Source organism: Plectropomus leopardus, chromosome 11 (genome assembly GCF_008729295.1).
Source record: "Plectropomus leopardus isolate mb chromosome 11, YSFRI_Pleo_2.0, whole genome shotgun sequence".
Lineage (NCBI taxonomy): Eukaryota > Metazoa > Chordata > Actinopteri > Perciformes > Serranidae > Plectropomus > Plectropomus leopardus.
In genome coordinates, this window is record NC_056473.1 from 9,582,490 (window position 1) to 9,726,668 (window position 144,179).

The 144,179-nt window shown below is 40.1% G+C and overlaps 2 protein-coding genes across 2 annotated transcripts in view; both read left to right on the plus strand.

The window, feature by feature from the left end:
• The first annotated feature begins 4,724 nt into the window (after positions 1-4,724).
• LOC121949969 (contactin-1a-like) lies at positions 4,725-95,083 on the plus strand. Its single transcript, XM_042495847.1, has 24 exons — positions 4,725-4,849; positions 41,806-41,940; positions 45,805-45,843; positions 57,245-57,371; positions 59,270-59,448; positions 60,981-61,076; positions 62,161-62,367; positions 66,390-66,489; positions 67,311-67,492; positions 67,800-67,924; positions 69,687-69,804; positions 70,131-70,278; positions 72,126-72,253; positions 76,813-76,985; positions 77,873-77,996; positions 83,930-84,091; positions 84,389-84,538; positions 85,138-85,208; positions 87,315-87,549; positions 88,595-88,698; positions 89,711-89,900; positions 90,033-90,145; positions 90,275-90,431; positions 93,495-95,083. Exons 2-24 carry the CDS (start codon positions 41,886-41,888, stop codon positions 93,569-93,571), a joined length of 3,060 nt encoding a protein of 1,019 aa, XP_042351781.1. The 5' UTR covers positions 4,725-4,849; positions 41,806-41,885; the 3' UTR covers positions 93,572-95,083.
• A 5,008-nt stretch (positions 95,084-100,091) lies between these two features.
• The window catches only part of LOC121950257 (PDZ domain-containing RING finger protein 4-like), a 200,498-nt gene continuing 156,410 nt past the window's right edge, over positions 100,092-144,179 (plus strand). The window contains exons 1-2 of the mRNA XM_042496201.1: positions 100,092-100,739; positions 101,804-101,899. Coding sequence (XP_042352135.1) covers positions 100,338-100,739; positions 101,804-101,899 — 498 coding nt within the window. The 5' untranslated portion in view covers positions 100,092-100,337. The remainder of the gene's footprint in view (positions 100,740-101,803; positions 101,900-144,179) is intronic.

Here is a 144,179-nt window from a genome sequence, read left to right on the forward strand (position 1 = left end):
ACAGCCACCTATTCTTTCCTCCAGACAGCAGGGTGTTTGCCGTTCCTCTTATCCACCCCAGAGACCGGCCTTGTAACAGTGTTATTCACCACCAGGATCCCTCTCTATTTGCGCTGCCATGTTGTAAGAGGAACAAAAGTGTTTGTCTGTGGCTTGAATGCTACTAGATCTTGGATAACCCGCGCACAAAATAATATCCTTTTAGGCCTTGTGTTAGGCTGCTCTATTTGGATGTCATGAATTTCCTGAGTGTTACTGAATCCCTTTGGCTTGGCTATTTTCTGTGGAGTGACATATTTTTCTAATACACCCCCTTGGGCTGAAGATAACGTCTTTTTTCTTGTGTATTAACAGTAGCTCCCATCTCAAAGGAAACAATATTTTTTTTGATGAAAAGTCTGAATAATACAGCCTTAGGGAACAAAGCAACAACACTTCACTTGATATTGAGCTATAACCTTCATGTAAAGTCAGTTTCTGATCACATTATAAAAAGAACTTCTTTGATATTTCCCCCCAAAATTCATCCAAGGGGGCTAAGTCCTTCAATTAATTCTACCCTGCTCTTTCTTGAAGATTCCTGCATTATTTATGGGCCGCCGCCACAGCAGATTATTATTTGCTGCGTGGTGTTTACATCCAAGATTTAAATCTAATCCCAGGGGATTGAGATGGTCTCATGTTTGGAATGACACATGGGCAAGGCTTTGTAATTAGTAGAGGTGCCCTTTTGATATCTGCCTGATGAAAAACAGGCTGACGGTTAACATGCAGACTGCAGTCTCACTCATTTCTCATCTCCCCCCGCTGGTGTCTCGTCATGCAAATAGATCTATCGACTTTTGTTTTCAGATATATTTCCCTGGAACTTTTACCGCCTTCCCCCAAAAGTACTGAAATAAATTTGATTTGCGGTGCTTAGAGGAAAATGGAAAAATACATATAAAAAGTTTTTAGAAAAACTGTTCTTTTATATAATTAATAAACCTTACTGTTAAGATTTTTATAGGAAGACTTTTTCTTTGAAAGTGGTTCCTAGCTGCACACAGGCCAGGTTAAACAAAACATTGTATTGTCTCCAGCATGCCTTAAATGTAGGCCTTTTTTTGAAAGTTATGGCACAACAACATTACTGAGTACAATGTTGGCAGGCAGGTCTAAAAACAGTCAAGAGGTCATACACACAAGTAGTGGAAAATTTGGCAAAAAGACAAATGCTAGAAGGGGAGTATTGCTGCCTTTATATTTTCCTGGGATGGTGCTATTTCTGAGCTGGGAAGTCGTTCTTCCGACTTTGCTGGGCTATGAAGCTTTAAATCATAATTTAGAAGCAATATGGGCGCTACAAACAAGATGTGTTTTTTATTGCTTAGACTCAAAGTACTTAAACAACACGTTGACAGCACTCTGGTGCTTTGCATTAGCTACAAAGTGATTTATTGCTGCACCAGTACATCCCTTAAATCTACCTACTAAAATATGCTTAGATGACTAAAAATAATAAATAACTTTTCTAACTAATCTACGTCCCTTTATGTGGACAGAAACACAAGGTTACAAACAAGTAGGCTCTCATATTACATATTGACTTCCTTATAATACATCCATGCATATTATACGTGAGCAAAAGTTGACTGTCACCATGTTTCTACATATAACGCCAACTCGGCAACTCCTAGCGAAATTTCCACCGACTTCTAATTTGAGGTTTCTGATTATTTCGACCGCACCTGAAAGCAGCTCCCGCTGCGGGCTGATGACTAAAGGGAAGCAGGTGTGCAGGCAGGAGATTGGTCAGGTGATGTGTTTAAGCAGGAAACACGCAGAAGACAACCGGTGAACAGGTGAGTTAGCAAAACCCGGACATACGTCGAAGAAATGAAGTTAGAAGCAAATGAAATTGATGAAACCATATCAGTTTTTGTGGTATAACAGATGACGCATCAGTGATTTATTGATGTGTGGGCGCAAGTTACACAACTGCAGTTCTGTCCATTTGGTGCAAACAACACAGACTCTGTTATGAAGATGTGTCACCATTTAAAACACCTGCGTTGATATTTTTTGGGGAGACTCAGTTCTGCATCTGGAAGGAGGTTCTTTAGCCTCAATGAACTTCACTGCACTTTTAATGTAGCCTGCAGCTAAGGTCCAGCAGCTCTTATCATTAACTGCCATTAGCAGTTTCAGCAACACAGCTCTGATGAACACTTTGTATGGTCCCTGCCCAAGAACAAAGAGCAGACAAATTCAGTTAGCTGAAAGCCTCTATCAGAGGACACAGATAGGGAGCTTAAGAGGAGACTAACAGAGCTGTAGGACAGTGGATATTGGACTTAAATTCATCAGATGGCCTGAAAGACTTCAGTGGGATGCCAACATCGCGTGCTGGTGTCTATTTCAAGGTGGGCAGCTGTTTACCATCATATTTTGTTTTTTTTTTACTACCCCAAAGGTGGTAAAAATATTGAGTTAGATTTTAGTTGACTTTTTTCAAGTAAAAACCTTGAGTTAAGAGTTGCATAAAGGTGAACTTTATTTTCCACCTTGTCGTTATTCAGCCAAATTATGGATACAGTGTGACAGCATTGGTGCTCTGAAGAACTACAGGCTATTTCAGCTTGTATTTGTTGTTCATGCCTCTGTGTCCTCTGGGTATCCTGTAGGAGGTGTACTCTGGATGCAGTTTATAAACAAATCTTCTTTTTTGTCTGGTATTGCAAACTATGTGTCCACATAAAATGATACTGCCAGCAAAAATGTCAGTATTATTATCAACATTTATATAAATATGATTTAAATTAGTGGTTCCCAACTGGTGGGTTGCAGTCCAAAAGTGGGATGTGGGTCCACTCTAAAGGAACTGCAAGTGACTGGTGACCATGTCAAGTTTTTGGAAAAACTGGCTGTTTTTTTTTTCTCCGAAAGCTACAAATATTTTCCCTTGAGCCTCCCTGAGTGAACAACATTTTTTCATCCCAACTTGTCACATGGTGCCGCTCTGTCAGTGACCTTCTGCGTCTACTTATAATGTTTTGGGTATCCTTCTGAGCTGTTTACGCTCTGGGATGCCCTTACTCTGAAGCCAACAAATGCACATGGTGGGATAACACAGCACGGTCCTTATGTTTACACAACAGTGTGTTGCCGCCTGCACCGACCATCACAATGGTTAGAATTAGGATGGTTAAGTTTAGGCAAAAGAAGCACATTGTAAGGTGTAGAAGAAAAAAAAAATTACATCGACGGACCCTGGTGTTTGGCTGCAGTGTTAGTCATATACCCAGCCTCCTTCATGTTATTATAAATAAATAAATAATAATACATACATATAAACATATATAATACTTTTCCTCCCCAGAGATGGTTTCTGTCATTTTAGGTAGTTCTTATCACCCTGGTGTTTGTAAGGTGTTTTTTCTGATTTCTTTCCTGAAAAAAAAGGCATTGTATGATGAGTGCTTACGCCTGGAACACACTGAAAGCACTGTCGGAACCATTTTTTGTTTCTGCGTGATGCACGCTGTTGTCAGCAGAAATAGACAGTGAAAATTGTGTCTTGGTAATTATATTAACCCTATACCACCTTTTACTATAGTTTCAATGTCTTTATCTGTCACAGACATGAGGAAATACAAAGATGTCTGTTATACTCAACTTTTCCTGTTTCCATTTCAAAATAAAAGCCAACATTTCTGTTGACAGAATCCCATCAGTTGACACAAGGCATTTTATCATGAAATATTTGCAAGACTGTATTGTTTACAATGCAGGAGCATGCTCGGCTTCATAAATGAGTGTAGTATGTGCTTATAATTTTGGAAATTCAGTACTCATAGCAGCATGCAGCCCTGCAGAAGCATCAAGACGCAACAGTTCGGCAAGGTTGCCAACACGCGCTGCTCGCTCATGCAGTGTGTTCCAGGTGTCAAACTTAGCACAGTAGAGAATGACTTTACTGTACACCCCCGTTTAAAATGTAAATATTATATTTATAAAAACAAGAGTATAAAAGTATAAAATAAGTGTTTTTTTATTAGCAATGGATGAGACCAATAACATAAAATACGGGATCAGCCAATATTGGTCTTTTAGGGTCGACACCGATTATTAGCACTTAATGAGACAGATTACCGATATTTCGAACCAATATGCATTTATAATGGAAATTAAAATCTCTCTATGAATATCTAGCATTTGGAATACAACTCTAACACAAGACTTTGTTTAAATGCCTTTTGAAATTTTCAACATCATATACAGCAAGTTCCCAGCAACTTTTAAAAAATGAATAAAAATAGACCCCGGAGGTTTTACAAAGTAAATGTTCCTCCTATGTCGACACATTCTTTGCACGTTTAATTTTATCAGCAATCATTAAATAAAACACTCATACAGATAATCAGCAAAGTGCCAAATATTGGCCCCAATAATCAGCCAGGCCGATAATGTGTTGACCCCTACATAAAATATAAGTGTAAATGCATCAAGCTCACATACTGAGGTAAAGGCTGGTCATTTAATTTATTGTAATGTATGTAGGCTGAATCATATAAAGGCTTTACATGTATAACCTTGTTAAAATGTCCCTCAGGTCATGTGCCTGGGGGGATAGATCTCAGGAGGAACCTGGCCACCTCTGTGGGAGCCTCTGCTCCATGGTCCTGTGGAAGAAGAAGGTCTAGCGCCCCCCTAAGCTGACAGTCATAACCCTTCATCCAATCCACGGGGACAGGAGCGCTGCTCTGTCAGTTTCTTTCCCCGCTCCGGAGCGCCCGGCGATGCGGTGCTGAGCAAGTGTGAGCATCGTGAAGGACACACGGACGGACGCATTTGCCCGTTACGGAAGGTAAGGACGCTGGGCATATACAGTTAACACTGATTATTTGATATTATTATGAAAAACGCCGGGCGCTGCATGTTGACAGCTGGGAAATCAGTGTTGTTTACAAGAGACTGAGTGGGATGCGCGGATGGGATGGAGCTTATGTCGCCCTCCGCAATGCAGAATTGGACGATAAGGTTACGAAGAAACTGCGTTTTGCATGTTTTGTGTCGTGCTGACAGATGCAGCGAGATACTGTGTGCAGTATCTGACATGTCTTGGCGTGGTGATGATGCTGTTACATGATCCGCTGCTGCTGCACATCCTGGCATGCACTCCCCCAAAAATAAATAGTCGATGCACGGAGCAGATGTAAGGATTTATTTCAGCAACCAGCACATATGCTTTAAAGCATGAAGTCTGATTATTAAATTCTGCATTTATTAGACCACGCCAGAGGCCATAGCCTGTTCGCGCTGCACATACCGATGATTCAAACTGCCGCCTGCCTTCCAGCCAGAAGATTAGGAAGCACCCGATGACAGTAAACACTTTCATCTGGGGTGGAACTAAAACGCATGTCCCGATGTTAGAGCCGGGATCGGTTGAGACGTATGGTTCAGCTGTGTCATCTTTACTTGCAGATTGAGGCGTAGTGCTTAGTAATGGCACATCGCAGGGTTATTCTGTCAGGATGTCAGGTGCTGGAAAAGGTGTCATGGGCGCGTCCTGACTCACCAGACGCTTCAGTGGAGAGAAACTGTTCCTGCTACATGTTGCTAAAGTAGATTTAGGGACTTTCAGAAGTCCTACAGAGATGAATGTTGAGTTATGTATTTTTATATTAGGTCTGTCATTGATGACATGACAACAAAAGGATGATGGTAACCTCACGCAAATCATGCAACTATGCATTAAATCATAGTGAATTACAAACATCCTATGTTTGATTCGTTGAGTTTTACATTGGTTTTCTGCATGTATGTGGGGCTCATCGGTTGGAGATTGTTTTTGAGGACATGATCTGATTGAACAGCTGTAGCAACTGGAGATGTTTGCCTGTAAGACCACATAATGCGCTGATATTTAGATACACAGTTATGGTTTTGATAATGCTGTTGGCTTGAGTGCACAGCTCCCTGCAGCAGACAGCAGAGTACCATTTAAGCCACCGCAACTCTCCATTGTGGTCTAATGAGCTCGCAATACTTGTGATTAATGATTTAATCAATATTGCCAAGCTAGATGGCAATGATAACGTGTTATGGTCCTCCTTGTTTATTCACAGATCTGCAGTTGTTCTGCTTTTGCGATGGGCAGAGCATGACAGGGTTTTTTTTTGGGTCATTGGTCCCAGATTAACATATTAATTGTAGGTTGATGAACAGGTTAAATGGTAGTTTACTCCTGTAAGATCTTACTGTGGGCTTGTGACTCATCCAGTATAATAATGTGTATGTTTTCAGATGATCATATGATAAAACCTGCTTTTGCTCTTGCACACTTTACACACAAATGTTTTTGAACTACGTTTTCATTTCGGCTTTATTTACCACTCAGTTGCCACGTGTGAGAGCCTTCACTTTGTGTTTGTCCTGATTGAATCAGAGCCATAAATGTGGCACAAAATGTCAGAGGGATTCCACAACTGCCTGTCAGGTGGAGCACTTTATGAATCTTGTAAGCTTGACTGCTGCTAATGCATCCTGTGCTGCCCCGTGTACACCCCGAGGACAGTCCCTCTCCTTCATGCTAGGTGAATGAATTTACTCTGCTCGGAAGTAGGCTAACCTATATTGTGCAGCTGTGCATGGCATCATCTTACATTTTATACCCCCCCCATTGCTCTGCAATGAAATATGTCAGAATATAGCGAGTTAAAATTTTGTAACAAGCAGTTCCCTGTCAGCATATTGGCTGTTGGGCTGCAGCGGCTTGAGGAGCCTGCATGACAAGGACGTTTTTACATAACACAGCACCCTGCAGGATGTGGCTGTTCCGTGATGCATTTTAAGGCTCCAGCCTCAGCCTCCATTAGTGTCACAGCCAGATGACTCTCACAGAGTCGTACACTTGTTTCTTCTTTTGGTTTGAAGATTCAGTCACACATCTGCCTTGTATTGAGGAAGACAGGCTAACCTCACCTGAAGCAGAAAATAGAGCTGTCTTCAACATCTCTCCTTCACCTCAGGTCAGCATGTAGCGTATGAACACGAGCAGGTGAGAGACAGATTGCTTTTTCTCATCTGGTGCATGAATGTTTGCTGTCTAATGTATGAATGAACAGTTACTTTTATACCCAGAAAGACAATAATATTGCCATTTTCCAGTTAATTTAATGTCTTTATACGAGCAGCATTATTTTAGGGCTCAAAGCAGAGCTTTGGATGTTTGCCATTTAAGATTAAGTAATTTCAGAGTCGTTTTAGGAGATTAGATTTGTTTCCAGATGTCCTTCTGAGCCCTGGGCGACAAATTCTTGGGCAAAGAGTCAAAGCATTAGTTAAAGAGAGGAAGGCAGATTTTGCATGTGATTTTTAAAAAGACTCTTAACTGATTGGCAGCGTTGGCATTTGCCAGCAACAAGGCTAGTTTGTTCGGCGATGTTTGTTCTGTCACTCTGAGTGGAGTGTCAGTCAGACTGGAGGGGACACGTCCTGCAGACTTGCTTCATTGTTAAATCGAATGCACCAGGAGAGGATATAGCAAGACGAGGCAGCCTATACACACCAACGTTTGTGTGCAGGAACACACACGCAAATGCCAGCCGTTATTGCTGCATGTACAAGTGCTCCTCTCCGTCCTGCTGACGAAACATGTGATGCTCTCGTCCCGATGCTTCCTTTAGATTGCTCAGCAATTTACGCACCGGCGATCAATAGCGAGATCCACTAATGGTACGGCAGTGAGGCAGAGACATGACGTCGTCTATGTTTGCCTGGAGACAGACCTCTCCTCTGTTCATGCCTGAGGAGCAGAAAGGGCCTCAGTCCCCATCTGCCATCCCTGGCTGTCTGAGTACAGTTTGCACCAGACCCACCATTGATTCCCCCACTGTGGACTGCTCGCTGCTCTCTGCATGCACATGACCCTATAGATCTTATGTACAAGAGACAGAGCGAAGCAGGAAAAACTCATAGCACAGTGCACATTTGTATCGTACTTGTTGACTATAGTAGAGCCAATAGGTAGAAAAGAGAGCCATGCAGGTTAGAGCTGAACTGACTTGTCAGTAAATTGATTGACAGTAAGGTAATTGTTTTAGGGCTATTAAAAAATGACAACACCAGTACTAATACCTGGATCTTTGAAGTGATATCAATGCCAATAGAGTACTTCACTTGATACCTATTTTTCTACTTATCTTCACATCATGTGAAGCATCCAGTTGCATAAAATGCCACAAGGTGTGTAGTATAGGCATACTTGAAAATGTTTTGGTGGCATCTCGGCAAGCTGAACTTCCATCTCTGTTGCATACATCCCGCTCGACTTCACTGCACCACTGACTGTATGGGCTGTCCGTATGAGCCGTAGCTGCTGCGATAGTGGGCTAATTAGGCGTTGCATTATATAGAAGAATGCTGCGAGCAAAGCCATACAAATAGTCTTTTTTTTCTGCACCAGGGAAAAAAAGGATCAATTGCAGGTATTGTTTGAACAAAGACAGTTTGATTCTACTTGTCTACGGGGCGATTGTGGCTCAGAAGGTAAAGTGAGTCGTCGACGCATCAGATGAACTTCAGTTTGATCCCTGTCTCCAGTCTGCATGTTGCAGTATCCTTGGGCGAGATGCTGAATCCCAAATTGCTTTAGTTGGCTGTGCCATTGGTATGTGACTGTGTGTGAATGTCTTGTATGGGAGCCTCAGCCACCAGTGTGGGAATGTGTGTGTGAATGGGTGAATGTGACATGTTGTGTTAAAGCGCAGTGTGGTCAGAAGACTAGAAAGACCCACAAAGGTCCATTTACCATTTACTCGGTACTGAGTTACTTTGGTCGCTGCCTTAAAGGTATTGCGTACCAATACACCGCCTTGGTTTGTTTTGATGATATATGTATATTTATTGTTATCAATTAAAAATGCCAAACACTTGCTATCTCTAGCTTCTTAGATGCAAAACATTGTCTCTTTTTTGTCTGATGTGATAGTAAACTGAACTGTGTTGGGCATTTTTCAGCATTTTATTGATTAAATGACGAATAGATAAGATAACGGGCAGATGAAGTGCCTGTTAAACCTTTGTTGCAGCCTTTATGCAGCTGCCGACATCAGTAGGTGGCTGGATCTTTGAAGCACTTGCATGGTCTTATATGTATAGATTTTTTTCTTTCAAACTAGTCACTTTCTTTGACTGAATAAGGTTTTGTTGCCTCTGCTGATGTTCTATTTTTGGGGCCACAGTTGCCTGCTTGAATCTAATGATCTCGAATAGCTGCCCCAGGCACTTCAGCAGGCTAGTTACTTTTAAAGGCGGACCCCAGATGAATAATTATTCAGCCACACTGGATTCAAATTGTTTTAGTGTGTGTGTGCACAAAAGCATACATGTCTCATCTAAGATAAAATCTAAGATAAGATACAATACAGCTTGCATAAATGACCTTTTGTTGATTTACACAAATGCAGCACAATGCTGAAGATAAAAATAGATATATTTGATTTCAACAGCCTGCTTTTTGTCTATTTATAACTTTAAAGCTCTGGTGAAAAGATGTTATTCATTTACTGACAAGATAAAAACAAATGTTTTTGCAGAAATGGCTTGGTTATAAAAACACAGAAAACCAGACTCCCCTAAAGGTATAAGTTAGAGTGCCTTTTATCATTTAATCTGTCCTCCCTTCTCTTTATCAGTGTGATTGTGTTGATAAAGTGCTGAGCTTCCTCTGTGACTCTCGTGGCTCCTACAGTTTGTCTATCTGCCAAAGTGACGTCTCTTTCAAAATCAGATTACTCCATTTCCATTAAGAGCATGTGGACCGGACAAGCAGGTGGTGTTTGGAAATTGCCTGGTATCTTCTCCCGTCACTCATGGGGGGAAATCGGATGACATTGATCAATGTCATCAGAGTGTTATCTTGAAGCGGTACAAGTTTCAGGTTCTGTGACAAAGATTTGTCAATAGTCTGTTGGGACAACTGAAGAGTTCAACTTTTTAAAATCACAATTCCAGTAAAATTGAGAAAATAAAACATAAGGACCGATTTGTTGATACTAATGAACTGGGTAAGTGATTGATTTACTGAATAATTGACTAATTTACAGGCCATCAGTTTGTGTTTAAATTTAAATTGAATTTAAGTTGCCGAGACATTATTTTAGCTACATGTAAGAACAATTCGAATCTGTAACTAGGTTATATTTGACAAGATTTCACTTCGTTTCAGTAACTCGTAGCTCAAGATATTTTTAGTCTTTACAATCAAAGTAAATCTTTTGGGATTTATGCACTCAATTAGAAGGAGATTACAAATGTGTGCCCTTAGCCTGCTAATTTCTGTTAACAGCGTGATCAGCCTTTTTAATTTTTTTTTTTCAGATAATATTTGACTCCCTTCATTACAATGTCAGCACAGAAATCAGTTTGTTTGCTTATTAGTCCGGGGAAAGCCTTATCTGGCTTTACTGGGATGCTTTCAATTTCCGCAGTAATATCAAGCACTATTTGCTCGTCAGAGAGCTAATTGCATTTGCTTGTTGTTAACTCGTACTAAACGAGGTTTGTATTTAATGATGATAAGAAGTAAAAACGACAGTACTGCAAGGTTAACAAGTTCAGAGGACAGTATTCCCTAATTAAGTAGTCAGCTTTAAGAGTGCTAATGTGAATGGGTCTTAATTAAACCACTCCTCCAAGTGTCAGGTTACCTCTGGTGTATTTGTTCAACATTTCACTGAGCAGGAATATAGTGTTGCACACAGTGGACTGACTTCTCACATGGGAGTCTTGAGCCATCTGTTTTTGCACCTTCGCAGGCGCAGTCAGATACATTGTTTACAGGGTTGTTGAGAAGCAGTGCAGTCAGACAACACCATGAGCTATTTTGGTCCCGTACGAGATGACTTTCAATTTCATGCAATTTGGAAATCAGTGGCGTGTGTCTGATTTGTTCCCTGGGATTTCAGCCAAAGTGTTGCAATACAGAGAACTTCTACAAGTTGTTATTAGCAATCAAATTCCTCATCTGCTGAGAGATTTTTTTGTTCCTTTAATGGTGTTACAAAACATTTTACTCCGATCATAATGAATGACAGGGATTGTTTGTGAAGACCTTTTGAGCAAGCTGTAAAGTTAAGGGCTATCTTTTGTAGAGGAGGATGATGAAAGGTTGAAACAGAAATAACCACCTTTGATGCTGGCCAAACATTACCTATACAACTATATCCCCTCTGACAGTAATTTATTCCATAATCTTCACATGAAAGCTTGTATTTAACATCATTTTAAAGATCAGCTTACCTCTGTATGCTTTGTCATTGATATTCTCAGTAATGGGCTGCATTGTTTTGGACTTAATCCTATTTAATCTGTGTTTATCATGGGATTGTGAAAGCTTACTGTAGTTTCAACCGCTTGCATTGTTATCTTTTAGTGCTGGGGATAAAGAACCAGCCTGATGGTACAGAGAACTGTCCAATTAGGTACAGAAGCATCTTTCTCTTTGGGGCCAAGCCACTCTTGGGGCTTTTGAGCAAGGCCTGTTGCTATGGCGCTGGGAGCATGTGTGGAAGACAAGAACACAACTTCATCTACGTGCTAGTTCAGCATAATCACATTCATCTGCTTATACCAGAAATTGGCAACTTTTACCATCAAACCCCCCCCCAAAATAATGATAATAATAACATGTATGGCTAAAGTCACTCAAAATATTTGATCCTTATAATAAAGGTAATATATGTGGCTTTTTTTTTTTTTTTTTTTTTTTTTTTTGGGGGGGGGGATTTTTTCCCTTTAATGATAGGACAGTCATAGCATGACAGGAAATGTGGGAGAGAGAGGGGTATGACATGCAGCAAAGGGCCACAGGCTGGAATCGAACCCGGGCCACTGCAATGCCTCAGCATGTCGGGCGCACACTCTAGCAGATGAGCTAGAGACCACCCCATATATAGCTTTTTAAGTCTGTGTCTGCATGGGTTTCCTTCAGGTGCTCCAGTTTCCCCGACCATCAAAAACACGTACGGTTAATACTCCTGTTGGTGCTCCTGACCAAGGCACTGGCAGAAAATCTGGAGTCGGTCCCAGAGTGCTGCTCACGGCTGCTCACGGCTGCTCACGGCTGCTCACGGCTGCTTACTGCTGCTCACTGCTCCATTGAAGATGGGTTAAATGCAGAGGAAAACATTTGCTGTACGATATACATGTGACAATAAAGAATTATTCTTTCTTTTTCTACTTCTAAATTAACCTAACAACATTACTCTAGGTGTAAATGAGTATTCATTAATATGTTTTGCGACATATGTGTCTACTTTGCAGTGGGCTAATTATGATCATTTGGTACATTAACTTTGCAGAGTTGGCAGTGAAAACAAACAAATCTGACCATAAGCTATTAAATTCTCTGTTTTCTCAAGACATATTCCAAGACTTACTTTTTTGGGTGTGAAATCCACTACCCTGCTACCCAGGCTAGGGATACTTGAGTCTAGCTACTGCTATTAAGGTTCAGGCTAGGCCATAGATGTATATTTTAGTTGACAAAATGTTACAAAAAACATGTTGATAACCACTGTTCATTTCCATATGATATTTGTTTGGTTAAAGCCACTTGGGGCCATTGCAGAGAAGCTAAAGAGCTGCATGTGGGTCCAGAGCTGCAGGCTGCCTACCCCTGATATATCGTCACCTACCATGTAAACCATGTGTTGTTTTTCATGCTCACCCAGTGTATATTACCTCATAGTGGTGATGCAAGCTCTATATGGTTGACAGCTCAGCCCTGTTACTGCTAAAGCATGCTAAACTGGAGTCATGAACTCCCCACTGGAATATAATGAAAGACTGATAGGTTCAAAGGGGATTCTTACGCTAATCAAAAACGTCCTTGGTGAGAAGCACACTAGTTCTTTAGCTGGCTAACCTTTCGCCCTCTGTTGGAGAGACTGCATGTGTGAGAAGTGTATGTATAGAGGGCTAATCGCAGAAAGAGCCCAAAGGCGAAGGCCTCCTGGCACGTGGAGCGAATACTGAGGGAGTGGAGCTCTTGGGAAGCCTCATTATACATTTAGGGGCGTCCTGTTTTCCCTCTCTCTGGACAGCTGGACAGCTAAATTGTTTGTGGATCAATAGTTTAGCTTCCTACTGGCTCCACAGAGTGAGTGAAGTGCATTTAAACCCAAGAAATCGCATTACCCTTGGCAGAGATGGGAAGCATAGCACTAGGGGCCTCAGCAAGTGCTATTGCTACGCCCATTATTCAGTCTGCCTGTTTGTTTACCTGCAGTGCTTCTGCTGAGACCACCCATAGTCATTTTACACTCATGTCATCAAATTTTCTTCGATTTTCTTTGCTACACAGTTTTGTCCAAACATATCCCACCATGATATTTATATTTGGTGATATTTTTATAATAATCCTTTATACACTGAATTTTTAAATCATTCATTGGATGCTGTCATTTCCTGGAAACTGAGAGATCTTCACTACGATCAATTGAAAGACAGAAGGTTGTGTGTTCAAGCTGATTGTATATTAATGCTTCTTATTATGAGGCTGCAGCCTGTCTGTATTGATTCAACGCTTATTTAAAATGCCTGTTGTTTTTCTCTTCAGCTCTTTGGCTATGTAAAAGGCAGAGAGAGAGAGAGAAAAGGGTAGAGAGAGGGGGGAGGTCAGGGGTATAATGAGAAACGGAGGAGAACAAAACATTTGGAGCTCTCCCTTCATTCCTTAGATCAGTGTAACCACAAATAAAAGCTGTGGCTGATGCAAGCTCTGGGCTATGGGCCGCCGCTGTCCTCTCCTGGCTCTCTCGCTGGGCTGCCGGTGCATTTGTGTTTTACTGGTCAGCCTCCGAGCTCCAGGACCCAAGGCTGCATCTCTACATGAAGAGCCCATTGATGTGGGCGCCATTAGCATTCCCTGTAGGCGAGCACGACAAACAGGTTGGTTTTCCGTTTCACACTAACAAACCTGTTCTCTCTGGATCCTCTCAAAGGGTCTCAAATCAACCTTTCTGGTTGCATAGCTAATGAGTGTGGATAAAAGAGGTCAAAGAATGCTTATGTAGGCCTCTTCAGTCCAAGCAGTGTACCCTTTGTATAAAGCCTCGCCCTGCCAACTGCCACGTCAGGACGGCACTGTCACATCTGGGCCACAAACTCACAAGGTGATGTAACCATCTGCGTCATGTTTTCTGTAAGTGCTAGTGGGACAATACACCAGCACTAATAGCTTCCGACAAACTACCCCTAAAACGTCCCTGAACAAAAGTTGTTCTTTTCGGTTGGCATATCATTATTCAGATCTGAACGCAGCATTCTGAGGGAATCTGGCTGACTTATGCATGAGATTTGTGCACTAATTATGCCGCAGATTTTTTTTCTTCCTTGGCTCTGTTTGTTGCTGCAGGAGCTTTTGTTGCAATCTGCTAATTCACGCTGCTGAAATTATCCTCACAATTTTACTTAGCAACAGCAAATCGCCCCCGAGAAGAAGCGGCTAATATTAACCCATGAAAAGTAACACATGCGAACCATCTCTCTGTTTTAATTTTCATGAGTCAGAGTACTGCTCCAGCAACTCTTCCTGATGCCGAGAGAGAGAGAGAGGGTGAGAGAGAGAGAGGGCGAGAAGGCGAGAAGGATCGTGCGAGAATTAAAGATCTTTTTCTTCTGCCCTTGCTTTAGCGTATATGAATTTATATGAACAGTAAACAAGCAGATAATGAGGATGCGAGTGAAGAAACCACCTTTATTATTCTCATTACTGGCTGTCTTGACTGAGCGAGGTGCCAACATTCACGACATCGACTCCCTGCCTGACTCCCTCTCACATTATTATTATTATTATCTTATACCAAAGCGAAAAATAGGCCATGTATGCATATTAGTATGGTATTTATTCAGAGTTCACTTGGACATGGCAGTGGACAGCCTCCATACTGTATGTGTGGGCGACTCAGTGAAATGTGTCAGTAGTATAGCGGCCAGTGTCAACGGTTGGATTATTCATGAGGAAGGTGTAATGACAGCGAGTGGAGGAGAGGGCATCCAGAGGTGAATCTGACTGGGAGAAGGAGCACTGAATCCCTTTTTTTTTCCTTTGCTCTTGTCTCTCTCTCTCTCTCTCTCTCTCTCTCTCTCTCTCTCTCTCTCACACACACACATACACACACATGCACACACATGGCTTGCAGTACTCTCACTCTTATCTGCAACACACAGCTCCACTCATGCTGCACACACAGGGCCATAGTGTGTAGAGGACAGACGGAGTGAAGGGCACCGCGTTGCAGTCAGTCAAGCACACATACGCACCCCTGGAAACACACGCATGTGCACAATGGATAGAGAGAGGAGGGGTTGTGCTTTTCTTAATTCCTCTGCAACAGAGGACAACAAGACAAGGCAAAACACTGCTCCTCTATATGAGTGAAGGGGGGTTGGAAAGTATTCTAGAGCGACTGCCAGTGCACTTAATGTTATTCATTTTGACCCATGACCAATCAGATTATAATTTGACTCCAGCACAATGAAATGAAAAGGTTGCAAAAAATTAATGCCTGCAACCAGCTGTATATATTAGGCATCAAGCTGAATCATTTCTGAATCACATTTTTCCCACCAAAGGATTTCAAACAAAACAAAAAGCAGAATATTTTCAAGAAAGAAAGTATAATAATATTGTTTGTCACTTTTTTTGGGTCCATGTTAATGACAATGACATTTTCCTATCATCCTATGCCTAGTTTGTACAAGATTACATCAGTGCATGAACAGTGCTTCCATAGCTCATGGCTTATTGTGATTAATTGAATGTTTTCTAACTTTGGAAAGTAGCAGATACGAAATGCTTTCTTTGCTCTTGAAAAAACTAATATATGTTGTTTCCCTTTGTGGAAACATGCTGACTCTTCTGACTTTTTATTTTGTGTTCAATGGCTTTCTTCCTTTATTGTGATTGTGAAATAATAATAATCATAACAATGATCAGTTGTTCCACTCCTTCAGTGTTTTGTGCATTATTTCAACCCTGTCGCCAGGAAAATGTTGGCATTATACCTTTCTGCAAACCAAGAATAAGTCACATTTGCACATTATAACGTTGTAGTGCACATGTTGAAACTTCTGTGTTAATGTCTGAGGAAAAATACTCCTCTTGGTTATGGTTATGAAAAAAATTATTTGACTAAAAATACCCATTCTTTTTAGTACAATCCCTGCTGAAAAATCACAGATGTCTCGTTAAGAAAGAACTGATTTTTGTGGCTTTGTCCCCACTGGAAAAACAGCAAAAGGATCTCTGAAAACTACCATGTTGGGGCTGAAAAGCAGTTGAAAAAAGAGCCATGGGTTGCTAAAAAACACCCAAGTTTTTTTTTTTTTTTTTCAGAAACTCACATGGCAACATTTTCCTCTGGTGACTTGGCTGATTATTAACTGTGTGTTTTGAGTATTTCCAGATAATTATTGGCAACCAACAGAGATGCCAGATTACCTCTGGACAAAGGCAAGCTAGCTGTTTCCCCTGCTTCCTGTCTCAATACTGAAACTAAACTAACTGTCTCCTGGGTCCAGCTTCATATTTAATGGACAGACATAAAAATGGCACTGATCCTCTTCAAAACTGAAATGACTGAATATTCTGCAATTATGAACAATGTTCTTACTGTCATTTTTTTCAAGTCCAAGAATTTTGAGATTTGCTGAATAGAAAATGACAATTTATTTGTCGATAGTCAGTAAATGTCAAGTAAATGCTGCTAAATTAGAATAATTGGAAATCTTTTAAAAAGATCTAAAGCCAATGCTCAGTGCTGTAGTTTTACTTAAACACTGGCAAGAATACAACCCAACGTAATGTGGGCGAAAGGGCCCTCTAAGTACTGTTAGGGCAGTCAAGCAAAAGCATCTGTTTGAAGCATATAATATGAAAAGTCTCTTAACCTACTTTAGCTTCCTCGCAGCTTCTGGAGGGAACACAAGCTTGATTGGAAATTCTATAAACTACGTGTCTGCGTGGGCCGTTATCTGAGCTGTGTCGGACTGCGCGCAAACAGCTTCCTAACAGAGAAGAGATGATTTCCTTGTGTAAAGTGATAATCTTGTGATCTGAATGCCAGAAAGCCCCCACACATCTGCACCCCCTTACGCTGACACAGCCAAGTCATGTCAAGATGTACCAGTTTTGCGTTTGAAGTTTTCAGTGTTTGAAGAGACAGCGCATTAGCCTAATCATAGCCGCAGAATTATCTACACAGTCGGTTGATCACGGCTCTGGCATTGTGATCTAAGCGCTCCTTTTCAATACATCTCCTTCTGTTGTCCTCTGTTGTTTAAGTGGGCACCTGTTCTGCCTTATGAGCCTTGATCACATGGTGTGACTTGGCCAAGAGGCACCAGATGACTCAGGTCTTTGCCCAGGCTGTGCTCATTGTCAGTCGGCGCACACATTGCTTTCCAGCAGGCCGTCTGACTGTGGCCATGTGCTCAGTGGTAAACACAGGTGACTGGGTCTGTTGACATGGACACTGTGTTCCGGACAGGCTACGTTCACATTACAAGCCAATGTGGCCTCAATCCGATTTTTTTTTTACTCTTATGTGAGGAAGATCAGATTTTTTGCTTTAGAGTGGTGTGGACACAGAAATCTGATTTTTTTTTTCAATCAAATCTTGGCCACTTTCATATGTGATGCTTAATCCCTTTACATATCTGATCACTGGCCATGTGACCAGTGTGAGAACAGTCCCATCAGATTAAATTTGTTATTCCCATAAATCAGTGTTTCATAACATCATACTTCAATGCGCAGACGCAGATCACTGGGCGTACAATTTCGTAGCCGTCCATTGAAACTACAGGTGGTTGCTGTAGCGATACTGCTTCAGTCGGCTGCCCCAGCCGCCAGACAATAGATCCCGAGTGCCAGACGCTTTCTGACAGCTTGCCTACATTTTGATGGTGCATGCCTACTATACCCTTGTAAATGTGACCAGAAATTTGCTCCCATTCATTGTGTATTGAAAGCGACTGAAATATGACAGAAAATGTTTTTGTTCTGTTGCTTTTTCAAAAGTAAAATACTCTTGTGTGAGGATGGTGTAGAAGGGGGCAGTGGGATTGACACAAGTGACCGGCGTGGCAGGGTGGACACAGGTTTGTGCAAATTGGTAGCGTATAGTGGGCATGCACGGTGATTCCTGCTGTAACAGCATTGTTGTGAGGTGCTGACAGAGATACTGGAATAAAGCTCTGGATATCTTAAGGTTTGGAAGAACTGTTCCTCTGTGAAACCCTCCACATCGCAACCTCACCACACCTGACTCCTCTACCGGCCGCACACACACCTCTCTCTCCACAGAACTACTGGTCATAGCTGCTAATAGAGCTATTAAAGCCCATTTGTATGACAAAAACAAATGCCCATTTCTCAAAAAATATGCAAGACACTATCAAAAACAAGGGCACATGGCTAACTGTTATACAGAATTTACATCACAGAACCTTACTACCATGGCGATCATTTAGGAGATGAAGCTTGCACGATGACGTCATTCATTATTCCACATATGTAATGTTTTTATTGTTCTGTTGTGCACTTGTGTGACGTTATTGGATCCATGTGATGCGTTCTAGGGCAAGTGTGAGATATGGATCATTAATGGATGAGACAAAGAGATCAGATTCTGGGTAAGCAATTTAGCATGAAGCCCTGTAATGTGAACATTGTCCATTGGAGGTCCGGACACGAGAAAAGTGTTTATCCTCTTTACAAAGGCACAAATTAAGTGAACCCTTTAATTGGTACAAAGGAAACAACCAAGAGAGAAACACTAAATTGGATCACGTCTTCACATGCTGTAATATATCAGCAAACATTAGCTTGGCCAGCTGTCCTGCTCAGGTTTCTGGCACTGTGAAGAAGAGCTCATGCTGACTGTTTTTAATAGTATGTGCAGCTTTTCAAGCGAGAACTGCATGATTGCCAAATAACAGGGGAATATTATTTTACACATAAATGCACCCATTGAGAGATACTGTGGAGCTTGCAGTGGCACAAGCAGTGGAGGAAGACTTCCTGATGGGTAGGCATGAATATGCATGGTGCTGCTTTAAAGCACTGGCACGGACTAATACAGTATGGCAGTCAATGGATCCACAGAGCAGGCTTTGTCTCGTGTACTTTCAACTCTGGAGGAGGTGCCTGAGCCTCTTGTTTGCACTGTTCAGCCCCAAAGAGCCTCTGCAGAGGTCTCAGAGAGGGAAATCTCTAAGCCTGCTGAAGAATATCTTTAAATCTTATAAATACATTGAGGAGCCTTATTTTGTAATAATTATATTTCCTCTCTGACTACTTAATTCCTTATTTATCGCTAAGATCATAGGGTGTTTGCATTCCCCTTCCCAACTTCTGGAATTATGATATTTCTTTTGGGATTCAGTTTGAGTTGGTTTAATGAAGTGCTAAGTGATAAGTTACCAAAGTAAACAACTCAGCATGTGTCTGGTGCGCCAGAGATCTTTAAAAGGGCCCGTTAATCTATTCTCCCAAACTCTCTGTGGTCTGTATGGATTCTAGACAGGCACCAACGCTGTTCAGAGAGTATAAGTGGCCTGGGATTTGTTTCTCTCCTTCTCATTTCCTAGAATAATCTGTCATCCGTCCACATCTGCCTCGCAGAGAAATCTGAAAATAGGAAATACCAGAAGTAAACAAATATCTGCAGAGCTCGCTATCAAGTTCTTCAAGCTGCAAATTGGGCCCCACTGCCCTTGGCAGTAGGGCTGCTGTTGCATCAAAGCCACAGTGGCATTGGGAGTTAACAGCCACACTGGCTCCACCAAATTAAATTATCACTCCCAAAGCTTCAGCAAGTCCAGTACATGCATCAGTCTGCAGGCCCTGTCTGCCTTTCCTGTGCCTCTGTTTTCATCTGTTCCTCTACAGTCTTTGTGTTGTTGTGAGGGTTGACACAAGAATGTGAATGAAGCTGTGGCCACAGGATTTCTGCTAAAGAGACACATTCTGCAGAGAAAAATGAAAAAATAACCACATCTGGCTGTTGGGCAGATCCAGACACAGTGTTCTTTTTCAGATATTACTGCTGATTGGGAAGGAGGACATCAGAAGTTTATAATCTGAGTAGTTGAAATACAGGGACTTGCAGTATAATAGCAGTCTGAGACCTCAGTGTAATTACTCTGATCACCCAATAAAAACTAGATTGCCTCGTGGCACAAAAGGCCATTTCTTGACAGCACAAGGGTTGCAGGCTCCGGTGCAAACCGAGTGCTTTTCATAATGGTTATGTAAGTTAAAGTCCAAGGGTGAAATAATGTCCAGGGGATTTTTCTCTTCAGTGAAGTGGCACAGTTGAAAAATCACAGTTGCATGAAAGTGGGGGAACTTGCAACACCCATTTTGACAGATGCTAAAGAAGTTAAAGGATAATTCTGGTGATGTTCTTTATTATTCTTATTATCAAAACAAATCTAGCAAATATACTAAAACCAAAGTTATACTGATCCTGCAAACAACTAGCCTGATATACTTTATTCCTCTGTTTCTTAGACCTCTATTGCCAAAAACTATTAAAAACTCATTAATGAGTTAAATTGTTGGACTGGATGACATGTTTCATCATTACCAATAACATGGACATTGTAGCATTGAGCCACATGTACTGTCTTATGCTCATAAGGACACCAAATCCACAGTTGAAAATTACCCAGACAAATGTATTATGCTTTCATATTCATGTAATTGCCAAAATCCTGCATTTTTATGCCTTCCCATCAGTGATAGCTGTGGTCGGAGGCATTATGATTTCCTATTGTCGGTCTGTATGTCCATTCATCCCATTCTCATGAACACAATATCTCAAGAAAACCTTGAGGGATTTAAAAAAAAAAAAAAATTGGCACAAACATCCACTTGGACTCGAGGATAAACGGATAAGATTTTGGCAGGCATAGGTCAAAGTCAAAGTCACTCTGACCTTGTGTCCATCTCATTCCTGTGAACACAATATCTCAGGAACACTTTGAGGGAATTTATTAAATTTGGCACAAATGATCCTTCAGAATGATTAGAATTTGGTGGTTATTGGTCACTGTGAACTGGTCTGTATCATTCTTGTGAGCATGAAATCATGAAGACCTTTTTTCTAATGTTGCATGAACATCCACTTGGACTTAAGGATAAACGAATTGTATTTTGGTATTCATGGGTCAAAGGTCAAAGTCACTCTGACTTTGCATCCATCTTATTCTCATGAATACAATATCTCAAGAACACTGAGGTTGTTTTTTTAAAAAAAATATTATTATTCTTTTATTTGGCACAAATGTCCACTTGGACCCAACGAAAAACTGATAGAATTTGGTGGTCAAGGGTCAGGGTCACTTTGACCTCACAAAATACTTTATGGCCATAACTCAAGAATTTATATGCCAATCATGACAACATTTTACACAAATATCTAATAGGACAAAATGATAAATTGATGACAATTTATATCCAAAAGGTCAAAGGTCAACATCACTGTGGCATCATAATGTTCAGCAAAAACACTTTTCTTCTGTGCTGTTTGAAGCATCTTGACGTATGTGCGTATGTGTAACTGCAAAGGGCTTCACGTTAAAGTTTATATTTTTGATCAGTTTTAAACAATCTTTTCTTAAGTGAGAATGAATATGCTCAGGGCTGAGAGCCACAGACAGGCTGGGGTAGTTGGACAGAACTGAGATGCTGAAAACATTGTTGGTTTCTGTCTTTTCATGGGCTTTGTTGACAGTAAGAAAAACAGAATAACACTAAACTTAATTATCTTTTTGGTGGCACATGCCTTTTTGAAAAACAGTGGGAAAGAGCACAAATAGCAGCATTGGAAAGGAGGCTTCTTTTGTTATCATCCTAATTGTGTGGTGCCATAATACCAAGGTATTTGCACAGTATTAACAAATCAGTGTGATTGGACTCAGATTTATCTGACAAACATTGATTTATCTCCCGATGGATTCCGTTTCTCAGGCTTTGCTCTGTGTATCCTAACACATGTGAATTCATTAATACATGTAAATGAGTGGCTGTTGTCTCGCCCACATCCACAAAGACATTGCTGTATCTCACACAGTGAAAAGCATCTTGTTTGGCCTGTGACCATCACTGACTTGCATTGTTGCTCGGTCATTATATTCTCATGTGCTAGAAGGAAAAAAATGTACTGCCATTTTACAATCAGTATAACTGACGGTAGAAAGGTCGACTCAAGTGTTGAGGCAAGGAAACACTGGACTCTTCAGCTGACTTGCACTTACAGTGCAGCGCACACACTACTTATTCATACACGTCCACCCACACACTCACTCACCCTTGAGTTGCTGGATTTGTCTGACAAAGCTGAAGAACATGGAGGAGTTTGAGGAGGATTGTTGGGTTTGATTGTGTGTCAAAGCACTGTGGAGGAAGGTAAAGATTACAGCCAATTCACATATACAATAGCTCTGTGGCTGCTAATAGTCCCCACTTAAAGACTCCTCTGCTGAAATCTTCTTACCTGCAGTTTGTTCAAACAGTTGTCTGAGTAGGCGCAGATAATGAAGACACAATATCCCAGAGGTGAGATGTTGCATGTGAAGAGGAAAAGAAGTGAGTGGGCAGTTAGCTGGTAATGGACAGTGTTTTCTGTGATTAGACTTAATGCTTTGATGTACTGCCATAATTAACAGACAGCCTGGTGTTCAGTTCCATACACTATTGTTGGAGGGAATGAGATCATGTTTGTTTATATTGAGCATGTTTGCATCTGAGTGCTCTGCAGAGAGAGAGGAAGTGAGAGGGCGAGAGTGTCAAATCTCCAGGACAGTGGGAGACACAAACATGGGACCTGGGCTCTGTGCTGTGACCTTGTTTGCTAATTAAGTGTCAGACCTATTTTTCCACTCCAGAGAAAAAAGCTCATATCTTAGGGCTTACATTGCCAGAAGGCGATGGGAACCGTCGGCTGGCTCCTCAGGGTCTCTTGCTTTGTGCGTGGGCGTCTTAGGATGTGAATAAAAGTCAGGAGTATCATTAGAGATACTACTATGTGGGCAGCCTTTTCTTATGAATACTGCATAAAGCTGTGAACATAGATGTAACAGTCCAGGATAATGCTGCAAAAATGTCACTGGAACTGTCACCAGTATTGGCTCCAGTGATCTGTTTCACACAGGCCCAGCTTGGCTCAATCTCAATCCTTACACAAATTTGTCACATGGAGGACAATCCAAGAAGTAAAATTGAGCCATAAATCAATATTGTAATAAATAATTCAGTATGGGTATATCTTTAAGGCAGTGTTCTATTTAAATTATAGGATTTTCTGAGCTTATTTGAGTGTTGCAGCTCAGCAAGAGTGCAGTGAATCATTCTGCTTGTTTGTGCATTATAATCTCATTTAAAGCAAATCACCAGAAAATTAATCTACAACTGTTTGATAACAATTTAGCAAAATTGAGCAGTTTAAGATTTTCGAATGTGAACACTTCATGCATTTCATATTATATTTAATATGTGATTTGGACTGTTTGTAAGCACAACACAAGCAAAGAAAATAATCAAAAGATGAATCAGTAATTAAATATTAGGGGTGTAATGATACATACATATATATATATTTTAATGATATATCAAATAATATTGGATTGCTGACTAATAAATTGATATATCAATCCTATATATGTATATATATATATTATATATATATATATATATATATATATATATATATGCAAAGTGAAAACCTTGATACATACATATCAGGATCCTTAAGGTATGCCTTTATTTTGAAATTCCCATGGCATGTCTGTGTCACCATCTCTGCTCAAGCACACCTCCTTTCTTATGCCGAAAATACACAAACTGTGGTGAAGTATGACCTGCAGCGAGCTATCATTTTGTTTCATTTCATTTATTTATTGATACAGCAAAGGAATTAAAAATATAATTAGGTATGTTACAGTTTAAACTGGCCTGACTCAGTTAAAAATGGGTTTTTCTACAGTTTCCTGTTCAGCTGCACAAAAAAACATTACAATACAAAATAAAACCAAAACAATGGACAGAGACAAGATGGCAACAAAACATTAACAGCTACATATGTAGATATTACAGAGTAAAGTGTTTATATGTATGTTTGAAGTGAGTACTAGAGGTCAGCCGTGGCTATGGAAAGCTGCAGCAGCTGCCCCAAGCTGCGGCAGTGTGATTCTGCAGCAAAGATAGTTTTACTTGTAGGAGCGCCCAGTATCTGTGTCCTCGCTGCAGCGGCTGCAGGTTTGATTCCGACCTCGGCCCTTTGCTGCATGTCATCCCCACTCTCTCACCCCCTTTCACACTGTACCTGTCCTGTCTCAAATAAAGGCAAACCCCCCCAAAAAAATCTTTGAAAAAAAGAGAGATAGTATTACTTGTAGCAGCGAGTCTTGTGAGTCTTGTGAACACACGGACATGCCTCCTAGCTGTAGAAAAATGTATTTATTACAGGGAGCCGCACTGTACCACTGCATGGTGTGTTTCTGGCGTAAACGCTGAAACAATGCTAGTGGCCATGCAGATAATAAGCAGCCAAGAAAAAAAACAATGAGAATATTTACTGATATTGTCTCATGTTGATTGCAGGCCCCTGAATTGAACTAAATCAAAATCACAATGTGGCAGATTTTGTGATATCAGCAAACATCATGTTGTTCAAAGAATCAATATAGTATGGTATCATGATAAAACTTGTGATTTACGCCCCTATTTAACACGTTTCCAAAAACAATAATTGTAATACACCATGTTATATTTGTCATTTTTATCATGATATTGAGGTAGATATTTAAAATTGTTTGTTTTGTTGTTGTGCAAGTGTTTTGGTTTGCAAATGCTGACCCATGCTTATTCCTGCCTTGTTGTTTTAATCATAAATGGTTTCCAGAAAATTTACTAAATCGCTGAACATATCACTGTTGTAATATAAAGATACAGACACTGCATCTATATATCTGACCCCTGCTCATGTGGTCCAACTGTTACAGTGGAGAGACGCAGTATACAAATAGATTATCATGTTATTGCTTTCCACTAACGTCAGTCTAGCTTTGCCTTTATATCACATTCCAGGTTCATCCTACTGGCTTGAAAAGTTGTTTTCTTGACATATTTCCTCTTGTCTCTTTGCATCTAGCCGCCCACTTTACATTGTATGTGTTTTGCTCAGCGAGCATGAAAATTGCCCCATTTAATGACGCCCTCCCATGTTCCTCAAGATGCGATGCCTATTGAAGCACTGAGAGCAGCTTGCTGACCCTTCCTCTGAGGAATCCTAACTCCATAGAAGGTGCTGCTTTAAGTGAACAACACATTTCTGGTTTATCCCCATTGTACTGGACATTGTTGTGTGCTAATGCTGCAGGGCATAAGTAATTGTTAGTGCAGTCCTAAAAAGAGCAGCATTGTGTGTGTGTGAGACATGTCAGTCACTTGAATGCCAATATTGACCTATATATGACGGCCTGGGTCAAAGGAGGGGCAGGCCAGCCACAGCATAGGGTGGATATCTAGTCTAATGAGACTTAATGTAGCACCCAGTGGCACAACATACGTCAGAGTCTGGCAACACACAGATCACCAAGAGGAGACAGGATTTATGTGGCACATTCTTCTAGCTGAAAAAATTGTGTGTTTATTCTGTGTTTACTGTTGTGTAATACAGTCCACTGCCTTCTGGATAAGAATGACACGCACAAAAATCTTCACACACATTTACCAGAGACTCCTCTGTATTGCTCAGACTTGCTCCTACTCTCCTTTTTTAATCCCGCATAAATACTTTCAGATACACCCCCAGATTGGCTAATTCCCAATCTTAACCAATAAATCCATTTGTTAATTGGATTTGTTTGCATGTTATGTTGGACAGGACAGACAGCAGAGGACAAGACAAGATGGACAGTCTCCCCAAGGGGGCGGGAGGGAAAGATGCAGAAAATTCAGTGTGACTCTAAACCTTATTATCTTTGCCTTGATGACTCCTCTGGTGCAGGAATCAATACAGCCTGACTGGCTCCAGGGGCACGGGGCCCACTACAGGAAGCGGATATCTCCAAACTATCCATTATGGATGAGAGGAGGAGTGTAAAGATGGAATATAAGAGGAGGAAAAGGACTGGAAGACAAGGCCAGAAAAGAGGGATAAGAGGGTGGAAAACAGGAAGGAGGGGTGAGAAGAAGGGGGAGTGAGTATGAGTTGATCCACAAGTAGAATGAATGAGGGGATGAAGGTTGTGAGATTTGAGATTGCAACAGGGCAGTGAGCCTGGCAGCTGTTTGTCTCTCAGCTGCTTCATTGTTGCTAGTTCCTGCTGTTCCTCCAGTGTGGTTGTGATGTTTATTTCCAGCTGAGAGAACGGACGCAGCCCTCACAGCTATCAAAATTAAATTGTCTCCTTCCCTCCCTCTCACAGCTTGTTTTCACCCCTGCAACTTTTTGTATTACTTCCTCTTTTTCTTCTCCTCACAGCGGCATTCCTCCCATGACACATACTGTATGGACCTCTTATTTTTCCTTCCTTGTTATAATTTAAGGATGCATGATATTTACTCAGCTGATACAGAAGACCGATAATTACCTGCTTCTCTGATATGGATAAGCTAACCAGTAATTTCACTTTTTATTTTATTTTATTTTGTTGTATGTTCAAAAAATTATTTTTTTTATTGATTTTTAAAATTTTAATCAACAACAACTGAAAGAAAAAAAGGAAAAACATATTAAAAGAAAAAAAAGTCCAACCCAAAAATCAATATTTTTGTTTTTGTTAACATGACAACTACAAAGAATAGTTAAACACTTAAATTAAGTCCCTCCGGGTTCCACCAGAGACACTGGGAGACTACTGCCGCAGGTGTATGGGTTCTGTGCTGGGAATAAGTTGTCAAGAGTCCGCCCGCACTATCTGTCACACGGCTAGCGTTACCTAGCAGTTATTACTGGGTTTAGTGACAGAGTCGGACCTTTTTGGTGTGACTTTGTTGGGACCGTTTAAAGGCTTGGTGTTGGATATGAGCTGCTCATGTGTTAGTTCATGCTAGTGCTCCAAGGAAAGGTCCTTTAGTGCTGCGTCTACCCTGTTTATTGGCAGAAGAAAGTTTGCTGATCTAGTGGGAAGTTGGGGATCAGAACCTCGGTGCAATCGTGCTGTCTTCTTCTGAAACTGTAAAAGACTTCCACACCGGCGATACATGTTTCACTCTGTAGTCAACAAGCTGTGCTTGTTTTTTTTTTTTCTTCTCTATGTTTTTTGGTGGCTCTCAAACCAACTTTAAAGGTGTACCTTCACCTACTGTATCATGGTGTGTAGATGCTGCCCTTATAAATAAAAGCTTTGTATTATTGGTGCTATTTATTGGCTAAAGTTTCAATATCGTAATAATACATAATAATATAAATTCTTCATTACTGGCTGATAATTTATTGAATTTATCGGTTGGATATGCTGTATATCATGCATCCATACTATTTATTTTTTTTCCCTCCCAAATGTGGCCGCCACGCTTTCTGGCCATACCCTCTCTTTGCTAAACACATATGCAACCCCCCCCCCCTCTGTATCTCTCTCTCATCACTCTCATGCTTTCTTTCCTCCCCCTCCACTGTGATGTGAGGTCACAGCTGGGGAGCCCTACGATTTGACAGCTAAATGTTTATGTGAGTGTGCATTTGTGTGTGTGCATGTGATGGAGGGGGTTCCTGTGCCACTGAGTGCCTGTGATAGAAGGGGGCAGGATGCCATGACAGCGGTTGCTAACCAGCTCGAGCAGACTAGCAGTTTATCCTGAGGCACACTGTAGCAGAGAGATATACAGCTGGCTCCACCGCTGCCAAGTCAACGCTAAGGGGACTGCGGCTGCAGGCGTGTTGGGCTGCGTCTGCAGGCACCTCAGGGCTGTGTGCTCGAGAACAGAGGTGGGTGGCAGAGTGGGCTCACTGTTTGGTTTGTGTGTGTGTGCTGTGTGGAGGAGCCAGAGCAGGGCCGCGAGTTAAGAAGTTTGGTAGCGCCTCTTGGGTTATTATAAAGTGTGTGTGTGTATGTGTGTATGCTGTATGTATGTGTGTGTGTTATCTCCAGCACAGCTCAACTCTGCTGGCTTCGTGATTTTGTCCTCTGCAGAGGGAATAGCTCATTATCTGCCTCTCAGAATGAAACGTCCTACCTCAACACTGCAGTGCTGCACACTGGAAGGATGAACCTATTGAAGCATCGTGTGTGTGTGTATGTGTGTGTATGTGGTCCCTCTACTGTACATATGTCTGTTACTTTGTAGGTCGTTATAAGGACGGGGTGGTGGATATTATAGTATTTGTGTCCCTGTTGATGTTTCCTCTTTTCTGTGTGTGTAAGAGCATCGTGCAAGTGTTTCTGATTCTTGTCATGTTGACATTTTCCTTTCTTGAGGCGTTACTTGTACATGTTTGAGCCACTGAGGCAGCTGTCGGTTAAATATTCATTGCTTGTTTTCATTCTTTTTTTGTGCCTTACTTCTGTGTCAGGTGTCTCATGTACTGTGTGTGATTTATTCATATCAAGCCTCAACTCTGAGGGATTTGTCCTATATGCCCAGTGTAGCCTAGTAGAGCAAACAGTAGATGTCTAGCTTCATTACATATGCTGTGATGATGTTGTGCCCTATACATATATATATATATGTGTGTGTGTGCGTGTGTGTGTGTGTGTGTACATTGTTCATCCATGTATGTTGTGTTTGGAGACCTTAAGTGTTTGAACAGGCTTGGAAATGTTGCTCGGGGTGAGTGCTTTTCCAGCTCAGAAGCTGCTTCACACAGTAACACCATATGATGTGAGTCTCTGACCTTTATATAATGACTTTCTGTGCATAATTTTATGTCATTGGACTTGTACCATCAACAGCAGCATGACATGCTCCCCCTCTCCCTCAGAATTCAGGCTCACTCTCTCTCTGTGCTTTTGGAAAATGTCGGGAAAGCCCAAGGTGTTATGATCAGTTGGCTATGATAATCGATGGATACTTTTTAAGCAAATGAGCAAAGTGAATATTAAATAAATTACTTTGGGGAAAAAAGTGAATTCAATGGTAACCCAAGGTCAAATAACTTGAAATTTCCAAATGTGTGTGCCCATTAAATGGCCTGGAAACCTATTTTTTAATTAATCATCTTTATCATCTTACTATAAGTAATGGGGTGTGGGGGGGGGGGGGGGGGGGGGGGGCATGCTTTCCTATGAAAGTTGTTCAGTGTTGCATGAAAACTAAAACGTTCAACTGCTGCATATAAAATTACCCGGATGATCAGCACTGCTTCCCTATCATTGGGCACAGTGCACTGGAGACTTCCGCCAGTTGAGTCCCCTGTTAACTGGGATGGGAATAAAATTATTTAATTGTGTGGCTTCTCTAAACTTTTGAAATATTATCAGACTGAATGGATTAAATTTGATGGTGAGATAAGTAATTTCAAGAGGGTTGTGATTCTCAAAAAAATGCATCCATTAATTTACAGACGTCTCTTTCAAAATGTAAGTCAATTGGAAAAAGTCTGTTTTGGCCCAATGGCATCATGCGACAGATCTGCAAGTTGTTACCAACTACTTTTTACCTAGTCAGGAAAATGTGATGTGACTTAAACACCAGTAAGTGTTTAGCAATATTTGGATCTAAAACTGGTAGTTTTGGGGATGCTTGCTAATGTCACCAGATAACTGTCAATCAGATTTGAATATATGGGCTGTTTAAAACTCTAAACATAAACATTCTAAATGGGTCCCTTTGTATTTCCAGTTTGAATGTTTTGTCATTTGGCTAGCTGCAATGATAGTGCACAGACACCAAGAGTGCAGATGTGGAAGACCCAGAAAAGCAGACCGAACAGACTGTTTCCAGCAGGAGGTCTTGAAGGAACAGATGCTAAAACGAAGCAATTTAGATAGAGGATAAATACAGGTATACACAGGCAAACAGTGCGAGGAAAATAATGTGTTTTTTCAACAGTAAAGTATGTAAACAAGTTCTAGTAGAAACCCAAAATACAAGTATGAACCCAAAAATGAGCATAACATAAGTGGGACCTTTAAGTCTTATATAGTCAATCAAGATCAATTCAGATGTATTTTCTTCCCTTAGAGTGTCAGCGGGATGTTAATGTCCCAGTAAGATAGATAGGGTATCTAGACCTCTGCATGATTAAACACCATGAAATCCAATAATTTTTAATCAATTCATTGCTCTGTGTTTTGTTGTCCCAGCACAAAGCCTTTTTAGTTTCTTTTAGCCTGATCCCGTAATTTATCATGGTGTCAAAATCTGGCTGCGCAGGGCCCAAGCAATACAAAATCATTTGCTTAAAAAATGCTGCTCCATATGTTAATGCAGATCTAAAGCTTATTGAAACTCAGCCGAATTTGTTGTGAAATTCATACAAGGCCTCAAATCTCCCAAATCTGCTCTAGTGGCCCCTCTACCAAATCCCTGCAACACTTGCTCTGCATTTTTGGAGTTAATGCAATCCAAAGGCACTATGGGAGAATCTGTATAATGGTGGCTGCCTCCTGTCCTCAGAACAGAGCAGACGCCACTTAAACCTCATTTTAGAGAACAGGATAAAACTCACAACTGTGAGCAGCTGAATAATATATAATTATTTTCGCAAATTTATTATTTTAGCAAATAAGTAGCTCCACTAGAGAGAAATAGGCTTCAGTTTCTTGTTTAATGGCTCTTGAGTTCTCATTTAAGCTTTACTCTAACTCTCTTGTTTTATAATTTAAAGGTCCAATACTGTCAAAAGTCAGATTTTCATGTCTTTTTTTAGCATACAGCAGGTATAGGTGCTATATAAATACTGTGGAAGTACCAAAATGTTCAATCCACAGAGAAATGCAGACAGTCCGTATTCACAAACTGTGCCTTTAAATGAGGCGTCAGGACTTGAAGTTGTGATGTCACAACTATACTTTATAAAGGCATAACCTGGTGCTGTTACAATCATTTCCTAGGCTGCAAAAACTGTTGCAGAGATGCCAAGACCAGAAAACACTGACCAATAAGAGCACGGAATAGTACTTAAAGAAACAAGGTGCTTAAACAGAGCATCTCAGACAGACACAGACCCAAGCTATATTCAGGCAGTTACTTTAATGCAGTAACATTAAAGTATGTAAACATGTTGTTGTAGAAACCTAAATACAAGGATGAACTTGAAAATGAGCATAATATGGGACCTGTAATGGTTAACTGTCTTTGGTTTACCTTTCGGGGACAGATTATTACTTTAATAACTGAAAGCTTTGATATATCCAGTGTGTGCATTTTTAATAAAAGTAACAAAACATAAAAGTAGACTTGCTAGTACCTTTTATTCAAGGAGATGAGATAAACGAACCTAAAAAAACCCCAATTATTGTTGGCTTTCTTTAGTAAGAAGGCGAGAAGGGAAATACAAAGACTGAAGAAAATTAACTTCAGAATGTGTTTTGGATTTGAACCATATCAACTTTCATTTTAGCAATCCATATCACAGCAACAGCCTTATCGTAACTTTGATGGTCTCGGACTGAATTGCATGGTTTTTGTAAAGCATGCATATTGTTGGCTCTTTCAGCTCCTCAGAAAATGGGCATCTTTTCCAGGAGAAAATAGCTTTCACTGCGACAGTAGAAGATGATTATGACAGTACTGATGATACATCTGGCCCCCTGCCAGGCTAATGATGAGAGGGTGGGGTTAACGTTGGGGTGGAACAGGGGTGCTATTTGTGAAATTTTGTGTGTGTGTCTTCATGTTGGCTTTTCGGGGCTGGTGTGTTTCTGCATGTGTGTGCGAGTGGGGTGGGAGGGCTTAAAAGATTAAACCCCCAGCCTGGCCACAGTGACGAAAGAAGACCCCTCTGTGGAGCTCTCTCACTGCGGGGAGGCTTCTTCAGTGGCGTCCCATTTGCATGGTTCCTTGTCCTGCTTGGGGAATTAGCCTTTTCTTTTCCCATCCTCCCTCCCTCCTCTTTTGCACCTTGGAGAGAGTGCTTCCATCCAGCAGCACTGCTAGTTTCGGAGGCAGACAATGGAGCGGAGTATTTAGGACACTTGGCAGGCTAGGCATGTTGGAGGGGATAGGGACACGGGCTGCTAAGTAGCTCATCTTGTCACATAGCCACTGGCATGATAGCTCTTCACAGCAAGGTAAGCATCATGCAGAGTTGCAACACACTCTCCATGCCCTGATTGTTTGAACTGTAGCGTTGTGTGGTGATGGTTTCCCACTAATTGGTAACCTCCTCCTCTTCTTGACTGTACAATTAAGCAGGATGTTTGTGGCTTATTTTCTGATTACTTTTAAACGTTTGTCAAGTTAATCTGTAGCCTAATGTTGGATTCACACCCTTTAATCCAATAAGGGGATGAATGGGAAATGTTGTGGGGAAGGCTCGACTTAGATTAATCTTTCTATTGTTTGCTACTTATTGTAGCTACCCAGTGCAGAATAAATGCATTCACACTTTCCCTCTGAGACTTTTCTTTGTGCAATCTGAAGGTATTGATTGTTTCTCAGTATATTTCCAGATGCACTAATTGCAATATATATATACTCTTCTTCGTTATCTGTACAGCTTTGCTATCAAGTGTAAGCTGCACTCTGTCACTTAGCAAGAGTGTAAGCCCATCAGTGAAAGCATGTCACGACTCTCCTATAGAGGCTAATATCTTCATTGGACAGATGTGTTATGAGGTAATTAGACTGAGCACTCTTTCTTTATAGAGAGCAAGTCTCCTCTGACCTTTGCCTATATGGCACAATTAATCATGTGACACACTTTCCATACACGGAGACACATATAGTATTTCACATGTGGGAGCTTTCTCTTGAGTATCATCCCACTGTAGAATGTATCACACTCCACTGTGGCTGTTGCACTGAAAGGTCAACGTATTTCTGTGGTTCAGTTAATCACCTGACGCATAAAAATAAACTGCAAACTGATTTTATGTTGTAACAGAGATTTCGGTGATACCGTGCGAATGGCAAACAGATGAGGGCACTCTTATACCCCTTTCCCACCAAAATAAACTTGTACTCCGGAGTTTTTCAAACACAGGTAACCTGCTAAAAAATAGGCTATAGACCGCTTTCCCATTGCTAGTGGAGCAGAGCTTGTATCTGCTTGTTGCAGCAGATGAGTGTGCCTTCTGTATTTGTTTGTTTTAATATATATGGTAAACATAGATTGACGAAACTAATCAACCCACTCACCAGAAAAAATGTTAGCACTGCACATTTCTGCAAATCATTGAAATGTAGCATTTGGAGGTTATTATGTAGCAGATATGATGAAACATAACATTTTATTACATTTCAACAACACTGTGGTTAATGTGTACTTATGTTCAGGCTCAAAAATAAATTGATTATGGTTAGGATAAGATCATGTTTTGGCTTAAAATACCTGCTTTTTAAGGCAAAATTAATGCTGTAAATGCTGCAGATGTCTTACTATAAAAAACACAGGGTTGTAATTCTGCCAATGTCTTGGTAAAAACAACTAGTTTTGCTGGTTTTTGGTCTCAAACATAGGTCTGCTGCTTGGCAGCAGTCTTGCCTATAGATATCACACCATTCATCATTTCCCCCACCTTAACAAAGTTAGGTCAAATACATGTACCAGAACTACTTTAATATAACGTTGACATGGTAAGTATGAAATGTACAAAACCACTGTGTCATTGGAGTGCAGAGACGAACTATACCAACTTTTTCATCTGGTGGCTGGGCTGGACCAATAGATCTCCACTACCTTAAGAGATTAGTTTTGGTTTGGATTTTCATGGCAGGCTTATTTTAGAGTTGTATGTTCTCTGTTTTGTTTTTAATGTTAGGGCAAGCCCTTTGGTGAAAGATTTAGGGGGATTTAGAGTTTATACAAATAAATGTTAGATTTTCCTCCTATTCTTTTCATTTAGTTTACTTATTATTTAATGATATTTGGGCATATCTACATTTGTAAATGAATATATATCATATTTCTTTACCTACATTTTTTTTCTAATGACTTTTGCTGTGACCTCTTTCTTTTAAGTACATCACTTAGTTGTGAAGACTAACCAACAAGAACATCCAGTGGGTGAAAATGAGGCTCTCTGCTGTGTGGTTTGAGCTCAAAAGTGGTTACAGAAATGGAAAAGGCACTTTAGATAGCGTAACCGTTTACTGACTTCTGATATCAAATTTAGCAGCTGTCATTTGGTGTTCTCTGTTTGTCATCAAATGATGGTTTCCTCATTTCCTGCCAGTTAACAAGCTATGTGACATTAAAGACAAAAGTTCTGTTTTTTTTTTTTTTTTTTTTTTAGGATTTAAGTAACATGTCTTTTATTGCCCTTCTATCTGTTAGTTAGACACTGCCTGATTTTAGGTTAATGTAATTCAAACAGCAGTCCAGCTCCAGATTTCATGGATTAAATGACTGGTGTCATTGATATTCAGGTCAGCTGAGGATGCTGAGCCTGTGTGGCCCTAGGGGGCATTGTGTTGACTGCAGGGGTTGGGATAAATGGCTTACATTAGCACGACTGTGTCTGTTGGGTGAGAGAAAGAGAGAGGATGAGGGAGGAGAGCGAGACTGACACAGTGAACGAGCCATGACTGGATCATCTGCAGCTGGATTACATCATGAATAATACTGCACTTCATACTGAGACATACTCTCTATCCTGGAGGCACTGAGGTGTTTTTTTTGCAGGACAAAAATAAGCATTAGATTGCACAAAACACAACAAGTAACAGCATGAAAAATTAATGCATACTTGATTTCACACCTCGCTATGGCAGGTGGACCAGAAATTTCCAAAAATGATTGCTTGTTGCAGGGGTCTTGCATTTGACAGCAACATATTTTGAAGTGTACCTGTCATTCATAATTGCTAAATCTGACTGTACAATTTTCTTAATTAATGAAATATAATTTATTAACGGGCAGTTTCTCATTTAAAAGAAAAATAAGAACTGGACTGGAACTGGAACATTTTAGATGGCACAGATTTTTACTGTCCTATATTGCTGAAAGGAAGAGGTGAGAAGTGAATTCTGACTGCACACCAAATCAAGCTGTTACCGTCTGAAAAACTATTTTTTTCCCTTAAGTGCTGAACCATTTCCTGCTTAGCAACAGGGGGCTTGTGCAGCACAAAGCGTGCCGATCTTTTTCGGCAGGTGTTGGTTCTGTGTGTCTTGGGGTTACTGCTTTATCTGCTGTGTAATAGGCTTGGGTAGCCTATGTCTGTATCCTTTATTTGATTGAATCATTCCGTTGGTCTTCTGGGAGATATAAACCTGTTCGTCTGTAGCCAAGTCCAGTCTTATTTTCCAGATGCAGTATAGAAGGAGTGCATGTTTCTGAGCTGAGACGCACCGGCTGTCTGTGGGCACATTTTGGAATCAAAATCAATAATTTTGTTATTAATAATTCACAAGTTGGACTCAATATATATCCACTGCTTTGTGGTAAAGTAACACTGATTCAGCATAAAAATTGAAGGGATCACAGCTTGTGTTTCATCCTAGGATTTATGTTTAAACACAGTATGTAGTCATATCAGGTGTCTGATCTCATCAAATGTGAAACGATTTGTGCTTTCTTCTTTTCCTGGCTTTCCATTTAACAGAAAATCATGTCAAACTACATTTCTAAAATTAGCATTTTGAACACTTTGGCTGTTTCCACACAGCAGAATATTTTGTAAAGAAATATGTAGAGGCTGTTAGTGTCACTATGGCAGATATTTGCTTCTTAAAATAGAGCTGCCTGGAAGACAGAGCTGCTCTTGTGGCAGGTTTCAAGTGTGCTCATCTGAAATCTTTCTGGAAAAATAAAACTTCCCAGTTGCTCCCGTGGACCATCAGTGGACCACCGGTGGACTTGGTTATACTGGGCAGCTGTGAGGCATTTTGTGTGTAATTTCATGAATTTGAATCAGAAAAACAGCAACCGTTCTCAGCAGGCTCAGGATAAGAGAACCTAAAAGAGATTGCACAGTAATGCCCCTAAACCAGACTAAGTCACTGTGGCCTCTCTCAGATGATGTCAGACCCAATGTCTCACTGTTTCATCTTCATTTAATCTGGATCAATATTCCTGTCCCTGTCTCTTGTTTATTCCCAGTAGAATTTTCGTAATGACACTAAATCCTATCTGTTGTATCACATAATGTGTGATTTTAGAGGGGGTAGTCATCAGATACCTTATTAAGATTGGATTCCACAGCTTGTGCCTAAAGCAGCAATACACTGCCCGGGGATGGGGTAATATGAAAAAATAAATAAATCCAACATTAACCAGCAGACTCTCTCCCAAATACGCTTAGTAGCTTACTTGGTGAGAGTTTGATGAAAACTGATCTTATTTTCACCTGTGTCTGCTAAATATGAAGCTAAACAGCTGGCCAGCAATGTAATTAGATGTTGATATTTGGTTAAATTTAGGGTGTGATGGCAGGTGACCAAAATTCAGTGTGAGAATGTCTAATGCCAACAGCAATTTTACAAAGAAAACTAATGACAGATGCCAATGATAATTTGTTGGTTTTAAGCCGTTTTGTAAAGTAACCAAAATCCACGTCTTCCAAATGTCTCATTTCATCATCATCTTGATATAAAAGAAAGACATGTAGTTGTAAGGTACGGAGAACAAAACTCAGGGTCTGCTAAACTTCATAATGTTTACAACCACACAATGTGAAGTTCTAATGTCATTAGACAATTTATTCTAACCAAAATTAAGCAAGCAAGCAAAGTTTATTTATATAGCACCTTTCATCAAAAAGCCAGGCTTGCTGTTTCCCTTTTGTCTCCAGTCTTCATGCTAAGCTAGGCTAACCGGCTGCTAGCTTTAGCTTCATATTTAATAAGCAGATATGAGATTGGTATCAGTCTTCTCAGTAGACTCCAGGTCAGAAATCAAAGGAGAACATTTACCAAAATGCCCACCATTTCATCTTTTAATATAGGCCCAAAGAATATCATAATATGATGTTTTCGAAGTGAAATGAAACTGGCACATTTTATTTTGGAGATGGTATTTTAATATTACACAACAAATTGTAGCAGAAATAAACTTGCTCTTATCTACTTTTTCAAGTTTGGACAACAAAGTGATTCATAACATGAGGAAATCCCACAATAATGGACAACAACTGTCAATTTTCATTAATTAATTGCCCATCCTTGCGCTATTTTTTTTTTTACGTAAAAGTAAGACTGCAACACAGTATGTAGTCATATCAGGTGTCTAATATCATCAGGTGTGAAATGATTTGTGCTTTCTTCATTTTCTGGCTTTCCATTTAACAGAAAATCATGTCAAACTACATTTCCAAAAAAAAAGCATTTTGAACACTGGCTGTTTCCATGCAGCAGAATATTTTGGAAATATGTAGAGGCTGTTAGTGTCACTATGGCAGATATTTGCTTCTTAAAATAGAGCTGCCTGGAAGACTAAAACTAAGACTGCAACCGGCATTTTTTTTTTATTCTGGATTGATTTGTTTATTGTTGTCTCCATTAATGGATCATTCAGTGATCAGTGTTCATCAAAGCCCAAGATGATCAGGTGTTCTGGTTTTGTCCACAACCCATATATATATATCTATATAGATATTTGCTTCTTAAAAAACCCATATATATATATATATATACATTCCAGCTTTACATAAACGGACAAAACAACAACACTAGAGCTTCTACTGCATTTATTTTTATTATTTTGTTGTAGACTCATAATCTGCCTGTTATTTTCCCAATCAATCGTCTTGTCTATAAATTTAAGGAAAATTGCAACAATGTTCACTTACAACGATAAAAAACAGAGAAGCGCAGGAAAACAGCTCTATGTGTCTCTACTGGTCGAGATGTTTGCATCCTCGTGGCATTCAGACAAGACTGTTTCTAAGCATCGCTCATCTGCGCTTCTCCAACTGATTAAGACCAATCCAGCTTTAACCCCATCTTGGCTTCTCCTTGCAGGATTACTGCAAATCTGTGGTTAATGACTGATTGGGGTGTTGATTGTGTTTGCATGTGAAACGAGTGATGGTGGTGGTGGTGGTAGGGGGTAGGGGTTGCAACATCTTGTTTTTGAAGTCTACTGCTCTGACCGCTCCTTCATCTTCTTCTCCATCCTCTTTCCTCTCTCCTCCCCCCACATCACTGGATCTGCCCCAGCTGATAAGAGAAGACGTTTCTATTAAGTTTCCCACTTGATTATGCAGCACACATCAGGTCGAGCATGGAAAAGGAGGGGTTTCACTCACTCTCACTTATCCTATGGCACCCCAAGGGGGTTATGGGATCAAGATAAAAAGTGCAAATGACAGTATTGGCCAGTAGTAAAATCGCAGAATCTGCCCCCAGCAGCCTCTGTGCGTGGTGTAATATGATTTCAGAGCAATGAAGCTGAGAATTCTAAGGGGAGTAAAACAGGAGAGGAAGAGATTGAAATTCAGCAGGCAAAGCAAAGCTGGGAAAGGGGGGGTAAAAAAAAAAAAACCTTGACAAGAAAAACCAGAAAAAACAAACCACAAGCTGTAATAGCTCTGGCACTGTCCAGGGTGTGATTTATGGGGGAGAAGAAATGGCCTTGTTTGAGGGCTGTCACGTCTGGGTCTTGTGATTTACCATGAGTGCTCTCATCTCGTGCATCCAGGCTGCTAAGGTAGGACGGCCCCATTAATACTGATTATAAGAGCATGCTGTCTTTTTGTGTGGTGCTGGTCTGATGTGTTTTACAGTATATCAACTCAGTGACAGCCCTTAATGGGCTAGATGGGATTGGTTCTTTCACTATGTACTGTGACGCTATAACGAGGCTCCTTGTCGTCTACCCTAATCTCCTAAGTGCATCTATTAAGATCATTTATGATTTATGAGTTGCTGAAATGATACAGTGGTAGTATAGCTGTAGAGTAAAGTACATGGAAAAAAGGTTGGGTGAGTTTTCTAAACTTCTTTTTTCTTTTTTTTTTTTTTGTCTGACTCAAAGAGATGAATGTCTGTAATAGATGAGCACAGCAGCCTATAGGTCTTCGTTCCACAACAGCAGCGTTGTTCCACATTAAAAAATGGTGTTTGCATAGTTTCACTGCTGGTCACAAAAGGCCCCCCGCAGCACACTAAACTGCTCCTTTTGAAAGGTGTTGCTAGGATACAGGCCAGCGTGAAGTTGAAATCTCCTCTGTATTGCTTTCCTGCAGCTGTACAGCTTGGACATTATGCCCAACTTATTGTGCATGTGGTGTACAGTGCCCGCTTGTCTTAGCTCATTTTTGTATGTCAGCGCGTTTGGTTATTTAGAGGTAGGCTTTGTTCGTGTCATGCAAAAGCCGGCCCATTACATGCACTCTCTTCTGTCATAATCCATTTTCTGTAATAAGACTCCATTTGTCCACTGGGCATTTAGATCTCAATCCTGCTGTCACACCTCTGAGTCTCCGCCAGCTGACACCTCAGGCTGTGCACAAAGAATCAATAGTGTCTGCCTCATGTTCAATTACACTCTAATCAACACACCCCAGTCCAGCAAGACCTGAGAATGAATGGACAATATTGAATTGATGCTCAGAACTGGAATACCTGTAAATGAAGATATGAAGGTGTTAGATTTGTCTGTGATTCTTTTTCAGTGTTCGCTGAAGGAGAGTGCAGGTTGCCAAGCACTGGAAAGGCATTGAAAGCAGGAATGACTGGCAGTGAAATAAATCATGGTGCAAATGAGATTTTTTTCTATGTTATTTAGCTGTCAATTGAGCTCTTTGAATGTCAAAAGATTTGGTAATGATGGTATTAGTTTACACACGTTGTCAACTGCAGGCTGACATACATTTTCCAATTCAATTTCCCTTTAGGTTCTTTCTATGACAATACGTCAGTAAAAATGATCAATTTGGTTAGTTAGATTTGTTACTGGTCCATTGGAAGTACTGTCATTGTGTATAAGTTAATCTACAGTCTGAGCATCTCTGTCTCTGTGATGGAGAACCTATGCCATTAAATTCAACAGATAATGCATGAAACATCTTCAATCTAATCTAATTTGGAGTATTGATAATTTGAAGCAATGCATTAATTCCAAATGAAATTTTCTAAACCGTTATGGAGGAACAATCATTCGTCCTCCTGTCTGGCGGCGCTCCTCACTCAGACAGCTGTTGATTGTCATGTTGTGTTGCTTGGCGTGAGGCTGAGAGCTGGTGCTGCGCTGGCGGTTCCTGGTGTGGCATTAACGTCTTGGGGGTTGGTGAGTAAGCGGCGAGGTGCCTGCTCAACTAAACCAGCAGCGCTTAGGGTTTTTTCTGGCAACTGTCGAAATGTCAATCATCGGGCGTCAACATATCAAGGGGCTTGTGCCTTGGAGGCTGACAGGAAGCAGAAGATGCCAAGATGTTAAGATGTAACAATGCGGCGGCACCGTCTGCTTGTGATCAGCATGAAGGCAGGGATTGGCTGCTGAAGCCTGTCATGTTCTTCGGCACAGGTTGATTCTAATATGGCATCCACATCACACATGCAGAAAGGTGACACTAAGCAGTGACATTTTTATGCCTCTGCACAGACAATAGCCACGACCAGGGGCATTATGTTAATATCTGTCAATCCGTCACATTTTCGAGAATGCAATAAAATTTGGCACAAACGTTCACTTGGATTTAAGGATGAACTGATTGGATTTTGGTGGTCAAAGAGTGATCTTGCATCAGCCTCATTCTGGTGACTGTGATATCTTAAAAGGGCCTTGAGGAAATTTCCTTAAATTTGGCACAAACGTCCCCTTGGACTCAATTATGACACAATTAGAACTTGGTGGTTGAAGGTCAAAGGTCACTGTGACCTCAAAACATGTTTTTTGCAATACCACAGGGATTCATATGTAAATGACAAAATGTCTAAAAGGATAAAATGATGAGGTGATAATTTATATCTAACAGGTCAAAGGTCAACTTCCCTGTGAGATCATGAAGTTCTATAGAACTATTTCTTCTGGCCATTAGTCCATATCATAAGTCAGGAACAGAAGGGGAGACATCAGATGCTGAATTGGTGACGCTAATCTTTGATGTCCATTTCAAAACCGTGCTGATTATATAGATCTTCTCTGCTGCTGGGTGGAAGATGTGTGTGTGAAGCACCCATGTTTTAAAATATGTGACTTCTCTGCATCAACATCCATTGAAGCACTATCAACCATGTATGCGTTTGGACAGACATGGATATAAACTGTGTTTTTTGGAGTAAACAATGGATCAAATATTTGATAAAATAACCAACTGAATCACTACTGAGAGTAGTTGTTAGTTGCAGCCCTGCACATACACACAGTAACTTTCTGTGTATGATAGGGAAAATGGGAGTGTATTTCTGGCTTATTCATGCAGATTCCTGACATTTTATTCCAATTTTATGCTGTAAGAAAATATATCCAACAAGCAAATACTGGTTTTCATTTTAGCATTTGTATACTTTTTCCATGTAACTTAAGCTGAGCAAAAACAGACCCCACAGTTAATTGCTCAAGAGGTTAAGAGCCTCTTTTTGCACACCTGGTGCAAAATTTTGTGACATTGTGATAAATACTCCACGCTGGAGGGCAGTGGATATTTAGGATATTGCTTTAAATTAACAGATAACAAATAGATTTCCCTTTGTGAAGAGTTTTTCATGTTCTGACGGCCTCTCTTTCTATTTTCTTCTCTCTCCTTAAGGAAAACCAGGCAGTCCTGCTAATGTTCCATCAGCTGAGCTTCTAGCTGTAACCCCACCAGGTGGTCCTCACTTCAACATCATGCTGCACCTCACCCTGCTCTTCCATCTCCTGGTCTTCTCTCTCTCCCCTGCAGGTCAGTCCAACATTCAGCTGAAGGGAACAGCTAAAATCAATTGACAGGATGTGTATTTTGAGATACTGCATCACTGCTGTTGTATGAAAGCAACCGATTTCTTAAAAAAATTACACTTTACACTCAGCCTTGTTGTTGTAATTAGTTCAGCAGTGATCGCCGTTTGCTCTCTGAGAGATTTCTTTTCAAACGCTGCTGGTGAGCAGCACTCAGGAATCAAAAGGACTTTGCTCATTTAATGTAACTCCATTTACTCATATGTCCTTCATCTTTGAAGTATTACCATCCTAAATTCATTTGGCGTCAACAAACTGTCAGTGCAATGTGTCTCCTTTACTCATACAGCAACTACAGAAATATACATAAACTTTGATTTGTGGCTCCAACTGCAGAGCAGGAAATTCACACAGGTGGCAGGCAGCTGATTGAAGCAACCGTCAGAACTGGGTTGTCGTAATGATTGGGGCACAAAAGAGACGAGGTGTTAACAAGCTGCTAACTGTCAGCTTTAAGAACATAGTAAATATAATAACACTGGCAGTGATGTGTGCCTCAGGGAAGAAAATAAAAATCTGATTTAACTAACTATAGTAAAGATGCTTTTTAATATCAGATGTAAATGCAAACAAATTAAATCAGACGTAGATACACCTCAGATATGAAGCACATGCTGAGCCAAACTGTACACAAAAGCACACATTTTAGAAGAAGCTACAAAGCTTATATACAGTATATCTCATAGGCTGTGAAGCATGTGCCTATGAGGGCCGAGACTGCAGGTTTTCACACCTTTTTTTATGCTGCTGACCTGCTGTGCAATCAGCTGTGTTGGAAACAAAGCAAAGTGGTCAGAAAGCAGCAGGCCTGAAAATGACCTGCCAAACAACCTCCTCTATGTTCCCATACCTTGGGCTATTCTAACTTGTTTCAGATTTGATTTAACATGAGCCAAAAAAAAAGGGGGAATCTTGGATTGGGAATTCTCCTGCCATCCCACCACATCTTTCTCAAACAGACTTTGATGAGTTTTATATTTCTTTTTTTCCTACATAGTAAGGTGTATTATTGTAGCTCAGAGTTCACCAAAGGCAGCACTGCCGCTGAAGCTTAGATTCTTAGCCTTATACAATATCTTGACAATGTACTCACACACATCTACAGTAAAGGAACAGGCAGATAAATGCTCAAAAACACCACATACATGGCAGCACTGCACTCATACACTCAGTGTATGGAGTTCACCCACACAGTGTTGACCTGTATGGCTGCTCTATTGAAACGGACAGCAGCCAACCAACAGACTCAGGTTGTTATTGATGGGACAGAACATTGGCTTGACATTTTTGTTTAGCCCCAACAAGAGTAAACTTTGATGGTTGATGTGAGATTAATGCTATGACAGCAGAAGAAAAGTCAAGCACGCACTATCCTACAGCTAAAGTATAGTGTCTATCTCAGTGTGTAGTTGTGTGTGTTTGTTCTATATCTACGGCTCAGCTGGCCCATAGTAGGGTTGCAGCAGTATGAGATTTTCACAGTGCAATAACCGTCCAAGAAAATACTGTGCCAACGGAATCACGGTATTACAGAATAATTATTATTTTCAGTTAAAATGACCCTTAAATGAATCAAAATGTCTTATTACTATAATAAAACATGAAACCATTTTTTAATGGAAATATGTTAAAAAGTCTCCCTTTGAACTAAAATAAAGGTAAATTATCCATCCAATATCGTCGATAAGCAAATACACACAGTATGATAATCGTCAACTTTCATATCACAGTATACCTTAAAACTGGTATATCGCTGCAACTGTAGCCCATAATATAACTTATTCCACAACATACAGTATAAGCAGTGTTAGGGTCATTACTGAAAGTAATGCATTACACACCACTTATCACTTTTAGATATAGAAATGCATTACTTAACTTATTTACTCCCTGTAGCGAGTAATACATTACACCTCTCAACATCACTTGAAATGCATTGTCAAGTAATTGACCCTTCACTAAGCCCCACCTGTTGGTGATGGTCCGTTAAAGTTTTGGAGATAGCATGGAGCCCATACTTACACACTTTCACCAACTGCACTCCCCGCAGAAATATTATCAAACATTTAGGAGAAAAATGTGATTTCAAAAAACGTGATTTCAGAGTACAGCACACAGAGGTGTCAACAATATGCATTTGAGGGATATATCCAGGATGTCAGTGTGACTCAACAGCAAAAACAAGTTAAAAAGATAAAGATAGAAGGTCAAGCCTAACGTACAGATCATGGTTTACAAGACAATGACATCACCTGGCAGTTTAGACAGAAGAAAATCAAACCAATAGGAAACTGCAGATTTTCAGCCAGCTATGTATCATCATAGTGTGGAGATGAACAGTATTTGGGTTCCCCTGTAGCTCCCTGCCCATCTGCTGGTGAAGGTGCAGCCGCTGGCGGCAAGGAGGGAAACCAAACACCGTTCATCTGCACACACTGCGAAGACACATAGCTGGTTGACAATCTTCAGATTTTCCCCATTTCTGTTTTCTGTTTTTGGATGCTATACTATGATTGGCCAGTTGAGGGGCGGGTTTTAGCGAAGGATCGCTTGCCAGTTAAGAATTTTAAACCTTAAATATGCTGACATATCAGCACAAAACCATTAACACCATAAGTTTACGACAGACTTAAAAGAGAAAAAAATGTGTTTAAATGGCATGTAAACTGTATTTAAAGGGCTAGATCAGGTTATTGAAGTGGGCTTGTATGAGGTACTCATCAATAGTCAATGTATGACATGCAGTAGATGACGGTCGGCATGCACCCACTTTGGAGAAGCAGGCTGGAGTCTGACATTGAAGCTAAGCAATGAACTGCTTTGAATGTGTCAGTAACAAAATGTATTTTAGCCACCTAAAAAACCTGAACCTGACTGTGTTTTGTTGCTGACCCCCATCCACAGCAGTACATTGCTTAGCTTCTGCGTCGGACTACAGCCTGCCACTTCAAACTAGGGGCGGGCAGACTATCATCTACTGAATATAACACATTGACTATGGATTAGTACCTCATACAACGCCATTTCAAAAAATCTGAACTATAGCTTCAATGGGCCAAAAACACAAATTCTCACTCATGTTGCTTGCTCACCAAACCATGGCTTGATAGTAGGTTTGTCCAGCTTATATGATGTGATTATCACTAAAGCAGTCTCCTAAATAGTTCATCAGAAAACCTGTTTCCCCTCATCATCATCACTCTCAATCGATGCACTAGATTCTATATTGTTATTTTCTATCTTCCCATTATGCAGGTAATTAAAGGATTTATGTAACTCAAGTAATGACGTAATTGTTTGATTAGTAACTTTTATCTTATTGCAAAATTTAGGAATTGTAACATGTTACAGTTCAAGATGTTTATGTGTATAAGCCATTTGGATTATTTCCACATCACCAGGTTAGTGTGATTCTTTTCTCTCTTTTGTAAATGAACATGGAAGAACATTTGAATGCAGCATCAATGAGTAATTAAACACTTAGTCTCTCAAGGCAAACCACTGTTTTATTGTGAAGGGCAGGATGCAGTAAATTCCACAGAGATGGCTCTCAGCCAAAGGCAGTCTTTCAGTCCAAAGCAGGGTCTCCAGCCATTCATCACATTCTCAGCAGCAAAAACAGGGGATCCTATCAAAGACCTGAACCTCTCTGAAGAAACTCCTATGATGATGCATGATGTGATGATGTTGTGTTTTGATCCATTTTTCTTGCTGTATCCTTCAAGAAGTGAGAGAAATACATCTACAGTTTAGGAACACAGGAAGTCCCTGTTCAATATGTTGACATGATTTCCTTTCACTGTTGCAGATGCATCAATGCATGGGGAGGTACCCGACTTCTATGGAGGTAAGACTGATTATAATAGCAAATAATCATGGTTACTTGTTCCACTGCCATAAAAATGTCTTCCTGGACTCTTCATGGAGATTCAATAATGATGAAAATAGATGCTTGTTGGTTTTGGCCAGTGTTGTACCATAAGACATTCAGCATTGATACATACAGTCACACACACAGTCTCTCTTTTTTTTCCTCTCTCTTTCTCTCTCACACACACACACACACACACACACACACACACACACGCATACATACACACACAAGCATACACACATTTAGTTGACACTGCCATTTCTGTCTGCTGAATGTTGAAATGGCGAGCTTGCCAATACCACCAGTCTAGCCAAGAGACTCCGCCACTTACTGCGTTTGATGTGAGAGAGTCTAATTGAAATGCAATTTTGAGATTCCAGCCTACATCCATGCACTTTTAAAAAGAATTTTCACTCATCTGGATCTAAAATGTTCCTTTGTGGGACATAATTAAGATGTAATCTTTTTCCCGCACAAAATACTTGTAAAATGTTGTAGAAGTGGTGGTAAGGTTTTGAGACCATGAGGTTACAGAAAATGTTCAATAACCTTAAAGGCTGACAGGCTTTTATGAACATCTATATGTTATGTCGAATTAACCGTGAGGATTTCTAACTGCTCTTTCATGTCAGGACCATATGCGTAAATAACTGAAATGAATGAAAACAGGATGTGTTTCTATTTGATTTATTGTCTTCAAACCAGAAATAAACAAGCAGCAGCTGTTTACTGGCAGGATGATGAGTTTGTGGCCTTTGAGTTCAGAGAAAGAAGCCAGCTTTTACTTGTGCTCAGTGCGGCACCACTACATCTGTTTGAAAGACCTGTGACTTGTTTGTCGAATTATTTTGTCGAAATAAGTCTTACATAAGAGATGTTTTAGGCATAAAGTTAGAATTCATGTTTATTCCAAAAAAAGAAACTCACCACTGACAATAACTTTGTTGTTTGTTCATGGACATCATCATATGGCTTTGATTTCCATGGAAAGACAACTGCCAAGAACAGGGACTGGTTTCACTTGAACAATTTCCTGTTGTGAATATCTGTTTGTTGGACTGCATTTTCACAAGTACAAACCAAGGGTTCAAAAAAATGATACATCTTTATGTAAAGAGGACATGCCACTTTTTCAGCTACAGTAGGCACAGTATTGACCTAAGACAGAAATTGTACTTCCTCGCATATTATGTAATAAAATATCTTCTGCTCAGTAAACTATTACAAAAATCACTGAAGTGCATGAAAACATATTATACAGATAACCGTGCAAAATATACCACACTATGTGTGCATGTGAGTTCACAGTTTACACAAAATAGCAGCGACACTCAGCCTGGCTCCAAGTTGTTATATTCTACAAAGCAAGGACTCAGCTCACACACACACACACACTTAAAGCAGCAAAACTAACTAAAATTTACTGAAAATATCACACTTTACAATCTTGAAAAATCTCGACATGTTAAGATATTATTACAGTCATGTTTACTTTATTTAATAATAACAAACTAGCTAGTAATTGATCTCAGGATCTTAGGTTTAGACTTATATAGAGCTGCAACACGTTCTCATACCAACTCGTCACATGGTCACTCTGTCAGTGACCTTCTGCGTCTACTTATGACGTTTTAGGTATCTTTCTGTGTCAGCTGTTTACACTCCAGGATGCTGTTACCGTGATGTCAACAAATGCACATTGCTCTAATGTTTACACAGCAGCACAGGGAAATCCAGGCGGTTGGTTGCTTGCGGGACCCATCGACCTCTCCACCCTCCTGCCAAAAAGCGCGCATGCACATCATGCACGTGCATTGCATGTGGGCATATAATGACAACGCCACCAGTTCTGTCCAAGCGGGTTCTCATCTGAGCCATTCGGCCACGTTCTGGTTGGACGCAGAAGGTGGCTCTTGGCATCACGCTTGTACGCTGAAAGCACTGAAAGAGCGGATTTGACTAGTTTGGAGTGAGAACGGGCTGAGCACAAATAAAACACTTTTAAATCTTAAATCCAATAAAGAGGAATAAAGTAAATGACAAAATATAGACAACTGATTTTTAGCGTTTTAACCATTTTCACCATCTAACTGATTTTAACTATTTCAGCTAGTTTGTTACCCCAAAAATGTATGTTTTTAACCTTAGTACACATTTTAACATACATATCATGAACTTGCAAGGCTTTGTATAAATAGTCTGTGAGTATTATTTTTCAGCATGCCGTGTCTCTGGTAGCTCACTTTGTAGAGCACATACCTTTAAGACTCAGTCCTTTTAGCAGCAGCTCAGGTTTGATTCTGAGCCTCTTTTCTGCACATCACCCTCTCCTTTTCTCCCGCCTTTCCTGTCTTTCCCCAGATTATACTATCCAACGAAAGTAAAATGTCCAAAAATAAATTAATGATGATAATCTTGGAAAAAAAGGAATCTTGGAAAAAAGAAAGAAAAAGCCTACAGTCTTATGAAAAATAAGAGACATAATACATCTTTGGAATATTCATCACCTCCTAAATTCAACCCACTATTCAAGCTTTTGTACTGTAGTTTGATGCATTTACTGAAATGCAATGAAAACCAAAGAAAAGAAGTATGTCAGATGCAAATGGGCCTCAGTTGCAACTCTGCCCATCATCTGTCCACTGCAGCCCCGAGGTAGTAAAACTACATTAATATCAGCCTGTCTGGATGCGTTAAGGGACAGGCAGTGACAGACGGCTGCCTTTCTCATGGTCTACAATAGGACAGGACTAATGAAAATCTATCTGGAGGTCATGTTTCTATCCACGGCTATTTCTGGATTTCTCCTACTTGCAGATGGACGTTAATCCTAATAGAGATGGTTAAATTCCAAGACATTGCCCTGTAGTGAGCAGATGAATGTAGGATAGTCATTTGAGCTAGAAACTGTGTTAGAGCTGCCATGCCGCATTGTGGGGTTTAAATTGGTATGATGGATGATTCAGATGAATGATATAATGTGGTGGTGTGATTAATTGAAAAAACCCTCATACGTAGATATGAATTTTGATATTTTGATTTTGATATTGATATTGATATTGATTTTCTGATTTTTTCTTTTTTTCCTGTTATTTCCATGATTGTTTGTCATTTGATTTTCATATAATCCTTTTTTGCTGATTATCCTTAAATATTAGGTGACAAATTTAATTGTTTAAAAGAATCGTTCAACATTTTGGGAGCTGGGCTCATTAACTTTCTTGCCCTGAGTTACATGAGATGATAGATTTCCACGTCTGTTGCTTTTTATGTCATGTACGGTTAAATATGAAGCCACATTCAGCCGCCTGTTAGCTTTGCAAATTGGAAACAGGGATATAGTTTTAACCTGGGAACAAGGTAACAAAATCAGCAAAACCAGCACCTAGAGGACAGTAATTGACATGTTTAATCTTGTTTTTTTTTAATTTGCTGAGTGGGGTCATTTCAGGTTTTGCCAATCACGTCCATTGTGATTTTATGCAAATCAGTTGAATTGGCATTATGACAATTCTGGCAAATTAAAAAGTAGCTGACATCAGCAACCTGTGCAGTTGGCAGCACAAAACTAAATACACCCTGAATTGCATTCGTAACAAGCAATATTGCTATGTTATTAACATAATATTTTCTTAAATGGACTAACAGAGCCACTAGTATCTGACAGCCCTTAAACATTTAAGCCCCTGACGACAACATAGAGATTTTTTTAAATTATTGTTAAAGATTTGGAGGAGACATGACAGAGTCAGTCTCTCAAAAAACAAAAACTGGACCAAAATGACATCATTATGAATTTGAAACTGATGAAGAGCTGTCCAAACTAGCTGCAGGTCATTCTGAGTTCAACTTTCGCCAGACGGCGTTTTTATATATATCTTTCGCTTGCTTTGAAAGCGCCACAATTGATCAGTAACGGCTAATTAATTTAGTTGAACTGCTGAATTACCAAAATGATACCTCATTTGACTACAAAAAAAAAAAACAAGTTGGCAGCTAGCTGGAGGGATAGCTGGTGAGCTAAACGTTTTTGGTAAGCTTAATGACCATCGCTGATAACAAGCAAGGCTTTTTGCTGTTGGCTATATTGTATGTAGTTTCCAGTAAATATCACAATACAAAAAGTGTTTTTTGTTTAAAAAAGTAACATAGCAAACAAAGGAAGTTATCAAGTTGGCTTTTCACCCATCTTTTAAGTGTTAACGTCTATAGTGTAATCCTGAGCGCATAGCTGATAGCTTCATGATTTGTTTATACAGCGTAACAAAAGTTCATGTTTAATGCATTCTGTGTGGATGGAGAACTCGGATGTTATGTGATGCTATGCAATAGTCAGATGCTCGTTTTCTTTTTGGACACTTTCATTATGTTACACTCTAGAGCATCTGCTGAATTAAGTGGGATTCAGTAAACCGGTCCAGTTGCGCGTTTGGCTTAATATCAAATCGGTTTAAAAATGTTCACACAGGCCCAACCCTATTAATCTGTACAAAAACCAAAATGTATAAAGCACAAGTTTAGTTTTTACAGTGGGATATGTGCCAGACTATTTCTTGGTGGGGCACAGTCACACTGAGGTTGCCAGGCAACCAGCAGAGGCTCCAGGAAGTCACAGAGTGTGGCCAAGATTTAGTCCAGAAATAGTCCCTATTGATCTTTACATCGAACACCCTGCAAGATTGTAAATATATATATTTCACTAGTCATTTCTTTAAGTGATTTGCGTTGGCAAAAGAAATATCAACTCTTCCAAGCACAACTGTGATTTTCAGAGGAAAACCTTTAAATGAAAAAATTCCAACAGAAAGCTGGCACTGTCTTTTTCCAAAAATACCGACGTTCTCTATTGATGAATAATAAATTGAGAGTTTCTACTATGTAGAGCAGGTTGTCATTTACTGTACTGTCAATGCGCACTGCACAAGGTACCGTGTGTTATTCTCTGGGAGAAAAAAAGTGGAAGAAGACTGTCAGCAAGGGGTAAATTGGAAAAAAAGGAAGGCTTGCCGATTCGTTGCTTGGGAACATGTTGCGATGCTGCATGCAGGTGGAATTGTTGATGGATTCAGTGAGGAGAGGAATATTATTTTCTGGTGGTCTCTTTCGCTCATTTTTATCAATTTATTCTCTTTTCTTCTGCTTGAAGCATCGACCATAACTTTTACCATCTGTGTGGCTGTGTGTCACCTCCTGGACATTTTTGACATTATCTCCATTAGTCTGCAGAAATAACACATCATGATGAACGTAGGACCCTGCTGAATGTTTTTGATGCTGCACACATCAGTTCAGTACTCTATATATAGACTCCAGTTTTTTTAGGTCACTCAGCACTAATAACATTTTTTTTTTAAATTTTTTTTTTAACTGACACTAGATATCAACTAAAAGCTGTAAACTGTATCGTATGAAGTTGCTGTGAACTGTAGATTCATGACTTGTAGGCAGAGTGCAGAAGATGACATTATCTCGGAGTCTAACTCAGCAGAGTCTCTCTCCCTCTGGGCAGCTTCCTCCGTCTTACTGAGACTCAGTCAGAGAGCAGCATGAAAGCAAGGAGTCCTCAATCTACAGCTAAATCTAGGGACCAAAACACTGCACACTAACTGACAGAAAGAAAACAAACAACGAATAAACAAAAAACAACTGCTCCACTTGAAGGTTTCTCAGTCGACTGAGGGGTCTCCAGCTGATGATTTGTATCTTTGACTTTCAAGGGGCAGCCCTATGATGGTAAAAGTATTATCGTTGGGTTTTTGGACTGTAGGTCAGACAGAACATGACATTTGAAGATATCACCTTTAGCTGTGAAAAAATTAACTGCCACTTTTTAGGACTTTTGTTTTCTAGACAAAACAATTAAGAGAACAGTTGGTCGAACAATTGATAATGAAAACAATTGTCGGCTGCAGCTGTCGAAAGTAAAAGTGATTGAATATGTTGAACTTCAGATGGACAGCTGACAGTGGAGGATGCTGCAGAATTCTTCTGAGAAGTGTGGGTATTTTAATACTTTTAATGTAGTTAAACTTGTCACTTTGGGATACATTTTTAAGCAAGTCAAGGCGGCTGTTTTCCTTGAAGGCTAAAAACTTTAATAAACTAAAAGTGGAGCAGCTCCATACATTATACTTGAAGTTTGAGACTTGGTTTCTGGCTTTAAGAGAGAGAGATGTTTATGTTCACAAATAATGATTGAGCATTCCTAGATCATAGGATTAACATAATGGAATTTCTAATTTATGCTGTGTTCCCTTTAAAATCAACCATCACCTCAACTGATGAGTGTTTGATGCTCTAAACGGCAGTGATCCCATTGAGGAACTTTTAAAACTGCAGTCATCATTTATTACCATAGCAGACTGTGTCTCACATTAATATGTGTTACGGCCTTTGAACACATCTGGATTCAAATCCACCCTCTCACATTTTCTTTTCTAATAGCTCTGCTCTGTTGCAGCCGTCATTTCAGAGAATAATTTGTTTTGACAGCAGTTGTGATTGCACAGCTGGCACCACACAGAGCACTCACTGACTGACACTGGCACTCTTATGTCTACACTTCTGAAAAATAGCTGGGCTGGCAGTGAAGCAGGATAATTATTTATTTAACATATGAAATTAAAAAAAAATTGTTATGCCACCACGTTCATGGTGAGGCTCAAGGGCTTGTGGGTAATTATTGCTACACTGTGCTTTTGGTGCCTCTAGGAAACAATATGTTATCTGTCCCACTTGGACACTCTCGGTCATGCAAACATGCCGTGCTGCAGATGTAGCCGAAACGCACAGCTGTGAGTAAAGTTAAATTCATCAGAGGATTAAGTGCTTGTGGGATTTGGGGTAATTATGTGACTATTTAAATGTGAAACAAACACAACGTTTATTTTGGTAAATGGGAAGAGCAACCCATTAAACAGCTGGAAATTTTGACAATAAGCAAGCAATTTAACAAATGGGGCAGACTGCAGTTGTTTTATCTTCACACGTATTACACTGTTAGCATCTAAGCACCTAAAATTCTACCTGAAACCTCAATGAATAATTGATGTCTCATTAGAAACTGATGCTAAGAAAGATAATAAAAGTCTAAACTTAACGTGCTCTGCAGCTGAAAAGGAGAATGTTTGATAATGAAATTTGTCCAGAGAAGATCTCTTCCAGCAAGCCCAGGAGACAACTGCATTTGACTGCTGTGGTGGTGTGTGTTTTTGGGGTGGTTGTGGGGGGGGGGGGTATCTTCTTCTGTTACTACAGACGTGGTCTTCCCTGATTGTAAGTTCTGTCTTTGTGTGGTTGTGTGTGTGGGAAAATCTCTCCACTGACTATGCAAATAATTACTCGCTTGTTAGAAAGGGCAACACAGGGCATCCACAGTGAAGTGATGTTAAAAGATGAAACAGAGAAAGTGTTTTATGCAGCAGAAAAAGAGAAACTGAGACACACATATACAGAGAGAGATTGAAAGAGGGATGCAGCTTTGGAGAGTTGGGAGGAGATTTTTCTCCGTTTTGGACAAAACATATAAGGCATGTTTTTTGGCATGAGGGTGAAAAGAGTTTATGTTAGAATACACTAGGCATCTGAGGGTGTGAGGCTTTGAGAGATGGAGACAGAGAGAGAAAGAATGATGATTTGAGAAAAACAAGGCTGAGTCTACAGCCATGCTAGCAGCTCTCTGAGGCTGCAATTACACACAGCGGTGCTTTGAGCTCACAATGACAAGGCTGTCATGCTGAGTTTAACAGGTATAATGTTGACAGTTTCTATTGAATATTGACTTATTCTTTTGTGTTAGTGTTCTAACATTTGATGACACACAAACAATTTGAGACACAAAGTTAAGTTGAGGCTGACGCGAATGCAATTATTGGTCATAAAACAGTCAAAATGAAAATTTGACTTTAAGATGTGCCAGATGGGTTATTGCAGTTAATCATGAATGTCTGGACTAATTTCCATAATGATCTTTTTAAGTGTAGTTTCACTCCCAAAATGACAAATGTTAAACCAAAGACTTGAGTGTTCATCCTTATGAGCATTGTGATAATCTGAATCAAATTTCAATGAAATCCATCCAGTTGAGACATTTCACTCAAAAAACAGTGGTGCCCCTTAAAATGTTTAATGGGTGGCCTAATGGGGCCATTGAAAACTTTGGCATGGCACACCAAAACCAAAAGCCATGACTAAATTTCAGTAATTCTCTTATGCTGTTGTGGTATATATAGGCTAGTGGGAAACTATGTCATTAGATAACCTACAGTACATGACACCAGGCCCCGGAGCAAGCAGTACTGACACAGAAGCTCAGCAGCGTACTGCTGCAGAGGGGTCAGCTACAAAACCTATTTTAGCCGCCTAGAAAAAATCTGTATCAGTTTAAGAGTATGTGATATGGAGAATATTTTTACTGCTTTACCTTGCAGTCAGATCGCCCCTTTCATTTGGAACAACATTTTCTCACCATAGAACTTCTGTATCCTTATGCATGAGCACAACTCTGTTGCACACTGTATTTTGCGGCAGATCAGTTGTTTGGGTTGAATTTTCAGCGGTTTACGGAGCGAGACAACAGTAGGCTGAAAGAAAGAGATGTCTCGGAGTAGAAAAGTTATACCGTTGGCTAAAATATATTTTGTTGCTATAACACCTGTCCACAGCAGCGGTTAGCGTCTGTGGTGGTGCTCCTGTCTGCTTCTCCAAACTGGAGGCGGCAACTGACATTAACTGTATATAATACACTGATAATAGATAAGTACCTCATACAACCCTGCGTCAGAAGACCTGAAGTATCCTTTTAAGGAATCACATACTGATCTTCGTTTGTTTCTTATTTTACAATATATGTTACTTATCTGATGTGCATAGACTAATAACGGCACAGTTAATATTCTGATTTTCAAACAATCCTCTTTTAATGTGTTGTGTCTTTACATGTGTTAGCTAATTCAGTGTTCTTCAAATAGGCTTGTTGTTTTTTTTCTTCCCAAAAATGACAGATATACAGCTTTGATTTTAAGGAGCACCCTAATAGTGAGGAACAAAACATTCACTGTTTATCAAGCCTACTCAAATTTAAAAACACCATACAGAGGCCTCTAATTATTATTTTTTGTTATTTTTACAAGCTGGGGCCAACTATTGTTCATGCTGTTTGTGGCCCTCCTTGATGGCGCCACTGTCAAAAACACAAACATCAGCCTCATGGTGGCACTAGAGCATCACTGAAGTCAGTAGAATCGATTGTTGATACAAAATTTCATGAGAATCCATCCAATAATCATTTAAATATTTAAGTCTTGCCCAGAAGCGGTGGACTGACTGACTGACACTGCGATTGTAGACAGAGTTAAGAGATCTTTAGAGTGGAAGGGAAATCCAGCAAAGGTACAGAGAGATGAGCAGAGCGTGACAGTGGGATATACTGAGCTAGAGAGATGAGGTGAGGACACAGGGAAGCCAGAGAGCGTTGGAGACGGATAGACAGAGAGAGCGAAATGAGGCAGAGAATGTAAGAGGCCTGTGTGTGTCTCCAGGCAGTGGGCCTTATGTGGCCTGCTTCAACACTCCCCTTCACCATCTGTCACAACCCACATTACAGGGAAAGGATAGGAACAGCACCAGCGCTCATCTCTCCGAGTTTCGCTCCAACTGCTATTTCAGCACTGCACCAGAGCCTCGGTGGCTCCCCTCCTCCTGCCCAGCTCACATTTATATTTCATATTTACATGCAAAGCATTTATCTGACACTCTTGCAGGGCAATCCAAGTGCAACAGTAGAATAGGGTCTCTGTATTCCCTTTACTCAACCGTTTCTTCCTCTTTATTTCTTCACTCTGTTTTTGTACTCTTATTTTCCCAAAACACAGTTTCCCACTCAATTTGCCTTCCATCAGCCCCACAGTACCCCATTGTCTAATTCTCTCTCAGCCAGCTGCAATTCTGAATCCTTGGGATTTACATCAATGTCAAGCATTCACACACGGTTGGCTGCTGGAGTGTGTGAGTGGGAGTGTGTGAGTGGGAGTCTATCCTGTCTCCTAACGTCTTAATTGCTGCCTCCTGGTTGGCCATCCTGGTGCGAAAAGGGAACAGCTAACTTGCTGCTGTACAATTCTGTCATCGTACTGGTTAGGATTATACGATTTTTAATTCCCTCTGCTTCCTTGCAGCAGATAATTATGCGTCTGGTTCAGTGATTTTTAACTGCACATATTCAGGATTACTATGCATCGATGTCAAGCGCTCACACATGTTTAACTACTGGAATGCATTTGATTAATGCTTTATTCTGCACAAACATTTCCTGTTTTTGTTTGGGTAAATATTAGTGTAAATGCATCTTTTGTTCATGTTTCTGGAGGTTGCTCACTGTCAGTCACTATGACATTTTCAGAGTGACTCCTGAGTGCCAATACCAGCCTAGTTAGAAGAATCGAATAGAAACAGGATATTACTGTCTGAAAGAGCGAGCTTCTCCCCATTGAGGTGTCAGCTGTGCTCTCAGAACTCAGAGACGCAGGGGAATAACACACGTGTGCACACACATTCGCCTCACATTTGTATTCCTGCAGTCACCTACACACTCTCTTGATCTCAGAGAATAATCAGCGTTTGGGAACATTTCACCTCATTGCTTATTCATAGCCTGGCATTGTGTTTATGTCTTATTCATGCCTGTGTTCGTGATGTCTGTCAGTTCTAATGAGTAATTGGGGCTAATTGTACGTGTGTGTTGATGGTGTAAAAGGCAGATTGAACCGCGAAAGGCATTTTCATCAAGGAGTCTCTTCTCCCTGGATTTGCTTGTGCAACTGCTTCACAGCACCGAGGATGACACATGCAGTATGAAAGGGGTTTGGATTATGCTAAGTCAAGATAGCATATCCAGCTCCAGGATTTGTATTAGTTTGTAATAATATCATATCAACTGGCAACAGATGAATGTGTCATTGTGGTTTGGCACCTGAGTGAGCACATCTCTGTCATAATTAGTGTGATGTTGTGATTTGGATGGAATAAAGCAGGGTCTTATTACTCTGCATCAAGCTTGAAAGAGAGCGTTTTGAGAAAAATCGAGGATGAGATTAGTTACAGGATTTCTCTGAAAGTAGCTACTAAGCACTAGAGGTGTGTGCATCTGACTGAATTATCAAAAGGCATGTCTTCACAGGGGCAAACTCACAGTCTGGTCAATATGTTTTTTTTTTTTTTTTTTTTGGTCTTACATCTAAACCCTGCTGTCATGTTTTTGATTGAGCTGCCCTAGAACTGCCAGACAGAAGCTGAGCTCTTACACCTTGATATTTCCTGTTTGTAAATCTGACCCAGCTTGTTGTTTACCCCGCTCTTGTTTGTTTGCTGTCGGCAGACGAAGCCACAGGTTACGGGCCAGTGTTTGAGGAGCAGCCGGTGGATACCATCTACCCCGAGGAGTCGCCCGAGGCAAAAATCACCATGAGCTGCCGGGCTCGGGCCAATCCACCTGCCACATACAAGTAACATATGTTCCCCATAAACTCAGCCTCATTACTACCCACTGTGCATTCTGTGAGCCTCCCCTCGCTCGCCATCTCTCGTATTTCCTGAATTCTGTTTTGTCCTGTTTTAGGACGTGCCTGTGAATAGCGAGGTCACAGGGTTGTTTATCTTAAAGGGACAGCTCAACCCTAAATCATAAATACTATACATATTTTTCCTTTTACCTGTGGTGTCATTTATAGATCTAGATTGGTTTGGTGTTGTTGGTAGAGATGTTTTCCAACCTCGAATATGGAATGCAGTGGAACTAGATGGCACTCTACTTGTGGTACTCAAAGCACCCAAAAATACATTTGAAAAACTCAACAGCAATGTCTATCTCCAGAAATCATGATGCGCTTACTCAAGATAATCCAAAGACCTTGTTTTGAGCTGTTTGTGGTTACTTCTCTTCATGTAGGAACTTTTTTTTTTTAAACAGAACTACACCTGTGAATGGTATCACTGCTGAAGAAAGCATGCACCTACTCATGGACAACAGATTTCTGCTTTTGCAGTGTGAGATGTGAACATGAGTGGCATCCTCCACAGCTGAACTATAATGTTAGTTAGCTCAGTGTTGATGGGTGAGTAAGCAGTAGATGCACGCTTCCTTCTATGCAGTGATGAAGTTGGCAGGTGTAGTTCAAATGAGAAAAGTTCCTAGAAAAATAGAAAGAAAAAGGTTCCTACATGACACTGCTCACAACAAGGTCTGTGGATAAAGAAGAAAATAACAATAACATAAACCCCAAACTCAGCCAAGCGAGATGCCATTCATGTTCACATCTCACGCTATCACAAACACCAGCCTCTTGTCCATGAGTAGATGCACGCTTCCTTCTGTGCAGCAACATGGTTGGCAGGCGTAAGAAAATAGTTCCTACTTGAAACTGCTTACAACAAGGTTTGTGGATTATCTTTTGAATAATGATTCATGATTTCTGGAAACTGACAATGCTGTTGAGTTTTTTAAATGTGCTATTTTGGCACTTCAAGCACCACAAGCAGTGTGCCATTTAGTTCTATTATATTGGAAAGAAGGCAGACGTCTCTACAGCCCATATTTCCAACACTCAGCAACTCACACCAAAAACAATCTAGATTGATAAACAGCTCTACAGGTAAGAGGAAAAATATGTGTTTTTGATTTTGGTGTGAACTGTCCCTTTACCCTCTGTGCACTTTCAAGATTTATTTTGTGTGTGACCATCCAGCAGTCCATGATTGTGTTATACATTTTCCCAACATACTGTAACTGTGCTGTCGTCAAACAATCTGGAAAACTCATTTTGTGTGCCGTAGATATTTGTTTTTTCCCCATACTAACAATAATTTATATTCCCAAATATGACACGCTAGAAAAAAATGAACAACAAATAAGACGTTGTTCCTGCAGCAGCAGCAGCACAAACAGCACTGCCATCATGTCGCCACCTCATTTTGCAGCTCAAAATTTAAAGCGTTTCGCATGATCCATTTCAATTTGGATGTAAATGTATGTAAATTATATTGCTTGGCATCCCCCAAGCTGGTTTCACTGTCAGACAGCCCAGAATTAGATGTCAGAGGGGAGAGAATTAGCTTTGACCACAGCTGATATTAAGTATTTAAGAGGGTTCATCTACAGTACACTCTGTTATGCCTTTCAAAACATGAAATTTGTTTTTGCTTTGATATAGAACGGCTCCCTGGTTTTTAATTCTTACATAGTGTGCAGACATTAAATGCAAGAAAAAGCAGCTGTAATGCAGACTCTGGTCAAATTTTTCCCTGCTGTGAGGGGCCAAATGCCATTAAATATTTCCAAATCACATTTGCCACTGAATGTTTCCACGCAGCAATACTCTATTGACCCTATGTGTTTTCCTTGCAGGTGGATGCTGGACGACATGGAAATTGACTTGAGTGCACAAGGAAGCCACTACAGTTTAGCAGGAGGCAACCTGGTCATCAGCAACCCCATTAAAACCAAACATGTAGGACGGTATGTCTGTTTGGCGACCAACATGTATGGCACGGTCATCAGCCAAGAAGCGTCAGTCCAGTTTGGATGTAAGTAGCCCAAATGTTAATCCCTATTTGGGCTGTGATGATGAACAGTACCATGCAGAATTTTGAGAGAACTGCCCTGGAGCTGTACTTTCATGCATATTAAGCGTACTGAAATTGCAAGGGCAGCAGGAACAAATCATAAGTGGTGTGGAAAGTGCAATTTGTGAATGGTCTAACTTCATAATCACAGTGTGGCTAATGCACTTTTTTAACTGTAAACTACAGCTCAGTTCAAAACAGTTGTTGAACTTTATTTAAACCTTAAAGGAACAGTTCACCCCAAGAACAAAATATATATATTTTGTCTCTCACCTATAGTGCTATTTATTTTGGCATGAGTTGCAGAGCAATGGAGATATTGGTCATAAAAATGTCTGCCATCTCTCCAGTGTAATGAAACAAGATCACACTGCTCGTGGTGCTCAAAGCACCATGACATGCATTTGAAAAACAGCAATGTCTCTTTCCAGGAATTATGATCCGGCTACTCAAGTGAATCCACAGACCTTGTTGTGAGCAGTTTCATGTAGGAAATATTTTCTTTTTACAACCACCAACCTTCTCACCATGCCAGAGGAAGCATGCATCTTCTCATGGACAAGAGACTTTTGGTCATGACTGAACGGGATATAAATATTAATGGCTTCCTCCTCAGCTGAGCTGTAATGTTAGCTAACTCAGTGGTGCTAGATGAGCTGGCAGCGGTTGCACGGTTCCAGCTGCATGGTGATACGGTTGTCGGATGTAGTTGGGTAGACAGATAGTCGTTCTTACATGAAACTTCTCACAACAAGGTTTATGGATTATTTTGAGTGACCAAGTCATGATTTCTGGAAATAGACATTAATGTTGAGCTTTTCAAGTATAGCATTTTTGTGGTGGTTTCTGGTTCAGTTTTATTAAAGAGAGGGCAGATATTTCTCTTTAAGCTAGATATCAATAAATATTTCTGAAAGTAAAAGGAAAAATATGCATTTATGATTTGGGGGTCACAGATTCTTGTTAGTTGGGGTCAACAGATTATCGGCCTGGCTGATTATGGAGGCCAGTATTTGGAATTTTGCCAGTTATCTGTATCAGCGTTTTATTTTAATGAGCGCTGATAAAATTAATTAATTAATTAATTAAAAAGTTCAAAGAAAGTGTCAGCAGGGGAGGAACTTTTACTTTGTAAAACCTTAAGGAGCTGTTATTATCTTTTCATTTTTATTTTTATTTTCACTAGATTTTATAAAAAAAAAAGTTGCTGGGAACTTTCTGTATATGATGTTTCAGTTTTGATTAAACATTTGCTAAAGGCATTTAAACAAAGTTTTGTATTGGAGTTTGTTGTATTTAAAATCCTAGATATTGACAGACAGATATAGATTTTTCATTATAAACTCATATGGGTTCCAAATACCCGTTATCAGTCAAATTAACTACTAATAATAGGTATCGGCCCTGAAAAACCAATATTGGTCAAGCCCTACTCGGTAGCTCTCAAATCAGAAACTATCTAACGACTGATTTTTTGTCTCTGTCTCTCTTAGACCTTGACCTTTTCTCGTCGGAGGAGAGGGAGTCTGTGTACGTCAAAGAGGGACAGGGGGCAGTGCTGCTCTGTGCCCCCCCTCCACATTATCCAGGTACAGAATGTGATAGCTGAGTGTGCTTCTGCTGAAGTGTTCCTACAAAACTGTGTGCAACCTCTATCATCATTTTGCAGCAGCAACGGATTGATTGAAGTGGGTGGATGTAACAGTGGCACAGTAGTTAGCACTGTTTTGATTGCTGGTCTTTCCTGTGTGGATTTTTAACCTTGCGTCCTTGATTGTGTGGGTTTTTCTCCTTGGTGCTGCAGCCATCAGGTGGACTGAAGATTTTTCATTATCCAGTGCAATTTGACTGCTCTCATTAGACATACTTTAGTGTGAGTTTTTTTAATCGCATGCGGGATTTTATGACACTGATGAACCGATTATATGAAATGAACCAAAGATATTTTGTCCCCTGTCGGCTTGAGATTCAATTGCCCTTCTCAGTGTCCTCTAGGATATAAAAATAATGACATCACCGACTCTTTCACTGTCTCATTTATGAGTTTTTAAGCTTTTTTTACTTCAGTTTGTAGTCATTCACATGCTGGGTTAACTTTCACTCACGAGTGGATGTAAAAGAGAAAGAACACAAAATGTTTTCATCAGTCTCATATCTAGTTCAAATGAATATGTCATTATAAAGACTGTTGTTTGTTTTCCCCTTTGCTGTTCTGTATGTGGCCTCATTTTTATTGTTTTTCATGCTTTTGGAGGCCATTTCATAGCACTGCAGTTATTTAGCCACAGCCATCAACCCCCAAAAACTGTACACATATTTTCCATATTCATGCTTATGCAAATCGGTCAAACACAACAGTCTGAAAGCATTGTTAACTCTGCATACTCCACAGCATTACAATTACCTCAAAAAGCCAATATGCTCACAGCATTCCTCCATTATGCCTCTCAGCAAAAAGACTTATAAGATTTCATCAGAAAGGTCAATAGATGCTTGAATAATAAATCCCCCCCTCAGCACCAAAGAATTGTGCTATTTTTGTTTTGCATGTATTCAGATTATTCAAAGTGAGACAGCTTCACATCTAATTCCCTCTGCTCTTTACAAAGCTTTTGCTGTGTGTCCAGGGTCTTGATTGACGGGTGCCGTTTTGTTGTGTCTCTCTCTGTGCAGCTGAGCTGTCATTCCGATGGATCCTCAATGAATTCCCCACCTTCATCCCACTGGACAAGAGGCGTTTTGTCTCCCAGATAACGGGCAACCTCTATATCTCTAAAGTGGAGTCCTCAGACAGCGGCAACTACTCCTGCATTGCATCCAGCCCATCCATTTCCAAGAGCGTTTTCTCCAACTACATCCCACTCGTACCTCTGGCTGAACGTTAGTATCTCACTTCCTCCAATCAGCTGTATTTCCAGTTGCTTTTTTTATACCTGTTCATGGTTTCTTCAGTTTTACAGCCAATAATCTTAAATTACCCATATAAAAGCCACCCCTTTCAAATGTTATCAGCCCATTAAATGGCCTTCATCAGACACATCTGATTTACACCTTACGTTTTAGTTTCAATAGGTTTAGGCACCAAAACTACATGGTTAGGTTTCCAAAAAGATCATGGTTTGGATTACAATAAGTATGTTTGCTATGTAACATGACACACTTAAGAAAAGCAGTATTCTTCAGTATCCCAAATAATTCTTACCAACACCGCTCTTGAATGTACAGAATATATGATGCACATTTTGTATATATGTATCTTATGCCCCTTTCCAAAGTTAGTGCATACATGCAGGTTTTTTAAACACAGGTAACTCACTAAAAATAGGCTATAGAATGCTTTCACATTGACAGTACAGCAGAGCTGTGTACACAGACATGTGTGCCTTTTGTTTGTGTTTGGGCTGTTGAGGTGTGTCCGTGCGACGTTACAGACAGGCTGGAGAACATGTGAACAGTAGAAAGCAGCATGGACAGAGGTCTGTGAAAACTGAACGGTGGTTTCTTCTCTTTGTATAACTCTTTTTATTTAGTCACTATCATACTTGGTGCAGACTCATTTGGATCAATGTTTTAGCGCTACTTAGGTTGAGAGGAAGGGTAATTAGTGGCAGCACATCATTGCATCTCGTGGGTTAAGGAGCTGAAATTAATGCGTTCACCTGGGTGTCGTTTTTTCATCAATGAGGCGATAATTACCCAGACTACTGCACAGTAATTTGACCTGTGTGTGAATGCTAATTGTAAACTTTCCCATTGCATTAAAAAACAGATGTTAGAGGGTGTTAGCAGGTTTTTCTGCAGTGGGAATAAGGCTTTATTCTTATTTTTAATAATGTATGTATTGTGTCAGATAATGCACATATTTTTAAAGTTTTGTGCATTGTAATGTAGCATAAGGCACCCCTGTGTTTTTTTATACACTTTACATACTGAACATACTATACATATTTTACATGATGAAATATTTTACATACTGGTGTGAAATTAAAGCATAATGCACACATTTTTATTTAATATTTTCAAAATAAGTGTGACCCATCCACTCAACTTGACCGTCTCCTTACGGGGACTTTGTCGCTCTTTATACATCAACACTTGACTGTCTCCATGGTTCCCATCATAATTACTATGGCCACACAAGAGGCCATAGTGCAGTGCCAATGTTATTGCCAGTAACATTGGCACTGCAATCAATGCCTCACTTCAGTATGGAATGCATTACATGTTTAAAAGTATACCATGTACTTGCAACAGAGAGATTGAATTGTGTCTCTATAAAAAGCAGGAATACTTAAGAAGTGTTCGATAAAGAAATAGCGTCCGGGCTGAGCTATTTTAACCATAAAATGAGGTGTGAGTAATAGAGCCGGAGCTAAAGTGTTTCTTAAAGAGATGAGTTTCGAAAATAACCCCAAAGATGGGAAATAACTCTTCCTGGCTGCAGCAAAGTACCACATTGATTTCTTTCACTCGTCCATATTGAAGTGCTGTGTTTAATCACAGCAGAGCTTGTTTTAAAAGTGATAAGGTCACGCCATTGTTGTTGACTCTTTAAATCAGATTTAAAGGAACAAATTAGCTCAGGAGTAGATGAACACACAAGAACTTAAAGACAGTGCCAGCATGTTATGAAAAAAATGAACTGGAACATGAAAAGCCACAAAGATCGAGGTCTCAAACTAAAGCAGTGTACTTAGGAGTAGCTAATAATGCTCTGTGTGTTTGCACGACCATATGTGGGAAGTACAAACACACCACTAAACAACTATTTCAATATTTTCTTGTGGGAGCCTTTCTAGAATCCATTAGTCATACCACTGTTTGATATTGACTTTTATGATCATGTAACTTGTGGCCAGTTTCACCTGTGGCAGATGTGTTTTGAATGACGCTGAAGTTACTCAGAACAGACTAGAATGTCGTGTCCTAACAAAGAGGTCAAGACTAGAGCGCAGTGGTTGTTTGGGCTCTCTCATGCATTATGTGTATTATGAGATGCCCCCTGGGTGTGTTGTGGCCTGTATTTAACTCTAACTAGTTTGCGTGTCTGTATTTGGGGGGGAAGGCATACCTTTGCATTTTGTCAGGGCTTGTTAAATGTCACATGTATGTGTAAATAAGACACAGTGACTGCATTTTGTCATGACTAGTAATTCTCTGAGTTACGTATCAACCACATTTTTACATTGAGGGCATGAACATGTAGTAGTACCACAGTTATGATCTGGTCTGCAGTATCCTTGTTATGTTTTTAGCATGTAAACACACGATTTTCAGAATGATTGATTTCATGATCTTGTCTAAAAGTTAGGAAACATTCAAAAAACAGTCACAATTGAGCAGAATTTAATCCATAAGGTCAATAAATATTGTCCAAAAAAAACGTGTATATTGTAAGAGCCATTTTAAATCGTAAATCACATTTTTAATTATCATGTAACCAAATCCTATTTCAGATTTAGCTGAAACTAGTGGCACTTTATGCCATGCATTTTGAACATCACATTGTCCTACAAAACATGACAACTGACTGAATAAAAGTCAACAGATAACGCTTATTTACTATGTATTTAACATCCCAACTCATTCACATTCAGACACACATTTCTGCTGTAACTCTCTCATGCATGGGTGTGCACACAAATTAACACACACACAAACACATACGTCCAGGCTTCTCAGAATCTCCTGTGCATCCAAAAGCACCACTCTCTAGAGAGAAGACAACCAGCCTGGCAAGTGTGTGTGAAGCTCGAACATAATTTCCTTGCTGAATGTTGTGAAGTTGTGGGGATTCATATGTGGTTTCATCCATGAGAGCACACGTGTGTTTGTGTGTGTGTGTGTGTGTCTGAAAGAGAGAGAGGGATAGCCATTGATGACTAGAGCCACTTTTTACTGTAGCATGCAGATCCAAACTCCAGGTATTCCTTTGTAGTGTTAATTTGTAGTGTTAATGTATAAGTTTAACTGACTAGTATTTCTGGGGTGGACTTGTGAAGGTTACAACCTTCATCGACTGGTGGACTAATCATGCAGATCCCTACACCATCCTCGTTTCAGAACCCGGGAAAAGTCCTATACCGTAGGTTTTACCCTGATTGAAACTGAATGTTAACACATTCTCCATGGTTCCTTCATTTCCGGGTGTTTCATCAGTTGGAGTTATGTTATTACTTTGTCCTCACAACAAAAAATGAAGATCTATGCTGAAATAAAACAAGAGAAACACAAAGGATAATTTTGTTGTTGCTCTTGTCTCCTGCTTTTCTCTCTTTCTGCTGATCAGATAACAAATACTCCGGTCCTCATTCTCACCTGCTGAGGTAACTCAGTTGGTACAGAAAAAGCGGCTGAGGTGTTGAGAAATCAAAGGCACCACCAGATCCAAACAATGTAATGCAAAATCTGGACGGTGACACACCACAGAGGACATCAAGTTTACAAGTTTCATCAATAAATTACAGAATATAGTGACCGAGGCTGCAAGAGACAAACTGAGCTGAAATGAGCCACTGTTTTGGGATTCTACGAATCCAAAATCCTGCATGCAGGGAAGCAAATAATGTTCCATGTAAATGTCGGAAACCAAATGTGCATGTGTGCATGCAAATGTAGTCATTGTGTCGCTAACCTAAAAAGCCTTTCTTCTGCTTTTTGTGTGCGCTTCAGGAGGACATCTGAGTGAAAAACAACATTTACAAAGAACTATCTTTTGTTTGATTTGACCCACTTAGGTAATGACAGAGGAGGTTTTTAAAGAAAAACTAAAAAAAAAACCCACTAAGATGGTTAAAATGAACACTAACTCATTTTTGAAACCATAATTTCTTTCAGGCTGAGCAGCAAGAAATTGGTTTAGCACCTGAGTCATGATTTTGATCTGTTGTTATTCCTCTCAGGTCCCATCAGAAAATACCCAGCTGATCTCAAAGTCAAGTTCCCAGACACCACTGCTCTGGTGGGGCAGAATATCACCTTGGAGTGCTTCGCTTTGGGGAAGTAAGTGTGAGAGATCATTTGTTACCTCTGTTTGAAAAGTGCACTGCTTGGACTGAGAGCTTTCATAAAAATCTGTTATCAGCCAGTTATATCTTTTAAGTTTCAAGTGTGTCGCAACAGCTTTTAAGCAGAATTAGTATAAATATAGATGAAGTTTCAGAAGTTTTTGTGCTCAGTCAGTAATATAATACAGAGAAAATGTTAGTCTATGTTGCTATTCAGGCATGACATACATTAATTTAACCCTCTGAAACCTGAGCACATGGGTTTGGTTTCTTTTGAACAAGATGAAGAGAATGCAATGAGCAACTTAACAAAACATGGCCCAAAAATTAACCAGAAATTAGTTAAAAGGTACAAGAAAATTACCTGAAAAAAAGGCAGAAAAAGTAAAGTAAAAGAAAAAAAAACAAGAAAATGGCCCCCAAAATCCTGAAAAAAATCTGGTTAATTTCTTGTCACCTTTTACTAATTTCTTGAAACTAATAGCTTGTGAAAGGTGCCTAAACACAGCACAAAGAAAACTAGTGTTGATTTAGGTTACAAAGGGTTAAATGGTGCAGCAGTAAATATATTTCGACAATCAACAACTAAAGTACAACATTTAGGTAACAGGAATGGATCAATCTCTCTAAAGGCCATATTTCTTCTCCTTTAATACACAGTAAAATGTTGTTAACTGTAGCTCAGGCTGTCTTAGATTCACCTCCTTCTCTCTGAGCTTTATCATTTATAAGCGTGTTTCAGAATGATGAGTGCAGCGATGCATTTCAAGCTAGATCCTGCCTTGTGTATTATTTCTTTCTCTCTGTCTTTCCCAGTCCCGTCCCTGAGATTCGCTGGAAGAAATTAGACGGACAGCTGCCACCCAATCACGAGGTACGGATGGCAGGGGCTCATCTGCACCTGTACAACGTGCAGTTTGAAGACGGCGGCAACTATCAGTGTGAGGCGGTGAACTCGAGAGGAAAGGACTACCATGCTGCACGTGTGTCTGTCGAAGGTAAAAAGTGTGTTGCATGTCATGTGAGCTTTCTTCTCTTTTCAGACATTTTACAGAGAATCCACACAGTCGTCAAATGCAAGTTTCACAGAGTGTTTACCAGATGAATTAATGCTCTGCTAGACCTTGCTGTGCTGTGTTTATTCATCTGCCCTTTGTTCTGATCAGTACCTACTACATTCTCTCAAGTTTTTTCTTTTAGATCTAACTCCTACTGTAATACCTCAAGTATCATATCAAATACTATGATTCTGAGCAGCTTTGTAGTTTTCTTAGATTTACTCTAACTGTTTTTTCTCATTTGCAGCTTTTCCTGAGTGGGTGGAACACATAAGCAGCACAGAGAAAGACCTCAGTAGTGGTTACACCATGTCCTGCACAGCCAGTGGCAAACCTAAACCACTCATCCGCTGGCTGAAAAATGGAGAACTGGTAATATTCAAACTCATAAATCTTTTATATATCTAATATGCACTATACTTACATACTAAAGCAGCACTTTTATGTTTGCTCCCATTTGTTGTGAGTTAAAATAAAATTCTGGCACTTTTTCTGTGGACACAAAAGACTAAATTCTCTCAACTTTTGTTCACAGATTTGTTAAAATCAGTGTCAGTGAGCACTTTGATTCATCCACCTGACAAATGTGGCTTATGAAGAAGCTCCTCAAAAATATCCAGTTTCATCACATAACACAGTGCCACAAGTTACAAGCTTTTAGGGAACAAGGCACTGACATGCTGGCTGGCTCATTTCATTTCCATGAGCCGTCTCCAGTGTTGTTTATTTGAACTTAGCAGTACATCTAGCTGTCCTCACAACAGTGGACCACACACCAGCCCAGGACCTCCACATCCATTGTTTTCACCTGCTAGCTCATGTGAGAACAGCCGCATGGACAACTGATGTCACAATTAGTTTGTGGACGAGCTTCTGCACAAACTATCAGAAACATTCTCAGGGACGCTCATCTTAGCGGCTGGTCTCTTACGATCATGCAGATAAAGAAGCTGGATACAGAGGTCCTTGGCTGGCTCACTAGATAGGTTGGATGTACTGCCAAATTTTTTAGAAACGACATCGGAGATGGCTTCTGGCAGTGAAATGAACATTCGGTTCATGGGCAGTGTCGGAATTTATTGACCATTAGTGTGAACATTATTTCAGGGCTTCCCATGAAGCAAGTGAATATCAGGTCCAAGACTTCCACTGGTGTGCACTGTTCATTTTGTGAATGCTGACAAATTAAAAAAAAAACAAAAACCTAAATCATGGGTTGTGAGTTTGCATTTTGACCAATGTGTTCTGCTTCTTTTGCACTTCACACGGACTGTTTAGTTGCCGCTCAGACATGATTAGTCAATACTATTTGGACTACAAGGACTGCAACACCAGTATATTTCTATTTGGAGGTCGGAATATCTCGACTTCCGAGTTGTCTGAAACGCAGCATAATTCTAAGGCAACAGCTCTGGTGGACATTCCTGCAGTCAGCATGGCAGTGACACGCTTCAGTGAAACTTGGGACATCTATGGCATTGTGTTGTGTGATTAAATCTGACATTTTATTGTGACCAGCTCATGGTACACCTGTGAAGCAATCAAGCAGTTTAATCAGCATTTTGATATGCCACACCTGTCAGGTGGATGGATTATCTCGAAAAAAGGAGAAGTGCTCACTAACACAGATCTAAATAAAATTGTGAAAAAAGTGAGAGAACCACTATAAGTCTTTTGTGTCATGGAAAAAAGAGTGAAATCTTTCATATCAACTCGCTGAAAAATAGAAGCAAAAACAAGTGTTTGGTTATATATTTTTGTTAATCTATTTATCTATCTATATAGGTAGTACAGATATTGCCTCATACTTTTGAATGTAGCTATTGCTGTTATATATGCATGAGTGGGTGCCAGCATGGGTTGTGTAACACTCCATAGAAACAACCGTCACTAGGCCGGAAAAATCCCCCAGAGAGTAACAAGTAGTGACACCCAGCAGAGTGGGGGAGGTTGTTTGATACATGCAGCTGGATACATCATTATGCATTAATGAAATCCTTGCCCAGCCAAATTAACTAATTGTCATCTGTACCTCTGTGGTTGTCAAAAACCAACTGTTTGAAATGAATTCTTTTTGAACAGCGTGAAAATGTAGAATGATGAAATGTAACTTCCCACTCCATATTTTCCACAGACTGACAGGCAGGAGATGAAGTTCAGCAGCTTGACGTTTGACGACTCAGGGATGTACCAGTGCATAGCAGAGAATCACCACGGAGTCATATATGCCAATGCAGAGCTGCGTGTGTATGGTGAGTCACACTTTGGCTACAGTCACAGCACAAATGGCTGCATCAGAGATTTAAAGGTCACGTTTCAAGCTGACTAATTTGAGCTCATTAGGACTTATGGAGTGCAGTGTCAGATTTTATACAGAAAAGCAACTTCTGCTTGGCTGAAAAAAAACCCAGAAACTGAGATGTTTGCAAAAATGGACTTTGACCGTCCAAAGTAGCATGCACAGTATGTTAGAGCAGCACCCTACACATTTTTATGAATGTAAAAATGTGTCATTAATGTATGCATGCAGTCAAAGCATATTCTACTATGATGAATAATCCAAACTGTCTCTCCTCAGCCTGTGCTCCAACGTTTGAACACAATCCAGTGAAGAGAGTCATGGCAGCTAAAAATGGCCGGGTGGTGATCGAATGTCGACCTAAAGCTGCTCCAAAGCCCTCCTTCTTCTGGAGCAAAGACACCGAGCTGCTTCAGAACTCTACCAGGTGAGCAGATTGGCATTAAGATGCCCCTGTATCCTCTGATCTTCAAACATTGTATGGATATTTATTCATTCAGAGGCTGGTTTATCCAGTGTTTATCAAATATGGCTGCCTTAACTCGTTAAATGCATTGCGTCTTTTCAAAATACACCTTGTTTTCACAGATGTACAGTTTTGCTCATGAAATGCATACAGTCTTTTTCAAAATAAACTTACAGTGTAGATTAAACACTTCATTTTTAGGTTTACCTCAAAACAATATGTGGTCAGTTTTAGGCAACAGAGGTGTGTGGTTAGAAAAATACCCTCAAAATTTGGGTCAAAATAAGTTCAGTTGTTACAAATGCTACATCATGTCAAGTGACATACATCACAAGCATTGCATGCTACACATACTAACACAATTTGGATACATTTGGAAATACTCGCTCTGAGTGCTGAAATGCACTCTGACGCACACTGGACCGTTTATAAAATCAGAACGCTGTTGGAATGTACTGTGTTGTTATCAGAACGCCATCTCTCGGAGCAGCACAGAACCAAACGCAGTGAATGTGTGATTAACTTAACCATTCGTTTATTTGTGTAAAAATGAAACACATTTCTTCATACAAAAACACCCTTATTTTGGTGTAGAGCATCAGAGTAGATTTACAAATGCAGCCTATGTTCATATTAAAATAACTCCATTGACTTTTGGTTCCCAGCTGGAAGTCCACAGTTTGTTTAGCCACATCCACCTCCCCTTCCTGTACACCATATATGGACTTTATCGCTCTTTATACCACAGTAGTTGCCAGCGGCAATACAAACTGCTGCTGCATGGTGGGTTTCAAGCCAAGATCCACTGAAAAAGCAGCGATATATGAAAAGTTGGGTTGTTGCCCTGGAGTGTCAGAAACAGCTGCTGCCTGGTGCGTGTCATACAGCCACAAAGGCTGCCTCGTTGTCTGTGTTTGACTAGTGTGGAGTGAGAGCAGGCTGCTCTATGATGGCAGTTCTTTTGTACTGAAGTTTTTAATGCAAATATTCATCAACCTGTTTCTGTGACTGTGAGACACATCTGGGTCATATTGAGGACATGCATTTGAGTTTGTAACGTCTTACTGCTTTTAAGGGGATGTTGACTCTATCCCCTTTAGTAGCAAGACACATACGTTATAGTGATTTTGGGGATCTAAATAAGCTCTAGATCCCCTAAATTTACCATGTGCCAGACAAGTCTTGTTGTTTGTCAGTGATTGCTGAGTGCTGCTCCGCTGTCTGTCAGTCGTTGACATTAAGCTCATTCTCAAGCTCATCAGTGTGCACAGACTGGTGTAAACCCCTGTCTTGTGCTCCTCACTGACAAAACAAGCCTAATCTGTGAGCTCTAAGACCCCCAACCCTTTCCCCCCACCCTCCACACCCACCCTGCACCACACTGGGGACTCACATAGAGGAGGAGCAGCGGCCAAATTACTATGCAGCATATGCCTCATAATAATCTCTATGGTGGCTGTCTGCGTGAAAGAGGGTGTGGAATAGTGACGGGGCAGCTGGCAAGATGCTATTTGTCATGCATGAATATGAAATATGCAGAGAAAAATGAATCAAACACTGCCGCCTCGTTTGAGCGCAATTTAATGTTGCGGAATAGTTTTCAAGTTCACATACTTGTCCTTCTTGGAAAACCATACATCCCATTAGGGAACCAGCAAACATTCAGAGCGCTTTCATCATTTTTCATCATCCACATATCCATGGAATAACACACGCTGGACTCTTGACCTTCATATTGTGCTGAATATTTTATATCACATAGCTCTTTCTTGTCAGTGTGTGAAGAATTAATTCTGGTCTGTCCTCAGGGTGTTCATCTGGGAGGATGGGAGCCTGGAGATCCTCAACGTGACGCGAGCAGACGAAGGCAGATACACCTGCTTTGCCGAGAATGACCGGGGCAAGGCCAACAGCACGGGCTCTCTGTTGGTCACAGGCAAGTTCCAGCTCAATCGATAACTCTCTCTAGACCTCTTTTTTGAAACATTTCCAGGAGAGTCTGTGTTGCTTTGACTGATGTTAACCTTTGCTGGCAATCACTCCTGTCACTCCGGGTCCCAACCTAACAGTCCCGACCTCCAAATGTCTGCTGTTGAATTATGGCCCTGTGAGCAGAGTGACAGCATACAGGCTACTGCTGGATATTCAGTCATTCCCCAAGGACGGAGGCGAGGGGGGATTGCTTTAGATCAGATCTGATGAGACAAGGGCTTCATCCTAACACTGTTCAATAAAAAATGAGGGGTGGACTTGAGTTATAAAGTTGTTGAGATAGTTTGATTGAATAGAGAATAACAACAATGATATGGGGTCTTTTTGCTTGTGATTTCGTTCCTGTAGACATGCAATCTCAGCTGTCAAACATTGTTAGTCTCTTCCAGTTGATCTCCAGTGGCGCTTGATGTACAGCTCTTTTCTGCCCTCTTCTGGACATTTGCACACATTGAACATTTCCATCTTCTTAAAATTTTAGTTATCTATTTTCTTTTTAAACCATTTTTTTAACATAGATCAAATGCTCAGAACGTCACTTAAACATCTCAGCCAGGAAATTCTTCACAAATAGGAAAATAAATAAAAAATACATACACAGCAATAGGTTTATTGATACACTGTCATTTGTCATTTATTTTTTAATAAACTCTACTTCAATTTTCCCATTCAGAGGAAAAAATGTGAGTTACAGGTGATGTCTCCCGCTGAACCTCCTTCTCCATTCCCACGTCCCCTCCCTCCCAACTCAACATAAGTAGATTAAAGTAGCAAACAGTAAACACCGTCTTAAACAGACTGTTCATGCTGAGCAGGGGTGTAAATATAGACCGTGCAGGCAGTGCTGTTGCATTGGGGTCCATGAGTTGAACTCGAAACAGTGGACCCCAAAGCAATGTGTAGTAAAATTATATGCTTATTTCTTGTCATACATTTGTCCAATGCCAAGTCTTTTTATCATATGACAGAACAATAAGATATAGGTGGGGTCTGTGTGTGTCTCGTAGCTAATAACTAATGCGCCATTGGGCCCGTTATAATACCATGCACTGGGGCCCATATTAACTACCTTAGGCCACTGATGCAAAGACAAACAAAACAAGACAAATAGGGGAAAAAACTGTGCGAGATGCAAGTTTACAGAATGGTCAGACTGTGATTTTTTTCTATAGATATATTTTTTTGGCTTTTTCAATGCCTTTATTTGATAGGACAGATATGGCGTGAAAGGGGGAGAGAGAGAAGGGATGACATGCAGCAGAGGGCCAAAGCCAGACTTGAACCCATGGCCACCGCGGCGAAGACACAGCCTCTGTACATGGGGCGGCTGTGGTTCAGAGGTAGAGTGGGTCGTCCTCTAATCGGAAGCGGTTCAATCCCCAGCTCCTCTGGGCAACATGTCGAAGTATCCTTGGGCAAGATACTGAACCCCAAATTGCTCCCGATGCCGCGTCATCGGAGTGTGAGTGTGTGTGAATGATTACTGAGTAGCAGTGTGTGAATGTGTGTGTGAATGGGTGAATGTAACATGTAGTGTTAAAGCGCTTTGAGTGGTCAATAAGACTAGAAAAGCACAATACAAGTATAGTCCATTTACAATTTACCATCTACCAACTGAGCCACCGGGTGACCCCAGACTGTGATTTTTAAAAAAAAAAACCAAAATGTTTTCACGCTGTAATTTTTGTTGTTAAAGGGCACCAGGTTGCTATTGAAGGAGGAGATTTAGTTTAAGCAAATGATAGAATACCTACATATTTTTTAAAAGGGCACCATGTTGTCTAAAACTACTTCTGTGATTCTTCATACTGAATTTCTAACCTTTTCTCTTTTGAGTGGCATGAACTCTCTGACCCCGGCTCATGCTATTCAATTTTCACACCGTGCTGTATACTTTAGCCAAGGCCAGTTTATTTATGTAGCACAAAGCAATTCAATTCAAAGTGCTTCACAGGTGAGCAGATACGAGTGGTATAAGAATAAAACAGTTAAATAAAGGCAGGAAATTAAAAGATTAAACAGGAAGAGTGCATTAGATGAGCTGAAAGAGCAGACAGCAGAGTTTATTCACTCACCAAAGGCATCTGAAAGCAGCTGGATTTTAAGTCTAGATTTGAAGCTGGCTACAGTTGGAGAACCATTAATACAGTCAGGAAGATGTTTACGGAGCTGAGCAGCATTAAGTCGCAGCTCAAAGCTGCTCAACATGTTTAGTTCTGACAGAAGGTTGTAGCAACAGATTTTTTTAAATCCTTTATTTAGCCAGAAAGGTCTCATTGAGATACAAGACCTCTGGTTACTGAGTCATGGTTAATAAGGCAGCATACTTTGTTTCACATAAAAAACAATTCTGCACAGTAGAACATACACTATTAGTAAGAGCAAAAAAAATATATATAGTGAAAGAAGACAGGCATTCAGGCCATACCAGTGATATATATGGCACCTAAGCCAATGAGTATGTAAAGCAGCAACATATTTCCCTCTTTGAATACTTTAAAAGTATTTAATCCTTTGAAACCTGAGCAAATAGGGTTTTTTTCTTTCAAAAACATGGCAAGAAGGCAATGAGAAATTTAACAAGACATGGCCCAAAAATGAGCAAGAAATTAGTAAAAAGTTAAATGAAAATTTCCTGAAAATAGGAAAAAAAAGAAGAAGTAAAAACAAAAAAAGAAAATGACCCTGCCAAGTTGGTCATTGTCTTTTCCCCACATGTTTTTTTAAAGAAAACAAACCAATTTCAAACCAGGCTAACAACTGGTTAAACAGCTTGTGAAAGGCATCTGAACCCAGCACAAGAAAACTGATGACCCAGGTTTCAAAGGCTTAACGAAGGTAATGACATTTTGGAGCTCACTCCATGCCCAGAGTGCACAAAGAGGAAGCAGTTTTGCCTGCTCTGAACGCACCCGGGGAATATTTAAAGGAATCACACTGAGCATTTCAGTTGATGCTACGAAAAGATAAAAGGCTGAAGTTATAAGGGGGGAGTTAAATGCCTTTGCAGTAAATAGCAACATGTGTCATTTGTCTTCTCTGGTCCAGAGTCCATCGTAAAGATTCATAATAAATGTGATGATGAGTGTGTAAGCTTTTGTATCGAAACATAAGGCAGCCTGATATTAAGAGTCCAGTTTTTTTAAGTCAGGATGAGGCTGCATGCATGTAAATCACATAATCATAGCTAAATATAGATAGAAATAAGCACAAATTTCCTTCTGGTGTTAAATGGAAAGCTTTTTATTAAATTGAAAAAAGGCACTGTTTTGGTGTAAGCAATTCCAGTATATCATCACTATGCACATCAAAGTCATCAAGTGCATCAAGTCATGTTCCCAGATATATGTAGGAGGAGACTCTTTCTTTACATGTGCCTTCTAATGCCAAACAGTGGAATCAGTTGCCTTGGGGTGAGACCAAGAGAAAGGCATATGTTTGGTCTTTTCTTATTTCACTCTGGTAAACTGAGAGGTCTAGCAGGTGTGCACTGCTGAAACATATCTGAGAGGTATTTCCTGCCCCGTTTAGTGATTTTAACAAGCAGCAGTGCTCTCAAGTCAGTTATTTGACTTACCAGACGCCTGTGTGAGGGCTTAAGTATCAGAGTAATGTGGTCACTTCTTTTGGTTTTTATAAGAACTCTAGTGGCTGTATTTTGTACAACTGAAGTAGTTTGGTTGATCTTTTTAGGAAGGCCTGTGAAAAGACTATTGCAGAAATAGACCTTGCTGGAAATAAAAAACATGAATAAGCTTTTCAAAATCATGTTATGACACTAAGTCTGCGTTATGGTTCTGAGATGATAAAAAGCAGATTTAGTTACTGCTTTCACGGTTTTTTTTTAAACTGAGATTGTAGTCTATCAAGACACCGTGCAATGTTTTCAACACTGGCCTTCGCTTCAAGTCCTTTCCTGTTGAGATGAGTTGCAATCCTAAGTATTTCCTCATTTTTCCCAAATCATATTATTTCATTTTTGATATTATTCCATTTCACTGTAGATCTGTCTACTCTTTGACTGCTCAATATTCCCCTTTTCATTTAAGGCGAGACACCCCGAGTGAAAACATAGTTCTTTTGTGCGCTGGTCAAATCTGAGATCTTGGGCTATTTTACCAAAAAGTCCCCAAAACACATTTAAGTTTATTTTGGTTCAGAATTCTATCCTGGAAATTAATGCAAAAAGCACATATTTAATTAGATAATGCCCTACTTGCATATTTATATTGCATACTTTTTACCATTGTGTCTTAGTTTTTTGTGTAAATATTTTTAAAAAACATAACTTTAAAGGCAGATTTCTCAAAATTCCCCCACTTAAGAAGCGCTTACGTACACCAGTCTTTACAGTTTTATTCCTATCTAAATTATGTAGGTGTTTTCTAATTTATGGAGTGATGCCTCATCTATTAAATCAAATTTCAAATAAACTTAATGCAGCTGGACTGATCTCTTCCTCATCATCACTGACTCCCTCGCTCTTTTGTGTTTCCCCCCCAGAGTCCACAAAGATCACCTTGGCACCGTCCAATGCTGATGTTAAAGTGGGAGAGAACAGCGGGATGCAGTGCGCCGCGTCACATGACCCCTCTCTGGACATCACCTTTATCTGGTCCCTGGACGGCCGTGTCATTGACCTACACAAGGAGAGTCAACATTATGAACGCACCCTGGTGAGACATCATGTTGTTCAATTAAGTATTTTAAAGACAAATTAACATAAATTATCAAAGTTTAGCTCAATAGCTCCAACTTTTCCCCAAATCCTTAGCTCCAGCCTGAAGTTCATCCACGTCAAAGGTCAAGCTCATGTCTGCAGTATTTTTATTGGAGCACCTGAAATGGAAAAGTACAGCCTGCTTTAAATGAATATGACTCTAAAAGCCGTTTCACATTCCTTCCCTGTGTGGAATAGTGCATTATATATCAGTTTAATAGCAATTGCCGCTAACATCCATTATTGTTGACATGACCTACTCTCTCCCTCTCAAGTGCAGCCCTAACCGTAAGTTAGCGGTTAGCATTTCTCCTTTGTCACTCTGCCCACTAGGCAAACACTATTATGATTGTGATTGATGATACCCCATTTTTGTACACAAGAAGGATTTTCCCCTCGTAAAAAGGGGGTCCAGTTCCACTTAATACTGTTTGTGTGGTATTAGGATAAGCCAGTTTGACTCTCAGACAGGAAGTTCAATGCAGTCATATATTTTTAAAGTAGATTTTTGCGATGGATTCACTGTTCTACAGTGAGCGTGCTGAGTATAGCAAACACTGTGTGCAGCTTGACATTTCTTCACAGGAAAATAAACGAAGCCCTTTAGCTGAAGCCCATGTCCAGTTCACCTAAACTGATGCTCAGGTTGGATATCTCTCTCCGCAGGGTTATTTTAGTGATTGAAATAATATCTCCTTTTCCATATTCCGTGATAGGTTTAGTGAAAAAATATCTAACATGATGATTTTGCTTTGAAACACACACAGTGGGAAAGCTTTACCTCACAATGTTTGATGTTTTGCTCACTCCTCAATTAACTGTCTGTTGTGTTGTTTTGTGCAGAACGGAAGCTCAAACGGCGAGCTGCTTATTAAGAACGTCCAGCTGAAGCATGCGGGGCGCTACACCTGCACTGCGCAGACCCCCATTGACAATGTTACCGCCTCTGCCCACCTGGTTGTCAGAGGTGAGTCACAAATAGTGCAATTACACAAATGCATGCAGCCATGAATATAAAATGCCTTCAAGGTCCAGTGTATAGGATTTAGGGGCATTTATTGGCAGGAATCGAACTATAATATAATAAACATGTTTTCTTTAGTGTATAATCACCTGAAAATGTGGCGCCTGCTGACTCAGTGGATATAGTGGGCGTCCCATGTTTAGAAGCTGTGTCCTGGCCGCAGCGGCCGCGGGTTTGATTCCAGCCTCAGCCCTTTGCTGCGTGTCATCCCCTCTCTCTCCCCCTTTCACACTCATGCTGTCCTATCAATTGAAGGCAAGAACGCTCTAAAAACTATCTTTAAAAAAAAAAAATCACCCAAAAATAAGAATCAGTGTTTTCATTACCTTAGAATGAGCTGTTGGGACAAAGCAAAGTTAACAGCGCCCTCCCCCCTGATGAGGGTGTCGGAAAGTGTGACAAAAGGTTAGCGCTAATTAACTTCCAGTAAAAACAAAACAAAATTGAACACTGAAGGATTTCTCACAGGAAGATCACACTTTGGACACAGGAGAAGTTTCAACTGGTTGCAATCTGTAATCCTCAAAGTTAGATGCTACCAAATCCCCCCAAATTTACACACTGCTCCTCTAAAGGTTAAGATTTAGGAGAGCTTTGTGGAGTCTAGCAGTGAGGATTGCAGGCTGCAACCAGCTGAAACTTCTTGGCACTTGAATTTCTTCAATGTTCTGTATTCAGGAGGTTTTTAGCGGGAGCCAAATTATCCACAGAGGTCTGTTTCTGTCTGAAACAAATGGCCCTGTGGATTTAAACCTTTAGAAACACAGTATAAAGCACTTTTACATTACAAATCAGTGTTTTCCCACTCCTGCTTATTGCAGTTGGGCTTCTACAGTGGCCGACGCAAAAACGTGAATATGTGATTGGCTCCATCTAGAGCCAGTGTTTGGTTTGTATGTTCTGAGCTACTGTAGAAACATGGTGCTGCAACATGGCTATTTCCATTTCTGACAGTATATTCCTCTTAATCCTACACAGTGGACTTTTAAGGGCTCCTCTTACTAGCTTTGAGATCCACACTGCTATCCAGACAGTATTTTCTCATTTACATGAGATATTTCTGTATTCTGTGGGGGTTTTTTTCTGTGTTCTTTTCACTGCTTTCAAGTGGATTTTTTGGATACTGTCAATCAAATCTGATCAATCTACACCCACACAGTCCTGATGATTAGCTGATTTTTCTGAGTGTCAAACTCTTTATAAATAATACCTAACCAAGTATAATGATGTTTTTCAAACTTGGTTGCTAATTTATGAATATTTAATGTTGTAGAGATTCTAAGATTTGCAGCCAAGTTTACAGGGGGTTTAATTCCACAGAGCTTATTAAACTGAACACAGGACAAGAGGAATCCGCACTTCATCAGACACATATTCCTAAACTACTCATTAAAATTTTTCCTCCACTCTAATTGTCAAATCCTATGTGTGTGAAAAAAGAGAGAGGAGACAGAGAGATTACACAAGCACTGTATCCAGCGCACGTTCAAACAGAAGTAAATCTCTCCATCAGACCGTAGCCGATTTTGTCGAACACAAGACTCCACACGAAGAAAAGCAAGAAAGAAAGTGTTGGAAAAAGCTATGGAATGAGCATTTCGTGTCTTCACAGAGGCGACACACACACACGCACACACAGGGAACACTCGCTCTCTACCACATACCACCCAAATAAAACTCTGGCTGTCTCCCCAAGATAATGAAATTTGATACCAATAACTTGCAATTACTGCCTGTGTCAGCCAACCAATATAGCCTTTCTATAGGTGCAAAAAGTAGTGAATAAGTCAAGCATATCTGCTGCTAGTGCCTTAACTCAAGATTAGATTGTTTGGCTACAATATACTGTATGTTGGCACATTGCAAATCATATTTATCCAAAAACTTAATCTCCAGGCGGGAGAGTTACACAGAAAATAAATAAAGTTTTTGCAGTAAAGTTGTAATGGGTCCTAAAATTTCAGTGTGTATGATTAGGGGGGATATATTAGCAGAAACGAAATATAATATAATGTTTTCTTTAATATGAAATCACCTGAAATAAGAATAGTAGCTGTTTTTATCTACACAGGGAGCAGGTCCTTATCCACGGTGATCGCCCAGTTACACTGCCATGTTTCTACAGAAGCCCATAATGGACAAACCAAACACTGACTTCAGACAGGACCATTCATGTTACCGCATCATCCAATGTAGTTGGAAGCCCCTCAGTGACAAGCAGCCTCAGAAAAATACTGTTGTTTTTTTTTTTTTTAACTTGAAACTGCTTTATTCAGTGTTTTCATTGGTTTAGATCACCAGGTTCGTTTGTCTTGGAGAGGAGGAGACCTCTGAGGATAATTCGGCTCTCTGTAAAAAAACTTTTGAACAATGAACACTGAAGGAATTCCAACCAGAGAAAAGTTTCAGTTGGTTGCAATATGTAATCCTTACCACAAGATGACAGTAAATCTCACATACTGTTCCTTCAATACTTAGCTGTTACTATGGTTGTACTATTAGAAACAGTAGATTTCAATAAATTGATAGGAGCAATCAGTGCTTTACGAAGTGTTTTGAATAGTATCAGCTTACATTTGTCTTCATTATAACTGAATAAAGTCACATTTTTTATGGAGCCGTGGGGGGCGCTGTCATTACAGCAACTTGTATATTTATGGTTATGTGATGCTGTGTGATGAGCATTTGATGACTAAAGCATGTAGAACATCATATTTATATCTCTCACCACAATATTTTGATAAGGAGAGCTGCTGATTTCAGTGCTTGTTCTTCCGCCCACCTACAGATATCAACACGCACAACATAAACACTGCCACTCTTCCACATTTCTCTGTCTGTCATTTACTGTATTTCGTCTTCAGGATGAATCATCAGGCTTTGTTTTCACCCTCCACTTCCCGATGAGTGAGAGCTTGCCTTACAGCCCTCCCCTCGGGTCTTGAAACAGGCCCAGTGTTGGCGGACAAAGGGTCTCTTCAGATAGGAACCCAAGAACTGTAGCAGTGATCTGGTTGCCAGTGATCCCTGTTGTGCCCTGGGTGTGCTGCCACCGCTGCTGCTTTCTTAGCAGGTGTTGACAGATGGCCAGGTGAACGCACAGCAGCTGACTGTAACGTTTCCCAGAGTGGAACCAAAACACAGGCTCTGGGCCGCTCCTAATGGAGTGCCAAATGCCAGCAGTCCGGGGCGCAGCGAGGAGAGATGAAAGACAGCCATTTATCACGGCAGATGAGGAAGCAGATCTGCTTCAGGAGATTGTCCCGAGCTAAAAACACAGCTCTGCACCTGTAGCTTGTTATTAGTAGGGATTTGAGATAGGGAGACGAGCTGTTTTCATATGATGGGTGTGTGTGTTTTTGTAGCGTAATATTACAGTCTCTCCTGGAATGGTGTTGAAATGCAGCTGTGTTAATGTAATTGTCTGTGAATTCCAAAAAACTATTCATAAACTTTAATAAGGGATACAGTACATCAGCAAGTAGAAAAAAACACATTTTTTCCTGATATCAGACTGAATTTCACTGAATTGCAAATAACTACTAATTTAATTGATGATTAACTTGTGATTGTCTTCTCAATTAATTGATTAGTTGTTTGGTCTATAGAATGCCAGAAAATGGTGAAAAATGTTGATCAGTGTTCCTACAAACCCAAGATGATGTCTTGAAATGTCTTGTTTTGTCCACAACCTAAAGATATTCAACTTACTGTCATAGAGGAGGGACGAGACCAGAAAAGGTTCGCATTTACGAAGCTGGAAGCTTCAGAGAATTTAAACTTTTTTTCATCAAATAATGCTCAAACCGAATAACCAATTCTCAAACTAGTTGGTTATTTATTTAATTGTTGGCAAGTAATCAATTAATCAGTAATCATTAATGCAGCTCTAATTGTCAACTCGTTACATTCCTTTCCCATCTTTAGTCTGCTCCTACATCCACTCTAAATGTTTTCAATGTGAGAGGATTCAGTTTCCCAACCAATTACTGTCCACCTGAATCTAAAATCATTTAAAATACACACTAATGTGTAGCCATGTCAATATGTTGTTCCTATTTTGCTTGGGTTTTTACAAAGCAAAGTTAAAAACAAAAACAAAAACGATGCAGAGTAGACTTATCACGGGCATATCACGGTTTTATGTTATACTAGAGTTTTTTGAAATCCCAAAGGTATCTTTTGCAATACCATCATAAATACAGGTGCTCCTGTTTCTATTAAACTCATTGCATGTAGTGCACAGCATGCACCACCAGAGCTCAGTCTCTGGTCTCTACTGGTGGAACAGGAAGCTGAGCTGAAAGACACTGCGACATCCAGTGGTAGAGGGATTGTAAACAGCCAGCAACGTTAGCTTTGCACATTTATACTATCATACTGTATACCACAGTGAAATTCCAGGAAGGTATGAAATATTACATACTGCCCAGGCCTAATGCCAGGGGATATTGAGAAGACATCGATTTAAAACCGATAGCAGTGATAGATAGCAGTATCCATCTTGTCTATAGTTATATAAATATTATTTGTCATTGGTTACAGCACACCACTGAACAGCGTTTGACAATAGCACTATTCGTCCTGCAGCACTCATAAGTTCTTTTTTTTTAAGTGGCGCAGCCACTTTTTCATTTCTACAATGCCAGACAAATCAGCCAACTTGAACCATGGCGGCAACCTCCGTGGCTGAAAAATGAAGCCAACACAGAAGTGCCAAAAACTGCAGTTCATCTTCATGAGGCTGGCTCCAAAACAGAGTCAATCCCCATAGACACACACGTTAAAATGCCCAGCTTTACAGCAGAAACAAACAGCTTGGTACAAAATGGTTTTGGTCTCTATAGCTAATTTCAACTTTACAGGGGATGGATATTTTTTTCAACTCATTTACATTTTATTAAGGCCCCAAATTATGCATATTTATCCAGCCCTCGCTGCTCCACAGCTCCAACCTCTCGTCCAAAAATGGTCAATTCTGGTTCCAAAACAGCAGTCCAAGAACTAATGGGCTACGACCATTATTTTTATACAGCTCATGACCTGAACTAGGGCTAGACCAGCTGACGCAGCTGATATTTATTAGTTCAAACACATCGAACAAAGCAACAATATGACACAGGCAGATATTTAAATATCTGTACAGTATGTCACCCTTTACATTGAATTGTACATTGATTTTTCACTACTCTGCCCTCTCTCCTGACTCATGGAGGAAAGGGGAAGATTAAGGGCTGTCCAGCCTTGGCTGTTTAATCGCCTTACTTGTCTCAGCTCATATTCATGACTTGGAAAAAGTAAATCCTGGCTGATTTCTGAGGCTGTGGGTTGGGAGGCTAACCTTGACACAGTCTGGGTTTTCTATTAGGCCATTTTTATGTTCCAGAGGAAGAATCGAGGGGAGCAGGAGAACCAAGAGAAACACTGGATTCAAAAGCTTTTGCTTAAGCTTTAGTTCATATATGTCAATGGGCTTTAAGCTCTAATGCCTTAATCCATCAGTCCTTGCTGATGTCTTTCAAAGACAACACTAAAAAGAGAAAAATCTCAAGGCTTTGATGTGCTGTGCTTTATATGCATCAAACAGTGGTCTTTCTGAAGACTGCTGTTGAAGTATAAATTTGTTAAATGGCTCAGGACTCTTTCCCCATGAGCATGAATAAAGATAAAGCTCTTTCAATAACACTGTACCCTCTTTCTGTCTGTCTATTTGTGAAGCAAGTAGGACGTTCACTTTTGGGCTCTTGTGGGGATTTATACTTGTGAAAGCCAAGGGACAGTGTCACTAATCTCAACACAGCTGCACAGCCACACTTGTATTCATCATCCATCAAATAACACTTTTAACTTGTCTCCTACTCTCCCCTTCACCTCAGGTCCCCCCGGTCCCCCAGGTGGGGTGAGAGTGGTGAACAAAACTGACAAGAGTATAACGTTGCAGTGGAGCCGTGGAGCTGACAACCACAACCCCATCTCCAAATATACCATCCAGTACAGGGACTCCTTCTCTAAGGATGTTTGGAAGAATGCCACTACATGTGAGAACTCCAGCACACTCAAATAAACACTGCTGCTTTGAGCTTGCTCTGGCGTTATAATAATTTGGGTCATAGCACATAGTGATAGTAGGCCTACATGGTGGTCTCTTAAAGATGGCTAAAATATAATTAAGTCATGCCTCAAGGACTTAAATATAGAACTCTACTGTTATTTTAAGGATATTTTTTGTTAAATTATGGGACAGCAAAACCTGTGCTATATAAAGTTTTAACATATGGTGCTATAGCCCTGATATTTTGGCAATGTAAAATGAAATCTGTGTTTTTTTTCTGCAGCTCCTGCAAATGTGGAGGGGAACACAGAGGTGGCCACAGTGGTGGATTTGTTCCCCTGGGTGGAATATGAATTCAGGGTGATTGCGACCAGCACTCTTGGGACAGGCGAGCCAAGCAGCCCGTCACCTAAAGACAAAACCTTGGACGCAGGTAAGTCAATGTCCCAACTTTGGTCTAACATTTGCTACATAAGACTTATGATATAAAGACTAACTTAAAAGGTCATGTGGAAATTTGGTCCCAGAGTCCAGTTTTCCATTGTGACATTTATTCTTCATCATTCTATTATAGTACTGTTTACTTGTGCTAAGTATCGCTGTAGAAGTGAGTCAGCACAAATCCCATCAGTGCGTATTTCCTACAGCAGAAGCACGCTGCCAGACTCACCACACAAACCTCTACAAATGAGCACTTTGCTGAAACTGTACACTGAAATTCAATTATAAAATGGAAATCACAGGCTTACTGTAACCTCTCTTTAAAAAAATAAGCATAATTTGAGAGCGAGCTTCGAGAGTTGAAGCAAAACAAGGGAACTTTTGCCTGTCTGTCTCCATCCATGGCAGAGTTCCCACATTGACATTAAGGTGTTGCATTTGGCACAGGTCGAGACATTGATATTGTGTTTGCAGAGGAAGGATGTTTCAGTACTGCTGCCAGGGGAAGGTTACAGCCTGTGTGGGTTGGCGTTGTTTGTGTGGATTCTTAGCATGTGGGCTCATAGTTTCGCTGTTGCTGTCTTGTTGTAGTTCCTGTGGTGGCGCCCTCGGACGTCGGCGGCGGTGGAGGGACAAGCAGAGAGCTGACCATCACATGGACGGTAGGTCTGGACTTTCCACTGGACACAAGGGTCAAAAGGGTCATAAGCTTTTGTTAAGCCAACTTGAACCAAAAGCTCACAGAAAGAGACGTGCATCTGTTATATCACCTTAAAAGGATAGATTGGTCTTTTGAAGTGGGTTTGTGAATCTGTAGTCAGTGTATTACCTACAGCAGGTGTCAGTCAGCACGCCCCCACTTTGGAAAAGCAGGCAGGAGTACAGACAAGGAAGCCAAGCAATGTACAGCGCAGGATGGATGTCTGTAACTGCTTGTCCTATAAAGAATGTTTTTATTATTTTTTGTACCCTGCTGTCAGACAGCAACTACTAGTGGGGGACTGTAGCAGTTATATAGTTGTCTTTAAAGCCAGAGTCCACTGAGGAAAATAGTCATTCGGACCGGACCGGACTGGACCGGACAAAACAGGACAGGACAGGACAGGACAGGACAGGACAGGACGGAACGGCTAACATATTTAGGCAGATTATAGGTTTTTAAGGTGGCTGGAATACAATTTGTTGCAGCAGTACATTGTGTAGCTTCCATGTCAGCACTCCTGCTGCTTTGCCAAACTGGAGGTGTGCTGACCACCATCTGCTGTATGTTTTACACTGACTTTGGATAAGTAAAGTTCAAAAGTTCAGAACTATTGCCTCAAGCTCATTTTAAGTGAGGGAGAATATTTTCCATTTCTCATCATGGTAACATTTATTTAGAGCACTTTTCAAAAACAAAGTTATAAAATGCTCCCCAGAAAAAAAACAATAACGTGCTAGATCGATATAATAAAAGATGAAATCATCTGACTGTAAAAAAAAAAATAACAGGAAAAATACACATCTATTCCAGTGAGTTACTGGTTTGCAGTTGCACATAAAATGAATAAAATGGATAGTCGCACTCCACCCTCTTTAGTGCATCTATGAAGATTGACAATTTGGCAAAATAGACTTTTTTTTAATAAAAAAAATTGATAAGACAAATAAAAAGAGTTCAATGAGTCAAAAGAAGCCAATGATAAGTTTTCAGATGCTTTGGAAGAAAATGTTGTGGTTCATCAACAGGTCAGACATATGAGAGAGACAGAACTGTCAAACTTTAGGCAACATAGAGGAACTTAAGAATAACCGTTGGATATTTTCCTAGTTTGTACCAGACAAAACAATCACTATCATCAAAAATCAATGACTGAACTGAATCATTACCCATTTCCCCAATGCAGCTGTGGATAAATTAGCACATAGCGGTAAATTGCCTTTTGCTCGGCTGAGGCATGGCCTTTCAATTCCAGAGCAGCTGGAGGATTAGACGATGTGTTTAAAGGTAAGCGATGCCCTAATGCAGGCATGTCTTACTGGACATATGGTGTGAGGATAGAGCCAGAGTGCCAACAGAGGAAATGAGGCGTGAGGACAGATCGAAGCCACAGAGTGTCACAACTCTGTGCATATCACTCACAGAGTGCTGTCATGTTAATGAACGGTGTGTAAACATCAAATGATCAGTGGAATTTGCCCTATTTATTCCTTCATGCCAGCGATAGTAGTAGCAGAAGGCATTATGTTTTTAGGTTGGTCATCCGTTTATCTTTCCCTTTATCGTAAATCTGATATCTCAAGAACGCCTTGAGAGAATTTCTTTAGATTTGACACAAACATTGATTGAGGCTCATGGATGTACTGATTAAATTTTGGTGGTCATAGGTCAAATGTCAAGTTCTCTATGACCTCTTCTGTCTCATTCTTGTGAACATGATATCTCAAAAACACCTTCAGGGAATTTCTTCAAATTTGGCACAAACATTCACTTTGGGCCATGGATGAACTTATTAGAATTTGGTGGTAAAAGATCCAGGTCACTGTTGTGTTCTCGTGACCACAATATCTCAAGAACACCTTGATGGAATTTAAATACAGCCAGAAGGCAGTTATTGTAGTTTGAGTCATGCTGCTAATTCAAGTTTATAGCACAAGCATAAGTGGATGATGCATGATATTCATAATGCAAACTCTGACACGATTAAGGCTTGAATTCACACCTGGGACATAAAGGTGCATTGGATAAAACATTTGCCACATTAATTATTTAATGTTTCTGTCATCAGCCCGTTCAGCCACAATACTACTATGGGCCTAACTTTGGCTACATCATAGCCTTCAAAAGACACGATGGATACGAGTGGAGCAGGGTGACTGTACCCGACCCCAAGGCCAAGCGCTACATCCACAGAGACTCCTTCATCCCTCCATCGACAGAGTTTCACGTCAAAGTCAAAGCGTTCAACAGCAAAGGAGAGGGACCCTTCAGCCTAACCGCCTCCATTTATTCTGCACAGGATGGTAAGCACTGTGGAGATTCACAGCTCTCAGCACTGAAGCATAAAAGGGGAAATGTGCCACACTGATCTCAAAACAATGTCACAGATCAGCCTGGTCCTGTTTTCTCAGTATCACAGAGAATGAGAAATTCCTCAGTATGCCAACACTCTGCTATTTCAATCTGTCAGTGTCAGCTACTTATCACTAGCAGGGGTTTTTCAATGGAGAAGGTCTCATTTAATAGGAGCTCTCATGTATAGTTGTGAGGAATTTTAATACCCCTTGAAAGTGAACCCATCTTCCCCTCTCTCCGTCTTTCCTTGCGGTGGGATTATCATGATCTATGTAGCATGAACCAGAAAGCTGATAATTCGCCCAAGGATGCAAAGCATTTAGCCTAGTTATTAACTTCCACTGACAGACAGTTGAGATAACCACCGGCAACCCAGACATGATGGGTAACAGAGATGCTCCGTTTCCATGGTAACCCATTTTGGGAGCGCTTGTTGTTCGAGTGTCTATGATTTTAATAGCTAAGCCTGCAAAAGCGCCCTGCCTCCACTGGGGTGTGACCATTTTGTGTTTGTGTGCATGCTGGCTATGCTGTATTGTTTTTTTTTGTGTGTGCAACTTAATGACAGTATGTGATGTGTCGTTGGTTCAAGGCCCAGCATGGCAATTTACCATCCAGGGACAGTTTCCTGGCAGGGAAGGAGCACACACTGGATTAGTGGCCCATAAGTCACGGAAAAGTGTCCGACGGCCCAGTGAAGGAATATCGGCCAAGAGAGATTTCTGTCACTTCACTCGCTCCTCACAGTGATGAATTCACATCGCTAAAATGATGCTTGAGCATCACTGAGAGAGAAATGGCATCAGTGAGGCCAAAAGACACAGAGAAGGAAACACCAGATAGTTTATGGTCAGGGTTATGGATACATTAGTGTGAAAATATATTCACATATATAAAATATGCTATATTATAAGTCAAGATTACTTCTTAAGAACTTGTCCTGAAAATGATTTTCTCTCTGTAACCTCTTTGCCAAACTGTGTCTCTCCTCAGCGCCATCTGAAGCCCCTGTAAGTGTTGATGGCAGAGCTCTGTCTGCCACAGAAGCCATCGTGTGGTGGTTGCCACTCTCACAGAGCAATATAGATGGATACCAGGTCAGTGGAAAGTTTCACTAAGGCAGAGCTACTGCATGTGTGAGACGGACTACAGCTCGGGTCACGCAGAAGTTAAAAAACATGTTTCAGCTACAGTTTTTAGACACCCATGCCTTGAAAAAAATGTCATTAAAATTTTTTGATTAATCAAGAGTTCACCCCTAAATAAAAAAATACATATTTTTTACTTCCCTTTAGTGTTTTTTTATCAATCTGTATTGTTTTGGTGTGAGTTACTAAGTGTTGGAAATGTCGGCCGTAAAGATGTCTGCCTTCTCTCCACTGTAATGGAACAACATGGTACTTGGCTTGTGGTGCTCAAAGTGCCAAAAAAACAACAACAAAAAATAAATAAAACAGAGCAATGTCTCTCCAGGAATCATGACCCGGTTGCTCAAGATAATTCAAAGACCTTGTTGTGAGCAATTTCATGTAGGAACTATTTTCTTTCCACTGAACTACACACACCAACTGTATCACCTCACTGAAGAAATCCTGCATCTACTGCTAGCTCATCTAGCACCACTGAGCTAACTAATGTTTCAGCTGAACTGAGGTGTAGAAAGAGAAAAGTTCCTACATGAAATTGCAACAACAAGGGCTGTGGATAATCTTGAGCATTTTGAAGTTTTTTTGTGCTTTAAGCACCACAAGCCAAGAGCTATCTAATTCCATTATATTGGAGAGAAGACAAACATCTTCACAGCCGATATCTTCAACACTGTGCATCTCAAAAGGTATTTTTTATTTAGGGTGATCGTTCCTAAAAATGTTGTGTTTTAAATGTCTTTTTTGAAAGCACTACTACATACTGTAGATGTTGCATAAGATATTAAGTAAAGTATAGACAATTTTTTCTAAAGATCTTTTTGTTCCAGTACCTGTTATCCTTATTGACTTATTAAATAAGTGCTTTTTATGACATTTTCCCCTCTCCTCATGCTTTAAATCAGTCCCTATATGTGCTGGTGTTGGATCCCATCCATCTCACCTCTGTCCCTCTGTGTCTCAGGTGAAGTACTGGAGGAATCAGGAAGACGGCGAGGGAGGGGCCCAGAGGGTTGTGGTACCCGGCAGGGAGAACCACACCAGGCTGGAGGGTATGAAGCCTAACTCCCACTACCTTGTTGAGGTCCGAGGCTACAACTCCGCAGGTTACGGGCCGGCCAGCGAGCACCTCCAGATCCACACCAAGAAAGCCCGTATGTTGTTCTTTAAAGCACTTTAGTGATGACCAGCAGGGACCTGCATGCAAAACAAGATCTCAGAGCCATAGTATAGAATGTGTAATTTTAATATAATTGTTATTCATTTAATTTTTTGTCTTTTAATAGCTCCAAGTCAACCTCCCAAAATAATTGGTAAAAAGTTAAAGGGCCAGTCAGTAAATATTGCCTGGGAACACGTGGAACCGCTGGCTAACGAGGCGTCAATAGATGGTTACAGAGTGAGTACAGCTCTACGTTTACTTTTATACAGATTATAATCTCTCTGAAGTGAAACAGTAGCTGCAGAGTACTGTACATTTCTGTGAATAGAAAATAATAAGAAGTAAATAATCTGTGTGTATATCTAGGTGCTGTACAGGCAGCAGGGCCACTCCACAGGCACTCTGTATACAACCTATAGGCGGTACATAGACCTTCCCCTGCCCACAGATGGGAACTACGTGGTGGAGGTCCGGGCGCATACAGAGGGGGGAGACGGGGCTGTGGCAAAAATCGACATCACAGGTAACGCACAGACCTTTCATTCACATTTCTTTTTTTTAAAGATTTTTTTTGCCCTTTAATTGACAGGACAGTGTGAGCGTGAAATGGGGAGAGAGAGAGGGGGAGACATGCAGCAAAGGGCCGAGGTCGAACTCGGACCCGCGGCCGCTGCGGCGAGGACACAGCCTCTGCACATGGGGTGCTGCTCCACCCACTGAGGCACCAGGCGCCCCTTTCATTCACATTTCTGAATAATGTAGTATTATGTCAACACTGACACTAATAACTTTGAAAGCAGGAGATTAAATGGAAACGTTAAAGCAGGAAATAATTCATTTTTATATCACTGTAAGTTGCTGGTTGAAGTACTGGTATTTTAATTTGTCGTCAGGTCAAAGAGATTTAATATTCACTTCTCTTAAATGTTAGTGAGCTAGCTTTTTTGTGAATGCTCCCTTCGCCTCCTTACGTCGCTCGCTTAACAGGGGGGTAGGAGCCGGGCCCAACAACCCTCTCTTGTTCAGTTTATGAAGATTAAATGAAAAGACACAGACAGAAACTAAACCAAAATACTTCAGTGACTTCTCAACACCATTTCATCTCCACTCGTTGCCTTTTGGCTCATATTAGAAAAGACCTTCCTGAAGCTTTAAAGACAATCAGAAACAAATGACGACCTGTGATCGTGACAGAATCAGAATAGTACATGGTATTCATCTGGAAGTTATATTAAAAGCCGTTTTTATCTTACTACTTAAGGCAGAATAAAAAAATATATAATGCTCTCTTAATTAATTATCTATTCTGTTATCTTTTTACCCAATATTTAATGATGAATCATTTGAATTCAGATTTAATTTATCAGTTGATTAATAAGTCAGTCAATTGAGCTGTGAATACACCGAGCATATTATATTTAGAGTAGCATAACTTTATTTGTGTAGAGACAAGCTGATGTGTGTTTATTATTCACATTTTCAGGGATTTACAGATTTTTCAATGGCAAATTGAAATAAAATCACTACATGTAAAAAGACAGGTACATAGTATTATTTCTTAAATGTTTCTGTTATATTTGTACATATAACTTTTTTTTACAACTGCAATCTGTTCTTTAATAATATTTTTAGGGATTTAAAACATTTTTATTGTTAATTTTTCATGACTTTTGAACTCCTGGCAGCTTTAAGTTAAACTGACTTATCTAAAAGTAAGACTTTGTATGCATTCACAAAAGTGAATGCATACAAAGTCCTCAAAATGAACAAAAAACAATTTGGACTCATTAAAATCAAAATGGTTAACATTTTCAATACACATGCATTCTCACTCTGATATAAAAGCTAAAAATGGAAAATGTGACTTAATGACTAACTAATTTATAAGAATGAAGATTCCTTTCAGTTGTGTTTTCTGTTTGATGAAGACTGAAATTAAATGTAGTGAGTGAGAGTAATCTCTTGTGACAAACTACTATTGCATTCTGTCTTCACTCAGGTTTAGTTTCACATCAGTGGAACAAAAATGAAGAAAGTCTTCTGTTATCTAATCGCATTTTAAAGCCATAGTGCTGAGGCGACACCCTGTGACTGTTCATTCCTGGCCTGCCATTTGCTAGTGAGATTATACAAGGTTCAAAGTTGGCGGTAGGTTATCATTTGTCACAGCTCAAGGGTTTCCGTGGGCCGGAGCAGAGCTGTCACTTCAGGTTTCATACCTTAGATTGGAGGGTTAAGATGGGAAACTTTACGGTGCGTGACTAAAGCCTTGATAGCCCCCTGACTCGATCCTCTCACTGGCTGATGGACTGACAGGTAGGCTGACTGGATAGAGGAGGCCTTAAGCCTCTGTAATTGATCTTGATGAGTTGAGGAAACCCCTCCTGTGGTTTTCCTTATCCCTTATCGTTCAGGCCAGACCCACCTGACAGCTTGATTTCACAGAGCTGGGAATTTAAGCCGTGGGGGATTTCAAATGCAGGGCATTGACAAATGGAGGGGCATTTAAGGTGATCTCCAGACATATGGGGTACAATATCACACTTCACACACCAAACATGGTCTTTAGCTTGACAGATGTGAGTTGGACACTCAAGGGGCGTATATTTTTTGTCCCTTAAATAAGTAGCAAATTTGACTGTCAGTCTAGGAGGGTTTTTTTGTCTGTTAGCCAGAAACAGCAGTGGCAGAAGGCATTATGTTTTTTGGTGTTCCGTCCGTATGTCCTTGCATTTGTCCGTCTATTCTTATGAATGAGATGTCCACCAAGAACACCTGGAAGAAATTTCTTCAAATTTGGCAGAAATGTTCACTTGCATTCAAGAATAAACTGATTACAGTTTAGTGGTCAAAGGCCAAGGTCCCTGGCACTAACAGATCTTACCTGTCTCATTTTTATGAACGCAATATCTCAGGAACACCTTGATGAAGTTTCCTCAAATTTGGCGCAAACGTTTAGTTTGAACTTAACAATGAACTCAAATTTAGGTGGTCAAAGGACAAGGTCACCACGACCTTGTGTCTGTCTCTTTCTCGTGAATGCAACATCTCATCAACACCTTGAGGAAGTTTCCTCAAATTTGCCATTAACATCGTCTTGGACTCAAGAATAAACTGATGAAATAAGAATGGTGGTCGAACGTCAAAGGTCAAGTTCACAAAACACATTTTTGTCCATAACTCAATAGTTATGGACACTAAAACTTGCAAATGTCTAATGTGGTAAAATGATGATGTGATGACATTTTATACCCAAAAGATCAAAGGTCTACTGTGACATTACAATGTTCTGCAAAAACACTTTTCGGGCCATTACTCAACATCATAACTCAGAAACAGAAGGGGAAACGTTTGGTCAGATACTGAATTGGTGACACTGATCTTGAGTGTCCACCTTGAAACTGTGCTGATAGTAAAGAACTTCTGTGCTGCCACTGGAAAGATGTGTGTAAAGCATCCATGTTTTTACAGACGCAGATGTAATCTGTAAGCGAATATTCACTGGTTTGTGGAGACATACAACTGTAGAGCAGTAATTCTAGTTGAAGCAAAAACTGACATACCTTCATCTGTGTGTGTCTCTCAGGTGGAGGCGTCATGTCCGCCACGTCTCTCAGCGTACTCTCCCTGCTCCTGGTGGCTCTCCTCTGCCTGAACCTCTGAATGTAGCGCCATCTTTGTCTTCACTTCTCGTGAAGGAGACTCTTTATGGTTGACGCCTATAAGGACTTTGGGACTCTTTCCACAATCTTTTGGTTCCACCCCGCAAAACCCGGGACGTCATATTCCAACTCTTCCCCTCTGGAATATGTTTGTGGAAATAGACACAGAAATGGAAAAATTGGAAATGGACAAAGACATCCCTTATTTATCCACAAAAAGCCTCTTTGGAGGAGTGTCAAAGGAGTTCTGTCAACTTTTTAAATATGCCTTATATAAACGACTGCACCTATCTTTCACAATAACTTGTTTTAAAATGGATCATGACTTGAAAGTGTGGACATCACACTTTAAGTTTGGCTGTTAAGTCTTTTTACATCATGAAGCCGACCTTTCTGATATAGATAAAGATACTGAAATGTGGGCTTCATTTGATTTATATTTTGGAAAATCTATCCTACAGTGCATTCCATAGTAAAAGGTATACAAGTAGCTGTGAAGGATATGTGGATGAGTTTATAAAAATGTCTTTTTGTCTTTTCTTTACTTGCAGTTCAGTGGCATTTTCCTCTATTTTAAAAATGAAGCACACCCTTTGTTACAGAGATACAGTCAAAGCAAATCTCATCCTTTCATACTTGATTTTATATTAACAAACATCGTAGAGGAAAGAGCAACTTATGTCATGCTGATATAATATATCCAATAATTGATATTGTTTGCTATCTAATATACTATGGATGTTATTTGAAGAAAAATAGATTTGACCTGCAATCATTTACAAATCATAACATGAGCTCGATTGGTAGAATACCACTTTCAAATTGTGTGCATGTTGACATTGTAACATGGAAGTTTGAAATGGTTCAACAGCAAGTTTAGGCACATGGATCCAAACTAGTGGAGCTGAATGTAAAGCAAACCACAGGAGCAGGAACTGAACAACATATCAGACATGCAGTTCTAAATGTAAAACTGCAGCAAACAACATGTGACGGTGGTTATTTTGATTGCTTGCCACCTCTGGTTCTATTTGTACAACTGTGACGTCTTTGCCATAACATCTGGGTTATTGTTGAACTAAACCTAAACTAAAAAAAAAAAAAAAAAAGACCTTTTTGTTTTGACTGTATCATTAGGACCTCAGTGGTACCAGCTGGTGCTTGTAAAGAATGTTGGCATTTTTATTTTGTGTAAACATTTTCATATCTTTCTTGTTTATGGCTTTGTGTGAGAGTCACTATTAACAGTTATAGTGAACAGTAGCGACGCTCATACCCTCCAATAATTGTGCAATGTATGATTCATCTGTGGCTACTTTATATTTTCTAATAAGACAACTTGCCTAGCTCCTTTAACAGTATATTTCTCATTATCTGTTATAAACAGAAGAAGAGCAAAGCCATCCATGTCAGTGGCAAGAGCCCATTGAAAGCTCACGACATTGTTTCCATTGCATTATTTTTGTCTTTTTATTAACATGCTATCAGAGATATATAAACATTATCAACTGCTGTCGTTTTTTTTGGTTTGTTTATGATTATTATATTTGTATGTCATGACCCACCTCTAGTTGGACAGTTTCAAAGTTTATTTCCCTCGAATGGAGGAAGAAATGCTGCGTTTTGAATTCCTCCTGATTCATTTCTTGTGTGACTGATGCTGGCCGTGCTTCTACATTGTGACTAATATATCAACATCCACCACAAAGTGCTTTTCCCAGTTTTCCTTCATGCGACAAATCATAAAAAAAAGAAAAAAGAGTTGCCAAATGCATGAATGCCTTGAACTTTTGGACGAAGCAGCGGCTCTACATTCTAACATGCATGACATTGGAGACGACACGGTACATTACTTTGCAACAAATCAACATCATAGCAACTGTTCAACCTCTCAGCTTCGTATGAAATACATTCCATTCCTGAGTGACATCCCTTTACGTCAGAGACACAGTAGATCTAAAGCCTGATGTGTGCATTAGCTGCTAAGCTTCATTAAGCTAGTCATCTCAAACGAAGTTTTGGGGATTTTTAGAGAGAAAATGTTAAACTGACTTTAAGGAATCTCACTCATTCAAGTTCAGAAATGGTCCTGCAGTCTCGCGCACACGATGGTGGGGATTTGATAGCATCACTGGTGGCAGTGGCGGCATGTTTGGCAATTTGCTGGAGGTTCGGTGCTTCGTTGGACTTGAACGGCACTTATGAGGGATGAAACTGGAACCTCTCATTGGCTGGACAAGGAACAATAAAAGTGTAGTTAACTATTGAAGTGCTTTTGCGTTTTCTCTGTTGCTTTGATTTTTCTGACATATAGGTTCTCAAAATTGTGAGTTGCAACTAAAAACAGTCTCAGACCCCTATGGCTGAGTTCTGTGAGTCAGGTTTACAGTCCTTGGTGGAAGAAGTATTCAAATTCTTTAAGCAAAAGTAGCAGTACAACAATAAATAAATACTTAATATAGGGGTGGGCAATATATCGCCAGTATTTCAAGATTGTATCAATATCATGATAATCGACTAGATATCGTCCTCGAATTTGGATAGCGTAATATCTAAGTGTTGTCTTTTCCTGGTTTCAAAGCTGCATTACAGTAAGGAGATTACATTTTCTAAACTTACAGGACTGTTCTAGCTGTTCTGTTTTGTGCCTTTACCCAGTTAGTCAATAAATCCACAGTACTAATGATTATTTATCAAAGATCTCATTGTGTCAATATTTTGGGAAAGCACTGATAGTCAAAGCTACAATATTGTCACAATATTGATATCATGGTGTTCAGTCAAACATATTTTGATATTTGATTTTCTTAAAATAATTCAGCCCTAACTCCATATATTTAAAGTTAAAGTGCATAGTTTTCAGCAAAATATGTTTAAGTATCACATTTATTAGTATTTAAAATGCAAAATGTCTCCTCGCGAAGGAGGAATATACCAGCTAAATAGTGTGTATTAGTCAGACTAGATACTTTCCCAAATGCTGTTGATAAGTTTGTTGCATAACAATGCACCATATTTTATGGGGTCCTTACATATTTTATATAGAAAATATTAATCTGCAAAGTAACTAGTAACTTCAGATGTCAGATAGATGTAGTGGAGTAGAAGTATAGAGTAACAAGAAAAGGAAATACTCAAGTAAAGGCACTTTAAAGTTACATTGTTCATAACTTCAGCACAATGATACAGCTGGTGAGTGTACTTCGGTAGAAAGAAAATAGTTCCTGCATGAAACTGTTCACAACAAGGTCTGTGGATTATCTTGAGTAACTGGGTCATGATTTGTGGAAAGAGACATTTCTGTTAAGTTTTTTAGGTGCATTTCAGGTTTTTTTTGGGTGCTTTGAGCATCACAAGTCCATCTAGTTCCATTAAATTTGAGAGAAGGCAGACATGTCTATGGCCGATATCTCCAACACAGCAATTTACGCCTAAACAATCTAGATTAATAAATGGAACTAAAGATAAGAGGAAAAATATGTAATTTTGATTTTGGAGTGAACTGTTCCTTTAATATACCCATAAATACAGCCTAAATTTGAAAATAACTATCTACCTTTGCTTTGATAGACCTCTGTAAAACAATGTTAGCCATGGACAAACAATCTTACTGGCATGTCTATGTATTATTTTTTCTGGACCTTTCAGTCAGATAACATGATCTTCATGTTAAAATTTTCATTTTTTCTGAGCACTTTAAAGGGTTCCTCTTGTTAGCTTAAAAGTGGATGAAGTCCATTGTTGACTTTGGAAATGGCAGTTGACAAATAAAATAAAAAATTCTCACTGGGTGCATTTAGTGGCTGGTCTGGAGATTTCAGCCACATATTTGCCTTTATTATATAACTTGAGCAGAATAAGGATTGTGGATTTGTGCCACATTTTTTATATTGCAGCATACATTAAAAAGCGGTAGCTGCTTACCCTGGAGAGTAAAATATCAGTGGGCTATAAATGCCATGAAAAAGGCCCAGTTAAAAGTTACAGTTCAAAGTGAACTCAGCCTGAGTTCACTGGTGAATGAATTATTAATCTGAAATACTGATGTTACTGCAAGATTGGAAGTCCATCCATGAAAGCCAAAGCAATGCAGACACCCTGGGAGGATATTTCCTGTCCGCCATGTCCACTGTTTCACTTTAAACACACACACACACACACACACACACACACAAAGCAAATGTGTCAAAGGTTGTAAGTAGTGCTATCAAATTCAGACAGATTCTCCACTGGGATGGACAGCAGGTGGTCTCAGGTGCCTTTCACTCTGCTCTTAGATGTGCCGACACTCCGGAGGTGGATTTAAATAAAAATTCAGCAAACGTGTTGGGAAAAAAAAAGAAAACAAAACACTTGATCACTTGTGTTCTCAGTCGTTGCTGCCTTGGGATTAAATTTATACAGTAACTGTAACTTCAGATGTATGAGTGAAATATTCATAACAGTGTTTCAGCTCTCTCACACACCAAATAAGAGTCTTCTATTATCAACTCAAGTATTTTCAGCAAGTGCTTAACTTATGTGTGGATTTTTCCTTTTGTCTTTCTCCAGGAAAAATCTTTTCTTTACCAAATACATCAGAGATAGCGTTTCAATCCATCCTCTACTGCAGATAAGGCCGACTCTGTCAATGTCTAGTTTTTCAGGAAGAAACAGCTGTTGGAGTTTTGTCTCCTATCAGGTATCCAGCAGATGAAAAGCAGATTGATATCACTTCTCCTCGTGGATTAGAGCAGACAAAATGAATCAGATTTTAGATTCTTATTGAGCTTTAGGTCATCCCTCCATTTCAATCACGGGTCTTAAAGCTTATTCACTGAAATCAGCTCAGAGAGAGAGAACAAAAGAAGGAGATAACTCTCCTTTTTCAGTGGCTTATCGGTCCAAGCATATGGCCTGTGTGATAGGTCTGATCCCAGGTGACTGTGTAACACATTTCCCCCCCAAAAAATACACTCTCATAATCATCAGGCTGTGGCTTGGTTCAGTCTGACTGCTCCTTCATATGTCATTATGTTCTGGAAGTATAGTTGTTTTAAATGATTTAATTTAATATCACATCATTAAGTAACACAAGAGCCACTATTTCATTTTCACTGATTGACAGGAGGAAAAATACATTCCTCTGACCTCCTTTTGCATGTGTTTTTGCAGACAGGTGTGCAGTCCCAGGACGGATCGTGCTATTGTCTTTGTAAATCTACACCTGTTCTCTGACAGCTCAGACAACACAAAACATACTTTAAAGTAGCGAACACAGCAGACTAGAACCAGATTTCTTCGCTGGGAGACCTGAAATGTGACGCCCGCTCTGAGATGCCTGCAATATGTCATGCTGTGTCAGGCAGTGAGACTGGCCCGGATTCATGCAGGAAGGCTTTATTAGTCAAAGTCTCCATGCAGATATTTTGTTACAAGCCTGTGTTTCACCACTGAAGGAGCATCATTCCCTTGAGACAAGTTTCACTGACATGTCATCACTGCAATAACCAAATTAATTTAATAGGTTTAGGATGAGGCACAATAAAACCCCACCAATAATGCCAACCATGATGTGAGCTGTTAAACTGAGTCCTTTCTGTGGCAGTGTGAGGGCCCTGCTGCCAAGTAAGGGACCGTTTGTTATTTATGAGGGGGGTGCAAAATGGGGGAGACACTTCAAATATTTCTTAGAAAAAAAATCTACTCTAATAGATAAAGTACAATCCCTAAACCAATGATAGCCTACTCAGCTTGCTTTCTTTGGTGGCCACTTTTGCAAAATGAAAGGAAGCCAGTCACAGCAGCGACTGGCCCCTGTGTTTCTAGGATTTTAGAATGTTTTTAGGATTTAAGGACATTTCTATGATTTTAGGAGCTTTTTGGGATTTGGAGACATTTAGGATGTTTCCATGATTTGATTTTAAGAAGTTTCTTAGGACATTTCAGGAATTTAGAATGTTGCAGACATTCCTAGTGATTTAGGACATTTCTAGAACTTTAGGACATATCGGAGTTTAGAAGATTTCTAGGAGTTTAGAACATTTCTTGGACTTTAAGATGTTGCTAAGATTTCAGGCCATTTGAGGCTTAGCAAGGACCTCTGTCAGGGGGTACTGGCACTTTTTTTTTGATAAACAAGCTCTATTTTGATGCTGTTTAAGCACTCTGTCACTGTATACTGTCACAGCCTGTCACAGTGTGTGACAAAGCGGGAGACGAAACATAGTTGGCAAAGTTTAACAATATATTTTAATTAAAAGCAGAAACACAATGAATCACTTTATCTTTATTGTGAATTAGAAAATGGTTGGGTGGCAACTCAGCACTCTATCAGGGGCCAGATTTGGCCCGCGGGCTTTAAGTTGAGTATCATTGCCCTTTAAACCACTGCAAAGTATGTGTGAGAATGAGCGACCTCTGCTGGTGAGGCGTCATAGCACACATCAGGGGCAGAGCACCTCTCACAGCTGCACTTCATTAAATAAAACCGCAACAAACTGAATTAAACTTCTCCAGGAAACAGCAGAAATGGAAGGAAGGTTCTACAACTGAGGTTAAATTATAGCTGAATGTATGAGAGCAGCAGGAAACCCAGGATGACCCTGACCAGAGAGCAGAAGTGAGTCAGCAGGGTGAAGTTTTCAGACACTTCTCGCGTCCTGCGTCAGGTGGCGCAGCGCCTCAGCTCAGCGTGAGCTGCTCAGACCGGTCAAACTTTTTTGGTGCTTCCATGTGCTCAGACCTGCAAAATAACTTTGTCCCAACTCATTTTCCTGCGCCAAACTATGTGCGCTGATTGCTCAACTCCCTGCGCGGAAAAGGAGCCAATCTGTCAAGTTTTAACCGCAGGCGAGATGGAGTCGCAAACTAAAGTACCGACGGCTCTCCGCGGTGATGAAGGTGTTTGTAAGAAAGGATGCGGGCTTCTGCTGTCCGGTGAACCGGATCACTGCTGTATGGACGCCCTCCGCACCGTCACCGACGCCCTGGAGGAGAGAAGCGCCGCTTTGGAGCACGAGACCCGGATGGCGAGGCTCAGGTGGAACCGGAGGGAGCAGTCCCTGTTAGCTCAGGTGTCCACTCTGCAGAACGAGGCCCAGCTGGCGGCTCTAAAGTACCAAAGCAGACTGCATCAGTACATGCTGCACATCAACAGCATTGCAGAGCAGGTCACTGGCTACTACAAGGTAAGAGGGGGGAATTATTTCAACAGCTGACAGTAGCCTGTGCGGTTCATGCTCGAGACAAGACAGTGCTGTGTAGAAGTCTGAGGCAACCCCAAACTTTGTTGTTGTAGCAGTGTCATAATGATAACATTTATTTCTCTTCATTTCTCCAGTGATTCAAGCTGTCACACAGCGTGTATGTAATGCTCATAAAATAAAATAATAAATAAGGGATGAAGCGCAAACATGGAGTCGCACAACCATAACAAACAAACAATACTGAGCTGTAGACGAGTCTTGAATGCAAGCTGATGTAAATACACCGGGAGATTAGTTTTGTAGATGTCATATAGTCTGCTCATGAGAGTTTAAGACATGCTAAGTGGAGAGGGAGGCAACTTTAGCTTGCTGAAGTTGTTTCATTCTGAAATATTTGTTTTTTTCTGAAATTTTTGTAACCCGTTGAAACTTGAGCATATTGCCTTGATTTCTTTCAAAACATTGGAAGACGGCAACTTTAAAAAAATGGCCCCCAAACTGGCAAGAAATTAGTAAAAAAGTTACAAGAAAAAATTAAAAGGCTAAAAGGGAAACAAAACAAAAAGAAAATGAGCTCAAATAAACTTTTTTTTGCTGTAACATTATTTTAAATATAAAAGTACAATAATTATCCTATAAATATAGTTCTCTGGACATTTTTCCTTTTCTTTTTGGATAATATCTAATAATCTCCCCACATCTTATTTTCAAGTCATTTTTTTTTCAACTTTCCAGACAATTCTTGTGTTTTCAAAAGGAATGAAATCAGTTTTCTCAGGTCTCAAAGGTTTAAATGCTTGCGAAAGGAGTCTGAAAGCAGCATGACAAACAAAACCAATGTCAATCCAGGCTCTCAAGGGTTAATACTGTATTGAATGAAAGACACTACTTAGAAATAAATATGTATGATCATTATAATCTTGCTAAAACAACAAAATTTAGGATGGCCTAATAATTTTGCACAGCATTGTATGTCATGTAAAACAAGGCATGGACAAGCTGATTAAAACAGTTCTGTTTGGTTGTTTGTTTGTTTACTGAATTAGAGAGACGTGAGGGCAGCTGCGGACATGCAGAGCCAGATATCAGATGAAGCAACATGTGCAGAGGGAGAGCCACGGGAGCAGCTCCAAACACCTCAGGTAAGAGACTCGCTGCTCGCAGCTTGTACCTGCTGACAGTTATGGCTCATTCATAAAACTTTTTGAGCAAACAAAGCTTTATCCATAATGCCCAGAGGCAGCGGTGCAGTTTCGTCTGTCAGTATAACTGTTGGTGCCCACTGAGACACTTCCCATTGTTGTTGATATTAGGATTTGGGTGTTTTGAAGTCAGCCTCTCGTGCAGCAGCAGGGTTTTCTTCCTCCTCTGTTTCACCTGCTGCCTCAGCTCAGGCTTATTCCTTCTGCCAGACGATTCTCTGTGTCAATGTTGACTCTGGGATCACAGCGAATGCTATGGCGGAGAAAACTCTGAGTGAAGACAGTTTATAGAAGATAATCTCTTCTTACACCCTGTTGTTTGTCATTTGACGGCGTGGTGTGGTCTCTTTTTCTCACAGTGAGAGTGTTTATTGACACAGGACTTTATTTCATAAATGCCGCGTTGAAATGTTGTTGGCATATATATAGATTGCAGTCATTGTTGTTTGCCTGTTTGTCAACAATATATGATCATCTCAGCACCACATTTAGAGAGGAATCTGTTCGTGCCCTAAGGTTTGGACTTGTTCCGTCCATCGCGTGACTTCTAAAGCGGTCTTTGTCCTTTTGTTTTGGTCTCAGCTGATCTAGTGTCTTCGTCTGGTTAGTGTCCTGCCTATTTTGGAAAGTTTGAGGCCAGAACACCATATCAGATTTCTCCCAAAGTCACTGCAGACTAACTGTAATCCAGTTTTACAAAGAAAAAAAAAGAATTGCCTTTGGAGAAAAATCTGATAATGTTTTTTTTTCTACATTGTGCTCTATATTAAAGGGAAATAATTTTTTTTGACCTGGGTTGAAATTTTGCCGTGTTTTTGTGATAAATTTTTAAAACAGGTTCAGTGAAACAATTGTGCACTGTCAATTTCCATCATCTAAAAGTGTCTGTTTTTGCCGCTGACAGGCTCGGATTGTTATTGAAAGTGTCCGACCAATTTTCAGAAAAAGCCCCCAGAGAAATTGAAAGTGTTTCCCTGCTTGTAGCTGGTCTGTTGTGGCCAAATCTCAGTCAAATCTTACAAGATGTGACTTGTTGCAGGAAAACAACATTGGAAATGTCCGTGAGATTGCTGGAGGAGTTTGTTGTGTTGGAGTACAGAAAGTGTAGCTTAGTGTTGTCTAAAAGATGTTTGTTGTCATGGCTGAATATTTAGCATATTTGGACATTTATGATTTCAGATGAGATTTCAGAAGAAGACTTCTCTTGAGCAAGATTTGGTTACACACAGACCAGACTTGTGAAAGGAATGGAAAAATGTTTAATTTCTCCAAGCGAATTTTGTTGTTGATAATGTCAAGTAAAATTTAGATAAAAAACAAATATAAAATAGCTCCCTAAGGTTTTTCAAAATAGAGATTCCTCCCATGCTGACACTTTCTTTGCACTTTTTAATTAATAACATTTTATCAGCGATCATTAAATTATAATGCAGATACAGATAATTGGTAAAATGCCAAATATTGGCCCCAATAATCTGTCAACCCCTACCTCAAATGTTTTGTTTTGTTCACAAACTGAAGATATTCAGTTTAATGTTATAGTAATGAGACCAGAAAATATAAATAAATTCACATTTAAGAAGCTGGAGATTTTTTTTTTTTTATAAATGACAGATTAATCAGCCATAAATTAGCTGCAGATTATTCTAATAGTTGACAACTAATTGATTAATAATTACAGCTTTACCATGGCGATCACATTGCAGCCTGTTTCATTGCTGTTGCTGCAACACTCTCTCTCAATACAGGACCACTTTAAAAAACTGTTGTCTCCATTAGTCATTTAGACACGAAAACATGGGAAAATAGGTCCCATGTTCAAAAACACCTTTAAATGCAAGTAATGGATAGTTTATTTATACATACAGCATATAAGTGATCTTCAAGAGGTGCTCCTAGAAATGCCTTCAGCCCATTTAGACACTTTGTGGTCAAGTTAAAAAATAAAAAATACCAGAGAGCAAAGTACTCTCACTTTCATTTTTAACAGTGTTAATTATCACCTGTTTGCATCTTGATTTTTGCAAAATGCACTTGAGTATTTATTTATTTTGCCACTTTTACCCTTGTACTTACCCCTGTACTGCTGCAAACTATGGGGATTAATAAAGGATTATTATTATCAATCTAAAATGTGCTGCATATAATTGATTCGCTAAACTATCTGGATATGGTTTCTAACTGCTGTTGAGTCTTTGTTGCTGCAGCAAATCATTGATCAAACCTCCACAAGTTGCTTCCAAATCTAATAACAGTTCTTGTTTTAGTAAACTCATAAGGTAGCCTAAAAGTTAGTGTTATTAAACCCCCAGCCAGAGACTCTGTTGTGTTTGGGCTGCTGCTGAGTGTGGATGTGTTTAATGGAGTCGACGGTCATATAAAGTATCTCTCTAATTGCCTGCAGCATGCTGTTAGTGCGACAGACTCACTCTTGATTAATGTGGAAAACTGTTCGGTCTCCTCTGCCAGTGCCAGGCAGAAACGCAGCGAGCATCTATTTTCAGCTCTCTTTCTTTTCTCGTCTCAAATCTCCGCTCTAATGTGTCTTTAATAGTTTTCTCACTGTGTGTTTTCTTCTTTTGCTGTCCAAATGGATTTTCCAATACTTGAGAGAGCTGGGTTTGTAGTTCATCAAAGTTTTTACAGTTTAGTGGAAATCAGCTTTCTTTGAAACGTGATGGGATTTTCTGTCTGCGGGGACAATAGAGTTGGTGCCTGGTGAACACCCCAGTTGCAGTTATGGATTGTCCCACTCAATGTCCCTTTTTGTGGTCAGAAAGCCTAATTAGCCTTTTAGTTACTGTTATGCTGGCGAAGCTCTCCATTGCAGCATGGAACACATAGAGGGCTAGAAGGGAAATGTATTTTTTAAACAATGGTTCACTGATTTCAGACAGCGATGGGCAAGAGCAGGCTTCTCCTCACTACTCTGTGACCTTTTAAAGGGTTTGATGTCCTTAGCGATGCTTTAATTTTTCCCTGCTGCAAGTCATATCTTGAGTACATGTTTTCTGGGTCAGTTATGTTGAAATCAGCCGTATACTGTACAGCTTATAGCCTACTGATGTTATACTCCTCTGAACTTATGCCTATGGCAGTGTTCGTCACTTTAGACATTAATATCTCCACAGGGGGTTTATGAATTTTTACCATTCATTCAAGTAATGACAGCTAGTGCTTTGGCTGCAATAGTTGCCATGCTTCTTGGAATGTTATCACGGGGGGGAGAAGTCACGAAGGAAACGCAGTCATCTCACAATTGTGTTTAATTGACATTTCTAAAATATTACTCAAGTTTTGCACAAATCTGCAGTGGAAACCCTCCTATTGAAATAGAGGTGCAGCATTGTTATTATATTGCAGGGTGCCTAAGGAGCCCTCATGTTGTGTTTCATTTGATAATGATATGGACTGCTTATAGACACGCATACAAGCAATCGCTTAGTTCCCATGTTCATAGTTTGTTTCACTTTAACAAGGGAAAATGCCTGTGTGGATTAATTGATGTAACATAACGCTAAGTCGCCTAACGAGTTTGTCTGGGTTTGCTGAATAAAAAGCAGGACAGAGCTGCTAACATTACCCTAAACTCTGATAGAGTAACTTTTCTTCCAGAGCCTGTTCCCACAGTGGTGTATTACGCAACTGTGCCAGTTCTGAATGGGACTTTTTTTTTTAATGCAACCCCTAAGTAATGAAGTCTGCTAGTTCTAAAGATATGCTCCTTGGTTTTGAAACTACACTTTTTATTGCATGTAGTAAGCTTGGCTTGCTAAAGTTTGCTTGTTATAAATGAGCAGAGAAATCAATTTTTTATTCCATTTGTAATTAGTTTTAGTTTTGGAAAAGCTAACTAATGACACCGGCCTTGAAATTCTTTGCCTGCTTCTTCTTATACAGCCCCATTCTGCTTTAGTATGTGGAGAAATCTGAAGCTTTGCAGGCCTGCCGTGCCAGGTTACTCGCCAGGTTGCTCAGCTATGATTGGACCATCACTGTTGAGGCTTAACTAATTGAGCTCCACCCTACCTAATAGTTTCATGCTTTTTGTATTTGAAAAAAATTGCTCCACTAGTTTGTGGACAATGACATTGTTGTTAAAAACATGGACAAAGAAGCTTTTGAGTCTATCGTTGAAGTGACTCCAGTAACTGAGCAGTTTCACAGATGCCAGTTGTTCTTTACTGTCAACGATCCCGACGGCTGCTCTAGAAAACAGCTCGCTGAGAGCTTGCTCAGTATTGTGTGTGAAATGAGAGAAATGCGGAGAGGACTGAATGCGATACACAGCATAGTTTTCCATGACTGTGCCTCAGAGATGTACTGATGTAGATCCAGCTGATCTGTTCTGGGCTGACTGTGAATGCAGTCGGTGGCTGTGGGTGAGTCAGCCCGTTCTGCTATGTTGGAAAGGGATAATGGAAGCACGACGCAGCATTGAGACGTTAACAGGATTAGTCACCGCTGCAAAAACATACAGTCGTCTCCATGTGTCCGTGTAATTTGCCTGCATGTTTGTTTAAAACCAGATGAATACACAAATGAAACCACAGTTGAGGTAAAACAGTCCCACTCCCTGAAACATCCCCCCCAAAACCACGACGTGGAGTCAGGAGGGAAACTAAGGAAATAGTTCCATGTGATTCGCAATGGATTGTTCTTTTCATCATCCATTACCAAAGCTGCTGAAAGCGTCTACCTCACAGGAGAGTAAGAATCTATTTCGTCGTCATTGACTGCGACACTTGAGCGAAGGGCTTATTGACAGAAACAGCGAGGCCTTGTCACCTGTCTGAGAGTGAGAGCGCAATAACTCCAGCTTTTTTTTTCTTTTTTGTGCTCAGATCAAGAGAAAAGCACAGGGAAGGGCAGAGGGAGGGAGGGAGTGGATACGCAACTCGAGTATCGTTCTCATCAAAATCCAATCTTGCATGACAGGCGGGGACGAAAAAGCAGGCCAGTTTGTTTGCTTCCATAACAAAAGATGTCGAGAAAAGATTGCTTCGCGACAAGAAAAAAAGATAGATTTATGACCTCTGCTTTTATGTCACTTTATGTCATTTTTTTCTTGCCCAGACCAAGCTCCAAAATAAACACGGTAAACAAGTGAATATCTTTTTCCCATTGAAGCAGGGTGTTGGTGTGGTCGGGGAAGAAAAAAAATCTAATTTAACTACCTGAGAAATACGGGAAAAAAAATGTTTATATGTTGCTGCAAACAAAGGCAGATGTCTAATGGTCAAATCAGTTGGGCGCACAGTTGTACACATCTTTTTACTGCTTGTCTAGACAGCTTTATAGTCTGTTTGTGCTCCAATTCCCCACAGCATTTTGTTGAAAATGGAAAAGAACGCTTGTATTCAGATGAAATAGCATAAAGTCACTGGTTTACAGCTCGCTGTCTGTTTCGCTCACAGCTGACAGATCAAGAAAATGGGACTGGTGGGTATGGAAATTGAGTCGATCAAACAGTCCCTTTCACTCTCTGCTTGTCGGGTGTAAATATGGAGTTGTCATGTCCTGTGTGTTTTAGCCTTCTGGAGGTGTTTTTTGGTACCTGTTCTGCTCTGTTTGGGACATCATTTACATGGCAGCTGTTTATCCTTCGCCTGTGAGAGAGGGACCGCCCTGCTCACCATTTCCTATTTCCTCTCCAATTCCACACACACACACACACACACATACATGCGAACATGAATAATAGGGGACTATCTACACACACACCCAGCTACTAAAACAAACTTCAGCTTTGCATTAATTTAGATTTATCAGTTTAGAAAAATTAGATAAGCAGCTAATTATTCAACGGCTCTTTAGCAGCTTTTAGGCTCCTTGTTAAATGTCTTAGTGCTGCTTATCTCTGTGCATATTTATAGGATTTTGTTTAGTTTCATAGGTGTTGGTTTGGCAATCAAGATGCTTTTCCAAAGCTTTTGGCTTGCACTCGTGTTTGCTAATAAGGCAGATATTGAGATTAGGGTATTCCAGGTTCCAAGGTTGTGGATTTGGACCAACCAGGAGCAGCGGCTGCAGAGTACATCATGCTCCTTTTGTGAGTTTTGTCCTGAGCTGTGAACGTCTGTTTGTGTGTGTTTGCATGTATTTACTCAAGTAGTCCAGGTCTGTTGTTTTAGGCAGGAGGTGTGAAAAAGAAAACTGTTCCACTAAAGACCACCGTGCTCGTAAAAGAGGAGCACTCTGGGTAAAATTGTCCCTACCTGCTGAAAGGCCTCTTTTGAATGTCCGTGGGATGTTGGTTAGTTGGGTCTGCGGGAGGATGGAGAGTAAATCATGGTGACGTGAACTCAGATGAACAGTTTTGATTTTCACACTTTGATTGTATTTAATGTTCCTGATTGGATACATTAATTAAAAATCTCTGCAGAGTGAAATATGCAACCAGATTACAGAGCAGCTGCCCAGCTGCCAGAAGAAAATGATGGTATGGTACATTTCTGCAAACCATGAATACGTTGGTTGGGTGCGTTTCATATTTATTATCATATCAACATTTCTTAAGTGATGTAGTAGATAAACTCACTTTGTCATCTGGAGATAAAGAGAATGGTGGATTGCATGTTGCCTAGGCGAAATTCCTGCCAAGCTGCAGACCGCTGTTTAAGACCAACAAACAACAAAACTGGTTGTGATTTAGCAATTGCTGTGTTTCTAGTGGCATCTTAGCCACTAAATGTGGGTCTTTCTGACTTTTCCTAACCATAACCAACTGTCTTTTGTGCCTAAACCTAACAGCATGTTAACCACATCACTCTTGAAATGTAAGGGTTCAATATATCTGCTACATACTAAGGAACAATTGTAATCTATTGGTGGTTTGCAGAAATGTACAATGTCATTTTTTTCTTGAGTAGATAGCAGCTCCTCCGTGGATATGTGCCTGAAGTTGCTGGTTTATTATTATAACTATAGCTAATACAGTCTATACAGCAGCAAGCAGTATGTACTCTTTTTTATGAAGGTTTTGTTGATGTGCTCCTGTTAATTATACTTGCCAAACTATTAGAAATCAGTTTAATGCACTACAATTCAGTAATTCATAAAGAATTAATAAATGAAATACAATAAGTCTAGTCTTTGGAGGTACAGCACTTCATTTATCCAAATACTAATAGTGACTTTTGTTTGCTTAAAAATATGTGGGGATTACGATTTACTAAACAGCTGAAACAGACCATCGATCAACAGAAAATTCATAATCCACGCATTAATCATTTAAGTCCTTCTAATGCCTTGCAGACAGCGACTGCTGAGGCCAGCGGCACTTGATTTTTGGGGTATCTGTTCACCTGCCTGTGCGTCCCGTTCTTGAATGTAATATCTCAGGAGCGCCTTGAGGGAATTTCAAGAAATTTAACACAAACATCCAATTGGACTCTGGGATGAACTGATCAGAACTTGGTGGTCCCCGGTCAAAGATTGAGGACATGCTTATTAGAGCTGCTCCTTGAAAGTCAGGGATTCAAATCATCAGTCAGAGACCCCTCAGTCAACTGAGATGGCTTCAAGTCAAGCAGTCATTTTGTTGTTTTGCTTTTTTTTGTTGTCGTTGTTGTTGTTGTTGTTGTTTTTTAATGCTCGTCAGCGTACTTCTGGGTCGCTTTGGTCCCCAGAGTTTGCTGTGATATGAGTGCTCTTGACTTTCATGCTAGTCTTTGATACAGAGCTGTGGACATGCAGCCTTTTGGTACAGGGAATGAGAGGAGAGACCTTCTGCTTAAAAGTGGTGAATTTCCAGCTCACAGCAACTTAATGTTACACAGTCCCTGGCTTTTGTTTGATATCTGGTGTCGGCAAAAATGTTGCTGTACATTCGCGACCTGTCACTAGCACTGTTAGGTTTCTTTACTATATTACGTGAATGCCGCTGTCACACTCAATGTCCTGCTGAGCCCATTCAAACTTTAAAACTTTTATTTTTTTCATTTGTATGACAAAAATACCTCGAAACTGTGCTGATTGTGTAGATCTTTGCTGCTGGGTTTAAAATGTGTGTGAAGAGTCCATGTTTTAGAATTTCTAGCTTCTTTGCAACATCCACATTTGAAGCATTGTCTGCTGTCATGGCTACATATGTGTCTGGAGAGACACGGATGTAAACTGTAACTGAGACTTGACTAGTTGGTGACAGCCTTACAACTGCGAGGCAGTAATTGTAGTTTCTAGCAAAAATGCCCATTTTCAGGTTTCAGCAGCTCAATGTTGAGAATTCTCTGCTTTGCTTTGTTGTATATATATCTGTGTAAACTAAATTGTTTTGGACTGTTATTCAGACAAAACTAGCAATTTCAAGACTTCAGTTTGGGCTGTGGGTAATTGTTATAGCCAGGTTTGACATATTTCTGATTGTTTATAGACTGAACAATTAATCAATTAATTTAGAAAATAATCACTTTTATCAAGGATGAACATATTTGTTAAATGGAGCCTGTACACACATTACAATCCCAGCATTTGACAAATAATGGTTACTGTATTTTATCTTTTGTGACGCTTTAGTGTGTTTGCATCTGGCACATTTTTTTGTGTATATAATGTATACACATGGGCTTACTTTTTGTTACCTTTTTGTCCCAGTATCAACTTTTCTCTACATCTGCGTACAGTTTCTATGCTGCTGTGTCTCGAAACAATGTTTAAGCAGATGTTCATGTATTGCAGCTCAGTCCGATACTTCAGCTCCGCTCTCAGGTGTACTGCAGGAAGCACTCGGTGACAGGAGTGATTGATCATTGCAGTTACTCTGGAGGAGAACTCTTGACTTTATTCACACCTTAATGACTGTAGCCCGCCGCTCTCTGCTGCTTTTCTGTGAACCGAAGCGAGAGCCTTGAGTTCAGGATTCATCAGCCAACATCTGGAAAAGAGCCTAGTGTCAAAGAAGCTGTAAACAGGGAGGCTGAACAGAAACTGATGAACTTTCCAGGTCACGTCCTAGTGTGGTATTTTAAGGGATCCCACTGCGTACATGTAACTGCTTATTTTCATTCGGGCACATGCACAGACAAACATACATGTATGTTCCGACAGAAATATATATATATACACACTATTCTAACATACACTGTTTGACCCAGCTGGCACAGATGATATATACCCCCTCGGCCATTTATTACTGATGTCACGGAAAACTCCACTGTGCACAAGAGCTCTCGTGCAACCAAACGCTCTCCTCTGTCTCTTTTGTGATGAGAAAATGGCTTGTTGTGAAGTTGATTCACCAACTAAACATCTGTGGTCCGATCTAAACTCAGTCGCCCCCTCTGTTCCCATCTTTACCACCGCTGGGGGGTTCGGTTAGTCAGTGACCCTGATGCCTTTTGAACTCACACGGACCTACTGAGCTCCTCTAGTCTTGATAAACATGTGGTTTAACCTGCAGCTGTTACAGGGAGATTACAGTGAAAGCCTTGAGTCAGCATGTACACACGTGTACACAGACAGCTGCACACACACACACACACACACACACACACACACACACACACACACACACACACACACACACACACACACACACACACACACACACAGAGCAGTGACCACCCTATCATCAGGGCTCTCCGCAAAGCTTGTAATGAGTGTGTAAATGAGGTAAAGTTGTGGCTAGACCTTCCACAGTGAGAGCACACAGCCAGTTTTCTCCCACCAAGTTAAAGCCAACATAGGTAACGAGGAGGGGTTATGTTCATAATCAAATGTTTTCCGAAATTTTTTGGCTAATTAAGCACTAGGGAGACAAGAGAAGAAAAATCTTCATCGGATTGTTTTTTTTTTTTTTTAGAACCCAGTGTTGCTAACTCTTTCCCAATGAAAGTAGCTTCGCAAACTTAGCCAAATTAGATTCAACAGAAAAATCATTAGCAACACATTTAAATAGCATGAGAGTGATGACAGTTACAATTTAGTGACCATTTTCTTGTGCTTCCAAACCAGAGAGCGAGACGGTTTCTGTTATTTAAGGTATTTCTCATCACCCTGATGATTGTTCAAGTGATCAGGACCATAGACTGTAGAAACATTACGGACATTGCTACCATGACGTCACGCACTGGCTGTAATGGCATTTTGAAGCCTCCTTTGGCATTTCCGCAGCCGCCATCTTGGTCTTTTGGAGCCAGAAGCGGCCCTTTTTTTGGATGAGAGAGCAGAGCTGTGAGGGAGCGAGGGTTAACGGTGAACATTGTTCTGACTCAAAGACTGAGGTGATGCCTCCCAGATACACACCCTTAATTAATTAGGGTATCTTTAAACCTCGATACAATGTAAATGAATGAGTCATGTAAAAATGTATCCTCCATTTGAGTGTCATGAAAGGGAAAATTAGCAAGAGACCCAAACCATTTTTGGTACCAGGCTGTAAACATTTTTATTTGTGCTGTAAAATTGGGCATTTAAATATAGACGTTTATGTGGATTAACTGTCTTACAGTGCATGCCCACCATATGCGACTACACGCGACCAGAAGTCAGCCCCCATTGGTTTTGTATTGAAAGCGACTGATACCCTGTCCAAAGCATGCTGGGATACCTGTGACGTGGACCAAGTGGGCAACGCGAGGAGAGGAAGTGACAATTTCAACATTTCAAATGTAGCTCACATTAGCACAGGCACTGAAGCTGCAGCTTCAGTGGCTTTTCAAACAGCCGTGTATAAATCCAGAAAATAAAGTGAAACTTGCTCTCTTGTGGATGGATATAAGCACCCGATGGAGCAGGGCGGATGTGAATAGAGGTGACTTGGTCACATATAATGCATGCACCATCACAGAGCCATATGAGGAGCTGCATTGAGGAGGAGTTTTTTTGCCGTCAGCGTTAGCGTCATTTTTCAGGAGGTTGCTGTTTGGTCAGGGCTTTTAAAATGAACACTGGTCACTGGTTCTCTTGATCAAAAACAACAAATATTTTTTTACATGAAATTCTAATCACATTAACAGTCTGTGCATTTGCCCATAAAGCTTTGATTTGAATCAAAGATTTTCATTTGTTGTGGTCGCACATACATAAAACAACTGCCAGCTCTGAGCTGTCCGCATGTTTATTGTCAGTTAAGCCTGAACCCATAAAAACTGGGGCCTTATACTGTTGAATCCATTACAGATAATCTGCAGAGTTTAAACCGCCTCTGTGGATCATGTTTGGCTGCACATCATGGCGTTTGTCAGAGAGGACCGTGACATTACCTTTGGCCTTTCACTGGAAGTGCAGTATCATCAAAGCAGCATGCCTGCAGACTGTATTTACTGCACATTCATCTGCGAACTGAATTAAGGCTGCCTCTGCTTTTGTCGACAGGAGGATTAGGACTTAATTACATCTGGACAGAGGCTGCCATATAGTTGGAGAAACAACTATACAGTAGTAGACTGGTGCAAGTGCATTAGGGAGGTGTTGAGGAGAGGGATAAGCCGGTGTAATATGCCAGGTGCGTCCAGGGTATTAGCAAACACTGGCACGGCACTGTGCGCCTGCCAAGACAAGGGATCAAAACAAGCCTAGTCCTTTGAATCCTCTCATTTCATCTTGAAGGCCAGCACTCGCCTGTGTCGGGCATTGTTGAGGGGAAGAAAACAGCACAACATTTTGTTTTAGATCTCTGCACAGTAGCATACGAAATGGTGACACAAACACACAGGCCGATTTTGGCAGAAGTTGCGTTGGTTTATCAGTCAGTTACTTAGTCGTATCTAGTCATGCAGATAGTTTTGGTTTTTCTTTGTCTAGATAGATATCCATCGTTGAGATTTCTGCTTTCATCCCAGTACAAAGGAGGAATTTTTTTTGTGGTCCACGAAGCACCAAAAAATGACATAAAAAAGAATTAGTCCTCTATCCTTTGGAAAACTCACAGACCTCACTGTGAACTGTGTGCTTTCACCATGATGGTTTATTATAGCAACTGTTTACAGCAAGACAATACCTAAACAAGCTGAACCAACTATGTGTTTGTGTGACTAGAAACTAGTATAGGTAAATAAAAAAATGTTTTTTGTGACTTGGGTCAACCAACCTTTTAATAGTCATTTATAAATGAGACTAATGCCATGATTATACCTCTGTGTAGCTGTACTTAGCCCCAGTGATGCTTTGAGCTGAATGCTACAGGGTTGGGTCAAATTATTTTGTAATGTAGTCAGTTACTGAATACAAATTACATGGCGATTTTTGCATTAGTATGTTATCTACTGGATCACAAAAAAATGAAATGAAATATTGCACGTTATGGTAAAAGAAATGCACTCAACCACAAAAATGTGATACAAATGCAAAGACTGCTGCTACTTGAATCCTCTATCTTGACTGTAGAGGGTTTTTTTGTCTTCCTTCAGGTTTGCCACAAAGTGAAACACTTGTCTAAGCAGCTCTTTATGAATTCATAGAGCATCGCCATTATGAAAAAAAGTTTCATATTTAATAATATTATTAATACTTATAATTGCCATATTGTAAAGTCATAATAAAAATTGAATCAATCAATCATTGACAATGTAAAATCTAAATACACTTTTTTTTTTCAAAAGCATGCTGATTATAGTTAATTATTTTTTGTTATCTGACTACATAGTCCTGATAACATGTAATTTGTTTACTACCCAACCCTGGCATTAGCACATTTTCAGTGTGTTTACATGCTAACATTGACTACTTAGCACTGAACACAGTGCAGCTGAGGCTGGTGGTAATTTCATTATTTTAACAGGTATTTCATCAAACAAATGTAGTCAAACTTTGACCTGATATGGCACCAGATGAGAAATTAAAGGATCATCAAAGTTACAATTCATCCCAAAGGGGACCATGAATCTTTGCACCAAATTTGATGGCAATCCATTCAACGGTTGTTCCCAATTTTAAATGTGAAACTCAAGGTGGCACTAAATGACGAGCCATTGCGATATATCCTCAGGGTACTGTTAATGTTAGTACAAAATGTCATACCGATGACAAATAAAAGTGACCAACTGACCAATATTGCCGTCCGAAAAATGTTAAAATAAAGGGACAATACAAATTATCATGCATACTGGACAAAGTGAAATTCCTTCCTATAGAGATGGCTATTTTGAATTTTACCATCCGTCTTACTTGTCTTTACATTTTTTTTAATACCGCAGCAAAAATAGCTTTCTTTGCCTCTCCGTTTCTTCCTCATAGAACACAGGCTTTCTCTTCCAGAAATGCTTCCTCGTGAATATTAATTTTGTTCCCATATTTCTGGCTTAAACACTAATCCCATTATTCGATAATATTATTTGAACAACAGCAACATTAACTCTCAAGCCTTCCCCATCACAATGAATGAGTGGGCTTCCTCTCATAATAGCCAGAGAGTGGTGTTTGCCTGTTGTAGTGTGACCTCTTAGGAACTAGCTGACAGGCTCAGAGTTTTATTTTTGCAGCCAGATGAAGCTGTTTAATTCTGTTCCAATAGCCGCCTTCATGTTATTGCTGGAACTTAGAAAGGAAGCCCTGACGGATGCATTTTTAATTAGCAAAATGGGCTCGCAGAGAAATTGAGTATGAATATTCATTGTGATCACTGTTGTCCTACAGATAGAGCTGAGTTTTAATCATCATAGTTTCAATATCTTGAAGGAAACTGTTTCACATAAACGTTTGAAATGTTCGTTTTCTCCAGTCAGGCAGATAATTGAAAGCTTAAGCATTATACAGTCATTTCATCACCACTGACTACATTATCTACAGTATTTATAGTCTCAAGGAACATCATGTGTGCCTATTGATAGCTCATTCACTTACAGGCACTTAAGTTCAGTCTCAAATCTTGTAATAGCAAGTTTCATTTGAAGTCTCAAGTCCATATGGAAATGCCTCTAGTTACAAACCAAAGACAGGTCTTTAATTGTTGACAAATAGAATGACAATAGAACTGGAACATTTTGTGTTATTTATTCATTTTTTTTATGTATCTCAGACATTTCAGCACATAAGTCATTTATTTTTGTCAAGGAAATCATCAAATTTTAACAACACAATTCAAAGACAACTGAGAAAACTCAAGCTGATGCTGCATAAAAAGTGGACCTCAAGATGGAATTGTTTTTCCAATTGGTTGCTACATTTATTACTAGTATGTTTTATCATTTTGGGAGTTTATCAGGTTGAGACCTTTAGACTTGAATGTTTTTGCTTTCAAGTCTCAGGACAGTGAAGTCCTGCAGCATTTAAAGTAAAGTCAAGACGTTTTTGTGAAGACCGACTCAATACTCAAAGTCTATATGCTCGTGCCTACAGGTGTAGATTGTATAATATTAATTTACTATCATGTACCACTTGGAAGCTCAATGTCAGTCTTCTTGCAACATGCTGCCACTTTGTCACCATGTCAAGTACGTTTACATAGAGCATAATCCTTCGCTAGTAATCAGAATAATAGTCCAATCAGATTAAAAATGCCTTGTGCAACCACCTAAATCAGAAGAGACTGGCCTGAACTAGTCAGATCTGAAGGAATTTTCCATTGGGTTGAGAGGGATGGTGTAAACCTTTGGTAATTTGTTCAAAAGGAAATTTTTAGCGCCTAAAAAGAAAAATACATAAAAACATATTTTATCTCTCTCTGTTTGGATTAAATATATTCTTTCAGCACAGGTTTGCCCCACATTGGGGTGAGAGTAGATGTATATACGGCAACAACTGTTTCTGTACATATCCCTCTGCTTATTTTGACTGAGAATCATTTCTTCATTAAAAAAATAATTCATGCTCTGCTAGGCATATGCTCTTATGTGAGTGAACTGATAAGTAAATGTGTTTTTCAGTTTTAAAACTTTAGCTTTATGTAACATTGCTGTGTCAGACTCAATTTTCATGGGAAATTGTTTATCACTTAAGAGCCTGAGAAAAAAAGTTATATTTTGATTAAAGACTTTTGGGCATGAAAATGCACATCTTATTAAATCACTTCATATAGCATTCATGTAAATAGTTAAGTAGTTAAAGTTGAATCTTTTAATTACGTGACTTTTTCATGTGAGTTTTTTACTTAAAGTTTATCTACAATTGTATTTCCATTTAGTATTTATGACCAAAACAGATAATAAGTGTTCCTTAACTTCTTGCAGAGAGGCTTGAGAGCAAATTCTTTAAGAGGGACTAATGCCAGTGTTTTCCCTCAGAGGGAGTATCACGACAAAAACCACATGCTCCTTCATCAGTAAAGCATTGTAGCAGCCTGGATATGCGTGTATGAGCTTAAATCTGCAGTGTGTTTTTCACAGGGCAACACACATACGTCAGCTTTTCTCTGCTTCATTTCCTGCTAATTGATCTCCACCACGTAGAGCAGGAGGCAGATAGCAATCTGCGCGTGTGTTTATGCATGTGTGTATGTGTGTTTGTGTACCGCCAACAGTGAGCCAGATCTATTGGACCACAGTACAGCTGGTGGTGTTGAGTCAGCATGTTGAGGTCACAGCACTGGTGTTGGTACCAGACCTCCATCTGGTTGTGCCAGCAGAGTGCAACGCCAATCTCTCACTACATCTGATTCTATCTCAGCGTTCCAGATCGGCTTTGGCTTCGCTGCAGCCTCCCCACATTGAGAACACATTGTTTTTGCACGCCATGTTTTTGTCATTAAGTGGCGTTCGTTTGGCAGGTCAGGTAGAAACCGAGTGCAGCAAGTGCAGGGGGGATATCTCTCTTGTGCACTGACTTCAGATCAGTAAATTGCAACCTGAGTGCTACGACAGTTGAATGCAAAGAGGGAGTGTAACAGCGCAAACTGACCAGCAGATGGCAGAAAGTACACGTGTGCAGTTTCATGTTTATTTGCAGTGGGCTACAGATGCTGGCAGGGCTGTTGGTTAGTAATTAATAAACTAATTAGAAACGATGGGAATTGATTGCTACATGAAAAATTGTTTAGATGTTTTGCTGCACATCTGACAGCTGTGTGTATTTCATTCTCATAGATGTGTTTTTGTAGTAATTGTGCTCCTCAGTAACGACATATATACAAAGTGCTGAATATTAAAAATGTTTGAATGTTAAAAATGGGTACATTTCAAATGATAAGTGGCATTATGACAACATTTTAATGTCAAATTAAAAAAATATATACTATTTGTAGGGCAGACACTCTGTAGTTTAACCATTTCTTTTAACAAAAGAGTGCTGATGGACACCATGTGATACATGCAAAAGCTCCAGAATAGCCTTGAGTTGAGACAGTTTTTCTGCTACTTACAACTCAGGAGTTACATCCAGTCCATACCAATATATGAGTGGCTTGTGTATGAATGATTTGGAAAAATTACTACTTAAAGCTACATCTCGAAGGACAAAACTTATATTTATTGTAAATGTTTGTGAAAATCCCTACAATCAATATTAGTCCATCAGTCCAAAGCAAGATTAAGAGAGTATTTAATATAGATAAACCTCTAAATCCACATTTTCAATTTGAATTAAAAGCCAACTATGAATGTGGGCACAGGTGCATTTTTAGTTTCTTTTTGTGCTGCTGCAGATGAAGAGCCCCCTGGTGTTTTAGAGTGGTATGAAATAAGCATAGCTGTTGGTAAATGAATAATGCTTATCCATTTCTTACTTCTTTTATACTTTTTGTGAATATTTTGGTGCACAAGAAACATGTCTTTTGCATTTTTTCCCAATTTTACTTTAGAATTGGAAGAGTTTCTGACACATGCAGATTGCTGACTATACTTTGGGATGTCATCATCTTCATGCAGCAGGGAACAACATTTAGATGCACAAAGCAGGGCTCAACGTTAATGTTTTTTTTTTTCCACTTGCCTGATTGGAAAAGTGGGTGTAAAAAAAAAAATCACTTGCCCATGTAGAGTTTTGCTTGCCCCTGTGCAAAGGCTTATATTTGTTAGCAGTTGATAAATAATGACAAAGAATGAAATGCTCTTAATTTGGAACTCTGGTGATGTTTTTCAAAAACTTGAAAAATGAGCTTGTTTTATCCACCTTGCTCTCAAACTTGCAGCAAACGGCATTATACATTATACACAATTATACCTACCTAAACTCCTGTTTCCATGATAATTGAAATGTCCGCTTGTGCTTCAGCTACTAAACTTTGTCTTTACCTGCCACCATTTCTCGTGAGTGCCTAATCAGCACTGCATATGTGTATCTCTTAACAGATGAGATGGAGGCTCTTAACTATCCCTATCATCAGTTCAGGAAAAAATAATGTGTTAATTCTTTTATGTGCCCGATCGAGCGAGTGAGTTGCTAGATTTTCTGGCTCAAAGTGGCATTTTACTTGCCCCGGGCAATCTGGCAGTCCTCATCGTTGAGGACATAAAAATCCGTGCAAAAAGTGGTTAAATAGATCTACTATTTTTTCCACTTACTCATGATTTTTTTTTTTGCGAACTGGTAAAAACTGGAAACGAAAACAGCACATATGCATACAAGAGCCTGCGTGCGCTCTCACACCTTTGTGAAATGCACTCCTCTGAGCTTCCTCTGTATAGGAAACCTCTTCAAGACAACAGAATAGAACAGCACCATCTCTCCAACACTTTAAAGGATTCGGTGTTCTTGTGCAGCTCTGCTCTCCGTCATCTCTCGTCTTTCTCTCTGTGTGACTCATCTAAGCCATGCACTCTGTTGTTCTGTGCACTCGTATGAAGTGGATCATATAGAACACCAACCTTTCATGTTATATATTCCCCAGAAAGTGGGTGTATAGACGGTGCTGTGTGGCTCGGAACGACACAAATAACTGTTGTGAGAAACTCTCCACAAAACTCCCGAACAGATTATTGATAGAAAACACTTTGGAGTGTTGATTGTTAGTTGTTTAACAGCTTCCACCGACCAGATTGACCCGCTGGGAGAACCAAGACAAACTCGCCTGTTGTTCTCCCCATTACCCAGCACCAGTTGTTGATTAAGTTTCAATAGACTCTCACTAGTTGGTTTCCTCCGCTTAGCCTCCTAATAAATGCCAGGGACGATTTGGTTGCGATTGTCTTCCCTCATCACTGCAAATGACCGCTGAGTGCTGCTGCACTGTGAAATCAATAGCCTTGGACTATCAGAGCCTCGAACACTTGCAGATTACTGATGAGAGTGATTTGAGGTGTTTAGCCGTGAAAGCGTGTATATATGTGTGTGTGTATTTAGCTGGATATGTGTGGGAGAGAGAGTGGGAAATAAAGAAAGATAATGATTGTGTGTGTGTGTGTGTGTGTGCGTGTGTGTGTGTGTGTGTGCAAAAACAGCTAGAGACACAAAAAAGGAAAGAAAATGAGGAAGAATGATTGAATGTATTTGTCCGAATGCTTTTTGCCTACATGCGTGATTGTTTCCTCCAAGATAATGCCTTGGCTTCTCTTTGAAAATCTCCCTTTGTACAAATGACAGAAATTTCCTCTTCCCAACAGAGCGAGGACTAAAATCAATGTCAGCTAGCAGTCTGTGGCTAATCAAAGTGAGTAGTTGCCCCCCTGTTGCAGGAGGCAGCTTTACTCCTTATTGTTTTTAGGGGTGTGTAATTGGCTTGAGCTGATACAGGCTGGAAAGAATGGAGAGACGACGCGTCTTTTTGTCCATAATTCAGTGTTGTTTTGTGGTACATAAAATTCACCCGGCCCGTAGCGGATGAGGATGTCAGTGAAGAGAATGAGACTTTATTTCTCCCTCTCATTCAGTGCATGATATTGAGCGATTCTATAATTTGCTATTCTCTTTGTCTTGAGTCAGCTGCCTGTGGACGGAGAACTTGCCGTGCCTTGCAAGGCTGAGGCAGCGTGATTCATCATTTTGGTAGCACACTTATAGAATTTTTATTCCAGTTTCACCCCTCTATTGCTTTTTTTCCCTTTCTGCATTAAGAAGCTGCGTTACTTCAAAGATCTTTCCATCTTATCAACGTGTATGTTTGTACACAACAAAAGGCCATAAATCAGACCTGCATTTGCACTCTGCATAATGTATCTCGCGTTTGGATGAGGAAATGTGGGTGATCTTATGAATAATACAAGCTGCTCAGTCTTCGATGCCAGTGCAGATAATAATAAAGCAGGCTTCTATCAACGTGGGCCAACCAGGAGAGCCAGAGAGCCTGGTACATTAGCTGTGGATGGCTGGTGATAAATCAGGCGTTCACAGAGAGGATTGCTTGGCACAGGGAGCTCCCTCCGGAGGCCTCCCGGAGCTGTGCCATACGGTGAGGCAAGGCATTCAGGATGCCCTCCTTACCCGGCACCACAGGTCTCCAGGGTGGCTTTTAATCGCCACAAATGGGCGGCGATAACAACTGGCTGTATTTCACGTGCTGTCCGATAGTTACGGCCTCCTGTAGCTTTTACGACAAGTAGATGTCAGGTTCCTGGCATAATTGGCTCTTCTATGGGGATTTTATGAGTCTGTTTACTCTGGGAGGAGTACTAGTCTCTGGGATGCGATGCTCTCCTAAGGGCCCACTGTGTTGGCTGGTTGATATACTCTGAGCTTGTGTCTGCGTAGGGGGGAGGGTGTCTAATGATCAGATACTGTATCGCCTCCTGATTGATGTGCCTAGGGCCAAAGCCAGGGGTGGTTGCAGTTATCTGAGCCCAAATCTGACCGTCTTCATTCTCATGCTCAGAGAGGGGGACAATAGAGTAGGAAACTCGCCTCTGCCACCGTGGTGATGGATGGCCGCTGTCTGGGCCAATCCAGGGCTATTTTTCATACATTTCCATACAGCAGTAGCAGGTGGGGGAGGGGCTTGCCTCACCGCCTTGGCGTGAAGCATCCCGGTAGAGTGAGTGAAGTGTAAGTAACCTCTTTTCTTGTCTTTGACTCAGCAAAGCTTGTAGTTTATCCTCCCCGCACATGTTTCTGTCACAGTGCAAAGCTCCTACAACCCAAGGCCATGTACACACAAGTCTCTTGGCATGTTGTAATAATTTATACGCGTCAGCGTTGACCTGCCGTGCACGGAAACATCAGGAGCAGATGAGGAAACATTAAACATTATCTGCATCTGTGGAGTAAATTGCGGTGCATCCCTCAGCCCAACGAGCCGTGGCAGAATCAGCTTTGTCTTCCGATTTCTCGTTTGATGTTTAAGTGTGATGATATGATAAGAGCTCATCTTCAAAAAGTAGGGCTCAGAAGTGAGCCAGGTTATTATCTCAGATTTCTTTTAATCTCAAACTCTGTCAGGAAGATTGTTCCTGCTCGGGATGAAGCCTCAGGCCTCACAGCCGGTTACATGTGACAAGTACAAGCTAATCAGTGCAATGAAAGACTGTAGTGGGCCACAAAGGAAACCAATGATGGCGAGAGTGTTCGTACTGGAAACACTGCAGTCCAGTTATCACCATCTTATGAGCAGAAAATCACACATAGGCTGAAACGATTATTCCCAGAACTCATTAAAGTAATAAAATGTTTAAAACTCTCTAAGCTTCATCCATGAAACAACAGAAGAGTGCAAAGATAATATTCATTGTTGCTCTTTTGTTGCACTTTCTCAATCAGTGTTCTTGCCTTGTGTTTTAATGAATTTGTGAAACATCAGTCTTGGACATACTTTTCCAGTTCAAAGTCCTCATTCAGCAATGAATGGGTTCACTGTCCACGTGTGTTCCTTCTCACCAGTTTTAGTGAGGATGCTTTAGATGCACTTTGGGTTGATGAGTATTTCTGCATAATGGCAGCAATGGTGAAAGACAGCCAGTTCTTGTGTTACAGCTCTTACCGTCACCACATTTATTTGAGATTTCAGGCAACAAAACAACCATTTACATGTCAAGTGTTGGTTAGTTTATCAAGAAACTGCCAACTTAAAGGCCTTAAACACTGCCTGTTTGAATTTGAAACAAAGGAAAGAATAAAAGAGAAGAGAGAGAAAAAAGATGTAGTAGAAACATCAGTATGTATCAACTTGATTCAAAACGGGCTTTATTGCTGTGCTAGCCTCAAAGGCCTAATCCTGCTAGTAGGGCTTGGTATTGTAATTTGATATACCTTTATGGTCTCGACTGACATAACCGAGTACCAAGTTGTATTGAAACTTCTCCAAACAATACCTGCATGTGAACCTTTTTCTACCCAAATCAAGAAAATAATGAGTATTTGTATGGTTTTGCTTGCTGATAATCACCACAAGCGCTCTTTGATTTAATGCAACTTGTGATTTGCTGGCTGCCACGGCAACTATGACCCATACAGTCTGTGATATGGCGAATTCGACCGTGGTGTGTTTGACAGAGTTGCCCATTAATGTGTTGAGATGTTACCAAAATGTTTGAAAGTATGGTGGCATATTGCACAACTAAATGCCTCCATTTACATAATGGGTATTGAATGAAGTAGGAAAAGTAGGAAAAGGTATCAGAAAAAGTACTTTATATCAGTACGATTTTCAGGGTACACATATAATTTTTCCAAATGATACCCAGCCCCACCTGCTAGCGCAGCCATTGGTTGGCCTTCTTTTACTGTCAACAAATTGGAACATTCTTGGTGTCTACAACTGTATTTTTTTATTACCACTAGATGACACTGATCTCAACAATTTGATACACCATTAACATATAAATATATATATTGTCAAGAACACAAAATAACTATGAGAAACACTAATTTCTCAATTGATTAGGCACACCTTGCCAAAGCTAATGCAGCAGCCTAATAAAGCAGTTTGATTTGTTGATTTTAGAGGTATTGATTCAACTTTAGTGTCATTTTGGAGGCTGCAATTTGTGGTGCGGTTGAATAAATTGGATTAAAAGTGATTTTGCTGTTCAGCTTTCTCATTGATGTAAATGGGATGGAGAGTATGGTCGGTATAACGCAGAACAATTCAAAATGATCATAAAGTTGAATCAACATCTCTCTAAACAACAAATGAGTAAAACATTATAACATTATAACCTCCATAAAGGTCGAATTTATAGCTGGACTGTTACATTAGACTGCATTAGTTTTATCTAGGTGTAACTAATAAACGGTGTTTATCTCCTGCTCTTTAAAATACATATTAAAAGGACTTGAACTATAAATGTAAAACTAAAATTGATTATGAAAATAATTAATAGTTGCAGTCTTACTTACGGGTTCAGTCCTTGTTTCTGTCCTCTGACCCCTTCTTCTCATAAATTTTGTAGGCCACATGTTCATAAGTGTACTTGGTTCAATACCCATTCACAGTCATTTCCTTTTTCTCTCCTTTTACTTTAATTTTTTTTTACAACTTTGTTGTTGTTTTGCCCGAACGAGCCTCTGCAAAAACACGCCTCTGCACTCCGCTCTAATCTCCAGCATGGTAGTGCTTTGGTAACCGCACAATCCCAGCGCACCACATTAATTATTTATGGTGATAAATCTCCATGATGTTGGAAGAAAGGAGTGTGTGTGTGTTTGAGCATATCTTTGTGTTTGTGTAGACGTCTGTTTGTGAGATGACGGGGTGTTCTTGGCTTGTCAACTGCGATCACTGGAGACCCCGGCTGATGCCACAGAGCAGACAGCAGAAAGACAGCACATTGTTCTACAGGTAGCGGTGCAAGGCTGTTTGTTTGTGTGTGTGTGTGTGTGTGTGTTTTTATGTGAGCCAAAATAGCTGTACAAAAATGAGCCCCAACACTCCAACAGCAGTCACCCTATTGTCTTCTTATTTCCTCACACCCGTTTCCCAGCATGACACCATCAAACTGATACTCTCCCCTGTGCTTTGTAACACACAGTTGTCTATCAGTGACACTGGCATGTGTATGTGTTTACCCTCGTGTGTGTGTGTATGTGTCAGTGTCTGTGGTCACATGCTGTGCTGTGGCGCCGCTGCACCTGTTTCATGTGTCTTAACGTGCTCATCATTTCACGAAGCCTTTACAGATCCCAGTGCCCCAGACATAAACACACACACACACACACACACACACACACACACACACACACACACAAACACCTTGATGAATAATTAAGAAGGCAGCCACGTAGATAAGAGGCCAGTGTACCTGAAGGAGCGTCTCACCCACCGCCATCGTGTCGAACACGCTTGGATTAAACGTTCTTTGTTTCCTCAGTCATACGTTTGGCTTCTTGTCTGTCAGCCGCGCCGGGGTTCAGGAAGAGTCACATATTTTTTTAATGCAGCCATACACACACACACGTGCGCTGCACCCCATTATGGCACACTGCTTGACAGTCAAAAGGCATGTGATTAAAGTCTATATCACTTCATTTGACATGTGACTATATACATTCAGCAGTGCTATTTAAAGGGTTGGCTCACCCAAATTACTAAAAAAGTAAGTTTTAAATGCAGATGGTTTGATTCTCTATGGCCAGGTTACAGATTTCACGTGAGGTGATACTTGGTACCAAGTTAATTAACAATTTTTAGTTTTTCCCAGTAACGTAGGTACTGAGGGTGCAATCCCTCTGGATCTGATGGGCAGCATAAATGCCTGCAAATGTTCTTGTCTGCTAGTAAATTGCAGAGGAAGAAGAATGCCTTCCAGGCCCTAATGAAGTGCAAAGCCAATTTTTGTAGTAGCCAAACAGTGGGATTACATTGGCCCAATAAGACTTTTTCCCATGGACTTACATTGGGAAAGAGATGTCTGAAAATCAGTGGATACACTGTTTGAGCGTCTGAACCCTCCCAAAATGACTAGTTTTAATATCAGGATTAAATTCATTCAGTCCAAAAACATTTGGAAAGTGTCGAAGAGCTGTAAGATTAAATCATTTTTTCATCAATTTAGGGAAGCGCCAAACCGGAAGTGGCCATCTTTGCTGGCCAAAGTCTCTAGTGCGGTTCCTCAAATTTCAGCCCATAGAAATAGAGCTTTATTGGCTTCAGTGCTACTGAGCAACTTTCATATGAACGACCAGGGCCCAGCTGCAATCCAGGTCTCTTAATACACCCATGACCAGCACTGTAGAACAATATGTGGAAAACTGCAACAAGTGCAGCTGCAGCGACAGCTCCACTTTGACTTGACAAAAAGAAAAACTTCTCTTCCTGAGGCCAGCGTATTTTTCAGTGCTTTGCAATAGAAGCAAAGCATATTTCCACCATGCCACAAATGCCAGCTGCTTGATGAGGTGCTGAGTGCTGCATTTTGCTTTTTTTGGGTTACAGAGTTTTACTTTGGGTAAAACGCTGCCCTTGTCACGATACTTTACCAGAACTGTGGGGACAGATAGCTTACCACAAAAGACCAACTGTCACATCAAACAAGTGCTGAACAACAACAACAATGGAGGAGAGATTTTATAATATACTGTAGGGTTTATATTAATATATGTTACCTAGCCCACAAAAAATCATGAACCCACTTAGACAAGTACTTTGAATTCGAGGTGGATATTCAGGGATTAATAATACAATTTTAATTAAATTTAATTCAAATGTTTTCAATGAAGGAGAGTATATATTTATGTAGATGAGATTCATTGTTTTGTTTTTGTTTTTTACCGTGTTAACAAGAATTGTGGAATTTCACTAGTAATGGTATTGACTTCTAAGTTTCTGGGCTCGTGACATGCCTTGGCCAGATTTTGAGATATCCATCTCATCTCTCCCAATTCAATGGAGGTGGCTAGAATTGTGTTTTTGGTGCTGACAGTGTTTGGAAAAATGACATCCAAAAATTTCAGTAGCAACATCTCTTGCCGGAAACAATGTCATGGTTACTCCGGATAATCCACAGACCTCACTGTCAACAGCTTTCACTGGAGCCACTGGAACAGTGTTTCTGGTAAACAAGCTGCTTGTATGTTTTCTGAATGTCATTTTCCAGTACTGTGAGTGCCACAAACAAATATTTGTGTCTGGGTGGTGGCAGAGAAATTCCACTCATCTATTTCAGACTATCTCAAAATCTTGACAAATAAAACAAAAGTATCTGCATGCTTCAGTACCACAGCGTCAAGTGAGGAAATGTGGTTATGTTGTCATTTTGGGTGGAGCAACCCTTTAACTTTTTTTATTCTTATTAAAATTAAAACGCTATTTCCCCAAATCCCACACCATAAAATGCATAATTACAATAACTAATAAATGCAAAGCTGCTGTGCTGAGACAGCGGACATTTCTAAGGAAATCTCAGTGTGTTTGCATATCCAGTTGTTGCATGTCGTCAGTGTGTAATTGAGGATGCTGTTATCATGGCAGTCAGAGCACTGAGAGCCATTAACAGGCCAGTCTTTTATGACATTCTGTATTATGGATGCCTTGTGCGTGCAGTTTCATCAGAGGCCATAAACATTGGCCCAGTCAGCAAACTCCACTCATTAAGAGACATTTAAATGTAATTATTTATTGATGCCTCTTATGATCTATTGTCCTGGCTGCACCAGTGTGGGTTTTTATTTTTCATGTCATGAGGCCTGGTCGCTGAGATTGCCGAGGTTAACAGCTGTCTTAACTGTTGCAGGGCTAATTAACGTGTCCTTTTTGGCAATCTTCGAAAGGGCGAAGGGAGAGGATTGTCTGTGAAACAATATGGAGAAAAACTGGGTTTTTTTGTTGCCTTTTTTTTTTATAATATTTGATGTTCTCTAACAAGCTGCAGTCTCCTTTGGAAAACTCTCACTGGCTGTTTTTGTCCATGTTTGTGAAAAGATTTTTTGTGTAGTTTGTCCGTCTGACCTCCAACAACACCACGGATTGAACGAAAGATGATGAAAGCCTCTTGCAATTCTTAAATAAGCGTGGAAGCTGAGATTTTAAATAATTTCTATGAACTGTGTACTGCTCAGTAATTCATGAAGGGCTTAAGAAATCAACACACATTTGACTAGTGTAACTACATTCCTAATAAATAGATGATTTCATGGTCCATGTAAATTTTTATTGGCCGTTTTACGAGAGACTTTGATAGAGTGCCAATGAAACTCTCCCATTTGACATTTGCTACAGCCAGAATGATAAAGCTGTTGAACCGACACATTTTATGAAAGGCATTTTTGCTCACTTAAGGTTTTATTAGAGTACAGAAAGCCACAGGCCGGCTCACACAGCCACGAAGGGCCGTGAACTGGAGCTGAGGGAAAGTCATTAAGAGTTCAAGAGGTATCGAGGGGATAAATTAGACCGTTTTTCTGAGAAGACGAGCTCATATTCCCACTTGCTGTCATGCCAAACCTACCCTTGACATTTCAACTGGCAGTGGCACTCTGTGAGGACTAAGACATTCTTGCTGGATGTGTCTGCAGATAGCTCAGTGAGATTGATTTTTAGGGGTGCACTGTAGCTAATGATATGTATATGGTGTCACTTGTGCAGTTTGAAGATTTTGCCTTTGTGACTCTCACGACCTGAGTCAAATAATCAAATAAGACTGTCTAAAGCCATGTAAGCAGCTCTGTGAAGAACAGCAGGGATTTGACTGAAATGTTAATGCCAGCATGCTAACATACTCAAACTGACCATATTAACATGCAGATGTTTATCAGGTTCACCAATTTAGTTATTAATTTTAGAATATTGGCATGCTAACATAATCCAACTGGCACTCAACACAAAGTACAGATGAGGCTGTTGGGAATGCTGTTGGTTGGTTGGTGTATGAACAAAAGTGTTGGACATGTTAACAGATTTACTTGATTGCTCTATATGAAAAGTTAAAGGGATAATTTGCCATATGTGTAAATGAACAGTGGCAAACAGTGTCCAGATCTCACTGCTCATCTCTCATCCTCTTTTCTCAAACCCATACCAAATTTAGATCAAATTTTAAAACTAAGCAGTGCTGATTAAATATAAACCAAGATTCTGTTCCTGTTTTGCCTACCTCTTGCCTAAAATGTCTGCTGTAAAATGAGAATTTGAAAACAGAAAGTGGGTGCCATATTGTTTCTTGTATATAGAAACAGAGGCTAAAAATACTGAATTAAAAGGGCAAATGTTAACTGTGCTGATAAACTTATGAACAAAGATTCTGTTACTGCCTTGCCTATTTCTCAGCTCAAATGTTTTCAGAAACATGTTTTAGCTTACCACTTAACTGACTTGGAGATGGTTTGTTACCAGCCGGCAGCCATGTTGTTTTCTTTGTCAAAATGGCAAACGTGCATTATTTCATCCACCAATCCACAAGTGAAAGCATGTAATGGTCCATTGAAGCACATTAAATTCAGGAAGTTGTAGGTTTTCTACCTGTTGAGGAAAAGCAAATACCACAGCCTTTATTTCTCTGTTTTCTGTTGTCACGTAGCACAGTTTGAAAAGTATTTGCATCTTTCACTGCATAGAAAACCCAGATCTACAAACAGACCATCTTTCTAGCAGTGAGATACCTGTTTAAGGGATTACTAAAGTTTTTACAATTCATCCTGAGTGGGACATGCGTGGCTAGTGTGTTTGAGGAAAAGTCATGGGACTTATATCAGCTTTATTAAGATACATCATGGGGAACCATGTTTGTCAAATTTTAGTGGCAGTCTATCTGCTAGATTTGAGATATTTCACTGTAAGTGTAACCTGCTGTTGGCACTAGATAAAAAGTCAGGGGAGCACCAAAGTAACAAGGATTTATCTGCAAGTGACGATTGATTTCTGTGTTAAATTCCATGGCAATCCATCCAGTAGTAACTGAGATATTTTAATCTGGATTTAAGTTACCGGCTGAAAGACTGACAGTGTCATCCTTAGAGGCACACAGCTAGCATTGCTATAAACAACATGAATAAATGCAAAGAGAAGACTAAGGTGTCAAAATAGGAATTTCTGTTGGTGTGAACTAGCTACTTAATTCCAGGATCAACAGTGGCACAGTAGTGATGACCAGAGGCACTATGTTGCTGCCAGCAGAAGCCTCCTACTGATCCTCATGGTGCTTGAGGTTTAGATCACCAAAGTCCAAACAGCAAAGACCTGCTGGATCAAAAATTAGATAACATCCTGCAGGCACAGGCATGCTCTAATCCCTACTCTCACTTCTAAGAGCTTGCAATGTCTCCTAGATGTATGACCACACCATGTTATCGCAGGAAAATCAAACAAAGGTAATCACAAACACAATATTGATCAGATTTGATTAAACCTTTTCTTAAGGCATTTAAACAAAGTTTTGTGATGGAGTTTATTATATTCCAAATTCAAAATATTTACAGAAAGATTTTCATTTTTATTGTAACTACATATTGGTTCCAAATATCAGTTATTGGCCTCATTAACTAGTAATAATTAGTGTCAGTATCAGCCCTGAAAAACCATTTTCGATCGACCCCTACTCCCCGCACCTCCCTCTGGTGCTATATGTCATACCGGTCACCAACAATAGCAACTCTATTTTTAGTCTCTGTATCGTCTATCAAGGTTAAATAAGCAATCAAATCAATCAAAAAACCATCAAAAACGTGAAAAATACTCACTCGACCTGGTTGGAGACCTGTAATTTTTCAAAAGAGCTCTACATACACAGGGCTATATATTACACAAACAATTTCTCATCTGACATTAAGCATGAATAGATGTGAGGTTGGGGCTCTTGTCGAGGATCAGAAGGGGTCTAGCTGATTATAGGCGGATCCAGAGGGATTGGCCTGCCTCAGCAGATAAAAGAGGTTGGCAGTACAGAGACAGGCTCCATCCATCAGACACAGAGGTGGCACGTCAGCCACTTTTGCGCAGCACTGCAGGCTGACGGATGGCTCCGCCGCTGACATGAAGACATCTGAGGGGCTGTCATTACCAGCGCTCCCCCGTAGCCAAATGTGGGGACAGTGGCTAATCAAAATCAATGGGAGCAGGTAGCCAGAGAGAAGCTGGACAGACGGGCTCTGAAGTTAACCTTGATATGCCAGGAAGTTACTCTAAAGTTTGTAGCTGGAGTTGTCTGACGCACACTGCTGCTGGAGGAGTACAGTAAATCCCCATAACAGCCTGTCAATGCAAGCAAGTCAAGAAATCCTAAGAGACCTCCTCCTTACTCTGCTAAAGAATCAGTGGATTATTATGATTGTGTATAGACACTGTGGTGTGCGCTTAGCTGCGTAGAAGCCAAATAATGGAAAATAATATGGGTGTTATGTTAGAATTCTTTTTAATTAGGCAATCAGTGGTAGCGCACGTCCATTTGCCATCTGTGGAGTGCGTGGATCATTGCATTACTGTGCCAGATTTTGTCATAAGTCTGAATAGAGACGTAGCCGTGCAAAATACCTCACGTGCGATAGTCTTAATGCACTGCCTAATTGAGATGGATATGTTTTTAATGACTGGCATCGTTTGGTTGCCGGCTCTAGTGATATTATGCGGAGAGAGAGAGGAAAGCATGCAGCGCTAATAAGGATGCTGTGGCCGAAGGTTACCGTTAAAGCTCATATTTGTATTTCATTTGATTTCTGCGGCTGAGTCAGGGACCATTTTTTCTTCTTTTTAATGGGGGATGACAGTAATTGCGAGTCTAATGGCGGTTCACTCTCCAGCTAGTTAGCTCGGCAGCAGTGGCTTGCTGCTCATTTATGGAGCTAAGGGAGGGCAAGGGTGTTCATAGTTAGAAGTTGACATTAGGAGCTAATTTCACTGTACGCTGTTTGATAGAGGTAACCCTTCTTGTTATTGACAGAGCTGGAAGCCCAGGAGTATTGCTACTAATTCTTTCGGGGGCATGCACACGGCTCCATTTGAGGATTAAAAGATAAACATAATTAATCCTCTTTGGTTCGATAAATTGCAATATTAATGTTGATAGTATCTCATCCAGTGCTAGGCGCCAACAATCTGCCATCATGAAGGAGTCTGAGCTATTGTATAATCAATGTGTTGTGCAGAGCTGCTTGCAAAAACACTAGAATTATTATTATTATTATTATTATTATTTTTGTGGGGCACCATAATTGTGACCTGCAGAGAAATGGTGGACCCACAATGTATAGCTGTGCTCTGACCGATGGACCGGGGCATCAAGTATGTCACAGGGCCTCATGTACCACAAGAGATATGGGAGTGTGACGGCTGCAGATCATTAGGATCCCACAGCTGGGAGAATAGCCTTCAGTCAAACATTTATCTCTGCTCGTAGGCACCACAGCTGAAAAGTCTTTGTTCGTCCTTAGTACCACTGATGGAAGCCATTCCTTTTCTGCGTCCTCTGAAATCAATGTAAAGAATGATTCTGTCAGGCTCGTCTTTTCATCTCCTTCCATGTGAAGAAAAAAAAGGACAACTCTTTCACCTTCCCATTTTTAAAAAACGATCCAATTTTCCTTAAAAACATTCCACCTTAGCCTCATTACAGATGCGCATATCCTGTCACTTCATTTCCGAGCCTCGTCTCTCTCACAAACCACCCCTCAATTAGCTCTGTTATCAGGAGTCTGAGGCTTAACCTCAGATAGCGACCAGACAGCGCTTGGCCATCATTCCAACAGACCTTGTTGCGTTCGAGGATCCCCCTCCTCTCTCAGTTCTGACAGAAGTGACACAAGGAAACGGTTTAATTTAAGACGGGATTGTATTATTTTGAAGTCCTTGGAGAAATAACACTTGTCTACAATGGAAATGTCATTGGTTTACCCTTTATGTTTATGGATTGGAGGCCATGCCGTGAAGGTCTGTAACAGGGATACTGTCACTTGGAGTTATTAGATGTAAGAAACTGCAAATAACAAGCGCTTTGTCCTCTGGAGGTTACACTGGAAATATGCGTCATTATACAGTTTGAATGGTGCTTTAAAAATGACTTTGACAGATGTGCTTCAGATGACAGTAATCAACACAGTATGTATCCAAAGAGTAATTGCATTCTGTATAGAGTTGTTTCAATGACTAAATCACAATGTTTATTTACAATAACTTTGAAGAAAACTGCTGCGTCACTTACATATAATCAAACGGCACTGAGCAAACTCTACCATAATTGATTAGTTTTAAGCCACCTAAAAAATCAATATCAGTTAAGTATACGCTCTATTTAGAATATTTTCACTCCTTGCCGTAAGACAGCTCTTATGGACAGGGATTTGATGCCATCGTATCAAAAACACCAGACTCCATTGAGGAAAAAGCCATTTTACTGCACTGTAGGGTAGAGCTGCTGCTCTAATGCGTTCCTTTTTAATTTTTCATCTTGACTCTTCCAAAACTAAAAATGTTCTTCCCAATTAGTCACCCTCCCACCATCATAAATAACACCAGTAATTGTTTCACCCATTTTGCCCCCCCCCCTCCCCCTTCATAAATAACAAACAGTCCCTAACCCTAAATACCTTAAGGACGCACATGCAACAGGAGGGAGGGGGGGTTCAAAAGAGTAGACAGTTATCAATTGGGAAGTGACTTTTGTTGTTAGGGTGACACCACAATAATTCTGTATTCCGATACCAGCATCGGAAAAGCTTCTGATACTGCCTAGAATACTGGATCAGGTACTAGGGAGCATGCAAGTCTATGCATAGGTAGACAAGTCATCAATAAACTTTAATGTAGTTTCACTCAAAAAAATAGAATAGCAGTTCTCCCAGAAAACAATTCTTTGCTGCTGTAACTTACACAGCAAGCTGTGCTATGCAGCCACTGGCAACTACCGTTTCAGAGCGGTGAAAGGAATTGATTTATGGTAATTGGTGAATAAATCTGTTAGCAAAATGTAAAAAAAGTCAGCAATATTTTACACTGAAAAGTCGCTCTGTTCATCATATACTGTTTTTTTTACTGACAGTCAAATTAGATAATGATGAAAGTTCCATGGCATTCATTTACTGTATGTATTTGTTCATGTTTTGCAAAGATTTAACCTGAGCCATGCCTTACAACACTGATAACAATCATCTCAAATCCATACAGGGTTAGTTGTATACAGCTGTTTTTTAACACAGTGGTATGGTATAGGATGATAAGCATTTTCTGTTATCTTAATGGAGAAGAAATGGTATCAGCACATCTCTAATTGTGTATATATCATTGTGTTTTTTCCTGTTGCAAGGCTTTGTTGCTCCTTTTTAAAGTTGTATAAGACTTAGTGAGTCTGTGTTGAACTCCCTTTTCTGCTCCCTGAGAGAGAGAGTGTACATCTGTTTGCCTGTTTGTCTTTTGCTGATAATTACAATATTATACCAACTACTTCGACATTTTTTGGCCGTCCGCAAACAATAAAATATGCACATGCATTGCTGGATTGTAGCACACTATTATTCATTTGTTACATTATTTAAGTATCATTTGGGAGTATCTGTGCTTTACTTGAGTTTTTATATTTCTTTCAACTTTTACTTTTACTCTACTGCATTCCCTAAATAAACTGTATACTTTTACTCCACTACATTTCCCCCAGCATTTTAGTTACTTACTACAATGTAGGGAGGGAAAGGGGGAAGTAAGCAAGGGATGAAGGTATAGGATGGAAGGAAAAGCTGAAGTTTGTTATTTAAATCCTTTAAATTGTACAAAAAAGGACCTAGTTTTTCTTTAATTGTATTATATGCTCCATTTTTAAGGTAGTTTATGTTACAAAGAAGTAAATGTCAGAATTCTGACCGCTTTCTTTTTTATTTCCATCATTTACTTTTACTTTTACTTTTAATATTGAAGAACAATTAATACCATAACATTACTTTTGATACTTAAATACAGTAAATATACAATACTTTAAGACTTTTATTCAAGTGATTTTCTAATAGGTGACTTCAACTACTACCAAAGTCCATTTCTGGTAAGAAATCTGTACTTTTACTCAAGTATGGCTTACAGGTACTTTATCCACCACTAAACATTAATTTTGATTAACACCACTTGGCTTGGGCACTCGTGGGGCCTGTTTTTGGGCTAACTGCAGATGCCACCTGTGCTGCATTTCCAGCCAGGTCTCACTATTTCTTTCACACACCCACTTACATTTGATGCTACAGAGTAACTAAACACTGATCAAAAGATGGCTGCCAGTCATGCTCATAACACTGAGATACTCTGAGACGTCATGAGGTTCAGGGAACCTGTTAGCAGAAATAATGGGAACAGTTGTCGATTAAACTTGAATTGTGTAGCACAAACCCTAAAATACAAGAAATACACACTAGATGTGGAACACATTTATTTTTAACAGCCAGTGGAGCCAGAATTTGGAGGCAAGTCTTGTGGAAATATGGATGTTTGACATTCCAGATAGCGAATGCTATCACAGCTGTCTTGTTACAGAAGCGCTGGGATGTATCAAGTTTTGTTGTGTAAGATTGTTCAGTGAAGTAATGCGCAACAACTGTATCCATGGGGACAATGTTTTCATCTTTGCAGCAGTATCTGGACAGTATTTGTTCCTATTCTGAAGTTGCCAAACAAGCAGTTACTCTGATACAGAATATGATGACAGGAAAATAAAATAAAAAATCCTCAGAGTTTATATTGGGAGGTTTTGGTCAATAATAATTCCTAAACAATCTCTGCACGCAAGATCGCAGAATTTGCATCCATGGTCCACCTGCATGTTATTAATTTAATTTCAGATCTCATTTTCATGAGTGGGTAGGCTGGCGAGGAGGGTGGGTATCATTAGATATAAATTAGATTGCTGGGGGTTGCCACTGGTTGCCATGGAGGAGACCTATCTGTGGGGTTATTAGGCAGGGGAGGCAGTGTGCGCTGGTGCTGGGTGGGAGGAGTAGATGGGTGAGCGGGAAGGTTAGAAGATATGGTGTTGATTACTTTGGGTCGCCATGGCGGAGGAGACTTATGCAGCAATATCAAGCTGGTTTTCTTTGACCACAGTGCTCCGTGAATGGGAGAGTGACGAGGATCTTAAAATGAGGATTAGATTGGTTTCATTCTCCAAAAGTGGAAAGCCATCTGCTAGCATCTGATGGCTAGTGAGCTTTTTGTCTGGTTTTGTTTTGTTGATCCTTCTTGATTTTCAATTGACCCCCTAGTTAGATGCATATTTGTGCAATAATCTATTCGGCTAAATGAGATTCTCTCACGGTCTTTCATTTTCTCCTTTTTTGATTACCTCTCCGTTCTTCCTCTCGTTCAAATACTTAATTTCATGCTGTTTCTCCCCCTCTGCCTCTTCATGTTTACCTGCAGTGCTGTTCCCTCTGATTGTCTCTCCCAGCGGCTGATGAGACTGCTGATTGGCTGGAGGTGGTCTCTGGGGTGGGGTCAGGAAGGCTGCCACTGAGCCATCCCGTCTCACTGTGTCACAGCAGCCTGCAATCAGGCGAGCAGGATGAGACGGTGCCTTCTTACTTGCTCACCACTGTTAAGGACCTCCAGACACACACACACGCACGCACGCACGCATGCACGCGCACGCGCGCGCGCACACACACAAACTTTTTCATTACTGTGGTGCTCAAACACAGAGAAAAGTGGGATTGAGGTGGAAAGAAAGGAACAAGGAGTGAAAAGTGTCAGACACAGCAAGAGAGGCAGAAAAAGAAACCGTAAACAAGCACTTTAATAGAACATGATGGCACTGAAAAAAAATACCGTCTGACAAAGCGGAAAAAAGAGAATTGATAAAAATGAGAAATATAAAGAAGAAAAAATAGAGAGTGAGAGCGGAGTGCAGAAATATGAAATATTGGCCCATCCTTTGAATAATATCCTACCTCTCTGATGTCCAGCAAGATAATAGCTGCCAGGGAGGTGCAACAAAACACCCATGATAGTGTCTCATGTCCACCGCCGTGTAATTAAGCGATATCACTGACAGATATGTATATAATAATATTACCGATGCCATCAAAGGCGGAGGCCTCATTTCCCAGATGCGCAGAGGAAGAGAAACAAATATCAGCCATGCGTTTGATTTCCCCTCCTTTCTCCCAATCGACTGCAATCCTATCGCAGAAAGAAGAGGGAGAGACGGAGCTCTTTATTATCCATCAGCCTGGGGAGCGCATTAACATAAAAAAACACAGGGTTATCTTCCAGAGCTTAGTTAATTGAAGTTAATCAGAGGCAGTGTTTCCGCATGTCGCAGTCGTTGCCGGGGTGGATTGGTCTTTGTTCCCTTCAAACACCTAAGGTTCTTAATTAACCATCCTGACACTCTGACATGGGACCTCTCCTCCGGATCGGCCTTGACAGTTAATTACAGTCAGAGGGAGGGAAGTGTCTGGGAGGCAGAGGTACTTCACTGGCACTGACCCGATCTGATAGCACACCTCCAAAAGAATGAAATACAGTAGCAGGGGTCTTTTTGTCTCTCTTGCTCTCTGATGAACTCAAGTAAAGCTGATGAAAGGATGTGAGTACGGCATCCTGCAGCTCACAACGCTATCTGGACTTCTTCTTACTTGGGTGTTTTCAGATTTTGCCACATGATCAATTTACTCGCTCTGTTTATGCAAGGTGGACGCTGTATGGATTAAGAAAGATTTTTCTTTTACCCTGAGCTGGTTGCCACTGAATAAACTTAGAATTGAAAACCGGACCGGTCAAAAGAGCCGTATAAACTGTAGTGAAGCTTGTTTTGATATTATTGGAACACTACTGAAACAAATATTAAAACAAACCTTTGTCACGGTGGGGATGACTGGAGGTAGGGACTCAGTGTCATGGATCTGGATCTCCTGCTTCCTCTCATGGCACCAAAGCATCCTGTATAAGTGTCTGAATTGATCCCAGTAATGCTGGCATCTAAACTTGGGCAGGGTCCAGCAGGCCTCGCAGGCTGGCGGTTGCTGAACCCCGCTGTCTGCATAGTCTGCAACGAGGCACTGTTAAGGAATCCTGAAGCGGTGACGCCATCCGTGGCGAAAGATGATCAGTGGGCCAATCGCCATTGCTGAAAAGAACAGGATGACAGATAGTGGTAGATTGTGGTACTTGCTTTCGTGTATCTACTTTGTGTGGTCTTCACATATAAGTGGACTAGTGCATGCTTGTGATTGGAGGAGTGTAATACCCACAGAGTAGAGAGCGGAGCCTGTGCGAGAAAGAACTGTAGTTTTGACTTAGACTTTTTGTTGAAAGGTGATCACATTGTCTGCATCTTCCCAACCATCTGGCTTCATATTTTTTATTTTTAACTTGCTACCTGTTTCTAACAGAATTTTAAGTAGTACCTTTCTCTTTTTAGTGTTAAGGACACAGCGGTCTTGTTTGAATGGACTTCATTTGAACCGTAAATGGACAAAACTGGTCGGGGGTTCAATGGGCACCATGTTGTGGCCGATTGATCTGTCCAGTGTAAGCATAGAAGTTGAAAGTTTAGGTTGTGTAGAAAGACAGATTCCAACATGTAGGAGTCGGCGATATGGCCAAAATCTTCGTACGCTATCTGTAATTTTAGATAGCGGTGTCTCACAGCACAAAAATTAAAAAAGAAATGGTTTTAAAATAACCATACTGTACTACATAACATTTGATTTTCCTCTTTTATATTGAACTTCCATACAACAAAGAAGTGCCTCACATGAAACAACACTTGAGTTAAAACCAAATGACTCAAAACAGCAAAACTGTAATTCTTTCAAAATGGAAGCGTTTAGGTCGCTGAGAACAGTGCAAGTTAATATGACTTACAAGATTAATATGTACGTACACACCTGCGGTGTCTTCCAGCTGTATTGTTATTGATCAATAGTTTTTTTTGTAACTAAATATAAGAAGGACCTTTGTGTTGAGATGTTTTTAGAAAGATAAAGCTCTGTGCTGAAGTCGTTGCTGCAGATGTGTGCCCTCACTGGCCTGAGATGAAATGCTGCAGAAGCTACTCTTCCATCTTCTGCATGCCTCTCCTATGTTTCTTCTCCCACAATTCTTTGCCAGAGTTCCCAGTGGAATTTCTGGGATGTTACAGAACTCCCTGAGGTCTACTCCAGAAGGCCAAGTCAGGGAATTTAAATGGGTTATCTGCAGGAGTCAGAAAATAGCAGGTCAAGTCAATAAATGTGTCACTTTCCAGAGGTACTGCATACCTGAATTTATGTACTATACCGTGAAAGGATATTTAGGGTTTAGGCTGAGGTTTTACTTATCAAATTTTTATCGGCAATGCTGTGAAAACAAGGGGTTTCTTTTTCTTTTTCTGTCATTGTTTCATTTCCCAGTGCAGGGATTTCTAGCACAACTGTCCCGCTTTGAAGGCGGTAGTATAAAGACGGTGTTTTGTCATATAGGCCTCAAACAGGTATGTCTGCTATTCTTTATACTTAAAGAGTTGCTGTATTTTTAGGCATTACGTTGTTTTTCTCTCTTATATTTAATATTTTTTAACAGCTCAGTGTTTTGTTTGAAACCACAGTTATTTTTATTGTGCCTTGCAACAACGATACGGTGATCTTCAGGAGCTAATGTTACTATTACACGACAGTAGTTGCTGTCACTACCACATTAAAAGAATGTGTTATTGTTTCAAATGATATTTGGATATGTAGGAAACCTCTTGATCATTAATCTGAATTGCTTCAGATTGCTTAAAGTTTTCTTGTAGTCCTAAAGAAATGTACAGAAAGTAAACAAGCATGTGCGTGAACACTGATCTGTTAAATTCTATGCATCTACAGTTATATGACTTTCTATCAACTGAAGTTGCTGTTCATCTTGAACTTGTTTAACATTAATTAGGCTACCTCCACAAAGAAGGTTATGTTTTCAGTTCAGCTGGTTTGTCTTTTTGTCAGCATGATTTCTGGCCTGATTTTCTGAAAACTTGGAAATGGTGGGCCAAGGATGAATCCATCAATTTTGGAGCAAATCTGAATCAAGTGGCAGATACACAAATTATTCTTCACTGTTAACATCACGTATAGCAGTTATTCGTCAAAATGTCATGCTAACATCTAACATCAAAATCAAATAGATGGAAAAAACACAGCCAGTTGTGGAAATTCGATGATTCTGTATCGGAATCCACCTTCACAGGTACCAGTTGTCCTCCGAGGCCTCTTGCCAGTAGTTTTGAACATATATCCAGACATGTAAAATAGTTAAGCCTTAGGGCTATGACGGTTTGGATTTGTCTTAGCGTGGTGAAAAAGCAAAGTATCACCACGATCTGGCGATTATTATTTTAGAACTTCACTGAGGTTGTGTAAGTTTTGTAACTTCTGTGTATGAAATTGTGAAGATTATTTTAACCTCAGTAATAAGCGTGGTGACTGCAGACAGAAATTTAGGGCCAGAGTTGTGTTTTTTTTTTTTTTAATGAACTTATTATATTGGCTCCAAAGACTGGAAAAAAAATTACGTATTGATGATATTTCCATATCATAGAAGAGTAGACTATTGTCGTTGGCGGAGCTCTTTGCTCTTGGAGTTCCCTTCTAGCTGCATGTGGTTTTATACTATATTGTCTCAACATCGCTCCAAAGCAGGGCCTGGTAAACAGACATTTTATTCCCCTTTGTGACATGCCCGTTTACACCTGGTGTTAACATGCGTTTCTGTGACTCGAACATAAGTAGACAGCAAGACACATTACCATCCATACCTGTGTCTATCAGTTGTGTTCAAATTTTGCTACTGCCCGGCACAGTTATTGCGTCCACACTTATTCTTAGCTGCTGTGTAACATGCTTGCTACTCATGTTTGCGGTTGTGTCTGTACAGCTGGAGATATCGCTGTCAGCAGAATTAAATGCGTGTCCTTCAATAAGGCAAAACAAGGGACGGTCAGGCAACACTTTGTCCAACCCGACATGAATTGACTAAGTTCAGAGCATTAGCACACTGTCACTGAAATAACCACTAAGTACCGCACTGACGATGTATTCCTTGTCGGGGATGCATCATGACAGTACTAGTGTTTTTTTTAAGGATATGTGGTCAAATGTGTCCTGGACCACCTCGGCAGGTTGTTTTTTAAGTGATGGGATTACAATGCATCGTGGTAGCAGTTTACACCTGTATCTAGTGCTATCCAGTTGTGATCAGGTCACCTGAGATGTATATTAGGTCATGGAAGCACTCTGACTTACATGTCAGGTCATAGACATTTAGGGCCCAGTAGGACTGCTGACTGTCCATGAGAATAAAAAAACTATTCCTCCTGTTTTCTACAAAGTAAATAGAGAATAAAGTTACACTGACCTGAATTCTATGTGGCATTGGCACTACAATTGATCCTTCACTAATCCTTGCATATAGTTTACTCAGCAAATGTTGTTCAAAACTGCGTTGTATGCTTAATAAACCACGGACGCCATGTTTTATTACTGCACGTTAGATCTGCAGGTCAGCAAATAGACCCAATGGTGCAAAAAATCAACATAAAACAGGGACCATATGCAGTGTCCTGTGCCTGGATGTTTATGAGCCCTGAGCTGAAGATACACTAAATCAACCCTTATAATCAGGGCCATTGCCATTGGTCGTGTATAAGATGAGTTATATGAGCTATATTCCTCATATCGCTTGGCTGTCATCCCCTTCATTCAGTCTCCTCCTGCAAACCAATGCGGGGCTATCAGCGGCGACCTTGCCACTGCACTCCAGCTCCAGGTGGAAGTGATAGATACTCACTCTCCATGACAGCAGGGTCTTTTTGTATAAGAAAAGCCATATTGATTCATGAGCCAATAAATACAGACACAAGAGGTTATGCCTGAGCTGCTCCTCCCCCTCTATTTGGCTTCCTCTTCTCTTTTTTTCTTTTCGTCCAATCAAAGAGAAAAACAGCGGTAAAGTTCTCGTCCTTATCCGAGCATCAGCACTGTGCCAGGCTTGATGGCAGAAACAATGGAGGGTCAGTGGGAGGCGCTGCATCAGCCACAGATGCAGGGGTCTTATCATGGCGTGCTCCATCAGTGGCTGCCAATCAGGCGACTCTCAGGCCACCCGCAGAAAGAATGGCCTCGGCATTGTGCTTCTGAGATAACCAGACAACCCTCCTCCTCCATCCTGAAGGCTCCCTCCGCTCAATGGATTAAATATCGACCATAACAATCCTGAAAATGGAGTTATTATTTTCTCCATGTGTCATTACAGAGGTCTGTGCTACCTCTCCTGTGTGGTGGATGGACACTTTGGCAAATTTATATTAGTGTCATAAGTCACGATGAAAGAATAAAATGGCTGTTTTACCTGCAGGCTTTCTTCTTTTGTATTAAAGTCTCATCGATTTTCTCTTTAAAAGTAAGTCATTTATCGCGGGTCCGTAATTCAGCCAGCATTCGTTCACAAATTCCAACCTTTTTTGCCATCATCAGTTTGAAAATAATCTGACCCTCAGTCCCTCTGATCTTACAAACACTGAGTTACTTTTAATGTTTGTTGTGGTTCATCTCACCAGTCTTTGAATAGTTTCAGTCTGCACAGTAGTGTCATAAACCAACATCCTGTTTGATTCCGAAATCAGAAATTCATAGAATTATCTTTGCCTGAGCAGCACTGCTCACGCCAGTGTCGCTGCTCAAACCTGTAAACATGGACGATGAAAAAAATCTGCGAGGTTCTGCGATGCAAATGTGCTGCTCACATAGGCAGTGTGGCCCGGGCATACCTAGATGACACGCACATTTCAGTTCAACCATGTTATTTATTTATTTATTTTTAAAATATATTTATTTACACAAAACTGCACTTGTTTACACAAATGTGTTATAATTTATTTCAATTAATATATTAATTATTATTAATTAATTCTATCATAGCTATTCAGAGATGAAAGTGACATCCTCAGTTGACCAATGGTCATGTCACCCACAATAATAGATTAAATATTGTAGATATAACAAAGAAAAGAAACAGATCCTCTAATTTAAGAGGTTGCAGTCAGAGATTATTTAGCATTAACAGTTTTTGCTTAAGAAATGTCTGAAATGATTAATTGATTTCGTCAATTTGTGGCTGATTATTTTTTTTCTGTTGATTGACTTATCCGTTAATCAATCGATTGTTTTGTCACTAGTAAATCCTTTCTAGAAATAATCACTTCCTGTCAGCCTGCAATGTCTTTTTCTTCTTCTGTCATTGATTTCCTAGAATGCCAACCCCATAAATTTTTACATTAACCTGATTGTCTTTGCAGTTATTTGTTAAAAACTTAATTGATAATCCACCTTTGTATTACTGTGTTGTAAAGTACACAAACTGGCACAATAACTATGGATCTGGTCTCATGAGAAGGGCCACATGTGACTAGATGTTGCACAGTGTGAAGTTAGGTGGGATACAGATTCTTTTAGGCTGGTATGTTGCCTTTTGGTTCCGCCAGTTAACCAGTTTGATCAAGTATGTGCGTATGCCATTTCCACAGTAACCTATATGGATTCACTAGGTTAATCATGCAGAATAGTCAGGCTGCACAGCTGCTCCTGGAAATCCCAAACAAATGAACTTCAATCAAGATAGAAATTTTCGTCATACATTTTTTAAAATATATCATAAATCTTGATTGGGAATATTTCACCAATTTACCGTCCAGATGCCTTATAACCGAGCAGAAAGACAGAAAATTGCTTTTTTTTCGATAGAATGTGCCTTTGGGCTTGCATTTTCCTGGTTAGCATACAATCTCTTTTTGTGGATCGCTCCATGGTCCCAGAGACACTATTGATTTCCAGAGCATTTCTCATCAAATAATAAAATAGGCTGCGCCCAGCATGTCATACATTACATTTCTCACGTCCTTATAGTGACCTTTGATTGCAAACACGATAGCTGAGAGTAGCTATACCTGAGCGTCACATTTATTAGTATAGGATGCTGTTGCTTTGCATGTTTTCTTCCAGTGCTGCTTATTGGTATAATAAGGCAATGTCACCGACAGGGACAGCCGTCCATCATGATTAGTGTTTTGCAGTTTCATCACAACAGGATGGAAGCATGCTGAGGTAAAATATATGTGTGCCTGGCCAATCCATAACCTGCTTGGGCATCTGAGTAGAAAATATCACAGGTGTGTTTCCCGCCAACCTTGAGCTTGCCAAGAGTTCAATCCATATGTAAAATGTTCCTTCCATGACTGAACATGTTTCCCTTATATATGATTTATTTGTGTTTATTTCCAGTTATTTGCGCATGCACTTTTTTCCTTTGCAGTTGATCATATTTAGATGTCATGGGTACATATGTTAATACAAATGCAATGCTTGTTTATTTCTTGCATTAATTCTTTTTTTATTGGTTCTGCTACACACTGCAGAACATACAGTCAAGCTGTGGATTTAATCTAGAATATTGAAAAGCCATGCATTTGTCTTTGCATGGTTTTGGTTTTTCCTATATTGGAATCGTTCACTGATTTATCCTAATGATATTGCTTGACATTATCTTAACCGGGTGACTGTAACGTTCCATGTCTGTGGTAGTTTCAAAATCGAATTATGGCTTAACTGCAGCTAACCCCAACACAACAGG

Coding starts and splice junctions, on each gene's coding strand:
- LOC121949969 (XM_042495847.1), top strand. CDS start 41,886: ATGCTGCACCTCACCCTGCTCTTCCATCTCCTGGTCTTCTCTCTCTCC. Junction 62,368..66,389: donor ACTCGTACCTCTGGCTGAAC/GTTAGTATCTCA, acceptor TATTCCTCTCAG/GTCCCATCAGAAAATACCCA. Junction 72,254..76,812: donor GGGCTCTCTGTTGGTCACAG/GCAAGTTCCAGC, acceptor TTTCCCCCCCAG/AGTCCACAAAGATCACCTTG.